Below are 144,179 nucleotides of genomic sequence, written 5' to 3'. Positions count from 1 at the left end.
TCCACCTGGCGGCTTGGGGGTGATGGCAGGAATATTTAGCCGGCCACACACCACAAAACTAACATGGAGTCATTAGACACCTCTCAAGAACATGAAGGGAACACTTAATCATCAGAGTCTTAACACCAAGTCAGCAAAGCTTTAGGGATAGCAACCTGTCCAGTTAGGAAGCAGAAGCGATTGTGAATCATCGTCACCTGCTTTGGTGCAAATGAAAGTGACAACAGGTGACCTGGAGGGGCAACGACAAGACACCCCCAAAAATGGAATGGTGGCCACAGACCATTGCTCTCTTCTTATCCTTCCTGACTGATTCTCCTCTAATGTCCTTGCCCATACTGGTACCATGAGGGGGTACCTACAAGCTAATTCAGGTTGCACAGGTAGTCCAGGATGGCACATGTGCTGTCGCAAGCAGGTCTCAAGAGCGTGGAGGAGATACCAGGAGACAAGGCCGTTACACAAGGAGAGCTGGACAGGGTTGTAGAAGGGCATCAACCCAGCAGATGGACCGCTATCTGCTCCTTTGTGTGAGGAGGAACAGGAGGAGCTCTGCCAGAACCCTACAAAATGACCTCCAGCTGGCTACTGGTGTCTGTGTTTCTGGTCAAACTGTCAAGGACTCCATGAGAGTGGCAGGAGGGCATGATGTTCTCTAGTGGGCCTTGTGCTCACAGTGCATCACTGTGCACCTTGATTGGCTTTCGCCAGAGAATACCACAATTGGCAGCTCCGTCATTGGTGCCCTGTTCTCATCACAGATGAAAAGAAGGTCTGCACTGAGCACATGCAACAACCATGAGTCTGGAGATGCTGTGGTGAATGTTGTGGAGCCGGCAACATCCTCCAGCTTGACAGGTTTGGCCACGGGTCAGTGATGGTCTGGGGAGGCATATCCTTTGTGGAGATCAACCTGGACCCAGCCAACTACAGAGACACTCAAGTCCCAAAAGCACACGTTTAATTTCTTCTTCTACCCTTTACAGCACCGCACACAGTGCACCAATCAGCTACAACAGCCCAGTCCTTTCCCTTTCACTTTCTCTTCCTCTATTCCTCATCTTCTTCTTCTCTGCTGCCCTCACTCCTCCACTCGCAAGCTCTCTCCTCTACCTCCCGACTCCGGCTCCCAGAATGAAGTGAGGTGGCCCCTTTTAAAGTTCACCTGGATGTGCTCCAGGTTTTCTTCCGGCAGCACTTCCTGGTGTGATGGGAGTGCTGCAGTCCAGGGTTCATCCAGGCGCTCCCCCAGGCGATGGCCACAGTCCCCAATAGGGTTGAGCTTCTAAGCTCCAATCCTGTGGCCCCGATGCAAACCAGGGGGGCTGCCCTCTCGTGTCCCAGGGGAGGTATTGTCTCTCTCCCAGTCCTTCCATCCTCCAGGCGTCCCGGGTGGGCAAGAGCCCCAGATGTCCGTTGCACCTTGTAGGGTCACACTGACCTCCACATGCTAGGCAATGGTAACCTGAGTGCTGTTGGGTACCAGGATGAACTCCTCAAAGCCATAGTCAGCCCTTACACTGGTGCAGTGGGCACTGGGCTCTTCCTGGTGCAGGACATGCCCAGCCTCATGTGGCCAGAGTGTGTAGGCAGTTCCTGGATGATGAAGACATTGATGCCACTAACTGGCCCGCAGTTTCACCAGACCTGAATCCAATTCAGAACCTCTGAGATATTATGTATCGGTGCCTCTGATGCCACCACATACCACCACAGACTGTCAAGGAGCTCACTGATGCCCTGATCCAAATCTAGGAGGAGATCCCCCCAGGACACCAACCACCGTCTCATCAGAAGTGGCTTTGCAGGAAAATAAAAATAAGCAAATAAAACAAAGCAAATATTGGTACAACTAAAAGACGTAACACTAAAATCAGCATACTGTCAATCATCAGGAAATAAAGGAGCAAAGTCTTAAGCTCTTAAAAAATTGTAACACAAGAACCAGAACCATAGCAATTTCAAATTGTTACTTCATGATTGTTGTTGAAAGGACTGATGGGTTTCTTCCGATTCCCCATAGCCATGTTTCTACCTTTACTCACAGGGTTGACGTGTTGCTTTGGATACTCAAGAGTTCCTCGATGTTCGAGCATCGATTGATCAATAGAGATGGTTAGTTGGGGTGGGTTTCTTGGGTCACAGTTCCTCAGGGAATTTTGCACGAGATTACACTGCAGGAGAAGTGACTTCTTCAGAGACTGCTAAATATGGCCGATTCGTTCATTGCTGTGCATTCTGAAAAGACCAGAGTCGACACACTCATAAAGGTTTTGGGGCCGCCACCCATGCATTGTTCCTGGCTGCAATGGGTTTTGAAATAGGACAGAAGTGTCCGCAATGGAGTCCAAAAACAAACTGACTTGAGTTTGTAAAGATGGCGGTTTGTAAAGACCAGAAGTGACTACCTTCTGATGTCACAACTGGAAGTGTGGTCGTCCTAGGCACCGGACCCGGAAGTGATGTCTTCATGGATGAGTCAGAAAGGTTTTCCCACGGCTGGTCTGCAGAGACAACAGAAGAATGTTTAGTGCACCCTGCCACCCCCTGGCCTGGCGTGGAATTACCCCCACTTGGTCCATACAAACGTCCTCCTACTCGCACATGCGTGACAACATGTATTTTGTGTTTCAGAGGCCTGTTCTTGAACCGATTTCCTTTTTATTTTAAAGTACATGATGAACAGGTAAGTGCAAGTTACAATTCCGAAGAATCAAAACAAACAGAATTAAAACAAACCACTTAGCCTAAAGGATTTAGGGAAAGATGTGTAGTGAACAATCCAAGTTGCCCAACCATACCACCACTCTTGACGGAACTGCATTGACGTCACCTTCCTCCTCCATTTTTGTAAGTTTCTTTTTGAGACGCCTCTCTTTTAACCACATCTTATATTTTTGATTGATGACTCTGAACTGGCCGGCCTTCTATTTGTAACCGTGGCCTGTGACGGACTGGTGTCCCCATTTGTGCCCGGTTCTTTGAGGCACTTCTTGGTGTGATTTTCTCACTCAAACCCTCTGCCGTTCCTGAATTCGACCATAAAAGAAGTATGAAGAGAAAATCCATTGATGGGTTTGGCACATGCTGAGAAATTCACAATCAGAAGACCTTAAGAAGCCCACTACTCTGCATGCCAACAAGCAGTCATCTTTAGTTAGTGTGGATGGACTTCAGCCAGGGTATACCTGCACTGCTCCAAAGGTGACATCATGTCGCCTGTAGGGAAATTAGCTGAGAAACCTCCTGGGTGGAGAGACCAGAATTTGAACTCCTAACAGGGACAGAAGCCAGAAATGCAGTGCCAGAGGGTAGAATGTGTCTGCTGGCAGCTCGGTGGCACATGCAATTAAACACAGAGCTGGTCACATCGGCATTCTCTTCCACAAGTTTATTACAGGAGGAAGAAAAATGTTAAATGAGATGGAGCTTGATGGAGATTTTAGTGGGTTAAAAAAGTGAAATATAAAGTGAAGTATAAACTTTTTATTCACCTTCAACAACTAATGCCCAGTGGACCAAATGAGTGTAGCACAAATCAAGGTGTTGATCAGTCGGCAAGGCCCCAGTCTCTGTCACTTGGCACTCCAGTCACTTGGATCCTCAGGGCCTCATTTTTCTAATCAGTTGTTTTTTTTTTAAATAGTCCATGAACTGTTAAATAAGAACAATCATCTCCATGAAGGCCAAACTTTGCATCTGCTAGACGCTGATCTTGCCAATCCTCCTTTATGGATCAGAAGCGCGGATCTTGCTCAAACTGGATCTCAACAAACTCAGGGTTTTCCAAATGTGACGTCTGTGACAGAACCAAGGAGTCTCACTTTGTGATCCCATCACCAATGAATCCATACGGGCAAGATGTCAACAGCAGCCCACCATCAACAAATGAATCCAGCAGGAAAGGCTGGGGTGTGCACAATAAAAATAATAAAAATTAAAAAGGTGGAAACGACAGTCTGTGATGGAGCAGATTGAAGCGGCACAAAGTTCATTTTTTTTAATGCACGATGAGTCGCTCGCACTGAGGATATGGTAATAAAAGACCTGAGGAGTGAAGTTTTGGAGTGAATATACTGACCAACACTCACTGATACCAATCAATCCTTAAATACACAAGGAGCATGCGCAAACTCCATGCAGACCCTGGAACTGTGAGGAAGGAATGACAGCCCTGCGCCACCACTATGCCTGTGTTAAAACATCCGAACTAAACTTACTGAACTTCAACCCCTGAGTAAAACTAAATTTATGGCTATAACATCTGTTCATTTCCTGTCCCTTGATTGCGTCCCAAGTATGAACATCACTGTGACGAGTCCACTAACACTGTCATGATCACCAGGTCCAAAACAGTTCTTCGAAGACAGGGATGGACGATAGCACAATATCAAATGGAGAAGGCTGAATTGGGATCACAGAACAAGCCATTGTCAAAATAACCAACACTATCCAACAGAAAAGACTGCAAACACCAAAACGCTAAGCCAAAATACAAGTTGCCAAATGTAGATCAATACAATCCCTTACTATGTCTAAAGATTTCTGAATGTTTTATAAAAGGGTGCAATACTCAGATGATGACACACTGTATGCCGCTATCTTACGTAGGTGGAGTGTGATGATACAACGTATCATGGGAAACTGAAACAAGTGGGAGTTGAGGGTGCAGAATTGGCTCAGACACAGGAAGCAGAGGGTGATGGTGCAAAAGACCCGGACAGAATTGGCTGATGTTATGAGTGTTGTCCAGCAGGGGTCAGTGCTACGGCCACTTCTGTTTTCAATACATATAAATGATTTGGATAGGAATATAAGTAACAAGCTGGTTAAGTTTGCAGATGATACCAAGATAGGTGGATTGGCAGATAATCTTGAATCCATTGAATCATCACAGAGGGACTTGGACAGCATACAGACTTGGGCAGATTTACGCCAAATGAAATGTAAGTAAATGTAAAGTATTACACGTAGGAAGTAAAAATGTCAGTTTTGAATACACAATGGGAATTCTGAACATCAAAAGTACACCTTATGAGAAGGACTTAGGAGTCGTAGCAGACTTGACACTATCAACTGCCAAACAGTGTTCAGTAACCATTAAGAAGACTAACGGAATGTTAAGGTTGTATAGCGCCCTGATGTCCTGGGGTGGTGGTTCTTACCTTTGATAGACTCGGAAGGTGACCCTATGACACACGTGTCACAAAGCTTAATTTGTATAAGCTGAGGATCTGCCACCTTGCATTAAAGTAAGAAATTGGCCACCCTCGTCATGCTGATTTACATCATGTTGGATCATTTTCTACTAGGATGTGGTTATCTCCATGCTGGTTAAAGATCTTAATGCAAATGAAGCAAGTGAGTGTCCCACATTTCCTTTGGGAGTTTACAGCAGCTGAAATTTGAGATACCATAATGATACATGCAAACCTCAAACTTATCAACAGCAATTTTACTTTCATACCTCCATTATGTGAAAAATGGATATTGTACAGAGGCATGCCAGAGCCAAATTATAGAAGTAGAACCTTAATTAAAGCCTTCTATCCAGCTCTTTCCTGAACGTGTTAACTCTGGCCATGTGGAGCTACATCTTGAAACAGAAACAGCAAATGAAGGGTCAGAACTTGACCCAGTGCATCATGGGAAATGTATCAACAAAAATGCACTGACAAGAGAAGGATTTAGAGATGCCATGTCTTTGGACTATCAGCATGGGCACACATAAGTGCTGCACACAAGGCATGCCATTGCTGGACCAAGGCTGCGAGATATCAATGTGGCCCACCATGCCATGACGCTTCCCATATTATAAACTCCAGTAAAGCAGGTAAAGCAGAAAGTCCACCATTATTTGTAGAAATCTTTGGCATCAGACATATATTCATGCATTAAATGCATCCCAGTCTCATGATACTCAATGCCCAAGCAGATGGTGGTTACCATGCATCATCCCCTGAAACCCACCATTTTCATTTTTAATTTAATTAGATGAAGCTCAACATCAGCAGCCTGGTAACATTCTGCGGCTTATTGCTGGCATATCATAGTGAACACCGCAACGTGTATGAAAAAGCTGATTAAAGGGGAACTTGCTATTTTATCAAGTCAATGTTATTTTTTCTGGGGTGGGTTGGCACCCTGCCCGGGATTGGTTCCTGCCTTGTGCCGTGTGTTGGCTGGGATTGGCTCCAGCAGACCCCCGTGACCCTGTGTTCGGATTCAGCGGGTTGGAAAATGGATGGATGTTATTTCTTCACAAACGTAGCATATATGCTGCACGCACGTACACATTAGGGACAGCTAAAGGGCCCTACTGTCGCTCCAGGGGTTGGCACTGTGTCCTAATGCCCCTCTCTCTCTCTTTTTCTCCATCTGCAGACCAGTTGATTGACAGCTATGACACCTGTGATGTCATTTCCTGTGTCCGTTCATTTTTTGTAAGGAGGACCCAAAACCAGAAGCTCCGCCATCGTGGGACAGTTTTGTCTGTAGAGACGTGTTTAATTTTTTAATCTCACTGCCTCCAAATATACAGGGTTACCCAACTATTTATCGTTGCCCACCCTTTCTGTTACCATGCATTTGCCATGTGACATTTTGTCCTAAACGTTAAGTGTTTTCCATTTAATAAAAAAACAAATAACGTCCTGCCATTTTTATAATTGAAGCCATGGGGTATGGAGTACGAATGGAAAACAAAAGCCTAAAAACTTCATTAAATAGGTCGTCTTTGAGGTGATAGAAGGAAAAATCCCTTCTGCTTTTCAAATGCGTATTTGTGACAACAAATGGGATCTGGAAATGATTATTTTATTGCAAATTCCTGGTACAATTTTTCCTGAGGTATGGATACATTTTATATTCACTTGTGCGAATTCTCACAGAAATATGTAAGTAAATCAACACATTTGCTAGCACAGGGCACAAACAGTTTACTGTGATTTTGTCTTTTGAGAAGAAACATTGGCCTGGAGGTGACAGGCTCCTGCAGCAGAAGACGGGTCGTGTGTGCAGCTGATCTTTTAAAATGGCTGAATATTTATGTGTTTTTGTTTGAAAATGACACGTATAGGCAATATTACAATGTGTGTGCAAACTCAAGACTCAACAACTTCTGACTTATTTGGCAAATTTTTATGCTTATTTTTCCAGTGTGTCCCATGCCCCTTGTAGAGAGTGCTTAGCTTTAGAACACAATTTTGCATGGCAAATGCACATATACCATGTTTGTGTATCTATAACTTTGACTTGTAAAATATCAAACTTATCCTTTAAATCACACGTGTTGTGTTCACATGGGGTAGCTTCCAATGTAGTACAGCAACAGGTCTGTCATGGATCAAGTCAAGCGAGTCGGCCTTACAAAAGTCCATCGCTGTTAAGTGTCATAACGTTCATTCTCGCTTACACAGTTGGCTGATGCCTTTATCCAAGACGACTTACAACATTTAAGATACAATTGGTACCATTTCTTTGGTTTTTCCAATCGGAGTGCAGGCAGGTGAAGTGCGCCTCATCACACATTGGTGTTAGAAGTGGGATTGGAACCCACAACCTCAGGGCTTGAAGGCTAAAAGCCTTAACCACAGCACTATTTAACCAAATGTATTAGTTTGAGAAAACTGAGCACCTAAGGAGCTTTAAAAATTTGAGTGGAAAATGCAACGTCACATGACACATGCATGTGACTGCTACATACCAGGCGACCCCCATAGTGCACTCCCTGCTTTTGTCCCTTGCTGTTTTTTTTTGGCTACTGAATTAGTATTTCAACATCACGTGGCAGGAGGATGTTTTGAGCTAAGGGTGCGGGATTGTGCATTTCTTCTAATATTTTGTACTTCTACTGTTTTTTTCCATCATTATTACATTTAGGAGATTTCCACACTGCCATTTTAAACTGTGCTGTCTCTCATTTTGTATATTTGAGCAGTCGCGGCCATGTTGTTGACCAGTTGAACATGATGAAGGTCCCACAGTAGCTGATCACTATTTAAGATGGCGGCGTGCTACTCATGCTGTTCAAGTTTCTGGATATAATTAAGCCTCTCACTTTTAGGACTTCTGCTTGTACTTCGACTTGGGTTTCCTAATTAATGTGTTTGGTTTTGACATTTTGGTTATGCTGGTTTTTGACCTCCACATTTATTTTGATCGTGGATTTTTTTGGCTTCATTTCCTAAACCTTTTCATCTTTCTGATATTTTTAGCCAGCCAGATGTCACCAGGCAGAACAGCAGCTCCATGGTTAGCACTCACAGCGTTGGAGTTGTGTGGTGGAGTCCCAGCCTGGTTTGCTGCCTGTGTGGCTTTTGAATGTTCTCCCCACGTCCACTTCCACACACGTCTCCAAAAAAGACATGAAGATGAGGTGAACTGGTGCTCCTGAACTTGTTGGATGTGGATGTATGGATGAGTGGGCATGGTGAAGGTAGGTTTGTGCCTTGCACCCAGTACTCCTACCCCCCCAGCCCATCCCCGAGTCAGATAAAGCAGGTCAGCCACATGATGGGCTAGCAAGTCAAAGAGCAGGCAGACCCCTTTTCAGCAGTCCTCTCTAACCAGTCACAAATATTTTAACTCCATATTCTTACTTGCAGCTCTGCTTAATTAAATGTTTCATTTTCTTGCATGTTTAACCAAACATTCCCATTCCATCCAAAGCTGACATTACAGGTTGGGGCTGGTGGACTTGGAAAGTGAAAGTCACAAGTCAATTACAAATGAGCAGGAGCCACACCAGGCTCACTGGCACGCTTGCCTTGCGAAGAATAGGAAGGTCAAGAAGTCACATTCTAGTGACAGAGGGACGCTGCGCCAGCGATTGTTGCCAAGCCCGGAGCTGCGCTTTGTTATGCATTTTTGTATTCGCCTACGCGGGGCTGGTCAGGACTTGTCTGGTGCCTGCAGGGCGGCCAGTGCACGTTTAAGGGCGACCATCGTAAACGTGTATTCTGTGGGATTGATTTACTGGGACTGGCATCGGTTATAAAGGCACTGTATGAAGCAGGAACAAAATCAGGTCGTTTACATTAAAGTTTCAGCTTTTAAATGCAACAAAACCAGGAAGATGCCATAGTGAATTTTTAAAGTCAGAAGCTGGCAGATGTGGGCAGTTAAGAATCAACACAGTTGCAGTCACAAGTGCCACTGGTGATAGCGCGATGTGCTACCGTGTAATCTTTTTAAAGTCATTCTACACTGTTCTGCATACACTTTTTCATTTATAATTCCACTATGACAATGCTTACCATGAAAGATACTATACAGTCAGCTCCATAAGTATTTGGACAGTGACACAATTTTCATAATTTGGGCTCTGTACACCACCACAATGGAATTGTAATGAAGAAATAATTACATGATTGAAGTGTAGGCTTTCAGCTTGAACTCAAAGGGTTTGAATGAGCCATTTTTATACATGGCCCCCCAGTTTCAAGGGCTCAAATGTATTTGGACAATTGCCTGACAATGAGCTGTCCATGAAATTAAAAACAGGCCATCGTTAAGGCAAAGAAAACAAGAGATCACAGTACCACCGCGAGGGTCAAATCAATCCTTAAAATGTAGGAACACACTGGTGAGCTCAGCAACACTACAAGGCTTGGACAACCATGGATGAAAAGTGTGCTGGATGATTACAGAATTCTGTCGTTGATGAAGAGAAAACAATTTCCGACATTTTGCCAAACCAAGAGCACTGTCTGGGAGTTCGCCCTATTGCTGTCAAAGTCGACAATCACGAGAAGACTTCATGAAAAGTAAAGACCGAGGGTTTACCACAAGGTGCAAACTACTGGTAAACCTCAAGCACAGGAAGGACAAATTAGACTTGACAAAAAATATTTTTAAAGAAGTACAGTAATCCCTCGCTATATCGTGCTTCGACTTTTGCGGCTTCACTCTATCGCGGATTTTATATGTAAGCATATCTAAATATATAACGTGGATTTTTCGCTGCTTCGCGGGTTTCTGCGGACAATGGGTCTTTTTACTTCTGGTACATGCTTCCTCAGTTGGTTTGCCCAGTTGATTTCATACAAGGGACGCTATTGGCGGATGGCTGAGAAGCTACCCAATCAGAGCACGCAGTTAAGTTCCTGTGTGCTGATTGGCTCAGCGACGGAGCACAGAATTCGATTCCGCAGCGTTAACCAGGAAGTCTCGTCTCGCTCATTCAGCATCAACGTGCTCCTGCTACTGCTTCAGGGGCCGTGCCCAAGCGCCAACGGAAGATGCTAACGATTTCCGAAAAGGTAAAAGTTTTGGATATGTTGAAGGAAGGGAACAGCTACACCGCTGCAGGACGCCATTACGGAATCAATGAGTCCACGATTCTTTTTTATTTAAAAAGGAGGAAAAGAATATAAGATCTATGGCTGCAGTGTCCTTTAACCAGGGTGCAAAACGAGTTGTAAGTGGATGTAATAAGGCGGTAGTCCGGACGGAATCTGCTTTAGGGATTTGGATTGAAGACTGCCAAAAGAAGAACAACGGCGGTGCTACACAGTCGCCTGAAGAGGCTCCTTTAGAAGAGCTGTAACGCTCTCCTTTGTTGTGCAGTAAAATTAAACTCATCGTTATCGGACAAGTTGCCATGTCATTGTTGGTGAGTAACATAATTTTCTATGTACAGTACTTATTACATGTACATAGTTTAGTATCACTGTACACACATTTTATTGTATACAATTTTTCTTGCATTGTACGTATTTATTACTGGTGGCCTGTCTGTCGTAATGGCTGTAACATATGTGATATCGGAGACGCTCGATAGCTTTAAAATAATATTTAGGTTTTACTGTATATAAACAGTGTGTTTACATACATAATTTCAATGAATCTTACCTAATATCTAAGAGAATACAAAGGGTTTATGCTGTATAATTGTGCGGGAAATGTTTATAAGAGTGTGGGTGAGTTTATAAGGGCTTAAAATATATAAAAATAACCATATGAACATACGGTTTTTACTTCGCGGATTTTCACCTTTCGTGGGGGGTTCTGGAACGCAACCCCCGCGATCGAGGAGGGATTACTGTAGTCCAGTATTGGAACAGTGTTCTTTGGACAAAGAAAACCGAGATCAATATGTACCAGAATGATGCCTAGAGAAGAAAAGGAACAGCTCATGATCCGATGAATACCATATCATCTGCGCAACATGATGGAGTCCGTGTTAGGACATAATCAAGCATGGCTGACAATGGAAGTGGGTCACTGGAGTTTACGGATGATATGACCGCTAGCAGAAGTAGCAGGATGAATTCCGAAGTGGAGAGGCCTTTACTTTCTGCTCAGATTCAGCCAACTGCTGCAAAACTGAATATCCATTTGTACTGTGAAGTGTCGTCCAATGGGCCAAAATGCACTGGGAAAGCAAACCAAGTGCTTTTCAAGGTAAAGAAGTGGAGTTTTCTTCAATGGCCAAGTCAATCAACTGACCTCAACCCAACTGGACAGGCATTTCACTTGCTGAAGACAAAACTGATGGCAGAAAGTCCAACGCCCAAGCAACGACTGAAGTAAAGGCTTGGCTAAGCATCAGTAGGGTGGAGAAGGCCATGCATTCAGACTTCAAGCAGTCATTGACTGCAAAGGATTTGCAACCAAATATTGAAAATGGTCATTATAGTTGTGACTATTTTAGTTTGGTCAAACACTTCTGAACCCCTGAAAACGAGGAGACCAAGTATAAAAAATGGCTGTCCATTCTAAGCAGCTCATATAACATTTTTGTTAAACACTGTGGGAGATGGCCGGCTGTTCATCCCGGCCAATACCCCCAGGCCGCTAGATGGAGCCCTCCCTGTAGCATGGGAGTGCCCCGAAGACCAGCAGGGAATCATGGACAATGGAGTTTTTATTCCCGACCCTGCTGGACACTGTGGGGCCCACCAGAGGACGCTGCAGGGAGGCCCAAGGACTTATATGTGCCCTATAACCCGGAAGTGCGTCTTAATAACCGCGACAGGGGAAACGACGTACTTCCAGGGTGAAGAAGAAGAGTTTTTATATGACCCGGAAGTGTTCCAAGTCACATGGACAGAAGGGCGAAACACTTCCGGGTCATGGACTATAAAGGACTGTGGGAATCCCAGACGAGTGAGCTGAGCTGGGTGGAAGGGTGGCAACGCGTCTGGGAGAGGAGGATTGGTGATTGATTATTGATTTATTGTATGAGTAGTGTGGAGTGGAGGGTGCTTTGTGCACGTTGTTATTATAAAAATAAAAAGTCTTGGACTTCTACCTGGTGTTTGGCATGGTACCGGAGGGTTCAAGGGATCACTTGACTGCTTTGTTTCAAATCCATTGTGGAGGTGCACAGCACATACTTATGGACCCAACAGTGTATGAGAAGATTTTCATTAAATACGAGACGTTCAAAAAGATACCGCACTTTTTTTACTCTATTTATTAAGCATTTCAAAAACAAATAACATTGCTTTTCTACATAGTCGCCTTCCTTTGCAATGCAATTTTCCCAGTCACATGACACTCTCTCTTGCATGCTCAAGCTTTATAACACACTGGTGAGGCCTCATCTGGAGTCCTGTGTGCAGTTCTGGTCTTCAGTCTACTAAAAGGACATAGCAGCACTAGAAAAGGTCCAGAGAAGAGCCACTGGGCTGATTCCAGGGCTACAGGGGATGAGTTATGAGGAAACATTAAAAGAGCGGAGCCTTTACAGTTTAAGCAAAAGAAGATTAATTAAAAGGTGACCTGAATGAAGTGTTTGAAATTATGAAGGGAATTAGTCCAGTGGATTGAGACAGTTATTTTAAAATGAGTTCATCAAGAACAAGGGGACACAGTTGGAAACTGAAGGAGAAATTTCGCACAAACATTAGGAACTTGGAATAAGCGACCAAGTAGTGTGGTAGACAGTAAGACTTTAGGGACTTTCAAAACTCGACTTGATGTTTTTTTGGAAGAAATAAGTATATAGGACTGGCGAGCTTTGTTGGGCTGAATGGCCTGGGGGGTATTTTTCGTACGTCGCTTAAATCATCCGAGATCAGGTGCCTCATCTTGGATAAGTTAATGCCGGTGACACTCATCCTGTTTTTCAAACGCAGCCGTGTATTAGACTAGTCGAGCTGGATCTAATCATCCGAGATGAATGCGCGCGCCCGCGCTGATTGAAAAGCCCATATATATTGAGTCTAGAAAACATGATCAGCAAGTCTTTGATCGGCTGTAACAAAATGACGAAAGAACGAGCACATTTTTTTTTTCCCCACACACGCGGCGTAAGACCTTTTATTCGAAGGACATGAAGAATTTTAAGATTTAATATGCACAAGGGTTAACACTGCAAAAGCAGGCCAGAGCAGAAAAGACGGCTGGCAAAAAGTGGCCGACAAATTAAACGCTAAGTAGTGTGCATTGTACTTACTGAATGCAGCGTTTCATTTCCTATGTGTCAGATTAATTATTATTTAATATGTCATAATTCCAGACCAAACGTGAGCACAAGGAGAACATGGGAAAAGGTTAAAGTGAAGTACAAGAATATACTTCAAACTGGTAAATATTGGTATATAACTATTTAAAGAATTGTTGACATAAAGAATCATATATAATGCAAAGAACATTAATTTTAAAGCTAATAAGAAGGCAGACAAGCAAAAAACAGGTGGAGGTCCACACGGTCCAGACCTAACCCCTGCAGAAGAGTTGGCTGTCCAGTAAAATGCCCATCGCCCTGTTTCTGAGGGCATTCCAGGGGGAAGCTCCTCCTCAGAACCAGTGGCAGGAAGCAGTGGTCATTTCATTTCAGGTAAAGGATGGTCATTGCATATATTTGTCCTCCATGTGTGCCATAGGTAGGTTCCATATAGCCCTCTTTTTTGTTGGGTTAGTTGCAGGGAATGTCATATCCCTTGAACCTGTGTCTGACCAAAGAGATATTGACGAAGGTCAAATATTTGATGAAGACACTGTGTCTGATTATTCATCAGGAGGAGAGGTACATTTTCCAAATAATGTTTGATCACACTCCACTCTGGTCAGTCCCATGTGCCCCAATCACATTTGGAAATCCTGGGTACTGAGAATGTTAGACTGATTGTGAGATTCTTTAAGGAACTGTGGGTGTTTTTACCTGTGTATTACCTACCTGCAATGGCATGAGACGCCTCTTTTATTGTCTGCACACACAGGTGTCCAGGAAACACAATGAAAACCCGAAGGAAATATTTCAGAGCCAAATAGACTTTACGAATTGCCTGGCAAACTGCACTTTTCGATAGACGTTCCGCATCGCCTACAGTATATAAAAAAAGTGCCGCTTGTAAAATAACCTCAAAGCAATGCCTACTGTCTGTGTGGTTGTGAGAGCCCGACTTCGCAGAGTTTGACTTCGAATATAAGGTGCTAATAAATTTTTGTGGTACAATATTCCCCCTCGGCTAAAGCGGTATCTTTCGAAAAGAATTTCCTCCGGAAGCAATAAAGGATCTTGCCAATCGCGCAAACCCCTCTCCATATGAAATTCTCTTCATATAATTTGCGCACTAATATCAATTGGTCGCACATTCATGAACGGCGAAGCCATGACTGGATGACTTCCATGCACCGTCACTGATTACGTGTGTAAACTAATCCTTGTTTCTGTAGCACAAACCTGCTCCGAGCAGGTTTGAGGATTAGGATGTGTTACTATGACAACACTTCCAGCAAGAGTTTCGAAAAACCGACAGATCCAGGATCAGGCCAAATCGTCAACAATTACATCCGGCTAAACGACTAATCCACGTACCAAAAATACCCCCCTGTTCTCGTCGGGATTGTTCTAATGTTCTCTCAGACACGACCAATCACTGCTCCTCCTGCCTTCACCGTTTCCAAACGAAAATATAAAAGTGAGGAAACATTTTGAACATCCCTCGTATTTGAGATTCTGGCCAGAATGAAAACCGATGAAAGTCGTTTAAGGAGATGCTCAGCAGATCTTTTTGCCATTGTATTGATTAGCAGTTGGTTAAATGACCTCTTGATGAGCACCGTAACTGTGCCAATGGCCTTTGGGGAGGGCTTCTAAAGTGCATCGGGGAAATCAAGCAAAAAGCACAGTTATCTGAACAAAAAGGTATTGGAAGGCAAGTAAGTGTGAATTTGTCACAAATGTCAAAGTGTAATTCTGTGGAGATGAGGATCTACTCACCCCAGAGCCCCCTTCAGAGACCCTCCTGCAGTGTCCATCTGTCAGTCTGCCACCGTCTATACACTTGGAAGTTGTGCCCGAGCCACGGACTGGTGGGTTCAGGTTGGGGGTTAGGGGGGGTGGTTGGTTCACTGGCGGGTCACATGACTGTCACGATTACAAACATTGTAAGTGTACAGCAGAGCAGCTACAATGGTAGAGGAGCAGCAAAGTGAATGTATAGAAGTGAGAAGTAACCTTCATTAAACACACACCCAGCCAGCGCCTTTTCACGTTTCTCAAACCATTTTCTGCAGTGGGTAGGTGGCCACTGGCAAGTCTTCCTGGGCACATGACATCAGCCAATTTCTTAAGCCACCATGGTAGACCACTCTGTCTCTTTACTTACCCATTTCAGCAGTCTCTTCATGCTAATGTGTACTGCATTTAGAACATTTCATTTACAAAAAAGCTACGTTACCCCTCGATGGTTCCCGTTATTCTCTCACAAGATCAACATATCGCACGTTAAAACTGAGAAATGATATTGTTTTATGGAAGGTGTATGCTCATTTTGAACCTGATGCCAGCAACACGTTTCAAACAAATTTGAGACAAGGGCCTGTTTACCACGGTGTTGCATCCCCTCTTTTGTTAACAACACCTCTATGGCATGCAGGGAGTCACACACATGCGCAGTGAGGACAACTTCAAGCCTCTGGTAAGGGTAATAAACTACCACTCCAGGGGGACTGGCACTGTGGACTAATGTCTATTCTCTTTCTCCTACTTCAGACCGGAAGGTTGACTGCGTCGCCACCGCTGATGTCACTTCCTGTGTCCGTCCAATCTGGACAAGCCTCTTCCTGCAGGAAGTCCTCAAAACTAGATGAGCCACCATCTTAGAGTAGTTGCAACTGGATTCACGTCCCGGTTTTCTTCATTTTTTTGCTTTCCCCCCCCCCAATAATTCTACGTGGTTCTCCATTTGGTACACCAAACCTTTATGCTGCTTTGTCTCTTCTCTTACAAGTCTGAGAAATAAAATCGGCAGCTATGAGAGAAGCAGCCACTCCATATAGAGAGTAGGTGCAGAATCTGAACCCAAGACACAGTGAGGCACCACCATGCGTACATAACTGAGCTGACACAGACTCGCTGTTTTGTTGTGCAGGTCCAGTTCTGCGCACCCACGACTTTGGATTACAGAGGCCCTCATACGCAGCTCGTTTTTTTATGTCCTATGGTGCGACTCTGCAATAAAACACACATCTTAAGGGTGGGAGAGGACACTCCACACATGTATCCTATCAATTCTATATAAGATTAATCAAGTGAAGATTAATTTTGCATTAGCTCCCCCTCAAAAGGCATGGTGTTCTTTATTTTAGCTCTGCAGTGTAATCTTGTCGGCTTTTAAAGTGTGCTTTATAAAATAAAGACCCGTTGATTAAACACGTCCGTTTGGTTAGGGTGCGACTGTGAACTCCCCATTCTGACCCGGCCTAACACTCTGCACAGCCTTCGTCGTCTTCAGAATTATTTCATTTTCCCTTTTCAGACGGGTCTGTTCCCAATCTTCTGCTTATTTACGTGTCCCTTTCGTCAACAGCCTTTGTAATTCACTTCTTGTTTCTTTTTAACTTCCGCACAGGCGGCTTATTACAAATTATATTATCTTCCTCCTTTCTTTGTGCTCGCTTTATCACTTTCACTTCCCAAGAGTACTTTGGCTATTAAAGAGTTCAACGGAACAAATCGTGCATCCCTTTGGACAGATTTGTCGATAAAGTGTGGCACAGATTTAAAATGGAGAAGTCTCTGTGACCAGAACGACTTATCCGTCTGTTAAATTTGTTATTTCGTTCCTTAGAATCTTTCAACGGTGAAGTCCCAGTCAATGCAGGAACCTTCGTCTAAATGAATTTTTAGTTACTGTAATCCCTCAAGTGCTTGTGTCACAGTAAGGCCTTTCCTTTAGGATATAAAATTCAGCTCCATCATTTATATCAATCCTGCCATGAGGTCATATAGGACATGTCACTAATTTGCAGGGCTGGGGTCAAGTGAACATTACACACCTGGGCAATGGTGGGTAAAAACTCCCCTGATTCATCGATTCAATCAAAAAAATACTCTTGAAGATTAAAGTGCACTGCACACTCGTAGCCGTATGGGATATCAAAGAGTGGGGAATAATGGGGGGGGGTGATTAGGGGCACCCCAACCAACTCATGGCAACCCTAAGGCCTGGCCTATGGCCATGCCTACTAACCATGCAAAACAGCACCCAAGAGCTCCAAAATGGTGGCACCCATAGAAACAAATACACAAACTGGCAGCGCTCATAAGAAAACACACACAGAAAGAAAAGAATAGTAAAAATCATGGACACAGCTCTACTCTCACCAGTCAAACCATCTGTGTACACAGGTTTAGATAAATTAACACATGCAAGAGCATTTCAAGTCCTCAGAGATGGTGGCCATGTCACAAGCTGAGAGAGTTTTGCTGGATTTGATAGGTACAGACTTCCAGTATCGTATTTATTAAGCATGCTTGTTATAGTCCACTTCATTAGCGGCTGTGAGGAGTAAACCCTGCTGAATTTACGTTACCTTAAATATGGCAAAATGCGGAAATGTTTGAGAATTTTGGTAAAATACCATTAAGTCAATTGAGGAGTTATGGTATTACGTGAAGATGTCCGGAGTAACAGAGAAGTATGTGAGGGTGGTGCAGGACATGTATGAGGACAGTGGGGTGCAGTAAGAATGACAGCCTGGGTCAAGGGGATAGTGGATTACATGAAGGAGCGGCTCCGGGCCCTTTCTGGTTTGCAATGGTGATGGACAGGTTGGCACATGAGATCAAAGAGCAGTCTCTGTGGACTGTAATGTTCATGGACGACATTGTGATCTGGAGTGAGAGTAGACAGCAGGTTGAGGTGAACCTGGAGAGGTGGAGGTACGCAGTGGAGAAACATGGAGTACATGAGCGTGAATGTGGCAGAAGGGTACAACTGCAAGGAGTGGAGGTGGTGAAGGTAGACAAATTTAAATACTTGGGTTCAACAGTCCAAAACAATGGAGAGTGCAGGCAGGGAGGAGAAGGGAGGCAGGAGTGATTTGTGATAGAAGAGAACCTGCAAGAGTGAAAGGGAAGTAGTATAACGGTAGTGACACCCGCTATGTTGTGTGGTTTGGAGACAGTGGCAGTGACGAAGAGACAGGAGGCAGAGTTGAAGATGTTACAATTTTCGCTCAGACTAACGTGGGCAGGCAGGATTAGGAACAGTTATATTAGAAGGACAAATACGGGTACAACACTTTGGTGACCAAGTAAGAGAGGCTGAACTGAGACGGTTTGGGCACATGCAGGGGAGAGATGAAGGGTACATCGGGAAAATAATGTTGAGGATGGAACTGCAAGGCAAGAGGAAAAGATGAGGGAGGAAGGACATGAAGGCAGTTGGTGTGGCAGAAAATGTAAAAGACAGATTGATGGAGACTGATGATCTGCCGTGGTGACCCTTAAATGGGATGAACCAAAAGAAGAAATGATGAATTTAAGGCAAAGGAGGAGACACTAAACTAGTTTAGAATGGATTATAATGGTGCAATTGTCTATCAAATATTCCTGAGGGCTAGAGAAGTGTCTGCAAACTTTGCTGGACCAAATATTGTGGCCAAAAATGTGACGCGTCAAGTCCACAATACTCCGAGTATTTTATATCGCAGTGCATCTCCTGACTGACAAATACCCATAAAGCTGGTGATGCAATGGATCAGAGTTTAACACTAAGGGGGCTGTTCCTGTTACTACCTGATCTGTGCTAACATGAAGTGTAACATGCTTAATCTAACAGTGGAGACACAATGCACAATGCATCTATGTAGAACAGAAAAGTATTTTTTTATAAAAGTCTCATTATGGTCAGCTAATCTACATCTCAAATAAAAATGCTGCAGGTTAATTTAAATGAATGCTGGGTGCAAATTTGGCCGCAGTACCAATTGTGTAGTGTCATCATGCATGCGAGTATACACCCTAAATTATTCATGCATGTGTGAAGCAGGTCGAATGGTGACGAAATGTGTGAGGTGGGGTCGCTTACAGCACACATGTATGAATGTTCCAAGTATGTGCAACACAAACCGAGTAGCTAGCGCAGATTGTGTAGTGATATCCCCATCTAACATGGTTGCTACAGCTCTGTGATATCACATTGGCCTCAAAAAGTATCATGAGGCACTGGGAAAAATCTAATCTAAGTTGGTTGCACAGGTTACGGGTGAATGCAGGAGATTCACTGGAAAAAACAGTTTGAACGCAAGTTCACAGCTCACCACCGCACAAATCTTCAAACTGAGATGCTTCATGGTGAGAGTCCACAGCAACTCAGATGTCGGCATGGGTGGGATTTGCACTATGGACGGGTGGAGTGTAGTGGACACTGCTCAGAGAAGGTGGGGGCTGACACAGAGAGGGAGATTAAGCTGACGTTATCAGGGAAATGCACCGCTTACAGTGGTCAGAGATGGGCGCTGCACGACTGATGGATGGAGCCCTCCATTTAGCTTACGCCGCAAAGTGCTTGCTTTGAACCAGAGAATGTGAGTTTGCACTTCACCACCACGCTTTGAAATGTATAAACACAAAAATCCTAGGCGAACACAACAGTAGAGAATGTGTACATTGTAAACGCTGGTGACATACAGACAATAGCCGAGGGTCAGGCGAGTCACGGCCACATTCCCATAGTCACCCACTCATCGACTGCTCACTCAGCACAGTTAAGGTTAAAGGTATAGTATTCATGGCAAAGCTTTTATGAATTATAAGAAAATTAGTGCGTCACACTTGCAGGTCTGTCTCGGATAATGCAGAACTTTGGATAATCAGGGTTCTACTGTATTAGTATTAGCTCCGGTAAAGAAAACTACAAATGTATACAGAAAAGTACTCAACTACCGTACATCTGAAGGACAGATAGAATAAGTCCCTAAGCCTGATGGAACCTGGAGATGTTGCAATGCCTTCTGTCAGCTGAAGCGGGTCCCTTGATTCGATGCCTACTCTATGCCACACTATAACCGAGGCCCATTGTCTTAGGGAATTTCAACAGGCGAAGCCAGGGAACACAGCTAACTGAATGTGGTATTCAAAATGGCACTCATGTAAAATTTTAAAAATCAGTTGTAAGAAGTGACATAATAATTAAGCAAAACACTTGAAAGTGAAGCCACAGTGATCTATAAATCTTTATTGGGGGCACCCCAGTAATGTAAAAAAAAAGAGGAGCACAAGCAGAAAGTGTAAAAATTGTGAGTGGCCCATCGACACTTTTGTTAGTAGTGAGAGAGACAGGAGTTACATTCGAAATATCCGTCACTGTCGTGTCATAAATGTCTGAAGAGATAAAGACCAAGAAAATGGTCTTCACATTCAGCTGAATCAGAACAATAATGTGCGCCATCGCTACCCCGTCTGTGCATGCAGGCAATATTAAGCTCAAAATCACAAACTCCACACAAACGGCGCCCAGACCAGGGAGCTCACAGTCAGTGTGGGATGTTTTGAGAAACACTAAACGAGTCCGTCACCCGGCCACTCGACTACTGCTGCCTTAGCTCAGACCATCAGTGATCAAACTGTTTTTTTTGACAGAGTTCAAGTCACTCATTGACTTCTTGAATGCTGGGAAGTCAGAATAAATAAACTGTCGTGTGGCACTTGTACTAAATGATAAAATGCTTGTGACCACTCAACACAACACACACAAGTACAATAAAATAAAAGTATTTTATTCAGTGGGAAACGTTTTCCACCCGTTTCCCACCAGCACCAAGCGCAATATAACCCAACACTATAAACACACAGCACCTCTTCTGTCCGTCTCTTTCTTTCAGTCTGCCTCCACTCCTCCTGGTAGGCTTCGTCCCTCTTCCTCCCAACTCTGGCTGCCTGAATGCAGGCAGGTGGCTCCTTATGTTCAGAATCCCAGAAGTACTTTCCGGGGTCACACAATTGTGGCCCGGGAGCCCTATATAAAAAGGGCTGAACAGTTCCCGTGGCACCCCCCAGAACCCAACAGGGCTGAGCTGACAAGTATCAATTCACCATACAGCCCTGTAGGAATCCGAGGCACCGTGGCACCCCAGGGGGCTGCCAAACTTCATAAGCCATCTCCCTCTGTCCTTCTATTAAGGAGGCATCCCGACCAGGTAATAAACCCGGCTGTCCCTCACACATTTCATAGCATAGCACACTGACTAAGCATTCGCGCTGCTTTTTTGTCCAATCACAGTTGTGATGAAGTGCCACGGTCCTAACGTAGCCAGGGAGGAACACCACTGAATTTACACCATCCCCCCCCACCTCCCAAAATTTGATATACAGCCTCAATTCAGCTTTTCTGCCTTCCTCGTGGAGAATTACAAGGCCTAAGGATGAGAAATGGGTCACCAAACTGCTGGAGCAGAAAGTTGGCAAGCGGGCCACGCTGTGCGGATGCCAAATGCAAAACACCAGGGAGAGCTTAGCACAATTTCAAAATGTGACACTAGCCTCGGAGTGCCCCGGTGTCACAGAGGAATTAGCAATTAATCGGCCAATTTAGAGGGCCGCACGTGGCGCTGTACAGGAGAGTAGCTGCTGTTGCCATGGTGGAGAAACCTTTTGTACCAGAAGGAGGATGGCTTGGAATGTAAATCACCAGGCCCAGACTGCCTTCTACAGAAGAGAATCTGCTGCTAGACAAATTATTTTGCTAGTTCCAAATAAACCAATTAAATTTACATTATGAACATACTTGTAATGCTCTACATGACTGCTCGTCTCCTTCAGAAAGGTCCCCTGGCCTAAGCGCTCGCTTTCACCCTTGCAGTGCGATTTGCAAACCACCTTCGATGTCTCAAAGGGAGCTCAGCTTTGAAATCTGACCTTCTTACGCTAAAGACGCACGTCAAATCAAGTCCTAGAAGGGGACATAAACCGGGCTGGCGCAGTGAATTCAGAAAGACCTCTGTCACTTTCTGCATATTTTGTGTCGTAGGTTCATTGATTTGACCTCGATTCCCTGAACGTGCATGAATAGCGAAGAGCAAACAACCTCTAAAATGGCATCAACATCTGGCGAGAGACCAAAGCGAATGCGCAAAGCAAAATACCACGTGGACGACGTTTTCCGTATTATTGCTGTATTGGACTCCGATTTTGATGGAAGTGATCAGGAGATGAAGAGGTGCTGAACACGTTCGCCCGGGAGGGTCGCCACCTTACAATGGCAAGAGGTACAAACCAGCTTGCGTCACACTGCGACCTTCACCGCCGTGAGAAGACAGCCAGGCAGCTGACCCGCCACGCATTCCTGCTGGCCATCGAGCTGCCCCTGAACAGCCGCCAGAGACGCCAAAAAGGCACTGACAGCAGTCACAGCACACAGCAAAAGACGTTTTATATTTGTTTATGGGCGCTTCATGTGCTTTTCACAAAACTTAGTTTTGTGGAAAACATATCTAGCCATCAAGCAGTTAAAATGATGGATGGTAGCAAATCTTCTCCGGTTACATGAACAGTTCAAGTTACTTTCAAGCGGTCTTATTTTAATCTGAGCTCATTCCATGGTCTCATTCCAAGGCAGGGCATATTCTACTTGGTCCTTCAACATCGACTAATGTTATAACACAATCTGGGATCAGAGACTCCATATATTAGGTCTCACGTTAAAAAAACGGTGCGATTTTTGATACAGAACTTAAATTTGATAAATAGATGAATGCCGTGGTAAAGATCTGCTTTTTTCAAATTAGGGCTACTACACAAGTTGAGCCATTTGTAACAATGTCCTGCAAAAACTTCATACTTCGGTCTCCTGATGTCTTGATTACCACAATTCTCTTCATGCTGGTGTCTGTTGATCATCTGTGATCAGTCTCCAGTTGGTTCTAAATGTGGCTGCAATGGTGTTAACTGGCACAAAAACGATACAGGTACTCACATTTAAGTTCTCCCGCAGATAAGTCGGGGCTTGATTTTACCGTATAATTTCTGGTATTCTATAATGTCGATCGTAGAAGTCGAACGTGGAAAACTCACGCTGTTGGTCCAAGAGATTACGATATGCTAATGCCCAGCTCAGAGAGTAACCAAGGAGAAACACAGCATTTTTGTTCTATGTATTGTGCCTACGTGACCACACGGTAAAACTATTCCGAAGCGACATTTGCACTGATTTGTGTTTTTTGTATCTCACACCCTCATATACCTTTATCGTAAGAGCATCCCTTATCTACGATGGAGCGTTCGATCTGAAGAAAATTTGAAGCTGGTTTTAAATTGAAAGTCATTGAAGTGGCGAAAGAAATTGGGAACTGCACTGCTGCAACAAAATTCGATGTGTCTGAGAAACTGGTGCAAGATTGGAGGAGGCAAGAAAACACAAAAAAGTGTCGTATTTTTGAACGGGTGTATAAGTCGGGTCTGATTTTGTGATCAATTTTTCGGTTTCAAGACCCGAGTTATACGCGAGTATATACGGTAATTCACCTGCTTTGGCTTCCTTGCACTATAGGATAGGATGAATTGTAAGGACATTCTGTTTACAGCACAGCGTGGATCTGCTCCTTCATATATGAATTTTCCCTTGGGATTAATAAAGTATCTATCTATATTGAACTTCTTACTCCATATTTACAATCAGAGCACTCACGTCTTCGGATTACATATTATCTGTTCTGCAGACATGTTGGAAGCTTACGGGTGACAGTGTTTTTGCAGCCGAGGCCCCGAGGCTTTGGAATGCTCCACCATACGAAATAAGAGCTGCTGCTGTGATTAATAGTTTTAAAATCACAATGAACAACATTATTCTCTGGCATTTGGCTCCTAGCAAAGGGCTTATTTTATAAACTTGTTAAATGACACAATACTAATATATATAAATTGTATTTATTTGGTTGTATTTACATTTATTTGCTTTTAGCTTTTGAAGCTGTGTTTTTACAGAGTGTTTTTTTTTTTTTATTGTAAAGCACTTTGGTCAACATGAAATTGTGTTAAATGTGCTTTATAACACAAAGCTTTGTTGGCAATTCTGTAGCTGCATTTACGGAGAGTTTTCACCTAGGTTTTAAAACGCAGCTACCAGACAGGCTTCCTGGCAGTTAGTATGACTTGTTGTACAAAAAAAAAGTCTACAGAACAAGAAAAACTTAAAAGCTGTACTGAAATTAAAAACAAAAACAGTTTACACAAAAAATAAAGTTAATAACACACACAAAAAGAAAAAGGTTCATGTCCATAAAGTTCCACTTAAGGATTAAGCGTCTAGGTTACATTTCTTAAAATTTTCTCTGTTATTACCTACACAAGGACTTACGTTTGACACAAGTATGAATGTATGGTCAGAGAACTATATGCCCCCAAGGCCTCGAACAGTTCAAGTTTCTTTCAAGCGATCTTAAATCAATCTGAGCTCATTCCAGTGTCTAAAGACAGAAATACAGAAGGGCATTAAGAACATTCCATTAAATTTCTAGCTTCGAGCGGGTTAGACGGAATCTTCCATTATCTGTGTGAAAGTGACATTCTATTCAAATTTATCATTAAAAGACTGATCTTTTACAACTTCTGCGTGAGCCTTTTTGGGTTCTCAACTTTGACACACTCATGCGTCTGCTCCTACAATTTAAGACTAAATTAAGCCGCTTTGATTTTGTCGAAACAGTTTCCAAACTAGCTGGTTCACGGGAGTGCACTGCAGTGGACACTGACTAACTGGAATGCATCTACGTCAAGTCTATGACTGGGAAACTGCTGGAAAAAAATATTGTAGCCATGAACTAACCAAACAAATTCCCTTCTCTTATTTTGAGCATGGTTCGATCCACCTTAGTACCAATCATTCTATTAGAAATGGCCACCGTGAAGAGACACACTGCGTACACCTAGAAATGACATCACATTGTGGCAACAACCCTGCTCACTTTGCTCGCCAACCCCCAGGCGGGCGCTATGCATTAGCCACTTCACAGCTCTGCCTCTCGCGTATGTATAATTTAAACAGATTGTTAACCTATTTTACATTACAGCAAGTAATTAACTATAGTAAAAAAATAGTAAAACGTAATATTGAAAGAAAATCATGTTTCATGTTGCGTTAGAGGCATTTGTTGCATTATACGTTTTTGTTCCGTTTGGCTTTGAAATTAACACGCAAATACTTTTTAAACTTACACTTTTACTGTAAAACTTAAGTAAAAACAATTTTTTTAATTAACTTTTCGTCAATATAGCATTCAATATATGATTCCATGTTTGGACTTACATCGTGACAACACAATGTATAACTGCCCATGAGTGAGTATCGTTTCTTTCTCTCTAAAATATAAACCGACTTTTTTGAATGTTTGTCTCTGTGATTTGTTAATTGTCATAGCAAAAGCTATTCTAATGGGAAACTGTACAAGTTTTAATACAAATGGCATATCCAGATCTCCTTTGGTGTCTAATGTTATCCGTGGATGATGTACAACATTACCTTTCTTGTCGCCTGTTAAAATTTAAATGTCAGAATTGTTTGACCAATTTTGAATACAACTAATCTTGTCCAATTGCATAGCCAATCACGGACATAAATTACGCAATAACATTACGATACATCCTTCTTTCAACAGTAATTTGTGTGGTGGAAGACCGGATGGTGTTAATGGTTGTAGATATTCTTCGTGATATTGTAAGTTGATGTTTTCATCCTCGCACCATCACAACCAACTGTTTCAGTATAGTCTATTGATACGCATTTAACCAATTTGCTGTGTAAACTATCAACAATTTTCTCGTTAATTTGCTTGAGTTCATCATTTCTCTGTGCTAGGATTGTCCCTGTACTCATTTCTTCTGTTGATAACAATTTGGGATGAAATTCATCAATAAAATTTGGACATAAGAAGTCTTTAATTGGGAACTTAAAGTGAGGAAAATGTAAAAATAAGTAAGAGCGGAGAGTGCAGGAACTGTGTCTGACAAAAGCATTCACACAAATGAGAGGTGAGAGGACCGCGGGCGTGGGCCGTTAACTTGAAATGGTTGAGAGTTGGGCGGGACTTGAAAAAATCTCTTGGCAATAGTCTTGTCTCAAGATTTTCTTTTATAAGAGATTATCTATATATACACACACACACACATTCATATATACATACATACATACATACATACACACACATACATACATAAGTATAGATATATAAACAAAACCCAAAAACTCAAATGAAATGCATCCAGAGTCTGGAATTTGGAAATCATATTTTGGAAATAACCACTTCATAAAGTAGCACTACACTACAAGAAAAAAAAAAAAATTCCAAATTATGCTATCACTCTTTAATAATTGCATAGAGCTGGGATGCCCACGCTATTTACGGCTTGCGAGCTACTTTTAAAATGACCAGGTTGAAATGATCTACCTACACTAAAAATGCTATATTATATATATACAGTGGTGTGAAAAACTATTTGCCCCCTTCCTGATTTCTTATTCTTTTGCATGTTTGTCACACAAAATGTTTCTGATCATCAAACACATTTAACCATTAGTCAAATATAACACAAGTAAACACAAAATGCAGTTTGTAAATGGTGGTTTTTATTATTTAGGGAGAAAAAAAAAATCCAAACCTACATGGCCCTGTGTGAAAAAGTAATTGCCCCCCTGAACCTAATAACTGGTTGGGCCACCCTTAGCAGCAATAACTGCAATCAAGCGTTTGCGATAACTTGCAATGAGTCTTTTACAGCGCTCTGGAGGAATTTTGGCCCACTCATCTTTGCAAAATTGTTGTAATTCAGCTTTATTTGAGGGTTTTCTAGCATGAACCGCCTTTTTAAGGTCATGCCATAGCATCTCAATTGGATTCAGGTCAGGACTTTGACTAGGCCACTCCAGTCTTCATTTTGTTTTTCTTCAGCCATTCAGAGGTGGATTTGCTGGTGTGTTTTGGGTCATTGTCCTGTTGCAGCACCCAAGATCGCTTCAGCTTGAGTTGACGAACAGATGGCCGGACATTCTCCTTCAGGATTTTTTGGTAGACAGTAGAATTCATGGTTCCATCTATCACAGCAAGCCTTACAGGTCCTGAAGCAGCAAAACAACCCCAGACCATCACACTACCACCACCATATTTTACTGTTGGTATGATGTTCTTTTTCTGAAATGCTGTGTTCCTTTTACGCCAGATGTAACGGGACATTTGCCTTCCAAAAAGTTCAACTTTTGACTCATCAGTCCACAAGGTATTTTACCAAAAGTCTTGGCAATCATTGAGATGTTTCTTAGCAAAATTGAGACGAGCCCTAATGTTCTTTTTGCTAAACAGTGGTTTGCGTCTTGGAAATCTGCCATGCAGGCCATTTTTGCCCAGTCTCTTTCTTATGGTGGAGTCGTGAACACTGACCTTAATTGAGGCAAGTGAGGCCTGCAGTTCTTTAGACGTTGTCCTGGGGTCTTTTGTGACCTCTCGGATGAGTCGTCTCTGCGCTCTTGGGGTAATTTTGGTCGGCCGGCAACTCCTGGGAAGGTTCACCACTGTTCCATGTTTTTGCCATTTGTGGATAATGGCTCTCACTGTGGTTCGCTGGAGTCCCAAAGCTTTAGAAATGGCTTTATAACCTTTACCAGACTGATAGATCTCAATTACTTCTGTTCTCATTTGTTCCTGAATTTCTTTGGATCTTGGCATGATGTCTAGCTTTTGAGGTGCTTTTGGTCTACTTCTCTGTGTCAGGCAGTTCCTATTTAAGTGATTTCTTGATTGAAACAGGTGTGGCAGTAATCAGGCCTGGGGGTGGCTACGGAAATTGAACTCAGGTGTGATACACCACAGTTAGGTTATTTTTTAACAAGGGGGCAATTACTTTTTCACACAGGGCCATGTAGGTTTGGATTTTTTTTCTCCCTAAATAATAAACACCATCATTTAAAAACTGCATTTTGTGTTTACTTGTGTTATATTTGACTAATGGTTAAATGTGTTTGATGATCAGAAACATTTTGTGTGACAAACATGCAAAAGAATAAGAAATCAGGAAGGGGGCAAATAGTTTTTCACACCACTGTATATATATATATATATATATATATATATATATATATATATATATACATATACACACACTGAGTATACTTTATACATAAAATATATGTTGTTGTACCTTACATGACTGAATAACCCTTAGGCACAATAACAATTCAATATATTTATGGTCACTACAGTATTTGGATTTAATTATCTTCATGTGCTGACTCGCATAAATAAGTAGAGCTGAATAATGCAGTCAAGGAGGTAGCACATTTCCTCATGTTTGGGTACTTTTCCTCTGTGAGTAAGTTCCAAAACTGTCCATGAGCCCCATACTTCAGCTGAATGTCATCCTGTAGCGTCAAAATCTCACCCTCCACTGTAGAGGAGTTTTAGGTGAAACAGTGTTGCAATTTTTGATGCGGGTGAATCCCCCTCCACATCTTCCCTAAATGGATAGCACTTAAATGTAGCGATTGGCTCAAGTAAAGCTGAGTCTTGAAACCGTCTGTCAAAGTCTGACAGACAATTTTCGACCTGCTCTGTGTAGCGTATGCTGTCAAGTTGCGCACACGCCTTCCATTGCGTCTCCAGCTCTGACGCGAGGTTTTGGATGTTCCCCAAATCAAGGCGCTGCAGCTTTGAGGACAGAGGTTGCATTTTTCGTTTGAAAGCATTAACTGAGCTAATCATATTGACCATGGATTTCTCTTTTCCTTGCAGCTGTAAATTAAGCTCATTCAACATATTGGTCAGATCGGAAAAAAAATGCCAGGTCTAGCGGCCATTGATCGTTATTAAGTTGCTTGTATTCTGCATGTTTAATGACAAGGAGAAACTCCTTATTCTCCGGCCAGGGGTCTTGAAATCTCAGCAGGAATTTCTCCCTAGCCATCTGTCTCAACAAAGGCCTCTTATCATCTCTCCATCTTGGAAGGACTTGTTATGCTTAATGATCGAGTGACTCACCCGGAATGATGCATCGGTGTGTCTGCCTTTGCTTTTGAATTCAGCCGAGTGAAGAATGACGGCTGTCCGATTAACTGCGATTTTAGTTCCCTCTCCTTCCTCTTTCTCAGATTGCTTTTCGGAAGGAAGTCAGTTTTGTAGTTTTTATGAACAGTTTGAAAGTGCCTTTCCACATTTTCCTTCTTTGGAACAGCAATGATAGATTGACAGATCAGACAAACGCACTTTGATTGTGACATTGTGAGAAAAAAAATCCTGTTCCAGTTCCACATCCAGCCCACACCCTCCCACGAACACATTTCTTTTAAAATCCCTTCTTTAGTCGATAGAAATTGGAAGGCTAACTAGATCACTTAGATAGCCGGAGTTTTGCAGTAGCTCGCACGTTTGATCGTACATGCGGGATGACCAGTGTGTTAGAAGAAAAGAGATCTCAGACTGGCCGCCCTGTATGTCAAGTGGCAAATGCCATAGGGAGGATATATGATAGACTAACATTTAACATTTAGTTACCGAACAGTGAGTTGGCACACTAATAAGCTTGGCCTAGGGCTCAAAATAACCTAACACAGGCACTGGGTACACCCCGACTCTTGATCCTGGTTTTGTCTCATGTCACATGATAATGTTACTGAGAAAGAAATGCAACACCATAGAAAAATGTCAAAGTAATTATAAAATAAACAAATCAGGACGATTCCATAAATCACCAGAAATCCTTTTTCACACTCTAGAGAAGGGTGATCTGTGCTACCAAAAATTTGAGGACGACTAATGTAGAGAACCTGCCAGCAGCGGTGGTGTGTTAGGTGGGGAGCTGCGTGGCCAGGGGTCCGTATGGTGCTACTAACCCTAATCCTTCTCTTCTCCAATTCCTCACTCTACTTTCAGGCTCCCTGTGTCCATTGGGCTTCTCTCACTGGTCAACACCAGCAACAGCAACCTTCAGAGACCCCTTTGACAGGGCAGTTTTGCATGGTGGGTGTTGCTTACAAAACCCTAATTTTTCAGAGAATGTTTTTCCTTATTGAAGTCAAATAAAAAAATATTCATTACAAAGAATGAAGTTAGGCTAATGACATAATGCAACAGCAAGGGATGCTGGAGTGAGAAAAACGTGAATCACCCACATGGCCTGCGGGAGACCGCCGACAGGTCGGAATTGCATGCAAATGTGTGAAAGCAGGACTGGGAGCGTCTCATCATGAAACAAACGTTTCTTTCCCTCTGCTTGCATTCATCTTTCACTGGGATTAAACCTAACAGACTGCACAGCATTGTGGGAGTTTGTGTGACGGTATATGAATTAAACTAGCGTCAAATTGCACGAGTCTTACCTGGCAGCTCACTCGGAAACATAGTTGTTTCAGTTTTAATCAATGAGCTGAACAAAAAAAAAGGATGTTTTAATGGTATCAATATTTCCAACTAACCAGAAAAAGGTGGCGGTGGGTGCTGTGCTCCCCACCATGTCGTCTTAAATTGTGCAGAGCAATGTCAAGTATGGCTGGAAGTCAGACTATGAAGCGACTCTCATCAGAGGACAGCCCAAGGCCAGGAAAGCAGTTTGACGAGCCGCGTCAGGCGAGGCCTCTTGGGACTGCGGGATGCCAGATGGGCTTTGCTCGGTGCTTTGACAAGCTCTTCTGGACACCGCTTGTGCAGGACCGAGTACAGCTGTTTGCCCCAATTTGGTAGTCACTGTCTTATGTAGGATGAAAACAAACCCTGGGGCTAACGTTTACACGATCGAGGGGCGAAACATTGGTTTACATGCAGCCGCTGAAAAGTGGGGGGGGGGGGGGGCGGGGGGGGTAACAGCATTTTCATAAAAAACAAAAAGCTCATTTTAGAACAATTTGGTTCAGAAACCACAGGAGATAATATTTTCTGATAACTCATTTTGAGTCAGTGGACCGTCAGAAAGCATTTCCCTGACCTTGTAAAAACTATAAATTTGGTTATGCTAATTTCTTAGTTTTTATATCTAATGGAATTATTTTCCTCAGATAGGTGCCATAATCTACTTAAAGACAGACAAAATTTTATGCAACAAATATTTAAGAAAAAGAATACTTAAAATAAGTTACCGTATATACTCGCGTATAAGTCGGGTCTTGAAACAAGAAAAACTGATCATAAAAATCAGACCCCAACTTATATGTCCGTTCAAAAACGCGACGCTTACATTTTTTTTTGTTTACATCTTCTTGCCTCCCCCAATCTCACAGTTTCTCAGACACATTGAATTTTGTTGCAGCAGCCCAGTTACCGATTTCTTTTGCCACTTCAAAGACTTTTAATTTAAAACCAGCTTCATATTTTCTTCAGATTGAACGCTCCATCGTAGATGAGAGATGCTCTTACGATAAAGGTGTAGGAGGGTGTGAGATACCAAAAAAAAACACAACACAGTGCAAACGTTGCTTCAGAATAGTTTGGGTATTACTGTGTGGTCACGTAGGCACAATACATAGAAAACAAAAAGGCAGCGTACTCCATGGTTACGCTCTCAGGTGGGTGTTAGCATATCATAATCTCTTGGAGCAATAGCGTGAGTTTTCCCGCATACGACCAACATTATAAAACACCAGAAATTATACGGTCAAATCAAGTCCTGACTCATCCGCGAGTATATACGGTATTTGTTCGCCCAGCCCACATTAAGCCCTTACAGATATGTATTTCCCCTTGGAGTAAGCTTCACGCATCTCCATATATCCCAAGTATATATCCCTCCTCCTTATAAAACTCTTCTGGTCTGACGAGTTCAATCGTAAACATTCAAGACTCTCCAATGGGATTCCACTCAGGGGCATCATTATGGCTCACCCTGCTACTCTAGTGATGCTATAAACTGTGTGCCTGGATTGAAGCATTGAAACTGATCGTAAATTGTCCCCGTCTTTTAATACCATTCCCCTAACAATTATCATACCCAACTACATTTAGTGGCATAGCAGTCAGTGTGGATGCTTTACGGCTCCAGTGTGGCGTTCAGACAAGACAATAGCAGGACCAAGAATTGAAGTATGCATATACTTACTCCATCATGTCTCATCCCACATGCCAAAGACGTTCAACTATAATAGATAAGCCAGATAGAACTGTGTGTGTGTGAGTTCAGGGGGAACTTTGGCTTTTTCAGAAGATCTTTAAATAAATAGGCAAATATATAAATACAGACAAACACACACAATAAATATATATACTGTATATATTAAATAAATATATATTTATTTAATATATATAAATATAAATATAAATAAATATATTACACACACACAGTGGAACCTCGGTCCACGAACGTCTCGGTGCATGTACAAATCGGTTTACGACCAAAAAGTTCGCCAAACTTTTGCCTCGGTTCACGACCACACACTCGGTATACGAACAAGCCAGGTTCCCTTTCGGTTTGTACATGTTCAGTCTCACCCAGTGCATTTCCTGTGCAGCTGAGCAAGAGAGAGAGCGCGAGAGCGCGACACACACACACACACACACACACACACACACACAGCACGAGAGAGAACCAGACGCGCACACACAGGAGCGAGAGAGAGAGCCAGACGCGCACACACAGGAGCGAGAGAGAGAGCCAGACACGCACACACAGGAGTGAGAGAGAGAGCCAGATGCGCGCACACACACACAGGAGCACTAGAGAGACACACACACAGGCGCTCCAGGCTCTCTCTCTCTCTCGAGAGAGAGAGAGAGGGAGGGACGCATAAGGTAGAGAAGGCTTGTTTTTGTTCTCACTTCTGTGAACAGCGATCGGTTCGTAGCGTGCATTGTTCCAATGTTACTTTTCTTGGTGGTTTATTAAATTACGGATTTTTCAAATGTTCATTTGTTTCCCCTGTGCTTAAAACTCATTAAAAAAAAATGTGTGTTTAGCGAGCGGTTCCTAGCACTATAGCGCGAACTATTGCAGTGTTAGTTTTCCCTGTTGTTCAAGGTTTTCTCAGTGTTATTCAATGTTTTTACATTTAGTTTACTATTACGCTGTGCATTCTATGGTATATTTAACTATATTTGTGCTTAAAAATTAAAAAAATATTTACATACAGTTCGTACAGTCTGGAACGGATTCATTGTATTTACATACAATCCTATGGGGGAAAATTGCTTCGGTTCACGACCAAAGTTTTGGAACGAATTATGGTCGTGAACCGAGGTTCCACTGTATATATGTGTGTGTATATATATTACACCGTCACACACGTGCACATAGGGAGCCAAGTAAAGACCCGACGAGCAATGTAACATATCGTGCCAGGGGACAAAGGCGGGGTACTAACCTTTCTCGCTTTTATTCCTACAGAAAGACAGACACAGCGGTGCCGTAACTTTCACCAGGTTCCCTAAACCACACTCCACCACTTCTGCATTCCATCCCTTCCTCTGGTCCCATCTTGAGGACGTCATGGCTCCCATACTGTTCCTTCCCAGCATTCCATTCATCAGTTTCCAGTCCCACCCCATAAATTGTCCCTTCACCAGATCTAAAATGTCTGCTGTTATGATAGGATGTCATATGTCTGACCGTATTCTTTGGTTTTGATTTGAAATCTGTACAGTATATGGGGTGGAAACCCCAAAACTTTATGAGAATTTGCGTATTTATTACAATACACACATACATACACATTGTAAACAAGAGAACAATTCTAAAGGTTTGCGCTGCCGCACCATGTAGTTAGAGTTAAATCTGTATAATATAATCAACATATTTTGCTGCATTTCATCTTAAAAATGATATCGTCATCATATGTAAATACACGCTTTATAAAGTGGCTCAGGTTGTGCAATATTATAACTGTACTAGGGGGCTTCGCCCCCTGCTCGCTTCGCTCGCCAACCCCCGTTTTTGTTTTTCCAGATACACACGTTTAAGAGTTTTGTTTCTTTGAATTGTTGCTATTTCATTATTTTCACTTTTATTTCTGAACCTCTGTAAACATATTTGGACTCTTTCAAGTCCCAATGTGCTGAATCTATTAAATGAGGTCCATGAGATGTGTTTAATGACTTTGTACCAATCATTCAGGATAGGGTTCTCTGTTTAGAATTTCAGCACAGACAAAACAATCCACATCATCAGCAGTTAATGTTTTTTGCAAAGTAACCAATAAATGCATGCGAGGTAAACGCCGTTTTTGAAATTCTCTTGACTTAAACTTCAAAGCCTTACAATATTTACATACTTCTAACATATCACCTGTGTCCATATATTCGATCTCTATTCGACATTTCGTTATTTCTCCGAGTAATAATTTCTCTTTCTTTGCGCTAATGCAATGTTTACTTTCTTTGTTTTGACACTGTCGTTTTCTGCTTTCATATTCTGTATCTTGCTCTGCATGTGTTTCGTGCCTATGTTTTTTTTGAAGTTTTTGAATTCCAGTTTTCATTATCTCCAACCTGCTCTCCATGTGTTTGGCCCCCTTTTTTAACCTCTGTATGACGTTTTACTTTGTTTTCTACTCAGTCTTTTATTTCTGACCTCGCTTTATCGTGCTTTTGTTTCAATGACACCTGATTATATTTTCCCTTTTTCGAGTAATAATTTCCATTTGTTTGTGATCTTTACTGTACTGTCAATAATGCATCACTGTAATGCGATTCACCTATGCTGTATAGTTTGGACGTGTGAGAATGCCGTACGTTTAATACGGAGCGTTCGCCCGTGTCACTCTGGGGCCCCCCACTGTTAATACGGAGCTCCTTCCGTACTATTATGCGGTGCATTGTGGACCACTGCGGACTCCGTAGTGTTTCCCGTTTCACTTTGTATCTCGGTCAGTCGAGCTCTTTCTTTTTGGAGCCATGCCTGCCTGGTTTGTGGCATTTCAGACGCGCGTTGTAGGCGCCTGCGTTCATTAATGATATCCAGGCGGGCTCGTCTTTGTATCTCGGTCACTCGAGCTCTTTCGTTTTGAACTCGTGCCTGCTTTGCCTCCGCAGTTCGAGACGCGCGTTGTAGGCGTCCACGTTCATTATATCTGTCAATGCGGGCTCGTTGTTGTAGCTGTGTTAGTTGTCGAGCTGTTTGGTTTTGGAGCCGAGACAGTTTTGCTTCCACGGTTTCAGACGCCATGGGCATGTACCTGCTTCCATATTACTTCTCTCCCGTTTCACTCTGGGGTGGGGGGCTTTGTGTGGCGCGTGCGCACTATGTCTCCTGCGTCCACGGGCATGTACCTGCTTCCATATCCGGTTTACCACTCTCGGTTAGTAATATGGATCAGAAGTACAATTACCTCACGGTAACTTGCAAGTACAAACCGTTCTACAAGGAGCACTTGAGCCACCTTTGTGGATGTGGATCTAAGAAAGGGTAACCACACAGGAACAGTAGCACTGCTTTGACGCTGGGTGCCGCCAGTCTGCAAAACCGAACGGAGAACTTGCGTACGACAGGGTATGAGGTACCGTGGAAAAGTGCGTGGCTTTACGCCAAGTGTAGGTTTTATACATCGCGATTTGAACATGGAAACGTTCTTACGCAACATTTCTGTGGGTATGCACCGTTTATACATGAGGCCCCAGGACTATACTCTTGCCTTTTGCATTGTAGCTTGTACTATTAATATTGTATTGTGTTGTGTTTCTAAGGTGGCAATATTAACAGATCTGTGAAGAGGACTACTTGTGTTCCATATTTACCTTTTGACACCCACTGCATGCCCAACGTAGCAAGATTTCTTCATTTTTTTTCCCCTACAGGCGTTTATTTTTGCTTTTGGGAGTTATTTTTTTTGTCTTCTTATGGAGTCAAGGCTGGGGGGCTGTCAAAAAAACTGGGCCTCTTAAAGCCCATTGCAGCACTCCTTGTGTGATTTATTTATTTTTTTTTTGTATAGCCCCAAAAGATACACGAGTACATAAATTTCAACAGGTCTTAGACAGGTGACACAGCTAGGATGAAATTTAAATCAAGTTAATAATTAAATGTAAAAGATTGCGGAAATGTTAAGAAGAGATAATATACAGGTGTTTACTGCTCAGTATGCTGGGAAATCCCCCCCCCCCCAAAACAAGGATCATGTCCCACTGCTGGTACAGAATATCAGTGCACAAATACTACCAATATCCCCCACCATCACGTGCTCTACGGTGATGTGCCCTCCTAAGACATTTTACGCTGAGTGGGTCTTTATTTGGTGGTGGTCGTCACTGTCAAACTCCTCCTAGGAGCACCAGCAAGTCGTATTTGCCCACACATTCCACTTTCACTGACTGAACATTAGTTTCTTCCTCCACCGGACCTTTGATAATTTTTGCTTCACACCTCAACATGACATTTGCTGAAGTATCCTGGTTGTCTGGCTTACGTTCTGAAGACCCGATGAGGTGGGCATGTCTAGTGTTGCCCTGGCTGCTGCTTATGATAGTGAGCCCAAGCTTTCAGATAGCGTAACCTCTCGGTGGGCAGCAACTGCCCGTTTCTATGCATGATATTGCAGATTGGATGGGTTGCATTCCCAAAGTGGGTTCTTGCAGATGGCATTGAAGCCGTAATTAAAAATGAACCAAATCGTGAGGCAGATTCATGCACAATTTATAAAACTCTCCATTTTTTTCCCCTTAAAAGCCGGTACACACAAAGCCTCACACTCCACTGAGAACATCGCAGAGGCTCCTAAAGCTCTGTGATATACGAGTCTTTTGATATGCTGGGCTGCTCTCGTTTATTACCATGATGCATAAAACATGAAACCGCACTTACAGCAGCACTTTGGGTCTATCCGATTTGGTTCTGTGCCTTTCCACTGAAAAAGTGTGCCGTGTGGAGTCTTTTGAGCTTTTCTCCAGGGACAGGGATTTGAATTGGGTGAGAGGAGCTCTTGTGCCTCTGATTATCCAACTTTTAAAGGAAGCAGAGTTTAAATGCTGTGAAGCACCAAGCACCCCATAACAAGCATTTTACCTACCAGAAGCATACACCAAAAAAATAAATATATACAGTATTTTGGCCAGCAGCCCATAGTGAGCCAGAATCAACTTTGAGCAAGAAGAAAAATGTAGGCCAATGTGCCTGGGCGACAATGGAAATCAGCCTTCGAGTGAAAGAGCTCGACAGCTCCGCCGTCGCAGCTGGGCAGCGGGCATAAGCAGCTTTCAGATATTGCTTCAGATGGCAAAAAAAAAATGAAAAATGTTTTTCCCTCCCCTCCTTTCCGCAACCCACCTACACGACTAAATTAAAAATTCACACTTTAGGAAGAATGCAGCTGTGAGTTTACACTTGGTAGAGGCAAACAGGCAAAGCCTGCCTCGTGGCTTCTCGATCAGGTTCATGTCACCTCACGTGCTTCTGTCAAGTTAAAAATTACATTTTGCAGCTCGGAGTTGCAGGTTAACTCTTATTGGGGACATAACTCTGCACAAAGGAGAAGTGAAAACAGCAACTGCCAAAGTTACAATTCGAAATGCCAGGAGGAACCAGTCTTACCTGCTTCTTGGGAGGCAAAAAAGGTAGAGCAGTACATAAATCTATCTATCTAAAGTACACAGAGCAAAAACACAAAGTAAAAAAGGTGACAAATCACAGAGAACTTCCATCTATTAATCTGTCATCCTCTTTCACTGCAGGAGGAGAGCCCAGCCACATCAAAACGGAAAGCAGTAACCAGTGCTGCACAGGAGGCCAACAATCACAGGGGACGCTCCGTCAGGTCACAGTGAATGCACTTGGGGTAGAGAGAGAGAGAAGAACAAAGGGACACAAGGAAGACTGTGGCCAAGCACCCCAACATGCCCTCTCACCATGGAGCAACTGGCAACCAAACCAGGCAGACTTGTCATCAGGGGGCAGAAGATAGCTGATGTAAGTAGTGGGATGTGTGTGCGCGAGTGTGTGTGTCAGCAGCACTCAACACAAAGTAGAAGGGTGTCACCATACGGAGGCCATTCCTCTAACAGCCTCACCATTAGGTTACCAGAGGAAGAAAGCCCAGGTGGATACATGGGGCTCGTCTTGAAAGCACGGGACACATTTTATAAAAAAGTCATAAAACTTGACAAGTGGGAGGAAGAAAAAAAACCCACAAGAACACAATGACAACCAAGAGGATAACTAAGAGAAGGTGGCAGCACAAGGCACAATCATCAGCACCCATTCATCAGCCAGGCCTTAAACCCCCCTTTCATTTTTGCCACTTAAAATCATTATGTGACAAGGTTCGTAACTGACAAAAAAGTTATGCTTTTCTTTAATCAGCAAAATGAAGTCCTTAATTTGAATACTGCCTTACTTATCTCAAGTTTTGCATGTCCGTTAGACCACACAAGTGACAATCTCACTGTCGCCGGCAGACGTGACAATTTAATACCACCTTGCTCCCTTTCAAAGGGCCATCTCTGGTTTAGTCCACACTAGGAGGTTTGCATGAAATTATAGCCGTCCACACTAGCATTTTCACAGTGTACCTGAAAGTATCTTCACCCACACTAAAACAACCGAACACACCATCGGTGGAAAGCGGCAGAGGAAGTATCCCCCATGCTAGACATTCACTTGCAGCTTGCATTTACATATGGAGAACAGCAAAGGCAAATACACAAAAAAATAAAGTTAGGACAGGCAATCAGGTGAAAATGTTATTGAGAGTAACACACCAGTGTGAGAAAATGTAATAAGCGGGATCCAATCAGGGCAGGGCCATGTGATAAGCACGAACCAATCATAGCCCAATTACAGTCTGCTTTAATAATTTCTCATCTGCAATGCTGAGCTGGCATTCTCCAGAGCAATATACGAGGGGGGACCCAAAAATAACCGGAATTTTGTTGTTGTTAGGTTATTTATTTATTTCCGGTTATTTTTGGGTCCCCCCTTGTAGTTTGGGAAAGAGTTTTAAAAATCTGTTGTTTTCTGGGGTTAAACATCAGGGTAACGTGTACAAAAGGCAAAGATGGAAGCTAAAGTCTGCGTCTATAAACAAAAAAAATGCAGTAATGTGGATGAAGCCTCCATTAACATTTGTACCTTTGGGATGTTACAGCAGGCAGAACAGGGTCAGAAAGCAGACTCCTTGGTCCGCCGTACAGCCACACCGACTCGCCTAACGTACAGCAGTAGAGGTGGTGTCGCGTGTGCAGAGGTGCAAGTGGGGATGCGCGTTTTCAACGTGCAGCTTCAAGGTCAGTCCGGGAATTTGAAGACTGAACAATACAGATCATATGGGATGGGAGAAAGATAGCAGATTTGCGCTATTAAACAAAAAGTAGGGGGTTGAATTTAGTTTTGTTAAGCTTGAGTTGTTTGTATGGAATGTTACAATGCTTTAATAAAAAAAGAAAAAATAGTAATGCTATTACAGTGGATTTTTAAACCTACATACACAAGAATGCATTACAACGGAGAACTTGACCATATTTAGCAGACATTATTAGGATGCAAGATGAATAAACAAGGATACAAAGGCAGAAACTTCAGTTAATGGTGTACATAAACATATGTTGGGGAGGTTATGTAGGGCTTTGAAGAATCCTGAATTTAATTCTTGATGGAAGCTGGGAAAGAACAGGGGAGATGTGAGCAAATAGATCCACACTTTCAGATTTATAAAAACATTCAATGCTTTTGATGCTGCACGTGCAAAGTCTGTCATTTAAATTTACAAAGGTAAGTAAGTTTTTAAATCCGTTGTTATTGTGGAATCGTCTGCCTTTAAGCATAAAGCTCTTCTGACAACAGAGGCAGAGTTTAAAGCGGACTGGCTGAAGGTGAACAGTCCTGGAACGAGAAATCAAATGTCAGTGGAAACCCAATAATATCCGATCTACCAACCTAAACACACACACACATCTCTTTAGGATATGAAACGTAAACACAGAAGCCGGCTGAGCCAACAATCAAACCAATGCGTTGGGTAGCACGTCCATTATGCCGCTCTCACAGGCGACTCACTGGAAAGAGGAAGAAAAATCAGGCATCCTAAAAGCACAAACTTTAAAAAGCAAGAAGGACAAAGCACACCCCACTTTAGGAATGTATATTTATTTTGCCATGAAAAATATTTACAGTACAGAAAAAAAAACAGTACTAATTATTTTCTTCTTTTCACAAAATGAAGCTGGTGTTATAAATGCCCTACAAGAACAAGAGGACATTAAAAATGTGCCGTTTCATTCATGTCGGTGCAGATCTGAAATGTCTTAAATCAATTTGTAGACAGTTTAATGTAAACTGAAAATAATAAGGAGCAAATGCACAAAACACACACGGAGAAACACACTTGAGGTGTAACCTTTCAAGGCAAAGGCGGCTGCCTCCTGATGCCCAGGCAAAATTACACAACAGACGTACACACCCACCACCACCACCAGCTGGGCTGGGTGGCACTTAAAGCCAACGGCTCCCTCGTCCGTCTCTTCTTTTAGTGCTCCAAAACAAACAAAAAAAAAAAATCACGTGTACACTTATGAACTTTGTCGAACATGATATATAAGCTGCACAATCAGCCCAGAGCTGAAGGAAAAAATTAATTATATATATTTATAAATATTAGAACCACAGTGTCAGCACAATGGAAGACAAGAGCCCTTTTGTCAAGTGACCGGTGGGTAATTCCACAAAGCAGGCGTACGTTTAGCCTTTAGATTGGCTTCACTTTCTATTTGAGGGGTGATGAGGTTTAGTTACAAATGATAAAACTAAGTGAACAAAAGGAAAGATGACAACAACTGGACTACACAAATAATTAGTAGGAACAAAGCTGGAGGTAAAAAAAAACAAAAAACCAGTGGGAACAATTGTCGGCCTTTGCCTAAACGTTCAACTTCTGCTCCTTTATCACCCTCTTCACTTCATATATTCTTCAGGTAGCGGTTTATGTCTAGAAACACATATATTACTCTGGCTTAATAAATATGAATGAAAAAAATCTTATTTAAATTTCAAATAGTTCTTTGATATACCCCTGCCTCCCCAACTTTACATTTAAAAGTACATTTTCATTCCAGAAAAAAAAAAAAAAACCACAAAATTGACATTAATACACTAAGAGCGGAGTTTCCCCAGAATGCTCGACAGGACCAGAGTTTAACTTGACAACAAACCCACATGTTTGAAACACAGCCCACATTGTGAAGTCACGTTTGATTCATGCACCTGGTTAGGCTGACCCCCCCCCCCCCCCCCTTTCAAATCGACAAAGCTTGAAACTTTCCAGGATTTCGTACCATTAGTACCAGTTCTTTCCAGTGATGTGAGTAAGCAGTGGGTGTAATAGGTCGTGTTTCATTTCTAGTCGTAACCAATCGTACGTGTTGTTCAATATTTACCAGATACTGTGCCAACCAACCCCCCCAATCTTATCTGCATCTTTCTGTCTGGCTAAACAAAAAACTGCTCTCTGTGCCACACACACGCACACACACATGAAATAAATAATGGAGAGCAGATGTAACCAATATGTGCTCCAGGCATTCGGTAGAATCTTTGGTGCGAGATGAAGAGGCCTGACCTGTAGTGGTGGTGCAAAAACTGATTACATAAGTGGATGGGGGGGGGGGGGGGGGAGAGGGGTTGCTGGTGCCTTTTGCTACTCCTCTGACACAAAAGGCGCCCTAAAAGCTGTCCGATTCTAACACAGGAAAGCAGACAAACAATCTGTTCACAGTCCATTCATACCTCCTCAGTGCCTGGAAAAGCTATGAATTCAGTCCCATCACAGTCGTTTAATCTGTCAAAATCAACGACAAGCTTCCTTTTTTGTCTTTTCATTAATTTGCGTGACCGCTCTAATGCCATTTTCCACATATTTTCCATATGCTCCCGGCAAGGCTGTTACCTAAACCAAAACGTGCGACACCTTGTGAAAGCTCACCGGCGAGTGGGAACAAGAAGCAAAACTAACAGCATCACAAAGAGCAACCACACCTCCCCACAGTGAAAGAAAGGGGATTCAATCTGCACTCAAAAGTACACAAAATTGCCAGCCCCTCACTGCTCTAAATGAAAAGGTGCAGACATACATGACATTTCGTGGCTTTAACCCCCCCCACTACAACTTGCTTTGAAGCTAGACTAACTAAACATTAAACGTCAGGTTCATCAGTGGCATTGACCAGTGATGACTCTTGATTACATTTCATTTGCAGCACTTCTATTGTAATCTGCATTTTCAGCTCTTTTTGTGGATCATCCTTAAAGCCTCTTTCACTTTTGCCACTTAACACTCCCCCCCCCCCCCCCCCCCCCCCCATTCATTTAAAGGGCACTATATTAAGAGAGAAAAAAAAAAAAAGAAACAAACCCATTTTTTAAGAAGTCAATCATTTCAAAATAAAAATGAAAGCAGTCAGATCAATGGGAAGTCACTTAAGAGCGTGGCCATTTTGTCCATTCAAACTACACATTGGAGACCTTCTGCGTATCCCTGGCTTGCCGGATTCCATATAGCCACTTAATGACCCGGGCATTCCTCTCAATGATGGAGATGCCATAGGGCACACGCTCATTGGACTTCTCCTCCGTGTGGTTGCTCTGTTGGGATTGGCCGCACTCCGAACTGGGTGTGCTGACACTGGGAAACTTGTTGGAAACAATATCCGAGCTGGCCCGTACAAAGTGCTCGACACCAATGTTCTCAATCTCCTGGGGGTCTAAGCCACAGTAGTTAAAGAAGCGCTCCAAGTCAGCGGTGGCCCGAGAGTACCTGTCACTCAAGTCCGATTTGGAGCGGTGCAACGAGGGCTGCTTGCGTCCACTTTCTGCTGTGCCCTTTCGGGAACTTCTGGAACTGGTGGATGAAATCCTAGTGATGGCAGGAGATGGCGGAGGGGGGCTGATGAAGACCAGGGGTTTCTGTTTCGGCTGTTGCGTCACCAGAGGTTTAACGTCCACTCTCCGCACCGTCACCGAACTGGGTGCATTCTTGCACAGGGTGCTGCAGCTGTCCGAAAGTTTGGAATATCCTGTGGGCTGCTCGGCAGAAATTTGCTTTTCCCATTTAGGCGTCTGCGGTTTTGTGACAGCAGCGCCTTCAGGCACAAGTTTGGGAGAGGACAGGGGGCTGTCGCAGATATTGATTAGATTATTCAAGATATCCACATTAAGAATGTTCTTTCGTCCTTCCCCCCTTCGCAGTGCCAGAGGTGCTTTCCTGGTGGGGGTGTTTTGCAGGATAGCAGGGGTCAGGGGTTTCTTAATCACCGGCGGTTTCACAGGCTCCTGCCGGGTGCAGACAACCTGCTGGCTCTTGACATACTTTGCCTTGTCGGCCTCCAGTCGCTCGACTGCGCTGGGCTTCTTGCTGCTGGGCTCAGGCTGTCGACGGAAATATTCCGGCCCCTTGTTGAGGATTCGGAAAGGCATGGCAGATGTGAAGGTTGCGCTGGATGAAACTTGCCGGACCATTCTGTCAGCCTGCAGAGTTTCTACTGGCATAGTGAGAAGACCAAAAGCTTTTTTGTGGCTTTTGTCCCCACTCCCTTTTCAGCACTGATCACTTTTATTCCAAAAGCACCCAGCTACACAGTGTCAGGGGTCACATTCCATATCAACTCGTCTCAAAGAACGAGACCGCAAAAGGTTAACAGCAGATGCTTACTATTCAGTCTTTGGAGGCAACAATCCACAAGGAAATAAAACAGAATGAGGTGCCCGGCTTCTGCTCTGCTGCTGGCAGTTCACAGCACTTTCTCAACTTCCTCTTGTAAGCGTCCGTCTCCTAAAAGGGCACAACAGAAACAGAAAGAAGAGATGTGTAACACTTCTCACTAAAAGCACTTCCAAAACTACAAAGCAGGCAGCTAAGTACAATACTATCCTTAAAAAAAAAAAAAAAAAAAAAAAAAAAAAGGAGCAGGGCTCTGTTTAATATTTGAAGCTGGCCCCTCCTCCTCCTCTCAGATTCCCTTTCCACCCCCTCCAATGGCTGCCAATAAGTCGCTTCGGAAGGCGGAGCTCCCAGACTTCACTCTGCCCAATAGGCTGCGTCTTGGACATGCCTTCTAAATTGACACGCCCCTCCATTTTTTTTTTCATTCAAATTAATTCCCTTTGAGCAAAAAGGATAATAGAGCTGCGAAACCACCACCACCCCCCACCACCACATTCATCCTGTTGTCTCAGCCCCAGCTAATTGCTAATTCTCAAATAGAATTAAAGAAAGTTAGCTGGTTTCATCTGTTCTGGAAGACCTGTGGGGTAAGGCAGACAGACAGTGACAGTGAGTGACACATTTCACCTGCTGGACCAATGGGTGCTTCAGAAGGACAAAAAGCAGATGGGATGTTGTCCTTCTGGTCCAAAGTGAAGCTGCACCTTCAGGCTGTCAAGTTAGCCTTAATGGGCCCAAAATAATCACATCACGCCAATGTGGCCTCCTTTCTGCACAGTTCAGCTGCTAATGTCATTAAATAATTGAGAAGTTAAAACGGCCAGATGTTATATTTGTCTAGGAAGTCAAATCCCTTTTTCGTAACTAAACTGAGAAAAGGGAGCATCATTTTGGCTTTGTTTAGAGCTAAATGCCTTTGAAGAGCAGTAGTCCTGCTGTAAGCACCTCGGGATGGTGAACATTTTCATTGTTACTACTCATAATTTCACACACACATACACAATGTCTCTTATCAACTCAACGTGTGCACTTCTGATGTGTACAATTTTAAAACACTTTGTTTTGCATTGTGCGCCAAGCAGTGGTGCTTGCTAGGACTTGTTTTAAATACAGTCACACTCCCAATACACAATGACAAAAACAGCGGCTTCAAGACATGCAGGAGAGAAGGAAACCTCAAAAACGCTGGGGATATTCAATCATTTAACAAGTGAACTGCACCTCAGATTTAAAATAATGCAACCCACTGCATCTTCCTAACCCTGTACTTCAGGTCACAGCAAGTCCCCCCCCCCCCCCAAATCTAACAGTGACTTCTCCATAATGCAGGCTGGACATGCTGTGCCCCTTTGTACCTCCACAACACTGAACAGTGGCAAGAAAACATCTGCAGTCAAAGAATGAAAGAAAAAGAACCAATGGGGGGAACTGGGTTAAAGAAAACCAATCTTTATTGTTCTATTTAACAATTAGAGATCCAGGCCACATTACCAAACGTGCGTCTGCAAGAACATTAATCCCCCCCAGATGTCGATTTCTCCACACCGATCAGGATTAATTACACATTTATGAGTGACTTCCATTGCAGTTTTCTCCCCCCAATAGATCATGAAATTGAAAGCCAGAGTCGTTTCCATAGAGCTAATTGAAAATCAAATGCCTCTTTAGATGTACGCTGGATAATAGGGGGGGGGGGTGTGTGTGGAAGGGGCACGTGAGATGAAGACTAACAAACCGTGAATGTGCTTCATGTAATATTTAAAAAATAGCAGAAGCAAGAACACCAATTCTTTCCACATAAAAACCGGCAAATCTACTGCGATCTAAACTCCCCACACGGTCCCAAGGTTTATTTAAATTGTGGTAAGATGAGCAAAGACAGAGTGAAGTTTTCTTCCTAATGATTCTGTGGATCTCCAAAAACACAAAAAGGAGACTTGTCTGGCATCCCAGGAAACTGCTTCAAGATTCATCATCTGTGGGGATGGCAGAGTGATGACCAATGTCAGGTCCACAGAAGGTCTTTTAGAAAATCAAAGGACGCCAAGTCAAAAATCCCTTACCCCACAGTCTGTGTGCCACACAACACATTGCAGCGGATGATTTGTATGGCACCTTGAACAGTATGGCCAAATAGTGATCCATTATTTAGTCAACCTGTCACACAGGGTGTGGACTTCCACCACAGTAATGACCGTGTACCGATGGCACAGTGTTTTAGCATGGCTCCCCTAGGATACCTGGTTTCAAATGATCTATGGAGAGTGTCAATGTTCCTTGCCACAGCTTCCCACACTCAGCACTGGGTAAGCAGATTGGAAAATGGATGGACAAAGAAATTTTTTGTTTTCTTCCATTTCACACCACCATTTGACTGCAAGCTCCAACACGAATATTAAACCAAAATGTGCATAGGGACAGCCAGGCCGTATCTACACCAAGGTTGTTGGGGTGATTTGTCAGGCCTGCAAGATCAAAGGGCTCACAAGCCCCGGCTGAGACAGCATTACACGTTTTTGAGTCAATTTGAACAGTGCTATCTGTGCAGAAGTTAAACCAGGCACCACCATGACATTGCTCAATTTTTACCCAGACTCAATGGGTTCACCTCTCACCTTCTATGCCATATGGACAAAATAGTGAAACCGACCATCTGCGTCAATGCTGCACAATGTTTTACTGAAAGTTGTCAACTCTATGCATCTTTGAAGGACTCGCCACATCCAAGATACAATCTACACTCTTGTGCGCACCTTAAAAAAAAAGTTTAGGAAATGCGGCTGTGGCTTTTCCGCTATGGTGTTAGATATGCGACACAATCTGCCAGTCCCTTTTAGAGAAGTGCTTACTGAATCCAAACACATTAACAGGACAAGCAGGCCCAGTAGTGTAAAGAACCAGAAGCCCTGAGGCTTACAGTCCAATGCTGTAGACCAGGGGTGTCAAACTCTTATCTTGGAGGGCCGCAGTGGTTACAGGTTTTCTTTCTAACCAATCTTCATTAGGGACTTTTATTGGCTGCTAATTAACTTGACTCGGGCCCCTTAGTCGTTTTTCCTTAATTAGCAGCCAAACAAACGAGACAAAACGAGCTGCCACATGACCAGCTAACCTGTGTCCATCACACAATATGAAAATAAAGGTAGAGGTCTCAGTAAGGCTGATATCGGAGGTCACGAAAACAGTTTGACGGTGTTCTAAGAAAAAACAGAAAATCAACAGTTTTGGAAATGTCTGCTGTAGCTGAATGAGAGCAACAACAACCTGTGCAATTAAATAATGAATTTAATCATCAGCAAGAACTGGCTCTCTCATTAAGAAACTGGTTGGAGTTTGAAGCCCCAATTTAGCTGGTCATCTGTTGGCTCGTTTCATGCCTCATTTCTGGTTTGGCTACCATTTAATGATGAAAAGAATCAATTCAGAGCACCGACTCCTTAAGAACAGGGCTATTAAAATGAAGGGTAGAGAGAGTTAATTAGCAGTGAAAACTTGTCACTGATTAGGAAAAGGGTTAGAATGAAAACCTGCAGCCACTGCGGCCCTCCACGACTGCGATTGAGGACCCCTGCTGTAGACTTTTGGTCAGCAATGAACAGGTCACTTCTCACTGCAGGCTAGAGACAAACATGCCCAGGTCATCTTTATTGCAGGACTAACATTTCCACTTTAACCAGTCACATTGACAAATTCTAAGTTTAGCAGCCTTGTGCATCAATAAGTTGCAGTGCCGTTTCCTTTCTGTTTAAGTGGGCCCCATTATTCACTAAAGAAAGAAGCAGAGATGTCTTATTGGACATATGTAACAGCAGAGGGAAGGAAGCTAAAGATTAGACAAAAAAAAATTAAGAAAAGACACTTTAGAAGGGCACTAACAGCAGGAAGTTACTCTTCTACTACTGGCCTTGTGATGCAAACACTGAGCAGACAAGCAAGCAAGGAGAAGAGACGGAAAATAAAAATGTGCAAGAAATGCAAGGGTAGGAAAAATAAAGCATGCTCAGCAATTTGCTGTTATCTTGCACTCTGCAACCTTCAGGCACAAGCAGCCCGAGGTTTCGGTAAGGACATAGATGGAGCTTTACTCCTGCACAGATTTTTTTCCAGGTCTACTTTGTGAAAAGGGTTGAGCCGCAAGCCCCATTGTTGTTGAAGTTGTTGGTGAATAGAACACGGGAGTGCTATCGAACAACAAAGGAGTGAAAAGTGACACCAAGCTAAAAATGCACCCCTCCATGACGGCAGCTGTGCTCCCACCCAACCTGCATGATCAGACATGGAAGGTCAGCGGCCGACTCAAACTTTATTTAAACCAGACAATGCCCGAGACGTTGGCACTCTTGTTGAAAATTTTAAAATGGTCATGGGCACGGATTGTAAACTGGAAGGGGGAGAACATGCATTATAAGAACAGTCCTGGAACAACTGAATCAAAGTTGAAGGAGGCTGTAGGCCGGAGCCTAACTTGGTAACATCTAATGGGCCATGGCACTCTTAAGACAATTACTGGGCATACTCACAATCTGCAAGTTTGGAGTAATTAATAAACAAAACCTGCATGGCTTTGGAATGTGGAAGGAAACCCAGCATGCCCAGAGAATGACGTGGGGTGAACATGCAAAGTCCACACCTGCAAAAACGGAGCCAAAATTTGAACCCAGAAGGTGTAAGTGTCACAAACCACTGCACCATTTAACTACAATAAGCTTATTGTTAGAAACATCTCTGGGTAGCACTGTGGCTAGTAACATTTCCATCCTCAACAGAACAGTCCCACACACGCTAAGCTGAATATTTTCAATGATATCCCACATCATGGCAATTCACCCATCATAATTTCCCTCCAAGATGGAGTTCTTTATTAGAGTGTGTGTTGGGGAGTCAGCTTTGGACAAGGATTGAACAGTAGGTCATGGGTTAAAGAAAAAGTAAAAATTAAAAACAAGAGACCCCCTACAAATATAATAAATCAGCAAAATGTTCTTAGATGCACAAACAGACCAGCAGAGGCCACTAAACCACTTCAATGACAGAATTCCAGTTAAAAGTTTAAGCTGGCTTCAAGGCAATAAAGATAACATGTGATGAGCATAAAACTAAGAGGTATAAGAAGATGGGAGTTGAACCTTTTCAGTTTAGCCAAAAGATTAAGGGAAATCTGTATAGTGAATCTCAGTTGTTACTTTAAAATAAAATTTTGCCACAAGAACGAGTGGCCACAGATGGAAACTTGGAGGGCAGATTTTGTACAAACGTTGGACATTTTCTCTTCATGCAAAGAACCACAGGCATAGAACAAATGACCAAGTAGTGCGGAGGAGGGCAGGACTTCAGGCAACTTCAGATCTCAAATTGAGGTTACTTTAAGCAATCTATAAGAATAGGATGGACAGGCTTGTTGGGCTGAATGGCCCATTCTAATGTTCTGCATATAAACTTAACTGATACCTTACTGTAACTGCTCTGCATAGACCGAAAAGGCTCATTCCCTAGGTGAATGTGATAACATGTTACCGGCCATGTATGAAAAGTAAGCATTGTATAGAATGCATAGGCTATATATAGGATTCCTAGCGTTTTTGGGCAAATTACGAAGTATCCCACTTTATATTATATTACATACACACACTTTCCCTAAGCATTGTATATAATACCTAGGCATTATATAGAATGACAAATGCTATTTAGGCAAAGTATTAAAAAAGAGTCATGAAAAGGCTTTTATTGAAAAGACGTATATGAAAATGAAACATACAAAAAAGTATAGGACTTTCTTAGAGGAAAACAAGAGAAAATAAAATATGAACCTACTTGTTGCAACAAGGAAAAAAATTTTAAATTGCACTTAATTGTCTTTCGCACAAATGAGTGCAAGAGTCCATAATGTAGAACTTAATAGCACTAACGCCTTCTTTAACAGGATAATTCAGTTTACTTTTGTTTTCCACTAACATCACATCATAGCGATTCAGCAGCCAATAGTCCCATGGGCTCCTTCTTAGTAGTCAGCTTGGCCTTTTTCACATCGCTCACTAACTTCTGGTAAGTAGTTCTGGTTAGGAAAACAGTTTTTTGCAGCATTGGCTCACACTTTAGACTGTTCATTGTAGAATCGTCGTTGCATGTCAACATGCCACGATTCCGTCTCAAGACACTACACCTTGCTCTTCCATTTTCATACAGCACAGTAAGGGCTAGAGTCTTTGCTGAACAAATTCAACGTAGCGTATTTTGTCACTTCCGAACAAAGACTGAAATGCAAATGAGGAATTCTCCGTCTGAGGCGAGCATTGAAAGTCATGTGACATTAAAAACATCATTAGCGGGAGTATTCGATATTTTGTCTTTCAGTACTGCATAGAATGCCTAGGAAATGTGTGAAATATTAATCGTTTCATACTTTGACATCCAATTTTCAGCATTCTATACAATGCCTGCTTTTCATACATTGCTGGTAACAGTGTGTTACCCTCCTGAAAGCTATTTGCTAACTTTGATCATACCTACATGGCTTCGTAGCTCACAGCTTCAGTAAACAGTGCTCAAGTCCCAAGCCTGCCCTGACTTTATGCAGTTTGCACGTCACACCATAAACAAGCGTCTGGTAATTGTGTAGCTGTAATGTACCACCTAAACTCCTATTTATTGTATTTATCTTCTGCGACTTATTTCTTTACTATATTTATGTATGCATCAATGCAAATGTGGCACAAGAACTTCACCATGCTCTTACAGTGTACGTGACAATAAAGATCTCTAATCCAATCTAATGAATTAGCTTGGCCAAAAACTGAGCCAGTGGGTGCAAGTCGCATCAGGGCTTCTGTCCCACCTTAAAGCTTACATTATATAAGTAAATGAGTGGAGACATGGATTTTGGTAGGTTAAAATTTAAGTGACCGGCGTAAAACACAATCAGATCTTAGATGTCAGCAATGGAATGTACAGTTGTAGAAAAATGGGGAAGTGATGTTTTTGCATTTTGTGGTATGTACATACAAAACTGTCAATGTAGCATTATGATGGAATTTAGCTTGAATTTCCAGTGTAAATTAAACAAACAAACAAACAAAAAAAAAAAAAAAAAAAAAAAAGTACAGCTAGCTTTAAAATGTACCCACCAAAGTACCACCCTGCTAATCCAGGACAGACTTGCAGACCAACTTGTTTAGTAGGCATCTATACTAAAACTGCAGCCGCAGCCGAGAGTGAAGGATGGCACTATTCCATGCTTGGCTCTAGGAGTTTGCTTACCAGGAGGTTTGAAACCTTTGTACTTGACACCCTCCTCATGGAGAGTCCTGGGATTGCTATTTTATGTCCTGTCCTTGGTCATTATCAACCCATCTTTTTTTATTCGATCAAAGATCATTTCCATTTTTTCCCGGTTGCAAATCTGCGTTCACACTAAAATTTCAAATACCAGTCTGTCATCCTAGCGTTCTTCTCCTGGGCGGTATGATGGCAGCCTCAGAGCTTCAGGGGACAGGGGCTGGGGGAACAAATCCCTGCCCAAGGGCTGCTGTATGGTGTCGTCAGGTAGGCTCTGCTATCTGCACAAGTTGTGTCTGGGTATTCCCATTTCCACCCCATTATTGTCATCTGTACAGACAACAGTGAAATTCTGAACATATGTGAACATCACACACACACACACACACACACACACACACACACACACATCATCACTCTGGTGCCATGATTAAGGAGTATAACTTGGGCATTAAGATAATTTGTGAAACAAGGCTGGCCTGCTGTGAGGGTGCAAATGATTGTGCCCTGCACTGGACTAACAGCTCTTCACTGCCTCTGGAGGAAGACGCCCATTTAGATAATCGAGGAGGGTATATGAAGGCATGTTCAGCTGTCTGCAGTCAACATGCACATGGTGAAAGTCAACTGGGATTAGAATGTGCAAGTGACAGTAGCCTATGTCCAAGACCACTTTTAATGGCACGTTTTCATCATTTGCTTATTTTTATTTATATTTATTTTTAAATGATGTGTAGATAAATGGTACTATTTACAGGTAAAGCACAGACAAAGACTTTAATATATGTACAGTACTTGTAAGCTTCAGACACACTACATACCAGAAGTCCTCAGTTTCACTTGGGTTTGCACAGGGTTAACACAGAAGGACACACATTATCACTTTCTTTCATCCTCAAGCCGCTGTCAACACACCAGAACCACACTGAACCTCCCACTCTGTGGTGGGGACAGTCAGGCCATCAATTACAAGTTGTGATGCAATCACTACGCAATGAAGGGATTATCCATTTCTTAGCCGAGTAAGCATTTTTATATAAACACTTCTCCAAAAGGGTTGAAGGAACCAGACAAACACACACACACACACACACACACACACACACACACACACAGAAAAGGTAAAGACTACCAGACAAACACATACACAGAGAAAAGGTAAAGACTACGACTTGGAATACAAAGGAGGAGAAGATTAGCAGATTGTTAGTAAACTGTGATAAGATCACAGCTATAACAAATCAGTTCTCAAAATAAAGCCTTGAGAACATTCATAAAAGGCAATAGCTATATGAAAGAAAAAAAAAAAAAAAAGGCTTTAATATTCTCTTTACTGATGTCACAAAACAGGTAAAAAAAATATTAAGACAGAGTTAAGGATTGTGGGTATTTGATGCCCAACGCAATAATACCGGGCATCAAACCCTGCTGAACATACCTACAAGTTACAGAATCTGAATTCACCGGTCCAGTTTGCACTTCATTTTCTGGGTGAGTTGTGTTAAACAATTCTGAATTGACACTGTGCAAGTGTGATGGCGAGTGTATCCACGTGCAAGTGAGCCTGCAATTAAATTCTGTGTAGATTATGTTTGTGCTCAGGATGGCCAAGATAGACACTGGGTCATATCGTGACCTTAAATTAGATTAAGGAGGTTTTAAAGAAAATTATGTATTCAGTTGTAGTAAAAAGATAAAAAACAATTCACTGATCAACTCATTTGCCCATTTCTTAAATCACTACAAAAATCGATACTGGGTCATGAGGACACCTAACTCAAACTTGAGCACAAGGATAGAATAAATAAAATTGTGGCAGGTCACAGTCAACCTATCATAGAAGACACTCTGAGCACCGAAAGCAAACTTGCAAAAAAGCCGAGGACAAGCAGATGGAACAGGCAGAAATGAACCCGGGAGGAAAATTTCTGTGAGACCGACCGCAACACTTTGTACTTTTTCCACTGTACATTCAATTTTATTACAGACAACTTTGGCATAAGTACCATGTTTAAAAGATTAAAAGCGTCCCAAAGAAATATCTAATCTACTCGCAACGAGCAGCATGAATAGAGACCTCAGGAAGACAAACATGCAGAGGTTAAAACAAATGAATCTTTAGCAATCTGATAAAATCGTTTGTGCTTTCAGAAAAGGTAGAAAAGCAAATTCTGGTTTACATTTTAACTAGAGTCAGCTTAGAGTAATAAAATATCCTGCAAATCTGATGACTGGGCTGCTTTTGTACCAATTTTGACTGAAGCCAGCTTCTGTGTAATTATATAGAGGATCTATATTTACAAAATAATTATACTTGAGTGAGACTTTCATTCAGCCACAACTGGCAAACAGTGAGAAATTTATTTATACACCTTTGTCTCTGCATTGCAAACTCCCTATAAACCCGATAAGCAATACTGTAAGAAAAACACACAAGATTGTAATCCAATTATGCTTTGCAGGCCTGGCAGTCCGCATGTTTCCTGGTACTGATCGGGACTTCTGCCTTGCAAAGTTAGAAGAGAAGAAAAAAAAAAAAGAAAAAAAAAAAAAAGCTGTCCCTCAAAGAAAATCTCACTCTGAGGGGAAAATACTAAAACATGAAGCAAACCCTTTACTTACAGTTTTAATGAAAAACAGCAGCAAGATCCAAAAGTCACAAAGTTAAGAGGCAGACTGAGGCGACAGCAGCTCCTGCTCATGACAGCTCCTACGCAGACAGGCAGTTGTGCAGGCTGTCGCTGGAGTTAAGAGCTCAGCAGCTCTCATCAGGAAGGAGGTGGGAAGGCAGGAAGTAGTGCACTAGTCACATGGCACACCTTACCTGTGTGAGCTGGAATTCCTGAACGCTGCTGCCCTCCAGGCACTTTCCAGTTCATCCTTCACTCAGCCTTAAGCACAATGTGAATTCTTCAATGTTTATATGTCTCTGAACGCAGAACTGTATTTTCAGCTGACTGAAAGCATTACTGACATAAGCTATTGATATTGGGGAATGACTAAACTGGCCTGGTTTTTGGTCTTTGCCTGTTGCTGTTTTTTTTAAATAGGGATAAGGTTTAAAGAAAAGTCAAATTTTCAAATATACATGTCAGGCTAGTTGGAGCAGTCATCTATCAAATTTAAATATTTAAACCACGTAAACTCCTAACTTGCATCTCAGATGTTTCACAGTAGGGACAAGTGGCAAGGATGGGAAACAAAACTGTCATGAAGGAAAAGAAAGGTTCACACTTCCAAGCTACACTTAACGTAAGAGTGGCATACTTGGTGTTCATGAACCAAAAACCCAAGTTGAGAATAAGAGCGGGTCACCAGAAAGATCAAGTGGGATTGCTGTGAGACAGTGCCAAACCTTTAGAGAGGAGAACATTGACAGTAAATTTTCATTCAGAGCTTTCTGTTAAAGGAATATTCAGCCCGAAAAAGTTACATTGTTGGTATGTTACTTACCAGATGCAGTTTGTAGTGACTGCAGAGAAAAAAAGTTTAAATGAGAAAGGACAGTTTCTATTTATAACAGGAGCATATGGTCACCAATGCTGGACAGCAGCAAACAATACCATAAGATATATATATTTAAAAAAACACCCAACACCCCACACACATTATTCATGTTGCATACTTCACACGCCATGTAATAATTTGCTCACTATGTGCAAAACACTTTTTTGGCTATAAATTAAATACCTCCAGAAAATGAAAGCACTCCACAAACTGAAAAACTCCTTACCATGGGGGTCACACGTTTAAACTGAAGACCTTTTCCTGTTAAATCAATGGTCAAGAGTCTGGTCTTCAATTCAAAAGTGCACCCCCCTAAGTGACCAATGAATCTGAAGGAGCGGTTTGTGGACTACTTTCATTTTCTAGAGATATTTAATATTTTAGTAGGAAAATACACGTGTTGTGCATATTGCGAGCATACGACTACAGAACGTGACAGGTGGACTTTGTGACAAGGATGGATAGATAGATATGAAAGGCACAGTGAGAGAGAGAGAGATGGATATATGATAGATGAATATGAAAGGCACTATACAATTAAAAAAAAAAAAAATGATGTTTGATACTCTGATATTGTCCAACTTTGATCAGCACATGCCCGTTTGATCATAGAGTTTCTGTTCTACTTGGAAAAACAACAAATATTCGCCATGACTTCCAACTACATGGAGTTAGTAACATTATAAAAGTAGACCATTCCTTTAACAAGATTAACGAATTAATATTTATACAGCACATAGTAAGTTCAAGTGCTTTATTTTAATAATGTATATTAAAAAGAAAAAAAATCTAAAACATCTAAAAAATGACAAAGTAAAAGGTTCACCCTAATAAACAAATACTGTAGTCAGATGGCCACCAAGAAGAGGAAAAAGAACTCTGGCAAGTATGGGGAAGAAAAGAAAAACTACTTTGGGTTCCAAGGCCAAAAGACAACCTACCCTTTCCTACATATTATAATATCTATAAATGTTTCAACAGTATAAAGATCATTTTGTGGAGCTTACTTCATTCTCCCCAGCATCAGAGAAACCTGCAACGTGCTTTGGCAAGGCGACAATGTCACACTAACCCTTAAAGCACATTAAAGGCAAGTGCGAGAAAAACATGGCACTCGCCTAAAGATTGTTTAATTCCTACAGTAACCATGTTCTCTGTAAAGCACCTTGAGAGAATCTAGATTTTAATATAAAATGCCACTGACCAATTCTAATGGCAACCTGGGCTTGTAAAATGGACACAAGCTCAAGGAAAAGTATCAGTTGCTTGAAATCTGCTAAAATCTGTTTAAAAAGACAAATGTACATCATCCATTCTACCCATAACCAACCCAGCTTAATCCAGTGCACCAACAATTGATGTCAATTAGCTCAACCTGGTCAAACAATAAGGCTCTAAACTCAAGCGCCATGTGACTGCACTAGAATGGCTGACCTGTCAGAAAAACAAACTGTGCCCTTCATTTGTGCCACCATCTTCCCTGCCGAAATTCATTTTCACAAATCTGGTCAACTCAAGTTATGTGCCTTGTGCCATCCGAGAAATTAAGTCAATTAGGATTTTACTACATGGGAATTAAACATTCAATGGCAATTTACCTTGATCAATGTAAATATTTACAGTATATATGTTGGGCACATTTTCTGGCAGTTACAAGACAAAAATGTTTTGGATCATAATAGAGAAAAGCCAAGCAAAATGACACCTTTTATTGGCTAACTAAAAAGATAATAAAACTTGGATCATAATATACATGGTGTTCAAAAGAAAAGGGAGTAACTTGTAAATACAAATACGGCTTTGTGTGAAAGGAATGAGTTCAACAAGATCACTTAGATACAATGGTTCATTTGTTCAGGGTAAAATTTTGCGGAACCGTTAAGAGGTTTTTCTTCACCTAGAGAACTATGGGTAACTAGGTAACAGACTTTCAAAAGAGGAGGCTTACCTCATATATACCCGGTAAAGGCAATAAACCCATGACTAGAGTCAAAGGTGTCAAGAATCCAAATGTCTTGTCACGAGTGTTTTCAGGTCACATGTAGTTCAGCACCTTAGACAACTTTGTTAACACCTCAGCATTCAGTATCCTGAGGAAAACCCAAGTGTGATTCTTGATATAAATTGGTTATTAAAAACGGATAAATGAGTACACACATTAAGCTAAGAAAACACGATGTCTCAGCATGTAACTATAAGCCACGGGTGTCTGTTCTACTGCAGCTCTTGCCAAGGCTTGGCTACACACGACCTTAAATCTAGTCCTTTCTAATTAGCTCCTCCAAGATGGACAAGCCCTCAAAAGGGATCAGGGATTATGGGTAAACATGGGAAGTGATGTTGCAAAGTTTCTCAGAGGCTCTAATGAGACAGCCAGGTATTTGTAATGAATGTTTACTCTGAACAGGGCAAGAGCGGTCTTGCAGAAATTCCATTGAGCCAATCACCATTCAGTGTGCCCCCCCACCCCACTTTCAAGCACCAGTGTTTCACACTTCAGGATAAGCTTAGGTGGGATAGAAAGGTAACAGCAGACCAAGGCTATTCAGCCCTGCCAAGTTGAAGATTTGCTAGTTAAGTTTTTAGATCCTCCAGTAACCCAAGTTGGGTGTGCAACTAATGAATGTAAAGCAGTTAAAAAAATAAAAGCAACGCAAGACTAAGGAGGCTGATTTGTGTATAAACAGAAAAAGGGTCATTTGCATAACCTAATTACCCAGCCGGCGTAAGACTAAATCAATTAGCAGTCTTTGAAACGACTGCATTTCAGGCTCAGAATCCACAAGCTAATCAGTAAATGAAACAGGTAGGACAGGATTTGAGCAGCAGCTTGCAGTGCCAAGGAGGTCAAGAACCTTTGCTGCTATTTCCATGTTTAATATCTGAAGGACGGCAACACAGCGTCAAGGGAAAGATTACATTTAGGCTAATCTTGAAGATTAGTGGAAAAACAAACCTGTTAAAAAGGGCAAAAGACCATTATAGAAAAAAGGAAAAAAAAAAAAAAAGACTAGGAAAATAGGAACAGAAAATGGATGGAAATGCAGAACTTACTTTGCCTGAGCTAACATTTATGCTGCTAACTTTCTGCTTTAATAGACCCTGTCACTAAAAATGACAACATGAAGCCCACAGCACATACTAAAAGACAAAAAAAAAAAAAAAAATTCAAGTAGCCACAGACTAAAAACCAAGCTGGATTTTCCACTTTAGTTTAAACTAAAGTATGAATGGGAATATAGCTCTGCTTACTGTAAAGCATCAGGATTTATTCTTGATGCTAGAAAACCAAATAAAAATGAGTGACTAAGTGTAGCTCCAATATACATTTTCTACTTTCACAAAAATCAAGCAAAATGACACCTTTTATTGGCTAACTAAAAAGATTACAATATGCAAGCTTTCGAGGCAACTCGGGCCCCTTCCTCAGGCAAGATGTAATGAACTACTTTCATAAATAAGACTGAAACCACAATGTAAACTTGCTGAAATAGTATGCAAGGCAGCCACATCTAGGTTGGGCTCTGGCCTTGTGTTCAATGCTGCCAATTAGGCACTACCCCCCCTCAACTAAGAATTGGATTAGGCAGGCTTAATAGGAAATGGGAAGAGTGAAAACAAAACTGACTGCCATAATGAAGGATTCTGCACATCCTCCCTCTGCGACACCAACACAAGGGACTTTCAGCCAACAAACCATTCAGCAGAAGTGTGTCAAGAAACGTGATGGGGCTAATTTACACCAACAGCAATGTGCCTGTATAGTGCCTCACTGGGACTGCTCTTTAGACGTTTCTAGTCATTCTGGTGTATATCTGATAGGTGCTCAGTTATTTAAATCTACTCTATATACAGTATATAAAATCCCAAGCCTAAAAGTGCAACGATTTTATGTGATGTTTTTAATAATAATTCATTACATTTATATAGCACTTTTCTCAGTACTCAAAGCGCTATCCACACAGGGAGGAACCGGGAAGCGAACCCACAATCTTTCACAGTCTCCTTACTGCAAAGCAGCAGCACTATCACTGCGCCACCTGTGAGGCCACGCTTTAAAAATTGGACTTATTTTAAAACCTACATATATATATGTTTGGTATCATTCTCTTCAGAATTTATCGAACTTTAATGTGATGTCGTTAGATTTTCAGATTCTTATTCCGTTTTAAAATTATAAACTAAAAAATATCAATGACTCGGTTCCCGTGAGATGAGACTTTGTGCCAAGAGATTTAAACCACGCCCGAGGCCAGAAATAAAAGACAAGGAGTAGGCCAGCTTCTGTACATGCTTTTAAATGCTCAAAGTGCTGTGCAAGTTGCAGATCACACTGCATGCAGCAGCAGCAAACCAGCAGCTGATCGAGCAAAGAGGAGGTTTAAAAAAAACACACCACACACACAACACTATTTGTTTCCCATTGTATCACCATTTAAGAGGGGTTTCGGAGGAGTGACCGCGTCTCCTTGGGGTGCGTTCAGCCCCCCTTTTCACAACAAGAGTAGCAGAGATGCGAAATAGCTGCCGTGTAGTGCAGGCCAGGGAGGCTAGCGAGCAAACACACTATAAATAATTTTTTTTGCACATTTACAGATTTTACTAATATTCTGGCCGCAAATGGGGGTTGCCCTCCTAGTAATTTGTATATTATGATATGTATTTATTGAGCTTCTGCATAAAGCCAGTTGTCCCCCTATTTACAAATAAAGTGCTCTCTATCAATAGAAGAATGCCTGGACGAGTGAATTTTATGAATTAAGTAACAACTCAGCTTGGCAAAAAATACACAAACACACTAAGACTCAACTACAAAGGTGCAACAAAATTCAGGCAAGCAGGCTAAGATGTTATTGTATGTACTGTCTAAAATTATCATTATTCAAGGTGAAATACAAGATGTGGATACATTACAAATGACAGACATTGTAAATACACTACTATTCAGAAGTTTGGAATCATCCCAAAAAAATGCGTTTGCTAGAACAGACGAAAGTACTGTTAAATGGATTACAAAAATATAACCAGTGGGTCGCCCCATGATAGATCAGCAAAAATTGTTTCTTTTGATACTTTTAGAAGTTTTATTAAAAAAAAAACTACTTAATATTGAATTATACTATACAATAAATATTAAAAAAAAAAAAAAAAAAAACCTCACACAGTAGGAGCACACAATTTTGAAGGTGTGGGGACTAAAGTCTCTTCTGAAGCCCTGGAGCTTAAGCTTCATTAGTTTCATAGTAAATCCTTCTCTGGGCATTAGCAACACAGGAAAGGTCTTGGCTAGACTTTTTAAAAATATTTTTTTTAATTTTAATTCAAAGTATCAATTTCTACTTAAAAATATTACAATTTGAGTGACTGCAAACTTTTGTACAACAGTGTTTGTTGATTTACTATATATAATTTTTTTTTTTTTTTTTTTTAAACCTGTTGCACGTTTTAAATAATCTGTTCCAGGCCACGGAGTGAATCACAAGCAGGAATTGAATGAGAATACTCCACCGAACATAAAAAAATACTATATACACAGACGCACACAAACATTTTTTTTAAAGTGTTAAAAGGTTTTTACTCTCTGAACCCAACTGCATTGGTATAGCTGCACAGGCAAATGACGACTGCAGAGAAGGTCTGGCAGAGTTCAGCTTTAGCCATAACATGTTCATCCCAAGGATCAATACAACTAAACAAACAGATGGAAAAGGAAGATGGGGAACCTACAGTGACAAGAAAAAAGTACCGGCCCCTACTTGATTTCTTCGGTTTAAATTCGCAGCTGTGAGGGTTTTCAGATTTTCAACCAAAATCTCACATTAGGTGAAGGGTACCACAGAGAACAAAACATTTTTGATTTAGTTATGTAATTTATTGAATTAAAAATGTGGCATTGTGTTAAAGTAAAAATTGTCCCTTTACATTTAATGACTGCTTGTGCCAACTTTAGCTGCAATGAGTACTACTATTAAGTTTAATTGTTGGCATGATGTTCATTCTGTGGAATGGGTGTTTGCAATGCACTAGACATGAGACGCATCATCTAAAATGTTTCATTTTAGTCTCATCTGTGCCTAAAATATTCTCCCAAAAGGCATGGGGTTCATCGATGTGCTTTCCAGCAAGTGAGAGACAATCATTTATGTTCTTCCAAGTAAACCATTGCTACTGCCTTGTTTCTCCTCTAGTGAATACTGCCCATTGCCGAAGCCAGAAAATCCTGCAGTTCTTTAGATATACATATTTTTTAGGATTTCTTGCAACTTCCTGGATGCTGTATGGTGTGCCCTCAAGAGCAATTTTGGCAGGATTCACTACTGTTACAAGTGTTTTCCATTTGGACATGACAGCTTTCACTGTGGTTTGGTGGAGTCCCAGGGTCTTAGCTACAAAGTCATTTCTATTTCCAGACCAATAAACTTTTCCCTGATGCCTTCTGGAATTTCCTCTGATCATGGCATTATGTACTTGGATAGCCTTTGTGCTGGTAACTTGATGGCACAGTGAAAATAAATGAATTCTGTATTGAGCAGGGCTGAATATAAATCAAACCTGACTGTGTTCAATCAGCTAACTTTGGTTATCCCTCTAAATTATGTTGACTGGGATAAAATTATTTTACTTTCTTGTATATGAAGTATAGGGAAAGTATTGTAATAGTTGAAAAATTCAACATCGAGATTGATAAATCCACATTTCAGACCTCCTTGACTTTCTTGTATGAAGTATAGGGTAAGTACTGAGAACAAATGCCAGTGCCAGTGTGGTTCCATATTTACCCGACGAGGTAAGAAGGCGGTATCGTGGCAGCAGAGCCGGCACTAAGCTAAAAAAAAGAAGCGGCTTGCGAGAAAGTGGCGTTTCAAGCCTTCGGTGCCTTCTGTGATTCTGGGGAATGTAAACTCAATCTCAAATAAGATCGACGAACTGGCTGCGCTGGTGAAAAATGTAAGGACCTACAGAGAATGCAGTTTGTTGTGTTTCTGCGAAACGTGGCTAAATAACACCATCCCAGATGCCAACGTGGAGCTACCCGGGTTTAGCACAGTTAGAGCGGACAGAGATGCAAGTACCTGTGGTAAGCACAAAGGAGGAGGACTCGCTCTCTATGTTAATACACGGTGGTGTCACTCTGGACATGTTAACGTCAAAATCTCCACTTGCTGCAGGGATATCGAACTGTTGGCCGTAAGTTTACGTCCCTACTATTTGCCCAGAGAGTTTGGACATGTCATTGTTGTTATTGTATACATTCCTCCTCGGGCAGACGTGGAGTCAGCGAGTGACATCATCCATTCCGCTGTTGCTAAGTTACAAACGCAGCACCCTGAGGCGCTTGTGCTAATCGCTGGAGACTTTAACCATGTGACGCTGGACAAAACATTGCCTGCATTCTCCCAGTATGTGGACTGTAACACCCGGGGAAATAAGACTATTGATTTACTGTATGCAAACGTTAAAGACGCATACAGCGCCACCCCGCTGCCTGCGCTTGGGAAAGGAGATCATAACCTGGTTCAGCTTCAGCCTCACTATAAACCAAAAGTTAGAGTCCTACCTACAACCACACGATCATTCAGGAAGTGGACCCCGGAGGCTGAGAATACTCTGAGAGAACTTTTTGGAACTACAGACTGGGATATCCTGCAGGGATCTCATAATGAGAACATTGAGGAAGTTGTTGACTGCACTACTGATTACATCAACTTCTGTATGGACATTGTAGTTCCAGTAAGAACAGTACGCTGCTATGCTAACAACAAGCCATGGATTACAAGTGACATCAAGGGCCTTTTGAATCAGAAGAAAAGGGCTTTTAAAGACGGTGATCAGCATGAGCTCAAGCGCGTGCAGAAGGAACTCCGAGTCCAACTCAGGGCGGCGAAGGAGCAGTACAGGAGAAAGCTGGAGCAGAAGTTGCAGAACAACAGCATGAAGGAAGTGTGGGATGGGATAAAGATCATCACTGGCTGCAGCTCGAAGCGGGGTACCACCATTGAGAGAGACGTGAAGAGAGCAAACCAAATGAACAACTTTTTTAACAGGTTTGACCACCCTAACCCACTCTCTCTCTCACCTCGGAGTACTGCACCCTCCACACATCCTTCTGCTGATACCAGCATAGGAAAAACATCCCCACCCATAATAACAACAGCGCAAGTGAGCAGAGAGCTGAGGAGACTTCGTGCCAGCAAAGCAGCGGGTCCAGATGGAGTATCGCCACGACTGCTGAAGGTCTGTGCATCGGAGCTGGGGGGTCCTCTACAGCGCATCTTCAACCTGAGCCTGGAACAGGGGAGAGTCCCGAGGCTTTGGAAAACATCTTGTATCACCCCAGTCCCAAAGGTATCACGTCCTAGTGAGCTGAATGACTTTCGGCCTGTTGCTCTGACATCACATGTGATGAAGACCATGGAGAGGCTGCTGCTTCACCACCTTAGGCCACAGGTTCAACACGCCCTTGACCCTCTGCAGTTTGCATATCAGGAGAAGGTGGGAGCGGAAGATGCCATCATCTATATGCTACACCGATCCCTCTCTCACTTGGACAGAGGCAGTGGTGCTGTAAGAATTATGTTTCTAGACTTCTCTAGCGCCTTCAACACAATCCAACCTCTGCTCCTTAGGGACAAGCTGACAGAGATGGGATTAGATTCATACCTAGTGGCATGGATCGTGGACTATCTTAAAGACAGACCTCAGTATGTGCGTCTTGGGAACTGCACGTCTGACATTGTGGTCAGCAACACAGGAGCGCCACAAGGGACTGTACTTTCTCCGGTCCTGTTCAGCCTATATACATCGGACTTCCAATACAACTCTGAGTCCTGCCATGTGCAAAAGTTCGCTGATGACACTGCTATCGTGGGCTGTATCAGGAATGGGCTGGAGGAGGAGTATAGGGACCTAATCAATGACTTTGTTAAATGGTCCGACTCAAACCACCTACACCTGAACACCAGCAAAACCAAGGAGCTGGTGGTGGATTTTAGGAGGCCCAGACCCCTCATAGACCCAGTGATCATCAAAGGTGACTGTGTGCAGATGGTGCAGACCTATAAATATCTGGGAGTGCAGCTGGATGATAAATTAGACTGGACTGCCAATACTGATGCGCTGTGCAAGAAAGGACAAAGCCGGTTATACTTCCTTAGAAGGCTGGCTTCCTTCAACATCTGCCATAAGATGCTGCAGATGTTCTATCAAACAGTTGTGGCGAGCGCCCTCTTCTACGCAGTGGTGTGCTGGGGAGGCAGCATTAAGAGGAAAGACGCCTCACGCCTGGACAAACTGGTGAGGAAGGCAGGCTCTATTGTTGGCATGGAGCTGGACAGTTTAACATCTGTGGCAGAGCAAAGGGCGCTCAGCAGGCTCCTATCAATTATGGAGAATCCACTGCATCCACTAAATAATGTCATCTCCAGACAGAAGAGCAGCTTCAGCGACAGACTGCTGTCACTGTCCTGCTCCACAGACAGATTGAGGAGATCGTTCCTCCCCCAAACTATGCGACTCTTTAATTCCACCGGGGGGGGGGGTAAACGTTAATATTTAACATTATACATAGTTATTGTCTGTTTTTTTTCACCTGTATTATTATCATTCTTTAATTTAATATTATTTATTGTATCAGTATGCTGCTGCTGAAGAATGTGAATTTCCCATTGGGATTAATAAAGTATCTAAGTACTGGACTCCTCCAAAAATTCCATTTCGAGATTTTGATGAATTTTGACATTTTAGAACTCCCGGTGTCCGAAAATACCATTTTTGGAACTGTGTCTGTAAACACGATAACTTGAATATGCTTCCAGTTAGCTTAACCAAAATTCTGCATACTGTACAAGTATTAGGCACAAAACGTAGATTTGTACCAACTTGAGATATTTCCACTAACTAGAAGTGGTACTTTTATTCATGCAGCTGCAGAGTCAGATTTATTCAACTTTGATTTGCTGCTGATGGTTCTTTAACGTATATAATATAAAAATATAATCTGTCTTGCAACATACACACACACACAGCAAATGTAGAACCTCTGTAAGACGAAGAATATTGTATGTATATATGTATCATAAATGTTACAAGTCACCTTGGATAAAGGTGTCAGGCAAATAAGTAAATGTAAATCCCTCAACCACCCCACCCATTTGAAGTCAACTTTCCAACCATCCATTATTTGATCTCTCTAAAGCAGTTAGTGGCAGAACTAAAGAAATATTCTTCTTTTAAATCTGTAATGATGGCTTTTTGAGAATTACATTTCCTAAACAGAACAGGTTCAAGGAACAAGTCCTGAAGGTATCCATTCCAAATCACTGATGCAGTTGATGGCACATCATTTTCAGGCTCTATACATGCTGAAAAATGCATTGAAACGTAAGAGGTTATCAAACTAAAGGCCCCATCACAGCCTCATTAAATGAGGTTGCAGATTTAATTTACAGGCAGTCGAGACCTTCACGAAATCCCCAGCGACTCAGTCGGACTGGTCTGCAGCTCATGCCAACAAAATCAAACAGGTTTAATTTTATCTCGAGTTGTAGGGGTGGGCTGTGACTGTGTGCGAGATTTAACCACCAATGAGCACTCAACCCAGACACACAGTGCTTATAAAGGCAGTTACAAGAAATGAGGAACAAGGATGTTTTTGGGCTTCACAAAAGGAAGAGGGAATCTGTCTGATGTCTCACATTTTATATTCAGAAGTGGAAAACAGGCCAAGATGGCAACTGAACTTACCGTAACTGTAAACCCTTTGCACTGCAGTGTCAGACAGCACATTATTGGCTGCCAGAAAAAAAAAAAAAAAAAAAATGCTTTAGAAATGTAAAAACTATGCAGGAATGTTGTTATGGAGTGGTGTAGTTTGTCCACTCCTCCTGCAATTACTAGTTGTGTAAGCAGATATCCTAAACATGATCAGCAACTTCCAGGGAGCCTAGAGGACAAGCAGCCTGGTTCTTGGGGAGGTTGCACATTTTACCAAAAATTTGCTTGGGGTTTCTCAAAGTTTCAACAGGTTTCCTGCCACATCCCTTAGACACGTTCATTTAACTAGAAAATTGTTAACCCAGTATATAAAAATATCTACATAACGTAATTAAGTGTTCATTTTCTAGGATTACTAAAGCTATTTTATCAGAAATTAGAAATATTGTCTTCACTTAATGATCATGGAATATTTTGCATGATCAATGACAAAAAAAAATGACTGCAAAACTATGCATTTATAACACACTCACAGCAGAATGAATTTGTCTCATGGGCATTGAAGGCCACACAGGATACAAGGATTATTTTGACTGGATAAATGGAGTGGCCTTCAGATGTGTAAAGAAAGTGAGCTTTTCTTGGGTCACTTGTTCTCTGAGAATTGGTCAAGGTCTAGTCATCAGGATAAAGATGGAACCTATAAACTTGTGAATTTCCCCTTGGGATTAATAAAGTATCTATAAAAATGACAGCTACTGCACAGAGAAACAAAATGTAGATGAAAACCAAAATTAAAGCTGAAACTTCTGTAAAAATCAACCACTTTAAGACAACGGATATTTTGTATGGCTGTAAAGCAAACAGAAGATGGAATTAAAAAGAATAAAATAAAATTAGAATGTGGCACAAAACAGTGTCATTCTTCTAGGTCCATCTTAGAAAGTGTGCTGGAGAGGGCAAGGCACTGAACGTCAAACCAAATATAACAATGTGTCTACAAACCAAGATCACGATTCATTTTAAGACAAACTACAAGTTTCTTGATCAAACACTGAAACAGTCAATGAAAATAATGCAGATACGAGAAACAGCCCCTGAAAATGTATGAAACACTGCAATATTGCTGCTCTTTTAACAATTTAAAAAATTTTCGAACAGTTTGATTAAAATGTTCGTTAAAGTGCCATCTCCAATCAGCCATGCTTAGGTCCATTATTGTTATTTATTTATTTTTTTTCCCGTTCTTTATTTCGCCTTATACAATTTCTTGTATTAGGAATTTGTTAGTTTTCGCATACCCCTTGGGGTCAGAGCGCAGGGTCAGCCATTGTACAGCGCCCCTGGAGCAATTTCAGGTTAAGGGTCTTGCTCAAGGGGCCAGCAGAGTAGGATCTCTTGGCAGTGACAGGGAATCGAACCGGCAACCTTCTGGATACCAGCACAGATCCTTGGCCTCAGAGCCACCACTCTGCCCTTACGTGCCAATACCTCCCCAAAAACAAACAAAAAAAAAAAATATGCAGAAACCAATTAGATTTCTGTAAACGTCCACAAGGATATTTTAAATAAATTTTTATGCTCACTTTGATGGCACAAATACACAGAGCAGGGCTCATCTTCCTTCCTAGCTCTCACTTGGTGTGGCATTTCCATTTTGTGCCTCTGACTGGAGTCTCTCCTGGTAACTCTTATGTCCTATGGGTAAAGCTAGAGTGGGAGCAGGCCCAGGACTGATGTTCTGTTCAGGGTTACTTTCCCATCTTGTGTTGGGATGCTACCAGTTTAGGTATGAACTCTCTGCGACTTTGTAGTGGAGAAACATACATATTTGTATCATCCAGTGTATGCACTGCCACTTCAAATAGGGATCAGAAGCAATAAGGACATAATTATTGAGCCAGGCCAGGCCAAGTCACAAGTGCACTCAGTTTACAGTCACCAAATTGACCTACCCTCATCTCTTGGGGAATGTGGAAGGAAAACCACAAACAGGCAGGCAGAACACGCATACTCCACACTGACAACACTGAGATTTATACCCAGTACAATATTAGCAGCCCCATTTTTCTTACAAGTTGTTTAGTTTGAGGCAAAGCTGCCCTCTGCATTACACCTGCCACCCTGCTTTATCAAAACATGCCAAAGGCAAACATTTGACTATATACATCTTTATACTAGGGGGTTTTGCCTGCTGCTCGCTTCACTCAGCATCCCCCAGGCAGGCACTATGCGCTACCCACTTCGTGGCTCGGTTGCTCGCGTATGGGGAAGCGGATGTACAATTTGGGCGGAGTGGTGGCTCTGAGGCTAAGGATCTGTGCTGGTATCCAGAAGGTTGCCGGTTCGGATCCCCGTCACTGCCAAAAGAAATCCTACTCTGCTGGGCCCTTAACCTGTAATTGCTCCAGGGGCGCTGTACAATGGCTGACCCTGCGCTCTGACCCCAAGGGGTATGCGAAACCAACAAATTCCTAATACAAGAAATTGTATAAAGGCAAAATAAAGAACAAAAAAAAAAAATTTAAACAGATTGTTATTTTCATGGGAATTGTTACATATGCATAATAGAACGATTTACATTACAGCGAGTTACTAACCATAGTAAAAAATAGTAAAACGTAATAAATTGAAAGAAAATTATGTTTCATGTTGCATTAGAGGTATTTGTTGCGTTAAACGTTTTTGTTCTGTTTGGCTTTGAAATTAACACGCAAATACTTTTTAAAACACACTTACTGTAAAACTTCAGTAAAAACAATATTTGGAATTAACTGTCAATATCGCATTGAATTTTGATTCGGTGTTTGGAGTTACATCGTGACAACATAACGTATAACTGCCCGTGAGTGAATATCACTTCTCTCTCTAATAAACCGACTTTTTCAAATGTTTGTCTCTGCGATTTGTTAATTGTCATAGCAAAAGATATTCTAACGGGAAACTAATAGTTTTAGTATGAATGGCATATCAAGATCTCCTTTGGTGTCTAATGTATCTTCCACCCGCGGATAACTACATTATCTTTCTTGTTGCCTTTTAAAATTTCACATTAGAACTGTTCAACCAACTAATCTTGTCCTATTGCATAGCCCATCACTCAGATAAATTATGCAATAACATTACGATACACCCTTCTTTCAACAGTAATTTGTGTGGTGGATATTTTAAGTTGACGTATTCATCTTACGCACTATTAGGGCTGGGCGGTATGACCAAAATTCTACATCACGGTATTTTTCAAAATGATACCAGTTTCACGGTATTCAACGGTATTTTTTCCCCCCCCACATGCGTGAGTGGATGTTAACCACATTTTCCACTGCAATTACTGCAGTAGACTGGCTAAGAATAACCTATTCCACTGTCACGAGAATGGTACAAAAAACATTTTAATGTGCACACAAGTATTAATACAGGTTTGCATGGCCCCATAAAGTGATATTTTTCAAGGGGGTGGCACTAATGAAGAGAAGGAGTCCCATTGCATGGCAATTATAGTCAAAATATAGAACCATTTTATTGAATAAATTTTGCAAACAACTTAAACTATAATTTTAACATATTTTAACCATCCAAAGGCATTTAGACTTAGTAAAATATACAGAGGTGCTTGTCAAAAAGCTGTATTGCACTGAACATGTCTTAGAAAAGGAATAAAGTAAATATTTTGTAAACCAACTAAACTTTCTGTTAATGTTATCAATCTCTGTCCACCGACACGTTAGCTATATGGTTTGTAATGGCGTTGGTTCTCTCGATCCACCGCTTGCTTTTTTTGTTGTAGGCAGTACCTCTAGCAAATGCGTTTACAAACGACTTCTGATTCGAGTGTCCTCTCGCTTTTTCAGTTTTACCGGAGGACGTGGAGGGGGCCAATCTTGGTTCTACACATTCATGGTACTCCAAAGCATGTTTGCTGCTAAGGTGGTGCAGCAAATTGCTTGTGTTGCCACCTCCGGCGATAACTTTAGCTCCACAGCATTTGCAGTAAATAGTTGTTTGGTCCACATCCAACCTTTTAAAACCAAAATCTCCAGACAACAGACACGGCTCCTTTTTTCTGCAAAAGTTCTTCTGTGTCATCATGTTCACCTTTATCATCTGCTACAGCTTCAGTTTCGGAATGTTCTCTGTCCATTTTCACTGCTCAATACCTCCACTAACACATGTATTCAGTTGTATGCGTGTTTAGCAGTGTAGTAGTGAAAAAGGTCCCCCCTAAAACATTTTCCCACTGCGCCATGTTCGGAACGTTGTTTAGGCTATTTAAACTGGTATTGCGGTATAAGAAAAATCCATAACAAAAATAAACGGTTTTCGGTATGAAACAGTATACCTCCCAGCACTATGCACCATCACCATCAACTGCTTCAGCATAGTCTATTGATACGCATTTAACCAATTTGCCGTGTAACCGATCATCAATTTTTGTGTTACTTAATTTGACTTAGTTTCTCGGTGCTCTGTGTACTCATTTCTTCTGCTGATAACCCTTTGGGATGAAATTCTTCAATAAGATTTGTACATAATACATCTTTTATTGGGAACTTGAAGGGAGGAAAATGTTAAAATTGATAAGAGCGGAGAGAGCAGGAACTGTGTCTGCCAAAACATTCACACGAATGAGAGGTGAGAGGACTGTGGACGTGGGCCATTAACAGGAAATGGTTGAGAGGAGGGTGGGACCCCCTCTACCAACTTGAGAAAATCTCTTGGTCAGGGGTGGGGGGTTGATTTATTCATTTTCGATCCTATTTTTGCAAAAATTGATTTATTTGTATGGAATGTTGTGTGATTTCAATAAAACAAAAAAAAATCTCTTGGCAATAGTTTTGTCTCAAGATTTTCTTTTATAATAGAGATATACTATACGTATGTACATGTTAGTCATTGAGTAACATGTCTGTTATACTATTTAACCAAATGTGTTTGTTTATGCATATAAATTGTGCATTAGTAATTTACCTTTGTAACTAACTTCTGTATGGGTATGCCCTCTAAGCATGTATTGAGTGAAGAACACAATACAAATAAATAGAACTGAGAAGATCTTTTACAAACACACAAATTGTCTCTAAGATGCAGCTGAGGTTTCAGTTTGGGGACTTCATCTGAATTTTGCCTAACTATGCTTTCCATATTTACATTGAAGCGGTGCCTTTAATGGACAGCATGTGGAGAAGATGACAAGTTATCACCAAGCCGCTTCTCTCACAAGGAAGCCGACAGAGGTCACCTTAAGCGTCGAGTAAGAAGGCCACAGCGATTTACTTCCTAGCATCCTCAAATCTACATGCAGATATTTGGGAATCACGGTACACAGTCTGCCTCCCGAAGATCTGCTCTATTTCAGAATGCTTTTGTCTAATGATTTTGTCACAGACCTAATATGATCCCACCAGGCTGAATGGCACAGGAATGGCTTGGCTTAATAGTGGGGAAATAAATAAGGCAACAGCAAAGCAATGACCCAAAAGGGACCGAAGTGCTGAAAAGAAAAAGGCATCAACAAAAAACCATGAAGCAGTGTCGAAATCGTTAAAGCCTCGAAGCTTGGTCTCAATGTCACTTTATACAAAGGCTGACCGAGGAATACACTGCTGTGAGATACGCTAAACAGGTTTTTACCGAGATATTACACAATCACAAGAATCAATGCATGGATTATAATTATCTGAATGGAAAATGGTTTTGGATCAGCATTCTCCAGAAAAGACAACAAAGTTTGATTCTGCAGACACATCAGTTAAATATTAAATAGTAAAAGACATCTTACAGGAAATGACTCCTCTAAAGTAATTGTATAAATACAATAAAACGGGCTGGAAAAATCCTACCACATTAAGTGACAGATTTATAGGCACTCATATCTGGGTAACTCATTAACGAGTTATTCTGAAACATTTATTGCTTAATAGCAAAAGCAGCTGCTGTATGAATTTACCTCCAAGCTTACCGAGGACCTGGGGCCCAAAAAGGTACACAAATGAACAGGGAAAACAAAAAAAGAAATCAACTCAACACGCACCCCTTCATTTGTAGCCCACTTTTCAAAAGATCATGGATGTGGAAGGCAGTGTTCACATGAATAATGGAGAAACAAGACTCAAGTCAATGTTTAGCATGATATTTAGGACATTTATGTTGTAAAAACACAGCAAACAATGACAATGCATGTGCTTTACTGAGCCCATGTTGGGTTGGGTGTGTGGGATGTTAAAATTTAAGTCAATGGAAAGGCTTTTAATGATATTAATTTACAACCATTTTCTCCATTTACCTAATTAAAATGATCAGAATTTTCAAAATTAGGAATTGAATCAGGTGGATTCCAGCTGAAACATACAATGCATTCTTCAACAAGGACATTGGTGTGAATTTTACCCTAACCAGTCAAAGTTTTTCTTCACAGAGACCCCCCACAAACAAATTCATAATCGAGTAGCATGGCTAAAAGGAGTAAGTTGGGGGATTTCAAAACTCAACTTAGTGTTATATTGAAGAAATTGAATAGGAGAGAAAAGTTTGGCCAAGTGAATGGCCCGTTATGACCAAGCTAATGTTCAAAAAGGTATGTAGATAGCAACATGCTATTTAAAAACTGAAAATAAATTATACAAGCTTTTAGATTCCAAAGCTAAAGAGGTGGTTTCCATTAACACGTGTAATACATGCTGCTTATCTCAAAGGTCTCAAGATGCCACTAAAGTGGACTATTTTTTAAACATTGTGCAGGCACCCAATGACTCTTCACATGACAGCAAAGCGGATCCAGCAATTTAAAACCGCAAGCAAAAACCATCATTCATGCATTAACATGTAGACATGGAGAAGAAATCCAGACTATGCATAGACCACTACCAAGCATAAGATTCTGAGCCGAACAGCAGCACTAGCCGGTGTGTTACTGTGCCACCCTTCATACATATTAACTATTGGGTTTCAAGTATTTAATTGAAAATTTAAATGGGAAAAAATGTGTAAGATTTTTTTCCTAATAAGGACCTCGGCTACAAATGTTGAAGGTCATTACATATTTCATTTGGCACAGCAGTAAAACCAGCTGACTCATGGATCCAATAACCTGGGTTCCACTCCCACACTCAGCCATTATATTCACATGGTGTTAGAATGTTCTACCTTTGTCTAAAGTGGGTTTTCATTCTACAGCCCCAAATATCATACATGCAGGTTAGATTAACTGGTGGCTCGATGTGTCTCTGGAGTGATGGTGTAAGGATGTGTGCCCTACAACAGCCTTGTGCCCAGTGTAGCCAAGATAGGCCCCATCCTCCTGTGAAGTAAAAACGACATTTCCACAGGGACACTTCCATGAACAGCCCTTCGCACTATCCACCAATTACAACTAAAGAATGTGTAAAAAAAAAAAAAAATAAATAAAAAAAAAAAAGTGATATTTATACATCATGCAAGGCTATTATATAAAAAGAAGTACTTTCTTTTAAATCTAGAATGGTGTGATCCAGGAATGGAGAACTTCTTGGGCAAATCAACCCTCTCTGTTCAGGTCCAGCACCACTATTTGTGACATCAACTCCAAGACAGACTAAGCATCACCACAAACAATAAGGACGGACTAATGAGTTATAATTCTTTGCTTTAATGACTTGTTGTGTGGCTGGAGCCCTTGCCTGGTCGGGACGCTTCCACGCTAGGACCACCGGGGGAGCAAGTGTGGCCAAAGCTTTTTAGTTATTATTAAAAACTACATGGGCATTATGTAAAATGTGCATGGTGTATTCACTCACACACACACAAAAAAGGACTTCATCTTCTCCAGGTCTGACTCCTATCTTGCACCCAGTGCTGCTGCTGTACGGTAGGTTCAGATCTCCTACAACACTGAATTGAATCAAGAGTCCTTGAGAATGTCAAGCCACACTTCATGCATATGGGAAGGCAGCAAGCGAACAGGAGCACTGGAACAACTTGCAAAGTGATGATTCATACGGCCGCCTCTGGAACACACCCATTTGACAAAAACGTCCCAAGGACTCCTGCTTCACCCAGAATTGCTATATGGGTCACTTCGGGTGACAAAGGAGCTCTGAAGCCAACCCTGATTGGAGGTTACAGGTGCCAGGAAAATGAGGTACAAAGATTTGCCAAAGAAACTATACATTTTCTACAGAGTTTTTTTTTTTTTAATTTTTTTTATTGTGAACAGCAAACAGCAAAGTGGTATCAGAAATTAACATGTAGGCTAAATACTGCATGATAGAAGCAGGCTAAACGACCTGCTCAGGTGTGCAGGAGACTTCGATTGGTAAAAGAAAAACAGGAATCCGTGTTCCTTGTTTTTTCAACTCCCCAGTCACACCCAAGTCCTTGTTTAGTGTTTATCAACATTTGAGGAATTTTTTTTATGACACCAAATGGTGTTTATAACGTTTTCGGTTTATGACAGCCATTTACTTCCTCAAACAAACTTGTAAGCTGGTCATATAATTCTACAATTAGTTAGCCATTTCAAACTATAGCCCATCATTGCAATGAAGTTAAATGAAGAAGGTAGAATAACGCATATGATAAATGAACTAGACAAAAGAGGTTAACCAAAAATGAAAACCCATTAGGATACCAGAGCTTTGTGAGTCAGGTTATGTTTCAGTAAGGTAAGGAAGAGTGAAATATCTGCCATTCATTTCAGCTCTTTTTGTCAGTTTAGATATACAAGACACACAATACTTTCCGGCCTGTGCCAGCTTGTCATGCATGCTACAATTAAATGGTAATGTGTCAAGTGATTACAACTCAAAGCAGCAAGTGCTGGAGGATTTTGTGATCTTTACCAGATAGACTTTTTATTGGTGAAGAGTCTGGAGTCATCAAAGTGTAAAATACTCATCTGCTGAACTACATTTTGTATTGCATTCAGATTTTACATACCATATGTGTTTGGGCTGAACACCGGCCACACCATCTGTTGCACACACTCAGTTCACTGAACTGGATCCGCAAGAGTTTTTTTTTTTTTTTATCATCATTAGAAATGAAACCATCTTTGTTAATTCCAAATAATCATTTTATATTGAATGTGCATCTGTGAATCATTTCCCACTCCTCCCAGATTTCTAGGAACTTGTCAATACCAGACATTTTGTCTAGAAGGATAAACAGTCTTTTGTGGGCATGCCCCTTAAATGAATACTTCATCAAAAATAATATATAAATTACTCACTCCAGGTAATTTAAAGCAATGGCCAAGAAACAATTTTAATGTCATGCTTTCCAGCAGAAAGAAAAAAACTTTTGATGTAACAGGCCGATGGTGACCAAAGCTGTTCAACAGCACAACGATATAAAAAACATCTAATGGGTTTGGGAAATTCATTACTAGTGCCACATAATTCACATGCCAGTCACCCTTTCATATGTGCAAAACACATGCTTTTTACAAAAATAAAATATTGTTAACAGATACTTCTGAAAAGAATCCACACACAAGCCAGGAACTAATGCCACACGGGATTGACTTTTTGAACTGAAGACCGGACTCTTGAAAAATAAGGGGGAAACACAGGTACTCAATTCAAAAACTCTTCAGTTTCCCCACAAGTGCTATATTTAACATGTCAGTAAAAATACACATTTCGGGCAATATAAGAATAGGACTGGATGACCCAACGTGAATTATGCAACAAGAGTAACGAGATGTTTCATGGATAATTTTTGAGGTTTGCTTTTATTCAACGTTTGTCCCCACAGATACCTAGTCTATAGAAATATTAGAAACAAAATTCATACAATCAAATCAAAACCAAAATTCAACCCCCGAGAGAGAAAGAGAAAGAAAGGAGAGCCAGCCAACAAAGCAAATCTTTGAAGCAGCAAGGAAGGAAGAATATCCTTTTCCCTGATATGGAAGCTTGTTCTAAAAAGGCCATATTTTATAAAAGTTTTGAACAGTTCTTCTGAAGAAACTTCTTTAATCTCAGATAAGAAATTTCTTCTCTGCTATCACTACAACCTGCATGGAGTGAGTATTAGAGAAAAAGAAAAAAAAAATTTAGCTGGATTATTCCATTTCACAATACCACTGATGATGTCAACTATCAATTCATATTTTAGCTAAGCTAAAAATCAGCTCCAGTATGTGTGTGATGCTCCATCTAAACACACAAAATATATATACACCAAATATTTCCAGGCATTGGCTCCAGTATCTTGTGTGACCTTTTTCACATTTGAAAGTCCCCATGGTTGTTAATTTAACAGACATTAGCAGGATATGTTATGTGCCAAGTCCCAATAAGGTTAATCAGTAATTTGCCAAGCCCAGTTTTTTTTCCACTGGCAGAACTGTGGGAACTGAAGCCTATGGGACACAAGGCAGTTACCAAGCTGAGACCCTAGGGCACAGTCATACACTTGCACAGAGGCAAAGGGAGGAACCTGAATGAACGTGTGGGGAGAAGCAAAGATTGGAAGAACATGCAAATTGCTACTGGGTGAGGTGGCACCGCTCAGCAGTGTTTCACTGTGTCCACTTAAGATTAGTCTGAAGGTTTTCAATTAAGAACATTTACATACAGATAAGACTACTTTAATATTTTCAGGGGGTGCAAATCACTTTCACAGGATTCACCACCGCATGATTTTAGTGGGATGATCCACTGATTTTCCAGGTTAATAATGTTCACAAGGGAAAGTGGCAGTATCCATGAATCTGTACAGACTTCAACACTTAGAGCTTTTGTTTCACTATACCACTTTGGAGTTCAGTCGTATACAGCAGGGGTCCCCAACCACCGGTCCGCGACCCACTACCGGGCTGCGAGAGAACTGCCGGCAACGGAGACTCACTCAGACTTTTCAGAACGCTTGGCGGGTAGGGCTTTGCAGCGTCGCAGAGAGAGGAGAGAGACCGAGGTGAGAGAGTATTACAACAAAGTTTTGTTACGGTCCCGACAGTTTCCCCATAGGACACGAGTCTATAGAAATCGCGTTACTACGAAGTACATTCAGCAGATGCTTTCATTACAACAAAGTGACCTTGAAATGCCTGAATGAATCATCCACAGAGCAGTTAGATCTGTGGTCGCAGCTCAGATGTGCACGTTTGCACAACGATCCCCAAACAGAAACATTGTAAAAAAAAAATTGATTCTTCGAACTTTCCTCATACTGTTTTTTTTTTTTTTGCTGTTTTTTGTTTTCTGTGGTTTTCAGTGATACCTTTTGCTTATTGCTTGTCAACATTTGAAAAACATCCATTGGAATTTAACTCATTGTCACCCTCCTATAGAAACGGCAGACACGAAAAAAACGATAGTGTTAATGTTTGTGATGTGCAATCTGTTGGAATGGCAAATGCAAAGCATATGTCTTTGTTATATGCAAAAAAAGAAGAAAAATCTCAGGTTGCAAACGTATGCGAACTGCTTAATAACTTAATAATAATAATGTTATGTAAATTGTGTATAAAACTGCCCTAGACCAGGGGTAGGCAACGTCGGTCCTGGTGAGCCGCAGTATGTGCAGGTTTTTGTTCCAACCCAGTTCCTTAACGAGAACTCAATTATTGCTGATGAAGCACATATTGCTTAAGTGACATTTTGATGCTTCATTTTAGTGGTCTCGCTTGTTAAGGTTCTCCAACCTTAATTGCTTATTTCAATCTTAAACTGCTGCATTCAGTGTTTTAATTGCTCCTTATTAGCAATAAGATGTAAAAGACAAAGCAGCCAGCAGTTCTCCAGCTAGCTTTTTTCCAGTTACAGCTGTGTGTGTTCATCATGCACTGTTTGATTTAATAAAACACTTAATAGAAAAATGTGACAGACTGAAAATGATCTGTTTTAGGCTTCATATCATTTGGATGATATCCTTGGAAAGGAAAAAAATCTACGATATAAGAGCCTTACATTGCACAGACTAACAAGCCATAAAATTAAATAAGGTCTGAGATTGGCAATGATTGGTTTCTAATTAAGCAATTGGGTTGGAATGAAAACCTGTAGCCACCGCGGCTCACCAGGACCGACGTTGCCTACCCCTGCCCTAGACCGGTCCGTGGAAAAATTTGCATCTAATAAAGTGGTCCTTGCTGTCAAAAAGGTTGGAGACCACTGGTATACAGTACTATAGTGTAACTCACTTGAGCCTCCAACAAGGTTACTCCCATTGACATCAGTGTGTTTTAACACAAAACAGTAGTAAGAAAGAGAAACAAATGAAATTAGACAGGTTTAGAATCTTGTTGGGAAATTCTGGTACAGTATATGGAAATTTGTGTTATTTAGAAACTAATGTGCAAATCTAATACAACCTAAAAGTTTTTTTTTTGTTTTTTGCTCTGCACCATTATTTAGGTCAGATAAGAAACAGTGATCACTACAAAGGGAAATTGAAATAAAAATCAATATATAATATCCCAGAACCATTAACCACATACTCTCAATTCTTTTCAACAACTGTGCATAAACTGCAATTTTCATTAAACACTTTTTTCTTTAACTGAAAGTGCCTAATATCCAGTTCATGAAGTATTCTAAATGGGACAAACAAATTTTAAACATATTTGGGAAATGAATGATGTGCGATAACTGATAAAACCACAGTGAGAAAAACAAACACATCCTTTACAGGAAGCCTGGAAAATGCAGATACTATTCATATGACATTTTGTTCATGCATTAGATTCACCAGCCAAGAAGAAGGGGGGAAAAAAAAAAAAAAAAGGCTGAAGATTCATTTATTCTTATCGAAATTATTGTACTTACCTAGCCTGAATGGGTTTATTGTACAATTTCAATATAAAATTGTCTAAGACATTAGCAGATTTAAAAACTGTACTGTTTTACTTAAATTGCCTTTTATTTCACTGTTCACACAATCCTGCACACCAATTTACACCAAACAATGCATCGTTTGCAATTTTACATTCTGTACCCATTGTAACCAAATTAAAGGAGGCTTGAATTGTTACATGAACTACTAAATAAATCAGAAAAAGTGTTGGAGAATGTCAAAAAAACTCCTTAGAAAGAAAACTTCTGCACCACCCCTTAACCTGTGTAAAGACAGTACAGTCTTTAAAAATACTGTATAAACCGTAATGGAGACCAAAATGACGTGCAAACAAATCAAACATGACAGAAAAGATGGATAGAGAGCTAGATAAGAAAGGCACCATGATAGACGGGTAAGCAGACAATAGGTTATTGACACCAAGGTAAAATGACAGAAAAAGAAATGCAAAGACTGTCTAGTACTAAGTAGCCAGGATTAGCCGGTTGATAAACATTTGACTTACAGACTGTACAGAGCTATTTTTATTTGGCCAAGCCCACTAACCATAAAAGCTGGTCACCTAACACAACATGCCCTGCGACTCTGCCACTAGTGTGCGTCTCAATCAGAAAAATAAAACCAAACAGGGTTGACGGTGTTTAGTCGTAGGGGTGGACTCCGTGTGCATGAGAGTTGGACAACCAATGAAGGCTCACCCAGACGTACAACGCACATAATGCAGCCATGTGGAATAAAGAATGCAAATGTTTTGGGCCTCACAAATGGAAGGGAGGTCCAGAATGGTAAAATAAATAAAAAGGGCAGAGACTGTATCTGAACTTGCCATAGCTGTTAACCCATTGTACGGTTCCAGCTCCATTAACCCTTTGCAGTCGTATTTAATTTTCAACGTCACGCTACATTAGTCGTAATTAATTATTGAAAAAACGCCAATAATTACAGCAGTTATTTTTTTCAAGCACGTAGGAATAACACAGGCCACTTTTCTCGACCAGGCGACTGTGCAAATTGGTCAGAAACTTGCAGGGCCACCAGCGGTGGCCTGATGACCTATAGCGCACTTTTTACTAAGGCCAGTTTTCTGGCCTAACGACCGCAAAGGGTTAAGTATTCTCTTGGCTATGAGAAAAACAGGCAAGCATACCTGTGCTGGGTCACCACTCAGTTGGTAAATGGGTCATGGGCAGGGATTTTCAGTCAGTTAAATTGACATGGAGTTAAGTGAAAGCAGCAGAGATGCTGCAGTTCACAGGTGTTAATATGTTACTTATATTTGTACTCTCTCTCTACACAGTCCCCGCCTGGAGTGCCAGCAAGAAAGATACTTTAGGCTGCTTTTAAAATGGCATCCTTTTTACATGTGTCTCTTACCCCCCATTTTGTTCTTAAGTGCACTTCCACTTAAGAGCCCAGTACAACAATTATAAATAAGGGATGACAAAAAGTAAGGCATACATACAAAACAATGTTAAAAACAAGAAATAAGCACCATACACAAAAATACATAATTCTATTTACATAAAATGCGAAGGGTTGTCACACAAACTTGCAAACCTCTGACCCCAGACTTTATGCCATGATACATGTTAACAGGCGTTATTGGAATGAGTGGGCTATCTTGGCCATGAAACTGAGCTTCAGGTCCTTCGTAAAGAAAAATCGACAACATGGCCACACGAGGTGGCTGACACAGCATGTGGTATTGTTGACAGGAAAAGAAAGCACATTACACAGGCAAATTGATCTTTATCATCACAAGGGCCAGTCATACACACCGAGTGCAACAGAAAGTTATACAAAACCAAAGAAATATTGGCCGGAGTCTCCCCATGTCACATTATTAGCCTTCAGGTCCTTTGCACAGAAAGGGATATGGCTGCCAGGAAAACGGCCATGCATGCACATAGCACATCTGACAAGAACCGACCCACAACAATATCGGAAGGCAGGGACAGACATTGTAGCAACCTTGGTAGAGTGATTAGGAGTGCGGTGTTTCTTTGAGAACCAAGGGTTAGAATATTACTAGTAGGTACACATCACATACAAGTATTATAGACAGATACATTTTGACTGATTTGACATCTACATATAAAATCCAACGTCTGTTTTCCACAAGAGAACTACTTAACGGATTTAGATTGGTTTTTTTTTTTCTCTATAATGTGTGAGAACATTACGGTTGATTTTGCAACTTCTCTCATCACACCAAGTATCATAGTTCGCTTGCGGTACTGATTTGTGAGATTCCGAGATTCGAGTCACTCTACCTCTTGCCACGTGGTGGAACGTACCTTGACATTAGACATACAGAGACAGACATCACAGCTACGTGCATTTTAGATGGCACCTGCTCATTGGTAGAGCTATCACGGCCATGTGCTTTTCTCCAGCTGTGCTGGGAGAGAGTCGACAGCATGGGAACACGATCAGATACGGTGCAAATGCTTGACGTTGAAGCATAACCATCTTCCACTTGGCCAGAATTACATTTTATTGATTTTTAAAGTGTGTCCGGTTTCACTACTACATGGGCAGAGCCTCGGGAGGCAGCTACTTAGAAATAAGTAACTACTTCAAAATATGACTGAACGCAGCCTAAGCAATGTGTGTGCAGGACCAAGTCTGACTCCATTTGTCAGCACGGGAGGCCACGGCAATAATGGTAACAACAAAATATAATACAGGCAAGCTCAATATTCTGTGATCTACATACTTTATAGTATTTTATATGTGGGCGGAGTGGTGGCTCAGAGGTAAGGATCTTCACTGGCAATCTGAAGGTTGCCAGTTCAAATCCCATAAAACGGCAGAAGTGACTCTACTCCATTGGGCCCTTGAGCAAGGTTCTTAAACTGCTTTGTCCTGGATATGACCTTAATGGGCATCCAGCCCTGCAGGTAGGTTTGGTGGCAGAATTGGCACTCCAGCCACCAAAAACAACACACACTCCCCACTGTTCCATTCCACCTTAACTAGTGTGGTGCTGAGGTGTCACCCATTGCATAGCTACACTCGGGTCCTAATTTGGGATCCTGAGTTGATTTGTCATGTGGTGGGTGCAGCAATGCGCCGTATCAACGTGTGCTCCTAACCTCTCCCCTCTCTAAATATAATGCGTTTGTAAAGGATTAAATGCTTATGAATCATGCACTGTTGCTTAAAAGATGTACACGAAGACTGATGAACGGGACACCCCAAAACAAACAGCCCTTCTCAATAACAACATTTTCAGCATGCAATAAGTTAATAAAACCAAATCCAGGGACACTTTGCACTGCATGAGCCCCCCCCAAAAAAATGCTCCTGAATGTTTAAACAAGTTAATATAGACATTGATAGCTATACTTTTTGTTCAAGAAGGTCAGAAGTGTAAATTTTCATCTCTTTCTTTGGGTTGAAACCGTGTAAGCCTGTACATGTTTCATAAACAAAGCAAAATTGAAAGTCAAATCTATTTTAATATTAACTATATAATGAAGTAGATTTTTCCTGAGGCAGTGAACTTGTTTAAAAGCCTCAAAGACTGACAAAAAAAAAAAAAAAAAACACCTAACACCAAACGAAGAGAGCAGTCTTCTGTCAACATTAAAATTTCTCAAATTAAACAATGTTGTTCTTGAGGTAGTGCATTTGTGCAGAAGCCACGTACATTAAGGAAAACAAAACAAAAACAAAAAATTCAAAGCATAACGGTATGGCCCGAGTAAATGTTTCAAAGCAAGGGACCATGCACAGAAAATAGGGGAGTATTTTTTATTGGTGTGCATTTTAAAGTCTTTGTTCAGAATTCTTGGATGTCAAGAAACAAAGTATTACTGTTGTTGTTAATCCTATTCTACTAGTCTTCCACCATATTTTTACATATTTTTGTTGTTTAAAGCTTGACAGAGAAAACCACATACATAATAAACTGATTGAAGTTAAACTCGCTTTCGGAAAAGTGGCAGTGTCAGACACCCTTTAAACAAACGTTTACTATCATCTTTCAAAGAAGGAGTGCACCGGTAAAACGAAAACACACAAGTTAAGATGTGATAAGACATATTTAGGTATGTGGTGAAGCAGAGTTTTAAATAAATAAGGCGCGCTTGGGCCTGAAGGGTGAACTTGGTGGCATCAATGATTGCCAGGTGATGACGGCATGGCAATCAGAAGGCATCTGTACCCGAGAACAATATGAAGTGTGCCCAAGTGGAACAGAAAAAAAAAAAGGGAGACAAGACAGATGGCATGATGATTAAATCAAAAGAGAAGGAAGAGGCAGCTAGTGTGACGGAGTTGCTGCAGCAGTGAGAAGACAAGCTATCTGCTCCTGGAATGCTCAGCAACTACCCCAAGTGAGCTCAGACCTCAAGCCCTGCAGACATTGCAGAATGACGGAGAGGGACACAAGTCTGGCTTAAGGGGCACTTTAGTCATTACTGAATGTGGTGGCTGGGGTGCAATCCCATGTATTTAACCCCATTTATATGATTTGACATTTAAGCCTCTGCATAAAAGACATTGAGAAATGTAGAATTTATGATGGAAGATTGCACCATCTCTTTTTGAGCTGTGTGTCCTTGTACTGGCCCATCTCAGTTAGGATGATCAAGGACCGAAAAAGCAAAAGGAATCTGCTGAGTATTCACATTACTGACAGGCGTGACTGAATTTGTCATGAAGCATGTGTATAAAGGCTGAACATCTTGCGCTTCTTCAAAGAATGTAGTGCTTATGTCTTACTTTAAAGATGTACCATGGAGCAAAAAGGTTCAGATATGAAAAAGGAGGAGTATCAAAAAGCTTATACATGTAGCAATCAGGATATTAAGCTACATACAAATATATTAGAATATACTGTGTACCTGTATTTACTTTTATTACCAGTTTGTCAAAAGTCAAAATTATGAACAGCAGCACAGTGAGCAAGAAGAGACAGGGCTGCAGCTCATCCATGTAGGCTGTATTTGGTGTGTGTCCCTTTTATAGTAGTCTATGGGCCTAAACTCACCGACAAAACAAAACAAAAAAAAAAAAAAAAAAAGTTCAAATTGAAAGAGAATTACATTCAAATTGTTACATTTGATGCGACAGCTGTAATACATGTTTATGAATAAACACACACATGCTTAAGAGAGTATTTATGAATGAAACCACCAGTTGGAGGTACTAAAGGCAGAACACAATCACTAACCCTACCAAATACTGTACAGATTAGACTCCCCTGCCCTCCCCAATGGAAGGCACCAGTAGAGTACTAGAGAGCTCCTACCGCACAACTTCAAGTAGTTGAATCCGTATTGTGGCCCAGTCACTGCCCGTTGGATGTTTCCTTCTTCATTAGTGCTGGGAGGTATACCGGTTCATACCGAAAACTATTTTTGTTATGATATGGATTTTTCTTATACTGCAATACCGGTTTAAATAGCCTAAACAACGTTCGGAACGTGGCGCAGCGGGAAAATGTTTAAAGGGGGACCTTTTTCACTGCTACACCGCTAAACACACATGCAACGGAGTACATGTGTTAGTGGAGGTATTGAGCAGTGAAAATTGACAGAGAACATTCCGAAACTGAAGCTGTAGCAGGTGATAAAGTTGAACATGATTACTCAGAAGAACTTTTGCAGAAAAAAAAAAAAAAGGAGCCGCGTCTGTTGTCTGGAGATTTTGGTTTTAAAAGGTTGGATGTGGACCAAACAACTATTTCCTGCAAATGCTGTGTAGCTAAAGTTGTCGCTGGAGGCGGCAACACGGGCAATTTGCTGCACCACCATAGCCGCAAAAATGCTTTGGAGTACCATGAATGTATGGAACTAAGATTGGCCCCCTCCACGTCCTCAGGTAAAACTGAGGAAGCGAGAGGAGACTCGAGTCAGACGTTACTTGTAGACGCATTTGCTAGAAGTACTGCCTATGGAAAAAAAAGCAAGCAGTGGATCGAGATAACCAACGCCATTACAATCCATGTAGCAAACATGTCAGTGGACAGAGATTGTTAACATTAACAAAGTGTAGTTGGTTTACAAAAAATATTTACTCTATTCCTTTTCTAAGACATGTTCAGTGCAATACAGTTTTTGACAAGCACCTCTGGATATTTTACTAAGTCTAAATGCCTCTTTGGTTGGTTAAAAATATGTTGTCAAAATTATAGTTTAAGTTGTTTGCAAAATTTGTTCAATAAAAAGGTTCTATATTTTGACTGCAACGGTCATGCAATGTGATTCTTTCTCTTCATTAGTGCCACCCCCTTGAAAACTATCACTTCATGGGGCCATGCAAACCTGGATTAATACTTGTGTGCACATTAAATATTTTTTTATGTACAATTCTCATGACCGTGGAATAGGTTATTCTTAGCCAGTCTACTGCAGTAATTGCAGTGGAAAATATGGTTAACATCCACTCATGCATGGGGGGGAAAAAAAAAAAATACCGTTGAGTACAGTGAAACTGGTATAATTTTGAAAAATACCGTGAGATAGAATTTTGGTCATACCGCCCAGCCCTATTCTTCATCCATTTCAACACGGTTTTTGTCCTAGCACATTTTTCCTGCAAAATAAACCTTGTTGTGCCTCACGGACTGCTACATGTTGCTATTGCATTTAAGTAATGATCATAATTCAGATGACAAACTGTCAGTTGCTCACTGTCCAAAAAGCTTAGAAATGGCTTTATACCACTTTCTAGACAAAATTGTTGTGCTCGGTTCCCATTTTTTTATATTATGGCATTATGTACTCCTCGAAATCTTTATGCTAGCAACTTTGCCCATTTGGCATTCAGTATTATATTCAAAAATAGAGGAAATTGGGAAGGGGTCAAAAACTCTTAAAACGGTACTGATTAGGTTAATAGTCTACTAGAGTGGAGTAGAACTCATTTTGGTTCAATTGTGACTCATGGACCGGATAATTCAGGGGAACTGCATGTTCTATGGAAGCCAGTAGGCACTTCACACAAAAGGGTCATAAGAAATTGGGTGGAATCTGCCAAATCATGCAGATGAAACAAGAAAACTGGCCTATTTTAAAGATTTGTGGATGAAATATTGGGCTAGCCAAGACAGTCAGATTGGTCTCCTTTATTTTCAAGCACATGTCCTTGTATATCAAAATGTCTTCATTACATTTGCATTTTTCTTCAATTTTTTTTTTTTTTTTATATATAATGTAAATTTATCAAAAGGTAATGCGTTTCATTAAATCATACAAATAAATGGTGGGTGTAAAAGGAATAGTTCACCAGGCTGTGAGGATTTTAACCATGTTTCTAAATAAAAACAATGGAGTTAAAATGGTTTTACCCACTGAAAGACATTCAAGTATCGGATTTAGGAAAAGCACTGTCAGTCACCCTACAGTGTCATTAGTCAAGATCTACAACTATTTAAATTTGCAAAAGCTTGGAGAGTTAAGCAACTAAATTTATTGGTTCTAAGACTACTAGGGTGTTGTACCGTGTTAGCCATTATGAATGTAGCAAGAGGTTTAGCAAAATTACACCTTTAAGTGGCTAACTAAAAAGATTACAATATGCAAGCTTTTGAGGCAACTCAGGCCCCTTCTTCAGGCAAGATGTAATCATTACATGTTGCCTGAAGAAGAGGCCTGGGTTGCCTCAAAAGCTTGCATATTGTAATCTTTTTAGTTAGCCAATTAAAGGTGTCATTTTTCTTGACCTCTTACTTGGTTCTAAGAAAAACTGGTCAACAGAAGGTGCTGCATTTCCAGTACTCAAGTCCGTTACTCCATCAACTGCCAATAAACATCTCACTCTGATGTGGCATGTTCTAAGGATGGGGTTAAATCTAAATTATATGCCAGGTTTTACAAATTTTACAGACATCATTATCTTCAGTGCACATGACCTTCAAGATTCAATGCTAATGGATCAAAATTAAATAAGACTCATAGCACACACACACGGTTTCAGGTTTGAAAGAATATCCTGTGATCTCTCCTGAATTTACCCAAAATGAAATGCAATATAGCTCATTTATACTTCATCTTTACTCAAGATTAGTAATGTTCTATGCAGCATGTCTCGACAAGCTACAGATACAGAGGACAGAAGGGTGTGAAAAAAAGTCAGAAAATGCAGAAGCCTGTAGATAGTTTAATACAACATTCCAAACTGATGAGCAGTGCAAAAGAAGGTCAGACAACACTTGCGCTATTGCTTACTGCATTCAGTGTGTTACCACTACAATTAAATTTCACTTTTAAACAATGCACCTACAGGACGTGTGAAGCCAGGAGACAACAGCATTTTTATTACTGTGGTCTTTTCTTGCCAGATTGTACATCTGCTCTTATATGTTCAGTGCTTTTTGTGTCTCTAGATAGGTCACTGTAACTCGGCAGTAGTGCTAGATCTATATTAAAATTCTGACATCGATATCTATACCAGCTTTCAGACCTCAGTATTGGTACCAAAACACAGGGTGAATCAAAATTATGTTAACACTAATGGTACTGCTATGTATATACTTGTATACAATTCACAGGTGGCGCAGTGGTAGTGCTGTTACTTTGCATTAAGGAGACTGTGAAAGATTGTGGGTTCACTTCCCGGTTCCTCCCTGTGTGGATAGCACTTTGAGTACTGAGAAAAGCGCTATATAAATGTAGAATTATTATTATTTTTATTTATGTGCCAAATACATGTTGAACATGATGGCAAACAGGTTGAGACATTCCTGTAAGTCATCTTGCACATATGAAGTATGCTTTGTGAATAAACAGTTTCCGGTATTATGTTAATATAATTTTGACTCACTCTCACCCAAAGCAAATAATGGATAACGCACGCAACCCCCCCCCCCCCCCAAATAAAATCTTACCCAACCCTTCCCAGTGTAACATGCTAGTGCGCTGCATTATATACTGCTTCCTTCTTGAAGGCCGTGAAGCCCCAATTACGTCCAAGCAATAAGGGATTCCCCCGTGAGGTTCCAAACATGTTGGAAAATGTTTTCTTTCATGAAGTCTATGAAATGGATGTTTTTCCACAACTGCGATAGTGATTGTTGACAGCAGAGGGTTTGTTGGGGCATTAAGATGAAACAGACATTTACTTTCAATATCAAATCTCTAAATTCAGTTACTGTACTCATTTTAAAATTTGGGTTTTTTGGTGCTTCCAATACTGGTGTACCACACAACCCTACTCAGCAGCCAACAGCAGCAACTTGTATTTGCTCTTCGCTCCCATGGAATTTCCTGGACAGACTCAACATCATTCAGTTACACAGCAGTAAAACAGAAGTTCATTCGAAAGCCAAAAGTAACTTGGAATGTGGCATTCAATACCAGGTCTAGCACGAGTTCACATGAAGCCACCAGCCTAATCTTTCCTCAGAAACATGGCACACTAATGACTCTTCCATAAACAGGAGGCAGAAGGTACCAAAACAAAGCATTCTGCTTAATTCCAGATATTACACCATTACACACACAGCCACTGGAGGAGGCATTATTTGTAAATTGTTTATATCAGATTCATGCAATCAATACAGGTATATCTCAATAAATTAGAATATCAAAAAAAGTTCATTTCAGTAATTCAATTCAAAAAGCGATACTCATATAGATTAATTGCACACAGTGATATATTTCAAATGTTTATTTCTTTTCATTTTGCGGATTATGGCTTATAGCTAATGAAAACCCAAAAAATTCAGTATCTCAGAAAATTACAGTATTACATTAGACCAATTAAATAAAAAAAATACAGAAATCTTGGCCTACTGAAAAGTATGTCCATGTACACACTCAATACTTGGTCGGGGCTCGTTATGTATGAATTACTGTATCAATGCGGTGTTGAACTTGGCTTCATTTTTACCTTGCAAAGGATACCCGATTCTTACCTCCTCTTTGACCTGTAGGTATGTGCAGCAAAACTGAGGTGCTGTATATCAAAGTTCTCAACTGGCATTGAACATCTGCCTAGACTGACAGACGCAAAACCAATCCAAAAAGTAAAGAGAGTTTAGAATCCAAGTGAAATGTAACAATGATTCTACTACTCATTTGTATGACGAAACCAATGAATGGCTTCAAAAATCAACTCTGCCTCAATGAGGCGTTTTCGGATAAGTTCAACAAGCTGTACTCCACAGAAACCAGCAAACTCAGTTTTCATTGTTAGTTCCACAACACCTCTAAGAGTTGGACCTTTGTGTCCATGCCTGTCTGTGTTGGGTAGGGTGGCTTGTACGCCCCCTGGGGGTCCACAACATACACACACAGCTATTCAAAATGAAAGCAGATTTAAAAATTAAAGATAGAAACAAACTGTTTAAGACAAACACTCCGCTCATCACTGGAGAGAGGAAAGTTCATGGTTTGGTCCTATGGTCCTTAAGGTTGCATGCAGTCAACATGAACACCACGTGTAGTGTGACAAACATCAAAACGGAAGACCATTTCTTGCCACGCACGAGTCAACTGGTCCCTAGTTAGTGAATTCACAGCTTCCACAATGTTGCAAATCTTGACGATTAACGGGCATAGGTGGAACAAACACTCTTTAATGTACTCCCATTGATAAAAATCACAGGGGGTAAGGTCTGGAGACCTGGGAGGCCATAGACTATGAGCAAGATCTTTGTTGTCCACCTCTTCCAATCCATCATTCTGGAATGGCGTCATTCAGGTAACGCCGGACCTCCACGTCGAAACGAGGTGGGGCACCATCTGGCATGAAAATGAAGTCATTAGAATCTTCTTGATGTTGAATTTTTAAACTTTGAACTTTCCTCTATCTAGTGATGTGCAGAATGTGTTCATCTTATACAGTTTGTTTGGAATAAATTTTTGAAACCTGCCCTTTCATTTTGAAGAGGCCCCACACACACACACTACCAGTCAAGTTTTACAACACCCCAGTTTTTATTCAAATTTAATAAACTGAAATGCAATGGATGACCCAGGTTAGCGAAAAACAAATAAATAAAAAAAGGAAATTTCAGAATATTACAAATGTGCCTTCTTCAGGGAAGAACTAATTTGTTACAAATAAAACAGGCTTGGCAGGTATAACAGACAAAATGAATAACAAAGTTCCTTAAGGGTCAAAATTAGTTGCTTGCAAATGCTGACATTTTATGTATATATAAAAATTTAAAAAACCACCTACTTCTGAAAAATAAACAGGAGGGAAAAAAATAAACTGTGGCTGAATTTCAACAGCCTAAAGTACATTTACATATCTATTCAAACAAACAATAGGAAACCCAACAAATGGTTAAACACAGCTGCTAGCCATCAGGTATCTTAAACTTACACGTCAAGCTCAATTTATGCAGCTTAACTCAAACGTGCGGAAATAAAAACAGGTTGATCAACCTGTAATGCCGATGGAAATGTGAGAAACGACAATGTGCACCATGAGGCAAGAATGAAAGAATGAGAAGCTGTGGGAAAGAAAAAGACAATAACCAAGTATTCAGTTCATTTCAGAAATGAGTTTCAAAGACACAATGATGAAAGCACTCACCGAAAACAATGTTGCCTTCGGGAAGTCAGAGAAAAAAAAAAAAAAAGACAATGTATTTATTATAAACAATAACTTCATTTGTTTAATTGACCCACTAACAATGTGAATGAAGTCTAATGCTCACAGTGACCAGTGCACTGTACTGGTTATTTAATTTTAAAAATGCAACTCCTTGGTCGATTCCAAGCTCTGCTTTGCTTCGATGTGAATGCTCTCAGATTTCCTCCCACAATTTCATTTTAACTCAACTTAAATTTTGCCCAAGGGGTGTAATCACCTTGCAAAAGATGAGCATTCCGAACTGCCTCGAGAACCAAGTCTGCTAGAAAAGTTTGACTCATCCAAATGTTCAAAAGAGATTAGAACTGAATTGAAGCTGATCTGATTCATTCATATTTGAGATGTTTCTCTCCATATAAAACTCTCACATCATGCCTTCTGCTTTTTCTGTATATGGATGTGGTAGCAGCTGAACTCTGACAGACAACTTTTCAAGAAATTCAGTTGACGCCTTCATTCACATAATTTAAGCGAGTCAGAGGCAGTTGGCGGCACGTTCATGTTCTCCTAATGCGACATACCCAATTAGTCCACAACTTGCTATGATAAAAATCAAACAAGTCTGATTTTCCCTTTAGTCCAAGGGGATGGCTGTGTGCCTAGGAGTGCTGGCAGCCCATGAACACTCATCCAGAAGTACAATGCATTGAAAACAGCGACTTGTGTTTTGAACCACGTAAAACAGGAGAGGTTCGTCTTTCTGATACATCATGTTTTATCTACTAAAACTAAATGGAATAAAAAGACCAAAGGCTTCATATGAATTCACTGTAGCCAATCTGTTAACTCTCCATACAGCAGGACGCTATTGGCCATCATAAAATGGTGAGAATACAACCGTGCTGGATGTGATAAGTAACGCAACCAAATTTCTTTTAAAGGCGACGTACCCCACACTGCTCAGGAGAGATGTCCTCCAGATTTGCTTTTGAATTCACTATGGGTGATGATGTTTAAATCTTATTGTGCAGCTACAGAGTATTTGAACAAGGGAGAAGTCCATAAAAGGACTTGTGCATGTAAATGAGGGGCTTTTAGGAGACCAGGTTTCTGCCTTAGCCAGGTTCTTCTCCTTATACCAGTTTTGTGTGTGCATGTAAATGTACTAAGGGACTTCTTCACCCGATGAAGAAAACGTGGATGGTGTCTTAAATGGTGCCAAAACCAGAATCATTGTACCTACCATCCTCCTCACCAATCTATTTAAAGCAGGGGTCTCCAACCTTTACCATAGAGAGCTACTTTTATAAAATGAAAAAGGCCGAGAGCTACTCATGTTTTCTAACGTTTATTCTCATAGCTCATTTCAAACCAAACAAACTGAATAAGCTTGTTTTTGCCTGAACATTTACAAAATGTTGGTGTCCACAACTCACAATTTGCATTACAACATCACAAAAAATATTTAGTTCACCTGCAAGTGCATTTTGTATGTCTGTACGCATTTTCTAATGTATCTCACACTATTGCATTAAAACATGACTGCTGTCAAAACAAAACAATTCCAAATACACAGATCTGACTTATTCATTTGTCATTTTGTTCCATGTCACTGTTTCACTTTATTCACAGGTCCAGTTGCATGTGTGATGTGTTTTTTTAGTTAGATAACTGGCACTGCATGGAGTCAACAAGAGAGCCAGGTGTATAGTGGAGTGGTGCCACTTAAGGTCACTCTTAAGGAGTCATTGAAATGGTCATCTGTCAGTCTTGTTCTGAACTTTGATTTCATGACATTCATGTCAGAAAAGGCCGACTAACAGAGGTATGGAGACCCAAACAAAGCAGACATTTTCAGATCTGCTTGGTGAAGGTTCTTCTAGTTATCTGGCTCTACTAAGTTCCAGAAATGCTGAGAATGCTGTTGAGACTTTAACTGCACATTTTGAAGGCTTACTAATATATAAAATCCAATGTGTCTGTATGTCTTCAGTCCACTATTCACGAGAGAACTACTTAACTGATATAGATCGGGGTTTTCTCCATAATTTGCGTGAAAATTAGGTTGATTTTGCGACTTCTCTCATTTCGCTATGCATCATAGTTTGTTTGCAGTACCGATTTATTTGCGCAAATCTGAGAAACACGCTCTCCTCACTCACTTGCTTCGGGGCGTGTACCTTAACTCCGTTTAGCTAGTGAACGACAGAACAATTGAATTCAAGTTTGTTTGATATTTAAAATAAAGTGTTACTTAAGTCTTGAGTTTGAGTCTGGATATTCTCTTAAGTGTGTGCCACATTGAAAAGATAGATTGCAATTCAAATTGTGGATCGTGATACAATTTTTTAGAAAGATCGCCCACACCTAATTTGACTAGTCACGTTTTCAAATTTATGTAGGATTCATTAACCCTTTGGCAAGCTACTTGGAAAGGGGTTGCGAGCTACCGATAGCTCACGAGTGACGTGTTGGAGACCCCTGACTTAAAGTGAAATTAATCTCTCACTGCAGTCATTTTGGAAAATAAAGCTCTTAAATTTACATCAGCCACATTAATTTTAATTTCACCACTAATTAGAATCTGTCAACAGCAACTAGGTTTAAAAAAAATAAATAAAAATTCAAACAATCAGCTAAGCTAACTTGTTGCAGGGTAAATAAGTGCAGATGTGTGTACCCCTCAAAGACCATGCACCCACTGCTGCCAGGATTGAGTCCATCTCCTCTGAACAGAATAAACAGGCTCTAAAAGGAATAGAGAATATTGTAGATATATTCATATTGTTCAATATGGGGAACACAGAACATCACACCCATTTAATGGAAAACATAATCCACTACTTTAATAAACCCAAACGAGACCAGGGATCCTATACATAACGCGTGTGTAGAATTCACACTAAAACATGACGCAAAGGCAAAAGCGGAAATGTGTGTATGCACAAAAAAAATCCAGATGCATAAATCTGTGCGTTCGCCAACTTCCATGTTCTTCGGCTCCATAAATCCCAGTCAGCGTGAAAAGTAACGCACGTATACGCGCCTGCTGCCCCACCCAAACTTCTCCCAGAATTACGCCTCTTTGAACATGCAAATTAATGTAAATAGCCCTTAAGCTCAGCATTCTGTGAAAAGGCAATGGCAAAAGCATGGGGGAAAATAGAAGAATTTCAGCGAATATCAACTGGAGACAAATAAAAACATACTATTTGATGGTTTAAACAGTGGTATAAACAACAAAAGGAAGTTGATCGAGTGAGATTGTCGGAGAAACTCGAAAGCTCAAGTTCAAAGTCGCACAGTGCCCGAAATAAAAAAAAAAAAAAAAAAGTTGTCAGATATCAAAGTCGCCATGAAAAGGCGAGTCGTAGCCCACCACCTGAGTATCATATGAAAGCTTATTAGGGTTCAGAGGGGAAAAAAAAAAAAAAAGGGACAGTGAGAAAAAAGCTTGAAATGTCAACTTTAATCTCGAAAATTCCACTTTAATGACAAAATAAACTACGTGATTAAAGTAGATCATAAACTTCATCTTTGTTTAATTTAGTTACGATGGGATTTGAGAAACTAGTAAAGTAGCACATTAAATCCTTTGTTTTGTATGTGTTCTTCTATGTGCTCTGTGTGTGTGAATCACTATGTGCTTCTTAAACGGGCTCTCTCTTCCTCCAACTGGACACAATCGATTACGTTCGTGATATTACAGCAATCTGAATAATTAAAATACTGAGATGTATAATTGATATCATTTTCATGATAATAGGAATTAAAGCATGTTATTAAACATGGGAACATGGTGGCGCAGTGATAATGAGGAGCTGGCGTCCTGTCCAGAGATTGTTCCTGCCTCACACAAGATGCTTGCTATTCCGTGTGTGACCTTCGATAAAATAATTTATTGCAGCAGTACTCTCTTTCAAAACAAACTAACCTCCAATTCCTGTCCTTTGTTTTCTTTCTCCAAGTAACTAATTGCCACACAATCAGCTTTGTAATAGATGTTAAGCCATCTGTAAGCTTAGAATGCTAATTTTTCAAAACTTTTAAGGAACATTGAAATATCTTCATAGAATAATTAAACATGTACTATTATCCTATACTATCCTTCCAGCCCCAGCAAGAATACAGCACGAGTCAGGAACAATCCCTGAAGTAGCTAGCGCTGCGCCACCGTGTCCTCACATGTTTAATTATTAACACTAGAATTACCAGAGTCTACGAAAAAACTCGTAGATCCGGCCCACCTTAAAACCGTTCTCACCTCTCTTGTCTTCTAAATGTGCCGATTAAGACGAGCAGCAAGCAGCTGGCTATTCCATCCCCTACCGTCGCAGAACGTTCAAACAAGGCATGAGCTGGGAAAACTTAGTGATTATCTGGGAGTGACTGAAGTGCTGGAGTTTTACAGTGGAAATAATAGATCGCTATTTCATTTCAGGCGTGTTCCGTTTCTACAGTAATCTGCGTAAACACATTTTTAAAACAAACGTTTTGTCATTTACTATTAAAATATGAAAAATGTAGGCATAAACTACACAAACGCTGTCGAATCTGCCTTCTTCGTATCTCACCGTCACTTGATTTTTTTATTCAGTTTTATTGAGTGTTCCTGCTCACGCTGAATTAGTGTGCACCTTATGGTGTATGATGTCCAAAAAAAATAAATAAATAAATAAACACACACAGACGTAGGTATATATGGTATTTGGAATTATTCGTTTTATGACCTGTATAGTACATTTCGGAAAACTTTGTGGCACGGATGCAACATTATTCATATTCATTCGCATAACATCTTGCAGTTTGTAATCAGTGACCGCATGTTTTTTTTTCCCCTCCGATCTTGCCGGTCCCCACATGTTGCTGTTTGCTGTTTCTTTTGTACTCCAGGACATGCAGAGGATAGAATAGTACAAAGCAGTAAGTTCAGCGCTATATGCAATCATCAGATTCAAATGTTAACTGTTCAAACACACGCAAACATCGTCTTTCCTACATTTACAACGTGTGTAACCGTTACAATGTACACACTTCTCTCTATGCTGTGGTTCCTATTACACACCTGAAAGAAAGACAATATATGTGAAAACATCATCGCACTAATGCAATATTATTTGAAAACAAACAGTGTCAGATCAGGCGTGGATTTATGCTGGTGCTATTACTGAAAGAAAAAATTACTCAACATGTGCATTGATCTTGCAGCACTGAATAAGCTCACGTGCTCTAACGACCCCTCCCCCACCGATCTGACTCTAACAGCCAGCACAAGTACAGACGCAAACCAAGTGTGATCAAGAGTCCCGGTTTGAAACCCCACTCACTCCTATATTTGCTGTTTTCAGTAGTAAGCTGCTCTTTTTGTTAATATTATACAGTACACACATACACTTGGTTTGCGTCTGTACTTGCGCTGTTACTTAAGAGTCAGATCGGGTTGGGATGTTAGAGCACGTGAGCTCATTCAGTGTAGCAGGATCAACGCACATGTTGATCTTTGTTTTCTTTCAGTACATGTGCCTTCCCTGTTTATTTATATATCTAGTGACTTTTCTGCCTGTCTGTCTCTCTATTACGCAGTGCTCTGTCTGTGTGTGTTATGGATCTTAAATAGTTATAAGGACACTTGTTCATGTTAATTGCAGTCTCAATTGTTAAAATATTTTAAAAGGAGCATCCCACATGAAAATATAACGATCTCATTAGCTTACAGTGCATACCATTTTATAAATTTTATGTCCATTTGAGTGTGTCCTGTGGTGGGTTGGCACCCTGCCTGGGTTTGGTTCCTGCCTTGTGCCCTGTGTTGGCTGGGATTGGCTTCAGCAGACGCCCCGTGTTCGGATTCAGCGGTTTGGAAAATGGATGGATGGATGTCCGTTTGAGGTTAAAAAGAAAAACACTTTCTCCTCAACGGGGAATCAAACTCAGGTCTCTGAGGGACAGACGTCTGCTGCGCTCTGAGACAGCAAATCTTACCGCTACACCACGGAAGCTGTTATATTGTTTATGAATCTTTTGTGAAAGTGTTTATTTGATGTTTGGACTTCATGCTTCACACATTTTATAGTTTATGCCTACATTTTGTAACATTTATTACTAAAATATGAAAAAGTTTGTTTTAACAATGTGTTTACACAGATTACTGTAGAAACGGAACACACATGAAATGCGTGTGTTCCAAATAACAATCTATTATTTCCACTCTAAAACTCCACTGCACTCCCAGATAATCAATCAAGGCAGGAGCTGGGAGATGCTCGTGCACATTCTAAGTCAGTGGGGGTATGGAATAGCCGGCTGCTTGCAGCTTGTTTTTAATCGGCACATTTTGGGGACAAACGACGCTGGCAGAGAGGTGCAAATGGTTTTAAGGTGGGCCAGATCTACGAGTTTTTTCGTAGACTCTGGTAATTCTAGTGTTAACAATATAGATTATACAGATAAAATGTTAACATCATTTAAATAATGTAATAAACATTTTGCTGCATTTCATCTTAAAAATGATATCGTCATCATATGTAAATACGCATTTTATAAAGTGGCTCAGGTTGTGCAATATTATAACCGTATTGCAAGTTTACAGTGAGGTAATTGTATTTATAAATACAAACAGTTCTACATGTAGCACTTGGACTGATTTGAGTGCGATTATAGTTCTTGGGATGAAACTTTCTGAACTGCGATGTCCCTACAGGAAAGGCTCTGAAGCATTTGTCGTATGAGAGAAGTTCAAATAGCGCATGGCTGAGGCAGCGTGTGCTCGATTCTGTATACCGATAATTCACTTTTCGAACAGCTGCAGTACAGCTGTGATTCCACACTCAGATACAGTGATATAAATACTCCAAGTGGTACAGTGAGAGTAATATGGAAAAAGATGATCCGCTGTGGCAACTCCTAACGGGAGCAGCTGAAAGAAGAAGGTGGTGGTGCAGTGAGAATAACAACGCTAAAGCAGCTAATGTATTTGGAATAGTTTGGCCATTCCGTGGACCATTGTATTGTTACAGGTTAACTAATAGATGCCTTAAACTAATAAACAATATATGGTTAATGTCAGTGTATTTGTAAAGCCGCGTCAGGGATGTGCATCTAAAAAAGAAAGGGAAACCACACTGGAACAAAGGCACTGCTTTGACGCTGGGTGCCATCAGTTTGCAAAACCAAGCAGAGAACTTGCGTACGCCAAGGTTTGAGCTACCCTGAAAATGTGCATGGCTTTATACCAAATTTTGGTTTTATACATCGTGATTTGAGCGTGGAAATGGGCTTACGCAACATTTTTTTGTGCATACACACCGCTTATACACGAGGCCCCAGGAGTGACTGTTCTGTGAGCTGGGGCCGTCACACTTTGCTTAAACCCACCATGCAGCCCTAAAATGAAAGCAGGCATGGGCATACTATGAGGAAAGGCTGCATTAAGGGGTGACACCCAAAATACAAGAAGTGGCAGATAGGGATGCTAAACTATACAAGTCAGTAAATTAACTGCTTCTGAAGAACCATCCCAATTACACAGTTTCACACACAGCAGACATGAAGTTAATTTTTTGAACTGCTCTCCCCAAATGCATACATGAAGGTCACAAAAAGGCAGCAGGCTCGCTCTCCATTAATATTTATTTATTTATATATTATATATATATATATATATATATATATATATATATATATATATATATATAAATAAAAATAGACTTCTCAGATTCTGCTCTTGGAGATGAAGCAGCATGGGATGTTGTAAGAAAGCTTGAAGTTAGTGATAGGACTGGGATGAAACTTGCTGCTTAGCTAATCAGTAAATTGATGATCGTAACCATCTTGAAATTTGACCAGACAGCTCAAAAGCTTTCATGGAACAATGCCTACCATTAAGCAGTCACATTAACGGGTGAATAAATGAGTTATAAACTGGAGATGGATTACTCAAAGTGGCAACACAAGCACATGCTGTTAAAACCCTGAACAGTTAATTGAGGTAACTGAAAGACTGGCTTGGGAGGCTGTTTGCTCTGCGTGTGGAGGACGGGACACGAGGAGCGTTACACCTTGGATGGGAAACAACTCGCAGTTAGGGGACTGACTGTAACAGAAAGATAATCTATGACAAGCATATGCGATGTTCAAGCGTTACGGTACTTTGATACAGCTCTGTGTGGAGCTTCAATAGGACTCTAGTGCTTGCATCGGTGTAATATGTAAACTCCAGGCTCCAATCACATGTTCAGCGACATCAAATTAGCCCAGTAGAACTTTAATTTAATATGTGCGAGTGTCCATATTAGTGCTAATAAAATGTAGAGTTAGATTAGTTTGAATGTACATAACCACAGGCAGCCACAGCCTGCTCCAAGAACATGACAGCATGCACGCAATAGTCAAAGAACCCTGCTTTTCTAAAGGGATTTTTTCCTGCTTTAATTTTTATTGTATAACAACTAATGTAGGAGTCACACCTGTAAGTCGTATTCTTTTGTACTGGCTTAACATTGTAGTCACACAATGCTTTCAAACTCTTATTGTACTTGCTACCGGCATTCGAGAATCTATATATCTATCTAAAATTATTTTCGCGTTTGAAACCGAAATGACGTATGACCACATGATATGGAAATTACGTTGAGAACAAAGCGGACGCTGGGAGGCACGGAATGTCGGGCTGCTCTGCCGGGTCGAGAGCTTCCCAGTTTCGGGCAGCGTCCTCTCCTCGCACTGTTTGTGACACTTCAAGTGCCCCGTCGGCTCCTGGGAGAGTGGAAATCTTTGCGAATGAGAGTAATTGGCGCCATCAAAGCAGGACTGTTTGTAAATTGCCCTGCACGACTACTTACTGTCCCTTAAGGTGAGTTCGGGTCACTAAAACCCCACAACATTCAAGATTGCTTTTGTAATCAATTATTTTAAGAAGATGGAGAGTTTACATCAAGAAGATGTACTTCTTCATGTAAAGTGTTGGGAATTGTTTGGACCTTCTGCCCGTTAGGCACGTTAGGGCAGCGTCCACATTTATCAGAATTATTTTTCTCTTGAATCACAGGTACATAGTGCAAGGTTGTCAGGCACTGTAATTCCTTTTTGTATTCAGTGCCCTCGTGCCGACAATTAACCTGTTCCACGTCATCCCTCTGTAGGCACGTGATGATGTGAACGTGTCTGCAAAAAGTGGCGTCTCCTGCCCTGCAAAAATACTATAAAAGTCGATCAGCCAGCGCGAACACGCGCGCGCGTAGCTATGCCGGCCTTTGAGACAGTGACTGCGCTTCTGCCTTATGTGAAAGTAAGCACTTTTAATATTTTTACTCCTTCCCCTGAGCTACAGCCCAGACAAACACAGGATCCCCTTTCTAGACCGCAGCAAACTAATATTAAGGCCCTTCACACTATCTTTTGCACGTATAGGGTTATGAGGTCGCAGGAGGCACGCACAGGTGTGGAGGACCAACAGTGCCATCCTGGCCGGTTAATGGCAGGGCCGTCTCTCCAGTCTACACAAGACCCGCCGCAACGCTCCCCAAAAGGCGCTCATATCGTCAGCGAAGACGTCCCTCTACACTATATAAAAGAAAAAGGCAAATTTCCTTTCTTTATACCCTTTCCCCCCCCCTTTAATCCCAAACCAAAGCCTTTCTCTCTTAACACTGCAGAGGACACAAAACTAATTTTCTTTAATTACTGGTAATGCCAGTAAGGCACATTACCACACGCAGAAATTTGGACGATCACATAGAAAATAATTTCTATACCACAGCCGTCGTGTAGCGCCTTTCACAGGGGATCTACTACTGAGAGATGATCCAAATACATTTTAGCTGCTGTTAGTACTACTTACCTGTTGTGTTATACCACCTTTAAAATATAGTTTACCCGAAACCACTCCAGTAGTGCTCAATGTATCTTTACTTCTTAAAATGTTAATGTTTTACTGTTTAATAACAGACTACATTTTATTTTTTTCCCTTGCACTCAGTGAACGAAACCACTGGGTAATCAGCTAGTATTATATATAAACATCTACGCGCGGAAGCGTGCGTGCGTGCGTGCGTGCGTGTGTGTGTGTGTCCATCCAGCACAGAAGTGCGAGGCTACAGCATGACACTCAAAGAAAGCGTCTCTGTCACCAAAGTGAAACTGCCACTGCTAATATACAAGGGAGGCGAGTACATTGGCAAAACAAAACCTCAAAGGAAAGCCACTGATAGCTAATGGATGCAAGCATGTTGGCAAAATGGAACCACTAAGGAAAGAGAACCTTGCTTAGCCACTAATGCACAACCGATGCAATGGATAGATTGAAGTACCAGAATCTATGGTTTCTAGGAGCCCTTCCTTTTTGCAGCATGGGCTTACACAGCTAGTGTAATAATATCAATACACCAGTAATGGCGCACTGCACGAATACACTTAACTTGAGCAGCCATAGTTTTCATCCTCTTTCTCTGTACGTTTACCATTTGTTTGTTCAGAGGTTGATGTGCTTGCTGCTTCCTGAGCAGCTCTTTTCTCCACCCTAGTGGCCTGCTTCTTCGGCATCTTTTCACATTAAAACTGATTAAGTTAGTGTTTGTGTCTTCCTTAATTTTTCCACTTACGCTGGCACTTAAGTCTTCAACCTGCCTCAAGAATGATCTACGATATGAAGAAGTAGGGGAAGTAATGGCGAAGGTGGTAGGGAATGAGAACGGCACCCGTATGCATGTGCTAAATGGCCACCCTGCTGGCTACTGCCGAGAGTCGATTCTACAATAAAATAAATTAAAAATAAAGAGTGGAATAACCTTGGAGGTCAATCGCCCCGAAAGCAGATAGTAGACGACACGTAGGTTATACGTACCAAATTTCAGGTCAATAGTTCAAACGGTTTGCGAGCTACAGGTGATTCAAAATCCTGGACAGACAAACAACCACAGTAGTGTGTGTGTGTGTATGTGTATGTATGTATGTGTATCTATAATAATAAAAGGCAAAGCCCTCACTGACTGACTGACTGACTGACTGACTGACTGACTGACTGACTGACTGACTGACTGACTGACTGACTCATCACTAATTCTCCAACTTCCCGTGTAGGTGGAAGGCTGAAATTTGGCAGGCTCATTCCTTACAGCTTACTTACAAAAGTTAGGCAGGTTTCATTTCGAAATTCAAAGCGTAATGGTCATAACTGGAACATATTTTTTGTCCATACACTGTAATGGAGGAGGCGGAGTCACGTATCGCGTCATCACGCCTCCTACGTAATCACGTGAACTAAAAACAAGGAAGAGATTTACAGCACGAGTCACACGCGGGAACGAAGGTAAATGATGTTAATTTTTGACTGTCTTTTAATACTGTGTAAGCATACATATTAACACGTGCAATTAAACGTGTGCATTTACGGGGTGATTTCTCAGGCTTAAAAGCTCACCTTTTATCAAACGCGGGAACAAAGGTAACTGACGTTGTTCACTGTCTTTTAATACTGTGTAACCATGCATATTAACACATGTGCAATTAAACGTGTGCATTTACGGGGTGATTTCTCAGGCTTAAAAGCTCGCCTTTTACTAAAAAGGTAAATGCAAAACTATTTTCAATCAGTTTATTGAAACGCTCCCGTTAAGGATTGCAATAACATATTCGCGAGATAAAAGAACGAAGTAGGGGGAAATGGAGGAACAGCCGGAAACAGTGAAGAGCAAAAAATTAATTAAACAATTGAGAACAGAGCGAGTGAAGCATACAAGCATGTTCATAAGGGAAACAAAGCACGGTGTAAAACGTAAGTTTAAATTAAGTTTATAGAAACGCTCCCGCTGCGGATTGCAATAACATATTCGCGAGATAAAAGTTTAATGAGAACACACGAGGTATAAACGAACCACACGCCGTGGCGCAACGTTAAGGGCAACAGTTTCAACCATTCTATGATCTGCTTCTCGCAACTGAAAGACGGCACATGGCGGATGTTAGCCGACTTGCTGACCGCAACGTTAGGGGCTTCAACTATGGCACTGACGCCACATCTCAGTGCCAACACTTTGCAGACTGTACTTAAAAGACACGCCCTCCTCACTGGACAGTTAAAAAGACCAATCAAACTAACGATGACATCAAGTATTACCCAATCAAAAGTAGGAAAGGAGGCATCTTCATAAAATGTGTGTGGGATGATTTGCATGACACGCTGCTTTAAAAAAAAAAATGATAAAAAAAAATACGGGATAAATCCCGTCCAGTATTGATTCAAAACGGGACGCGCAATTTCATTCTCAAATGCGGCACGATTCCATATTTTAAAGGACGGGTGGCAACCCTACAGTGCCAGGTAACCACCCATACAATCAGATTGTGATTCAGACTAGGAATGCAATGAATGTAATTACCCCGATCTACATACAAGGCGAAAGTCTTGCAACATTCAAAGATGATGGTTTGGGATAATTAGTACTTATTAAGTACACCATGGCACATAAAAGAGCTTATGAAGCCTTGAACCGAAAAAAGCAAGATCTCAGAGATCGTAAAAAAAAAAAAAGGAGGTGATGTCGTTTTACTTGCTGTACATTTTAGTCAAACATTACCAGTTATTCCACGAGGGAGACCAGCAGATGAACTCAACGCGTGTTTAAAATCCATGCTTCTCCCACGCTCGGTTATATGTCGCGTGTTCTCGGGTAGGTACACCAAAAAATGTATACATTTAAGCATGTAATGGGCAAACAAAAAATGAGGTATACCCGAAGGCACTGCAGTAGTACTCAATGTAACTTTACTTCTTAAATGTTAATGTTTTACTGTTTAATAATTTATACGCTTCTTATATATTGTTCAAATTCTTTTATCAAAATACCAGTGACAGCGCAATGCACGATAACATGGAGTGAATACACCATACGCATCTGCCCACGGCCGCCCTGGTGTGCGCAGATAGGAGTTGATTCTAAAATAAAATAAACATAAAAAGAGTAATACAATCATCACCCATAAAGCGGATAGCAGACGTGACGTATTATATGTGTACCACATTTCAAGTCAATAGGTGAAACGGTTTGCAACCTACAGGTGATTTAAAATCCTGGACAGACCAACGAAAAGCCACGGTAGCAAATTATAGAAGAAGATTTTACTGTTTAATAATTTATATTTATATGAAATGTGCTTCTTATATATTACTTCATATTCTCATATGATAATGATGTTAATGTTGTTTATATTGATTTCTATGTTATTGTAAGTGCATCTATGTGTGTATATGTATGTATGTATGTGTGTGTATATATATATATATATATATATATATATATATATATATATATATATATATATATATATATATATATATATATAAAAAATATATGTGTATATGTATATATAATATATCTGTATATGTGTGTATATGTGTGTGTATATGTGTATATGTATATATATATATGACAGCAACACTCATAACAATGACAACACAATTACATTGACAATCATGTTACGTTATTTTTAAAATGTTTCCTTTACTTTTTCATAACCTCTTTAACACACTACTTCTCCGCTGCGAAGCGCGGGTTTTTTGCTAGTATTATATATATATATATATATTAGTTGAAATAGTTTACTGTCAAATAATGCAAAGAGTATGCGACACGTGTTTCGCCCTAATTCTGGGCTCATCAGGTGTACACACTCTACTGCACTCTCGATCTGCTTCTCACAACTGAGGGCATCTTGGCGGACGTTAGACGACTTGCTGACCAACCACAAGCGTTACCTGGTAGGTAACCACCCATACAATCACAGCATTCGTAGTCTGAATCACAATATGAATATGAATATTATATATATATATATATATATATATATATAAATAAAAGAAGATTCATACTGCACCTTTTCCGTGTTCTCATATAAAACTATCCATTGGCTAGACAATTTAAAAAAAAAAAAAACAATGTGGTGAAAGAACTTTCCTAATCTCTGCTTGCGACTACATTAGAAAACATCCAGATCTCTGTGGAAAACACTGCACCTCATTACATTTTTGATAATTAAATACCAAGGCCACCACAGCATAACAGAAACAGCAAGTGGAAAGACCGAGCCCCACACCAGAAAGGCCCTAATCATCTCCTTTTGTGGACAATATTCCATTCTCCTTGTTAGATTGTTAATGGATGTACTGAAAACGTGTTGTCTTATGGGCCCAAAATTGAAATATGCATTGAACTGGAATATCTGCATATCGTTACAACCCTAAAAGGGTGATGCTAAGATTTGCACTGGGTGTGACGAGGAGCATAGGATTAGACATGAGTACATTAGAGGGTCCGCTCAAGTTGGACAGTTGGGAGACAGAGGCGAGATTGTGTTGGTTTGGACATGTGCAGAGGAGAGATGCCGAGTATATTGGGAGAAGTATACTAAGGATAGAGATGCCAGGGAAAAGGAAAAGAGGAAGGCCTAAGCAAAGGTTTATGGATGTGGTGAGAGGACATGCAGGTGATGGGTGTGAAAGCAAGATGCAGACGACAAAGATATTGAAGATGATCTGTTGTGGCAACCCCTAACGGGAGTAGCCAAAAGGAGAAGCGAATCCCTAAAAGGGTGTGATGGTCATGTCGCCAAGCAGAAGCCCAATGATGTCGTAAACAAGGATTACGACACAGACAAAATAGTGAAGATACAAGATCATTTAAAAGTAAGTCTTTAGCCAATGAAACCCTAGTTAAGAGATTAAAATGTTCTATTTAATTAAAATACAGGATTAACAGAGTGCCAATGCTCTTCATAAGATTTTCAGTAACTGAATTTCCTATTCACTCCAGTTATGTTCCAGAAATCCTTTAACTTTCCTGAAATTTACTGACTCATGCATCATTTTAATATGACACCATCTCCTCACATGGGTACTAGCCAACAGCAGTGACCTTTCCTTGTTAAAAGCTATTTTGACAGCATCTCAGTTATTCCTGTACCGTGCATATAAAAAGAAAAAAAAACAAAGGATGATATTCCTGGGCAAAAATTACCAATAACTCTCCAGTAGTGCAAACAGAACATGACAATAGCACTCACAGGAAAAGGTGGGTGAGGAAGACAAACTTCCAGCCCTTAACAACAGTGGTAAACTCTCAAGTATGAATCAAACAGATTAAAAAAAAAAATATATATCCTTTTTGTGAGAGAGGAGGGAAAAAGGAAAAATAATAAGACCGGCCTGAGCCCACATTCAAAGGAATCTAGGCTGTTGCTGGCTCACTGCAATTTCAGGAGGTAGGAGAGACATGTGATCTCCTGGAATTTCAGGCATGCATTCCCATAGTACATACAGAAAGTTACCAAGTGAACACAAGCCTCCAAACAGGCAGACACTTTTAGAAACTATCATGCAAGAAGAAGCTGTTGCCGACATATAATAGACATTAATTGTCAGTCAGTCAGTCAGTCAGTCAGTCAGTCAGTCAGTCAGTCATTCTCCAACCCACTATATCCTAACACAGGGTCAAGGGGAGAGATTAACTGCATTAGTTTTATTTTGTTTCACTCTTTGCACTATACAGAGCTGCAAGTTAATAATAATAATAATTCTTTGCATTTATATAGCTCTTTTCTCACTACTCAACCTGCAATTGCTAAGCGCTTTAAGGGCCTTGCTCAAGGGCCCAACAGAGCAGAGTCCCTTTTGGCATCTTACGGGATTCGAACTGGCGACCTTCCGATTGACAGTGCAGATTCCCAGCCTCGGAGCCACCACACCACCAAATTCCCTTTTCATAATATAATTCTGATAATTTGTAGGGTCCAGGATTATTCTGAGAGTGTTCTTAAGGGCCTGAATTATTAATGCCTTGCTGTTTTATTTCAGGTCTTTGTATTTTGCTCTAACAATTACAATTGTGGGGGGCAGAGCATTGCACTGGTTAGCACTACTGCCTCACTGAGCACCCTGGCTGTGAATTATGCACCTGCTCGTTGTCATTATGATTTTATACATTATCCCAATGTCCACAGAGGTCTTCTGCCCACATCCCCAAAAATGTGTGTGCTAGGTTGATCAGTCCCATATGAATGTGACCATAAGCACACAAGTTTTCCCTGTTCCTTGATTTATTACTACCTTGTACCCAACTCTGCAGGGTAGGCTCCAGTCTCCCATGTTCCTGAACTGTATTAAATAGGTATGAGAGTTTAATGTTACATTAGGAAAGGTGTCTCCAAGTGTCACTGCAGGTTCTCATTTAAATGCTTTTCTTAATAACTGACCAGATTTTGCTTCTAATGCATTTCCTTAACCTTCATTTTGATGGACTTTTTCTTTTAAGATTCAGACCCCTGAATAATTTTCATGTTTCCCTTAAACCGCATCTAAACAGAAATACAAAATGAAGTGAAGCCAACAGATGACCAGCCAAGTCAAAGCTTCAAACGCCAACCAATTTCACTCCAGTGAGAAGTAGATTCTTGTTCTTAATTAAACCAGTCACTTAATCCCATGGCTTTTTGGTGCTCTCATTCTGCCACAGTAGGAATTTCTAATGCTGTTGATTCTCTCCCCTCGACACCCCAAGAACGTCAAATGTTTTGTGGACCTGAGCAGATCAACATTACAGAGACCTCCACCTTTATTTTCAAATGCTACTAGGGGGCTTCACCCCCTGCTCGCTTCGCAAACCAAACCCCTTGAGAAATTGTGAATTTCCCCTTGGGATTAATAAAGTATCTATCTTGCCTGCGCTACGCGCCAGCAACTTCATGTCTCTGCCACTCGCGTATTTGGATTTCACTTTCACCAAACAACAAATCTTAATTCTCGTGGATAGGCCACTTCATTGGGAGGCAACACTACTTTTCCCTGATGGCAACACGAATTAGACAATCTACAAGTCTCCAACTTAAGTTTAAAGCCAAAGAATATCTACATACTTGTCATATCACCCATGTCCATATATTCAATCTCTTTTTCGCTTTTACCTTTTCTTCAATATCGCATTGAATTTTGATTCCATGTTTGGAATTGTATCGTGACAACACAATGTACAACTGCCCACGAGTGAATATTGCTTCTTTCTCTCTACATGAACTGTGTCAATAGCACTCACACAAATGAGAAATGATTGAACCGTGTGCGAGGTTGTACATGTTTTAGATGTGGGCAGAACTTTTCCAAATCTTTTTGCATAAAGTCTTGTCTCGCGGGGCTTGAAATTCTCTCTCGCGGAATTTCACTACCACCAAACTACCAATCTTAATTCTCGCGGATACGCCTCTTCATTGGGAAGAAACACTACTTTTCCCTGATGGCAACAAAAATTAGACGATCTACAAGTCTCCGACTTAAAGTTTAAATCCGAACAATACATTCGATCTCTTTTCACGGTTCCGTTGTTTCACCGAGTAATAATTTCCGTTTGTTTACGCTAATTTTTTTTTTATTTTTATTTATTTTTTTTTTTTTTTAACTTTCAAATTTTCGTACTTCCATTATCTGTAACCTGCTCGGCATGTGTATCGCGCCAACGTTTTTGAATTCTTTACGACGTTCTACTTTGTCATCTACTCTTTGTTCTTTATTTCCGGCCCCAGGTGTGGTTAAATCTCTTGACACAAAAATCTTGTCTCGCGGGACATAAAAGTGTCTCTCTGAGAAAGTCACGTCTTGTCTCTCTTCCCAAATTTTTTTTATTAAATAGAGAGATATGGTGGCCACAGGTTAGCTGGTTGTGTTGGGTTGTTTTTAAAAAAAAAAAAAAAAAAAAAATTTAGGGATCCGAGTCTTAGCAAATCAATTAAAATAAAGGCAAAAAAAAGTAAATTAGCAGCAAAAACTGGTCACAATTTAAGAATGGGGTTAGAATGAAATTCTGCAGCCGCAATAGCACTTCAAAAACCACTGCATTAGCAAGTGTCTGCAGACTAGTGACATTACAGTGAGAGTGCAATAGAGAACATACATCATTTAGTGTGGATTAATTTACAAAGTGAAACAATTTCTGCCCATTTGAAGACTTAAGGGTCAAAGTCATTTACTCACTTTTTTTTTTTTTTTAGCAATAACACGAGGAGATGAAAAGTGGAAGGTAGAAGGATTTCCATCTACTCAGCAAAAAAAATCATTTTGTTAAACCAACAAAACAATGGATCTTTTTTTTTTTAAAAAAACAAAACGTGGCTGGGGACAAAATTACATCTATGGATAAAGGCTGACTGTGCAGACTCCAAAGTTTTTAATTGTATTTGAAGAAACAGGTAAATATTGTGAAACACAGGGCTCTCTGTTTAGGGAAGACAGATGAATTCAATAATTCTTAACCTCATGGGATATTCATTAACAAGGAAACAACAGATTAAGAACAACAAGTTTAAAATTTATGAAAGAAAGGCAGCTGGCAATAGAATCAACTTCCGAAAAGATCCTCTATTGAACAATTATGCAAGCTGATCATTTTCTGAAATCGCTGAATCCACCTTTTAGGTTGCAGGGACAGCTGTAAGAGACAGCCGGGACACCCTTGAGATGGAAGGATGGGAGAAGGCAGCTTTTGTAAGACACGGTTGTCCCCAAAAAACGCTAGATGACAGCTCCCCTAGAGTGTAACCGTGCCCCGGATTCCCGCAGGGCATCTTAGAAGTTGCAGTTCAGTTGCTCTGCCCTGTTGGGTACCATGGGTGCTGCCAGGAGGAGCTGAGAGAGGACCGGAGAAGCCATGCCTAATCCATAGCCTGGAAGTACTACCAAAGTCACATGGTCAGGAGCTCTGAAGTACTTCTGGGTCAAACAGAGAGCTAAAGACCTTTAATCAGCACAGAAGTGCTTGCAAGCAAGGTTAATTATAGTTTTTCCTTTTTATATTAGTTTTTACTTCAATAATTTTTTCTGACCTTACTTAGAAATTCAGTTTAGTTTTCCTTCATCGTGTATTTTTAGTTTAATTTTTATTTCACAAAGACATTTCTATTTTATATCTATTAGTTTCAGTTTTAGTAATTATGACATGGAGCTTCTATGGAGTTTAGTTTTGTGTCACAATCAGACGGAATTGTACACTTAATGGACTTGGATATAATAGGAGTTTAATGTTAGTAAACCAAGTAGTGTAGTAAGCTTCCACTATCTGGCATTGCTTTTGTGTGATAAAAACAAGCATAATCGAAACTTTCACACAATTTTATAATTTTTTAAAATATTTTCTGTCTACTCTAATCTACTATGTTCTGGGCAAGAGTAGGTAATAAGAGTATGGACAGGCACAAAATAACGGAGACAGCATCTGCGATTAAGAACATCATATACATTATCTAAACCTGTTTATCCAGAGTAGGATTGCAGGAAACCTGGAGCAGGTTTGGATGCAAGGCAGGAAAAATCCCTGGTATGCAATATGTATGATATGGCTTAGGTTAGGAACAAAAAGAATATGATATTTCAACTATTTTGAGACAGAGAGAGAAACATTGAAAAAAAGGAAGACAAATATTTTAAAATATTCTGCTAATGGATTACTTTCACAATCAGGTATTTTGAGTTGTGAATATGAACTAAAAGATAAATATAGAATACAAAAACCCATTAGTATGTTTAGTTTTTCATCACTTAGTTGGCCGACTCTCTTCACCTTCCTACCTTTGTATCGCCTCATTATTAAAATGTTTTTAAAAGCAAAAGTGATTGGTCAGTAACAATATCCTGATCTTGTATGATGACCTTGTCAGTCTGTCGATCAGTGGCGTTTTAGTTTCAAAAATCGGGAGTGGTCTCCCCTCAACTTTCTCATAAACTCAGATATGGGGATGGATATTTGAGGAGCAAACCGCAAGACAATGATATTTTTATCTTATGTATATTAAAGAACCATCAACAACAAATCAAATTAATATATTTAACAATTATTATAAAAGTAAAGTTAAATCGGACTCTGCAGCTGCCTGAATAAAAAAAAAAAAAAAAAAAAAACCTGAGTATGTGTTCAGGTAAAGTACCACTTCCGGGTGATGGATTTGGCCAAAAGGTTAATACAGATCTACAATTTTGGTGTAACAACCACATGCCGAATTTCATCCATCTATCTTGTTGCGTTTTTGAGTTATCGCGTTTACACACACACACACAGACAATTCCAAAACACAGTATTTTTGGACTCGGATGTCTATAACGTCAAGATTCATCAAAATATCGAGGTCAAATTTTCATGATTACTATACTTCGAATACAAGAAAGTAAAAACGATTTTTCCTGTACGAAGTGGCAGGTGAATTGCTGTGAACAAAAAGCAGTCACCTGAGAAACTGAAACGTTACTCACTCGTGATTTTTCTATCCATATGGTAAAGTTTTTGTTGAACAGCACATTTCGATTTGAGACGTTTGAATAACATCTTGATATACAACAAGCGCAAAGAAAGGCGGCATGTAAATAGCTTTCTATTTCACACGCTTTACGCGCCCGCATTCAGCTTGCTCTGTCAATGCAAATGCTGTGTGAACACCAGCCCTCAGTCACCAGCCGCCCTTCACTGGATGAATACGTGCGGGCAGCTCGTGGTGGATGACTTTCTGTTTTACAGTTAAAACTTACAAGGGTTAAAGACTAACGGCAAGAATATTCATTCAAAAACGAAAACTGAAAATATTTTAGTAAATTATTTTATTTCAGTCAGTCTTTCCAGCTACTTTAATAGTTTCAGTTTTGATTTTAGTTTTCGTTAACTATAATAACCTTGCTAGTAGGGAATTCATTCCCGGGCTCCCGGGAATAAAACTGCTGGAATTCCCCAGTGCACGAGAACAGCCAAGCTCGCATGTATTGCGTGTAAAAGTGTAAAAATCGATCAAGAAATAACAGTTATAGTTGAAAATAATTAAGGTGGCGTCATTGCTACAGCTTGCACTTCAGACAACAGCTTTGAACAGCAACTTGAAATTGCAATGTGCCAGTCTGTTGCATCCGCATTATCTGTGCCAAGAAACTTGCCATCACAGAATGATGACAAGAAACTGGATGCATCAGTAAAAGCTGAAATGGCGGTGTTTCAGAGCAACGGCAAGCACGGGCGTTGTTTAGAACAAGTACATCAGTATTTGATGACTGTGCCGCTTACTTCAGTGGAGGCAGAGCGTGCTTTCTCAGTGGCTGGCGTACTCTGCACGAAGGTGCGCTCTCGCCTGGACAACCGCAAGCTCGACACGTTGTGCTTTCTACTCTCTTATTACCGCAACTAACTAGATACATGTACTTATATGACATCATGATCTGCTTGTAGATAAGGTTAGTCTTTTATTGATGTCAACATATTGCAGTAGTTTTATTAAAAATAAGTGTCGGTCGTTCTAAAACCGTTCACATGTGAGATGCCCGCGCACTGTGTCATCCCCGAGAATGACATGCAGGATTCCCGAATTCCCAGGAATGGATTCCCTACTTGCTAGCAAGTCACATGGACGGAAGAGTAGAAGGACATCCGGGCCAAGAACTATATAAAGGACTGCTGGCAAGCAAGCCGGAGTTGGGAGGAGTAGGACAGAGCTTGCTGGGAGGTGTGAAGGAGAATATTGTATTGATTATTATTGGTTTATTTGTGTATGGTGGCTGCAGTGCTTAAAATGCACTTTGAATAAGAAAAAAATTAAAAGATCTTCATGCTTTTACCCAGTATCTGCGTATACAGTAGACAGCGTCCCCTAGCATTCTTACACAGCCTATACCAGAAATGCTGGGGCAGTGCAGGAACTACCTCCAGAATGGATGCCAAGCCACTTTTGGGAATACTCGTGCACAAACCCATCTAGGCAATATAAACCCCCCTATTGACTCAAGTCGACTGCCACTGGCACATACCCAAAGAAAACCCAGGCAGACACCGAGTGCCCGTGCAAACTCTAGACAGGCAGTCAAAACACAGGTCCTGAAACCAAGTCCTTGGAGGCATGAGGCAGCAGAGCTAAACCAGAGTTTACCACTTAGGCACAGGTTCAAGTGCACTGTGAATGGGAAATGTTCAATGTATATCAGTCACTTAATGACAAAAAAGGAAAAAAAAAAAAAACAAAAAAAACCCTACAACGTGAATAAAAATGCATTGGAGAATAAAGTGAATTGTATTACAAAAAAAAAATTTGACAAGAAAAATGCAGAAAATGTCATACCTAAAAGAGAAACAATATACCCTGCATTTAAAAAGGACACAACTATGAATAAAGCCTTTACTTCAGAGAGTTATGCCTGGCTTAGCAGCAAACAAGAATATCAAGAACCCAAAATGAAAAGGCCTCCATTAGGTGGAAACAGGGGTGTCTCAAGAACCGATAGTTCAGTACCAGGTTGACACACAAGTTCCAAAAAAGAAATAGCACCAGCTTTTTTTACAGTATTGGCAGAAGTAAAGAAAAGTCAGTACTGCACTCACGGTTGACTGCAAGTAAATGAATTAGTCTGGAAGGTACAATACTACACAGGAAAAGCACGAGTGCAGACTACACATAAAAATGACGCCAAGTGGGGATGATACAGCACAGCATCAACATGTCTCAAAACGAAAAGAAGCAGAGGCCATGTCTGAAAATGCTTTGTTTTTAAGGCAGGACAATTTAGTGTGCAATTGCTGAAATCATGGTTATTAATATTAAAAAACAGAGCCAAAAAACAGACTCACGCAAAAGCTTTCATCATCGCCACTTTTATTCTTTTATGGAGTTAGTTAAGAAACTGATTAATGTGCGCTTTGACAGTGCAATAACGTGACCAATCAGATGCCAGATGTAACAGTCTAACTTGTAGTGTGTCATTAAGATGTAAGAGGAGACAAATGACATGGTAATATAGTACCCTACACCAGGGCTATTCAATTGGCGGCCCGCGGGCCACATGCGGCCCAGAATCAACCTCCGAGTGGCCCAGCCCGTGGTTCCGCCCATAGATAATAAATTAATATATATTATTCATTAATTGTTATTTAATATAATTATATATATATATATATATATATATATATATATATATATATATTTATATATATATATATATATATATATATATATATATATATATATATTAATATAAATATATAGTATATTAATATAAATATAAAGTATTTATTATGTCTATGGTCCCGCCAAAAACGCGCACCTACGTAAATTACGTAGCCTGCAACACGCAAACAATGCAGAGCGTGCCGGTAGTAGCTTAGATTACTATCAATATGTTTCTCAACACTGAAACGTAAAATTGCCAATGAAAACCGTAAGTTTAACCCTGCCTGGACTGACAAATACTTGTTTATTTTACCGCCACATCCAAACGCCAAACCGAGGTGTTTAATTTGTAATGAGTGCGTTGGAGTATTTAAAGATTACAATGTGCGGAGGCATCATGTTGAGAAACGCCACACTTTTCGCACCAATTTTCCAGAGGGATCTCAAGAGAGGGCTGCAAAAGTGCAGAGTTTGATTGCATCTTACAACCGGAGTAGTACTACCATGGTGCGGTCATTCACAGCCCAAGAGAGAGCTACTGCAGCATCCCTTCGTGTTTCCTGGATACTGGCAAAAAAGAAAAGGCCATTCACAGACTCTGAAACCGTGAAGGACTGTATGCTGGCTGTCGTGGATGAGGTGATAAATGACGATAAAATTAAAATGAGCGTGGTATCTGCTATAAAAAACGTACCCCTGTCAGATACTTCAAACATTCGTAGGGTTGAAATTCTTGCTGCAGATGTGTATGAAACGCTGTTAGGAGACCTGATGAAAGCTGATACTATGTCTATAGCAGTAGATGAGTCCACAGACAAAACTGATACTGCTCAGTTGTGCATATATGTCCGTTTTTTTGATGGCAAATGCTTCCGAGAGGAGCTGCTCGGCCTACTGCCGTTAGAAGGACACACAACTGGCGATATAGTCTTTGGGAAAATTTCCGCCTTTTTTAAAGACAGTGGTCTGGATATGAAGCGTGTGTGCATGCTTGTGACAGATGGGGCTCCGTCCATGACAGGGAAAATGAATGGTTTGGCAGCACGTTGGTCCGCTGTTGCACCTCAGTTGATCTCCTTACACTGCATTGTGCATCAGGCCGTGTTGTGCGCAAAACTAAGCGGGGTGCTCAAAACGACAATGGACAGCGTTATGGCTATAATTAATTTTATTCGCTCCACATCAAGCCTCCAACACCGCTTATTCCGCATGCTGCTGTCAGAAATGTCTGCTGAGCACCACGACCTTCTTTTGCATAATGACGTGAGGTGGCTGTCCAAAGGCAAAGCACTGGAGCGTTTCTGCGGTCTCAGAGAAGAGATCATAACTTTCCTCCGCGGCAGCAAGCAAAAAAAGGCAGAAACGCACTTGAGTCGCATACTGGACGACAACTTCATGGCCGATGCCTGCTTTCTGAGCGACATATTCAAACACCTGAACGATCTCAATTTGGGACTACAAGGCAGAGACAAAACTGTCATCGACCTTGTGGAACAGATGCGCGCATTCCAAGTTAAACTGGACCTTTTCGCAAATGATTTGAGCACAGGCCGAATGCTGCATTTTCCGACACTCCGCAAATGCATCTCATCCCCCGCACAAATCACGGATGTGATGACAGATTTCATTGCGATGTTGAAAAAATAACTTTGCTGGTCGATTGGATGGACTTGATCTGCCCACAGAGTTGGCCGTTTTTGTCAGAGACCCGTTCACTGTTGCAATAGAAGGGGACTTATCCGCCAGAGCTAAGAAACTGGTCCCTTCCATTGACGAGGGGAAATTCACACTCGAACTTGTTGACATGCAGTCATCTGTAACCATGGCACAGGAGCTTTCCACTAACGGGCCTGCAATGTTTTGGACTGATGTCAACGCACATCAGTTCCCTAACATTAAGAAAGTAGCGATCGTCATGCTCAGTATGTTTGGATCAACATATATATGTGAGTCAAGTTTTTCACACATGAACTCCATAAAAAGCAACTCTCGTTGCTCCCTGACTGACCATACTCTCCACCAATGCCTTCGAATTGCACTGACAACTTACGAGCCTAAAGTCACTGCTCTCGTTCAAAACAAAAAATGTCACTTCTCCCACTAAGTCAGCAGGGTAACTGTAGCCTACAATACATCAATATAATGTGGGATGCGTAACAGAGGCATGCCTAATCACACATGGTGATTTAAAATATGTTCCCTCAGTGTTGTTATAGTTGTGAATACTGTGCACTTTTTATTTTATGCACTTTGAGATGTTCCTGGGTCAAATGTGTGCAAGTTGTTTATTTTGTTTCAAAAGGAAACGATGTTATTTCTAATAGCCTACTACTGTGCACTATTTTGTTTTATGCACTTTGTGATCAGATAGGTCAGATATGTAGCCTAGGTCAGTTTTTTCTTCTTTTGTAAGTGGAAAAAATAGGGGCTACCTCAGATTCTGTTAATTCAGCTCAATTTGTATGCACCTTTTGCTCTGCAAACTGACCAAAGTTAAAAGAGAAACAACGAATAAACCTTATGTTTTTCAATAAATTTGTTTGTGTTGGTTTTAAAATTTGTCATTACGAGCTGCTTTGCCGCTAAAATGACTGGCCCAGCTAACCTTCTTGGTTTGACAATCTGGCCCAACTGAATTTGTAATTGAATAGCCCTGCCCTACACTATATTAACGTGTCCTACACAGCAGCCCCAATAAAGAAACTTAAGCTTTGCATTTATTCTCAGATTGGATTGTGCACATCTACAGATGTTCATCTAAGCTAACAGGGGAAATACTGCAGGCATCCATTGTTATGCATATGGGAACTATGCACACTGGCAGGGCTAATACCAGTTTTAGCAACTAAAAATCGAGGCAAGATTCAAAGAAACTGGCTATTTGGTTTGTCTACTCTGGTGATGAATTGTCCCGCTACATTTGATAATACCAAAACAACATTTATTTTTTGCATTGAAGCACAAAGCACTATTATGCATATTAGCAGGATGGGCAAAACAGCATACTTTATTGTGAAATACATTAATGCAAACACTGTCACCTGTTTGGTTTTTGAAACCAATATAATGTTCGAGTATAACCCATAAAACGTAACGAATTTAGTGAAAAAGCACAGACGTCACGTATTTGAAAGGTACGATGGAGAATGCAACGCAGTTTTCTGTTACACTGGACTAGTATTCGATTCTGAATCCGCACACAAGCTGACCAATAACAGTCTAATAACAGCACAACAAAATGATGTTTTACAGGAGTTCTATAACTGTGGATTAATGGAAAACAAGTAACTTCACACATAAAATTAAAGTTAGGAGAAACGTTAAAAAAAAAAAAAAAAAAAAAAAAAGCAACCGATTTGGAAAATTAAAGCACCAGGAGTTTGTAACATTGCAAAACCAAATCAACTTGACTCATCCTTTAAACATTACTCTTTAGTTTTTTTTTTTATATACAAATATAAAACAGCTAAACAATGCAAATGTAAATATTCTAAAATTTTACAACAGGACACGTTACAATCCCTGGAGAAGGCTTGTCTGTCAAGCCAGATTGATACATTACAAAAAACAGCTTTAAAGAACATTTAAAATTAAAATATTCTGAATTATTTTATAATTAACTAATTCAACAGTACAGCTGTTTGACTTTTTATTTGTAGTATTAACTTTAAGCATATTTGGTAGTTGCTGGAGAGAAAATGTCAGAATAAATTTTGAACGTCCACATTGTAAGATATTAGGGAGCCCTAAACGTTTTGCGGAAACCCACCCAAGAGTTTAAAGTACCCCCATTTGTTGTTACTCTGGGGTACCCCTATGCCTACAACACATTAAAAGTCAAGCCCCACACTGCATTTTGAGATTTATGAATACCCATTTACTTAAAAGAGTGGAGTAACTACTTGATGGATACACTATTTTAAAGCTGCCATACCATTTATAAAATTTTATATTCTACTACAGAGAATTGCACAATATTGTTCAGTTTAATGAGTGGCACTTTTATTTTATTTTTTTATTAAAAAAAAAAAAAAATACACCGAATGGGACTTCTGTCTCTCCTCTGGTATCAAATAGGTAACAAGTATTGTTAAATTTTACTGGAATTGGTATCAATTACAAAAATTCTGGTATCATGACATTAAGTGAGAACATTCACAACATGCCAAGAAAAGCCTCCAATATAGGGCTTGAAGTGTATACTTTGGCTAATGCTTTTGTGATTTTTGTGAATTGCAGGCTATTATTGATAACATACATTTAATTGTGACCTTACTATCACTATTTTATACTTGAAAGTCTATGCACCAGTGCTGTGGCAGCCTTTTATCAGGACCACTTTAGGAGAACAAACTGAATAAGGTAGCCCACTGAGGTTAGCCTCACACAATCTCAGGCAGTCACTATCTGTAAGTTTGAACATTCTGTTCATGCGAGTTTGCCTTCCTCATCCCAAAGACACACAGGTAGTGGTCTCTAAATGGGTGTCCTCGGTGATGGTTCCCTGCAACGGACTGACACCTCAGTTAGTATTGCCTCCTGCCTTATACTGTATAAGTGAGTTGCTCCAGTCCCGGCCTAAAACCATTCTCACGTTTAAGATTATGGAAATTAGGGGATGAACTGCGTGTGAGAAGATAAACCCCACCTGGGGTGGGTTCTTTAATAAACAACCCATATTGTCTAGATAGACTGAATTGGATTAACCCAGCATGAAAATGAATGGAAAGTTTTCGCCGGCTAGAAAATTAAAATGTTAAAATAAAATGTGGCTATGTTCTGACGGGCATGGCGAAATGCATAATGTTGCTCTAGCAGACATTTTTAAGAAGTTCACACAGGGTGCAGCATAGAAACGAATTTAACCAACGTGTTAAACGTGTCATCGGCATGGTTGCTTCAGATCTGGGGGGCAAACTTCACGGAAGGAGCTGAATAAGCGGCACCCTCGCCCTCATGTCTGATGCTGGATGGAATGGAAGTATGATCCCACGTCGTGCATAGCGGCACGTCAGCTTCGAGCCCCCAAGAAGAACAAACCAAGCGGTTTCTATAAACTTGCCTCTCGAACCTGTTATTTTCCCATCACTCATCTATAGGTCGGCTTCAAATTATCAAAGACTAAATCACAAGGCAAAGCTTCATTAGTTACATGTTCCAATTACCGGCCGCAGGCGAGAGGGAGACAGGTGTGTAGTGTGCGCTCACGACTGCGGGTTGCGCGGAAGGAGTGGCCGGGATGAGCCGAGGTACCCAGTCGGTGGAACCCTAGTCGCGGTATTCGCTGCCAGACATGTCAGACTCCAAGTCCCGGCCCCGACTGTGCGCTACCCTGCTATGTATCTCCCACAAGATCACTCTTTTTGTCATTTCCCTTACCTCTTAAAATTCATCCATTAACCCCGGTTCAAGGGCACGTCAGGTCAACCCTCATCCGCCTGTCCGTTAAAAATAACTAAAGTAACTAGAGGAACGTGACACGTGACATCAGTCCGAATAAGTTTGAATCGCGGCGCGGGCGAGACCATTGTGGACGCTGTGGGTCAATTGAAACACTAAAGAACAGCGAAAATGTCTGTCCTTCTGGCACAATAATGATGAACATAATGTTTTATCGTACTTAGCTAACGATGTCATTTCTTTATATGTAATTGTTACGGATGCTGCTGAGTGGATAAACTTTAGTAAGACCCCGTTATAAAACATGGTACGTCCGGAACTCTTTGATTCGTGAAGCACCTCGGTAAATGATTAGGCTCAATGGGACGGCTGCTGCCTAGCAACGCGTCCGCGTGTCCCAGATCGATTGCAGGAGGGTTGGTTTGATTAGAAGCAGCAGTCGGTAGTGCAAAGGGCAGCGATTCAAAAAATAACAGCCCGAACCAGTGACGTTCTACCAAGGGAGACCTGATCCATGCACAAAGCAAAAATAACCTCCCGCTTTTATTTATTTATGGTTCAGCCTTGAGCAGGACTCTTGGTACGAGTTCATAACAAGGCACGTTTACCCACATCGTCCCTGTCCAGATTGTGAGGCTGCAGGATTAATTTCTGTTCCTCTGATGTTTTGAGAATCGATTTAAAGTGGAGTCTTTCTTTTGGGTGCCTGCGTCAACGATCAAGAAGGACTTTTTGAATTCAAACAAATTAAACACATTTACAAGGAAAAAAATAAACTTTAAAAAGCTAGAAAACAAGTTGTACCGTGTTAGCCATCTTGCCTGAAGAAGGGGCCTGAGTTGCCTCGAAAGCTTGCGTATTATAATTTATTTAGTTAGCCAATACAAGGTGTCATTTTGCTTGACTTCTCATTACATCCAAAATAATAATGTAAGAATTATCACTGCATCATGATAAGTGGAAGAAATGATTCAGCTAGTAAACGTTTACCTTCTTGTTAAATTATAGAAAATGCTTTGGCTAAACGTCATAAATAAATACCCTCAAACCTGCTAAATCAAATTCAGTGTCATTCAGGGGAGCAGGGGTTACATGCCAATGGTGCTGATCTCTGTAATAATGAAGTCATCTGAATGTCTGATTCTTCAGCATCTAAAGTCTGTCACAGATTCTCTTCTTGACCGACTTCAGATTGCTTACTATGCCAACAGGTCCGCTGAGGATGAGGTAAATAGGGCTCTCTACTAAATCTTTTAGCATTTAGACACCCTCAGCAACTTATGCCAGGATCTCATTTGTGGATTTCAATCATACCAGCACTCTTCCATAGGAAACTTCTCAGTATGAACTTGGAGTAGGCCACGTGTCTGTTGATCTCTGACTTTCCAAAAAAACAGGCATTAGACAGTGAAGATGGGTCCCTGACTCTCAGCACAGGGTCTCTTCGGGGTTGTGTTTTGTGTCCTCTCCACTCTCGACACAGATGACGGCACCTCCAGTGACCCATCTGTCAAACTGCTGAAGTTTGCTGATGACACCGCCCTGACTGGCTTGATCACAGATTGGAAGGAGGTGGATCGGCTGGGCATTTAGTGCACCCTCAGTATTCTTAACTTGAATTCCTTGAAAACAGTAGGAATAATTGTCAATTTTGGGAGATACTCCACTGCCAAGAGGGTGGAATCATTGAAATTTCTTGGCACAGTCTGAACTGGGATAAAACCATAACTGTTTCTATCAAAAAAGAACAGCAATGAAGTTTTTTTTCTCTGTCAGCTTAAAAAGTTTAAACTATCCCATTCAGTGCCGCTCCGGTTTGATCAAGTTGTCATTGAAAACATCTCCACTTTCTCCCTAAGAGTCTGGTATGACAATGCGTCTGCTCACTCCAAACATAAACTGCAGTGTGTTATTTGGACATCACAAATGATTATGGGCCTGTGACCAAACTCTGCTGAGGTCCTGTATACATCACAGGTCAGGGAACGTGCTGGGAAAATAAGCAAAGAACACACTCACCCAGGCACCCATCTCTTTCAGTTATTACCACCGAGTAAACATTAGCGGTCACTGAAGGCAAGAATGACTGGACATAGAAATAGTTTCTTTGCTATTGCAGTCACTCTGGTTAAACACAGACTCTGGTTCATCTTTGTTTTTTCTTGACTTCTAAACTCCTCCTTCCAAGCTCCTGTAAATTCTGTTTATTTTGTGTTTATGTTATAAGGACTTACTTGATATATGACCGGGCAGGAGTGCAATTCTCCTTAACTACAGGTGCTGGTCATAAAATTAGAATATCATGACAAAGTTGATTTATTTCAGTAATTCCATTCAAAAACTGAAACTTGTATATTAGATTCATTCATTACACACAGACTGATGTATTTCAAATGTTTATTTCTTTTAATGTTGATGATTATAACTGACAACTAATGAAAGTCCCAAATTCAGTATCTCAGAAAATTAGAATATCGTGAAAAGGTTGAATATTGAAGACACCTGGTGCCACACTCTAATCAGCTAATTAACTCAAAACACCTGCAAAAGCCTTTAAATGGTCTCTCAGTCTAGTTCTGTAGGCTACACAATCATGGGGAAGACTGCTGACTTGACAGTTGTCCAAAAGACAACCATTGACACCTTGCACAAGGAGGACAAGACACAAAAGGTCATTGCTAAAGAGGCTGGCTGTTCACAGAGCTCTGTGTCCAAGCACATTAATAGAGAGGTGAAGGGAAGAACAAGATGTGGTAGAAAAAAGTGGACAAGCAATAGGGATAACCGCACCCTGGAGAGGATTGTGAAACAAAACCCATTCAAAAATGTGGGGGAGATTCACAAAGAGTGGACTGCAGCTGGAGTCAGTGCTTCAAGAACCACCACGCACAGACGTATGCAAGACATGGGTTTCAGCTGTCGCATTCCTTGTGTCAAGCCACTCTTGAACAAGAGACAGCGTCAGAAGCGTCTCGCCTTTGGACTGCTGCTGAGTGGTCCAAAGTTATGTTCTCTGATGAAAGTAAATTTTGCATTTCCTTTGGAAATCAAGGTCCCAGAGTCTGGAGGAAGAGAGGAGAGGCACAGAATCCACGTTGCGTGAGGTCCAGTGTAAAGTTTCCACAGTCAGTGATGGTTTGGGGTGCCATGTCATCTGCTGGTGTTGGTCCATTGTGTTTTCTGAGGTCCAAGGTCAACACAGCCGTCTACCAGGAAGTTTTAGAGCACTTCATGCTTCCTGCTGCTGACAAAGTTTATGGAGATGCACATTTCATTTTCCAACAGGACCTGGCACCTGCACACAGTGCTAAAACTACCAGTACCTGGTTTAAGGACCATGGTATCACTGTTCTTGATTGGCCAGCAAACTCGCCTGACCTTAACCCCATAGAAAATCTATGGGGTTTTGTGAAGAGGAAGATGCAATACGCCAGACCCAACAATTCAGAAGAGCTGAAGGCCACTATCAGAGCAACATGGGCTCTCATAACACCTGAGCAGTGCCACAGACTGATCGACTCCATGCCACGCCGCATTGCTGCAGTAATCCAGGCCAAAGGAGCCCCAATTAAATATTGAGTGCTGTACATGCTCATACTTTTCATGTTCATACCTTTCAGTTGGCCAACATTTCTAAAAATCCTTTTTTTGCATTGGTCTTAATTGATATTCTAATTTTCCGAGATACTGAATTTGGGACTTTCATTAGTTGTCAGTTATAATCATCAACATTAAAAGAAATAAACATTTGAAATACATCAGTCTGAGTGTAACGAATGAATCTAATATACAAGTTTCACTTTTTGAATGGAATTACTGAAATAAATCAACTGTCATGATATTCTAATTTTATGACCAGCACCTGTATTATTTTTATTATTATTGATTGAGCAGCGGCCTTTATCCAAGATCACTTACAGAGCAAGTTATAATATACTAGCTGTGTAAGTTTGTCCGTAAAAATTCTGGGCTCCTAGAAACTATTGAAATCATCAGAAAAAAATGTGAAATTAAGAGTCGGAGGTTTCATTTTGCCGATGTGCTCGCCTCACTTGTGTATCAGCAGCTAAGTGAGTTTCTCACTTGTCTGTGGTTTTGATTTGCCGATGTGCTCACCTCGCTTGTCTATCAGCAGCTAAGTGAGTTCCTCTCTCGTCCGTGGTTTCATTTTGCCAATGTGCTCGACTCGCTTATGTATCAGCAGCTAAGTGAGTTTCCCTCTCCTTGGTTTCATTTTGCCGATGTGCTCACCTCGCTTGTCTATCAGCAGCTAAGTGAGTTTCTTTCTCGTCTGTGGTTTTGTTTTGCAGATGTGCTCACCTCCGTTGTCTATCAGCAGCTAAGTGAGTTTCTCTCTCCTCGGAGGTTTCATTTTGTGGATGCGCTCGCACCCCTTGTCTCTCAGCGGCTAAGCGACTTTCTCTCTCCTTGGAGGTTTCATTTTGCCGATGTGCTTGCCTCACTTGAGTATCAGTGGATAAGCAAGTTTGTCTTTCCTCGCTGGTTTTACTTTGGCGACGGAGTCGCTTTCTTTCAGCTTCATGCTGTAGCCTCACACTTTTTTCTTCTTCCAACTCATTAACTTGGGGCTACCTTGGTATGATTTAAATCTAAGCGAAGATAACGGAGGAAAATTAAAAGACACAAAAGAGGAAAATAAAACGCATATACGCCAGAGTAAAAGTAATACAGATAAAACAAAAGAAAACTGAAAAGGACTAGATGGAGAAAAACATATAAAATATTAAAGCACAGAGAGTTGTGTTGACACGATGCAAGTAACGTGGAATGAATGAGAGGTAACATGAATATGAGGTTATCGCAACCAACAACCACACCTTTCCTAGCAACAGTCAGGCCGTCCCCCCAGGTGGTGGGGTGGGGATCCCTTACCCCCCACTCCACCTCCACCCGGGCCGGACAGACAGACACACACACTTCTACGTGTAGACGTTTATATATAAGATACAGGGTTGATTAAAAGGTGCAATAGTGCTGGATTGGTACTAAAATTAGGACTTCAGTATCCATTCTAGCTTTCGGACCTCAGTAACGGTATCAAAATGGTTCCAAAGCAAATAACAGATAACTCCAAAAGCAACCATCTTACTCTAGCCTCCCTGGTACACCACACAATTGCTCGCATTCCTGGTGCTCTGAGACATCGTGCCACATTATGCACCACCTCCCTCTTGATCACTGTAGAGTCCGGATCGTGTCGAAGCAATGGAGTAGGGGAGTTTGCTGATGAGGTCCACAGCACATCAAAGCAAATGGGTATAGGGAAGGTTAGGCTTAGGGTTAGTTCTGGTCGCCTCAAACCGTGTAGCTTTGTTTTGTAAAGTCTCGGAAATGGACATCTATCCACAACTACAATAGAGAGTGTCGAAATTCAGAGAAAAGCTGCCATTTACTTCTGAAAATTCTGAAATGTTGGTCCCACACCATTTTGGGTTTTTCAGGACTTTTCCAGTACCGGTATATTGCACCACCCTAAGATGTGAGCATCAAAAGCAACAGAGAACTAGATAAAACTGAGCAAGCAGGAGTCATAGTAGCACTACTACATAATTATACTTGCAATTAGACTAAAACAAACATCGTCATCCTAAACTCTTTGTCAGTACAACAGCTATCCTGTAGAAGAGACGCTAAGCAGTTCCAAAATGTTTAATGAAAAGGTGCCTTTTCAGAAGACGCCTAAATATGAGTAAACTGGGTGCAGTTCATTTAGACAAAGGGAGAACAAGAACAGAGAAGCATTGTCCAGTCTTGACATGTCTGGCAAGAAGAGGGACAGGAAGAGGTAGAATGAGGACTTCTTGAAGGGACACCTGGAGAGACCAAAGACTGGAGATATCGAGGACCAGAGCCATTCAGAGAACCGCAGGCCAAGGCAAGAGCGTTAAACTGGAACGTTGCAACAACACGATGCCAGTGAAGAGACCTACACAGAGGAGTAGTAGGACTGGAAATGTGGAGCAGAGAACACCAGTCGAGCGGATTAGGTAGGCCTGAAAACGGATGAACGGGAGAGCAGTCTGAGAGTCACAGTTATATGCACAGTTTGCTTTCTTTATGCCATACTTTAAGTCATGAGGTGCTTATGCAAAACTGGTTGTTTCAGGAAAAAGCTAGAAGGCATCAACTTTTTTTTATATATTGTTGAGCAAAACTACTGGCAAGCAGTAACCTGAGTAAACGATCTGTGGTATTATGAGTGCCTTAATCCTCCCAAGAGTGTCATTGCTGCTCATTCTGAGACAAAGGATTAAAATGAATAAACAAAAAAGTAGCAGAACAGCATTTTAGATGAGAAACACGAAGACGTGAATTTAAAACAGGGCTTATAGTATAGGTGTCCTCTCATGAGAGTTAAGTTATTCAACAGCAGTGGACAAGTCTGCCTTTTATCTTTACAAATTTGTACAAAAAAAAATTCTGATCACCAGAGATACTCCAGTTTTATTTAGATCAGGCTGGCCAAGAATGATGCCAGTCCAGCCAAATTCAAAATGCTCTCCTCCACTAGCTGTGGACCAGTAACATGCAGCAAAGGGGCAACTTGTTGCTAATTAGTTGTAGCAGAAAACCCTCAGATTCCAGGGACGTAACAAGGTGGCATTCGGGTAGGTCATTCAACCAACCCCTAATTGCTAGCAGTCCAAAAAATAGAACATCTTCCTCTTTCGGCTGATCCCGTTAGGGGTTAACACAGTGGATCATCTTCTTCCATATCTTCCTATCTTCTGCATCTTGCTCTGTTACACGCATCACCTGCATGTCCTCTCTCACTACATCCATAAACCTTCTCTTAGGCCTTCCTCCTTTTCTCTTGCCTGACAGCTCTATCCTAAGCATCCTTCTCCCAATATACCCGGCATCTCTCCTCTGCACATGTCCAAACCAACGCAATCTCACCTCTCTGACTTTGTCTCCCAACCGTCCAACTTGAGCTGACCCTTAAATGTCCTCATTTCTAATTCTATCCATCCTCGTCACACCCAATGCAAATCTTAGCATCTTTAACTCTGCCACCTCCAGCTCTGTCTCCTGCTTTCTGGTTAATGCCACTGTCTCCAACCCATATAACATAGCTGGTCTCACTACTATCCTGTAAACCTTCCCTTTCACTCTTGCTGATACCCATGTGTCACAAATTACTCCTGACACTCTTCTCCGCCCATTCCACCCTGCCTGCACTCTCTTCTTCACCTCTCGTTCTTCTACAATCTCCATTACTCTGTACTGTTGATCCCAAGTATTTAAACTCATTCACTTTCACCAGCTCTACTCCCTGCATCCTCACCATTCCTCTGACCTCCCTCTCATTCACACACATGTATTCTGTCTTGTTCCTACTGACCTTCATTCCACTCCCCTCTAGAGCATATCTTCACCTCTCCAGGGTCTCCTCAACCTGCTCCCTACTATCACTACAGATCACAATGTCCACGGGGACTCCTGTCTAATCTCGTCTTTCAACCTGTCCATCACCATTGCAAATAAGAAAGGGCTCAGAGCCGATCCCTGATGTAATCCCACCTCCACGTTGAATGCATCCATCACTCCTACCGCAGACCTCACCACTGTCACACTTCCCTCGTACATATCCTGTACAACTCTTACGTACTTCTCTGCCACTCCCGACTTCCTCATACAATACCACAGCTCCTCTCGAGGCACCCTGTCATATGCTTTCTCCAGGTCCACAAATACGCAATGCAACTCCTTCTGGCCTTCTCTAAAGTTCTCCATCAACATCCTCAGAGCAAACATTGCATCTGTGGTGCTCTTTCTTGGCATGAAACCATACTACTGCTCACTAATCATCACCTCACTTCTTAACTGAGCTTCCACTACTGTTTCCCAGAACGTCATGCTGTGGCTCATCAATTTTATTCCCCTGTAGTTACTGCAGTCCTGCACATCCCCCTTATTCTTAAATATCGGCACCAGTACACTTCTTCTCCACTCCTCAGGCATCCTCTCACTTTCCAAGATTCCATTAAACAATCTTGTTAAAAACTCCACTGCCATCTCTCCTAAACACCTCCATGCTTCCTTAGGTATGTCATTTGGACCAACAGCCTTTTCATTTTGCATCCTCTTCATAGCTGTCCTTACTTCCTCCTTGCTAATCCGTTGCACTTCCTGATTCACTTTCTCCATATCATCCAATCTCTTCTCTAAACTAGATAAATGGCTTAGGAAAAATGCACCCATGAGTCTTTCAACGTTATAGAACATTACTCAAAAACTAGACAAAGCAAACTGCTGTGAGAGTTGAAACAGAGAAGAGGATCATCCCAGAGTTGGTAGAAATGACATTTGTGTGAAGTGCTACCTTCAGAGAGGGGCCCTCTTGGTCTCCTTTGGCCTCTTCACTTTTACTGAGATGTTGTTTATATGGGCAGCAATGTGGTGGGCTTGTTGACACCACGGCTACACAGTACAGGCCTGTATTGCGGGGGGATCAACACCATTTTTATAGAATAATGTAAGACAAGCTGACTACTTTAATTTTGTGTTGCTTCTCTGCTCTGATTGGATGCTCCAAAGATTGCTTATTAGATAGGAGCCCTTATGTTTGTGTTGAAGCACCGGTATGGCGAAGATTTGTTTTTGTGACATAAGACCCACCTCAGTGGGTGCACACTATATGGGCTTGTTGAGTTTCTTGCTGTAAAATAGATAAATTACAGATTGTGAAAAAAAGCAATATGCACATCAAAAGTCTTGACAGTGACAGGATCTTGTGGAATGAAAACACCCTGCGTTTGTAAAAACTCACTCACTTTCTCAGTTGTCATCTCAGGTAAAAACAGATACCCTTTGAGCCCCAAAGAAGGATATTCCAGGACATGGCTACTGGTTTATTACCCCATATTATAAATCTCTTGGGAACACCAAGCTTTATCTTTTTTCCGGTCATGTTCTGCTTCTTTACGTTCCCAGGTCCACCAGATTTTGACTTTCACACAGCCAGCCATCCATTTTGCAGTGAAATCTGGACTATCAGTAAGAAGGTTCAAAACAGGAAACATTCGGAGAGGATGTCAGTCCACCTCAGCGCACAGCTGTACACACATCTACACGGGCAGCATGAGACGAGACAGGGGTCTGTAAAGGAAACCCACTCAAGCAGGGGGGGCAAACATGCAACCAGCTTAAGAAAGGTACCCCAGCCTAAGTACTGTTAGATGGCAATATTAACCATGGTGCTAAGTACTCAGGCCTGTACAGTTTTTATTAGTGTGTCCCTCATATATGGTTTTTATGGGGAACATGGTGTGGGTTGGTTCATCACACGTCTGATTCTCACTAATCCACTGCCTGTACTATAATGAGACAGCTTTGCACCCTGAATTCTGAATGGACCTTTTCTTAAAATGTCCTTCAGTGTCCATCGACTTAGACACATCAGCAAGCAAGACTTGTTATGACACTCACCACTTTGAATCCAAGTTTGACACATAAAAGGCAGCAAGGCTTGTAGCATGGTCTGTTCACAACTTTCAGCACAGTGCAATATTACAGTAATTGCTTCAATCATTTGTGTGAAATTACCTTTATTTTTATTTTTACGGAGTGATAAAAAATGGCCCAAAAGCCATAGCGCATTTTATGTGAAAACTGGTATACTAAACAATGGCCGGGAATTATTAGTATTGTCTGTCTGGAACATTTATGACTGCCAACAATGCCTCAAATGTTACGTTGGCTATAAAATGCTGTTACCTGGATGTGTTGAATCTTGGTGATCTCAAGACACTTGTACTGCAGCAAGATGACATCAAAAATATCTGGACAATCAGCTAATCCCTCGTATAAATAATTAAGAGAGTATGATACAGTGTGAGGGTGAGGTCAGTCTAATGATATGGCATGACTTTGCTATATGGATGTGACAATAGCAAGAGGATGACAAAAATGGTTGTAAGAAGGCTCTGAAAGGATATAACATGTCCAGGTAAACTCCACAATGAGATTAACAGCATTGTTAATTAGCACTTTTAACCTCCACAGACTTGTGAAGGCCCTGAGGATTGCTGGGAAATGTATGGAAATATAGATTAATGGCCCCACTATATGAACTACATGATAGATAGATAGTGTGGGACATGGCCGGCCTTTTATCCCGGCCAATACCCCCAGGCCGCCAGGTGGAGCCCTTCATGCAACATAGAGGTGCCCCGAGTTCCAGCAGGGCATCATGGACAGTGGAGTTTTTCATCACAGCCCTGCTGGATACCAGGGGAACCTCCAGGGGACACTGCAGGAAGGTCCAGAGACTATTATGTGCCCTATAACCCGGAAGTACGTTGTAGTCATAGCGACAGGAAGAATGACGTGCTTCCGGGGTGAAGAAGAAGAGTTTTTATATGACCCGGAAGTGTTCATAGTCACGTGGATAGAGAGGGCGAAACACTTCCGGGTCAAGGACTATAAAAGGACTATGGGAAATCCCAGACGTCGAGCTGAGCTGGGTGGTAGGGTGGCTAAGTGTCTGGGAGAGTGGAGGATTGTTTATTGATTGGTTATTGTGATTTATATGAGTATTGTGGAGAGGAGGGTGCTTTGTGCACATTATAGTTCAAATAAAACAAATTATTGGACTTTTACCTGGTGTCTGGAGTCAAGTCGGAGGGTTCCAGAGGATGATAGCGCCCTCTATCTGTCACGATAGATAGATAGATAGATAGATAGATAGATAGATAGATAGATAGATAGATAGATAGATAGATAGATAGATAGATAGCTCCCCAAACACCCAACACAGACAGGAGTATAACTCAGATAAAAAATAAATAGAGGTTTTATTGTGGGAAACTCTTGACTGGTAAGCGTTTCCCACCATAGCCTTAGTACAAAGCACAGTATACAGGACTCAGCAATGCTTTATCTTCTGTTCTCTATCTCTCCATCTCTCTCTCACTGTCTCCTCCACTCCTCCAAATATGTTTCGTTGTCCTTTCTCCTGACTGCCTCCTGGAGTTGAAGTAGCCGGCTTCTTTTATTCTATTTTCCAAAGCCATAGTTCGGAAGCACTTCCAGCTGAGGTGAGCGCCTGACAAAGTAGGGCTCCCAGTCCCTGAAGCATACCCTGGCAGCATCCGCTGAAACTAACAGGCTGAATCGAAGAACTCCAGTTCCCATGGTGCCCTGTGGGAAACCGTGGTGCTGCCTAAATCCAGGGGGGTGCTACCATCTAGCAGTCTGGGGGAGACAATGCCCTGTGCATGCTGATTCTCCTGTCCTTCCTTCTTGAGAGGGTCCCGGCTGGGTCTCTATCACAACAGATAGAGAGATTGATTGATATGTGAAAAGCCATATATGATAGATTGAACCTTATTTGTCCCAAGGGGTAAATTTGCTCAAAGAGATGCTCAATAAATAAGTAAATAAATAAATACTTAAAAATTGTAATAAACAAATACACACAAGAATTGCTAGAAAAGAAAGAAAACTTCTGACTTACTTTAAAGATAAATAAACCAGTTCCAGTCCCAGTGAGGCACTTTAAAGGCGTGTCATGATTGGTATGAAGGAGTTCCCATAGCGTTTCTTGAGACACTCCTGTTGAATAATTTGTTAGCTGAAGGTACTCGGTGCTACTGTGTCACAGAGAGGATGTGCAGCATCGTTCATAATGTCCTCATTGTCTTTTTCAGAGCTACCTCCAGGGGGGTCCCATGAGTGAGTCTGCCCTTTTAATTAGCTTGTTGATTTGGTGGGCCTCTCTTGAAATGATGTTACCAGCCCAGCACACCACAGTGTACAAAATCACACTGGCCATCACAGAGTTATAGAAGATGTGAAGGATGTCACTTTCCACATTGAAGGAACACAGTCTCCTAAGAAAAAAGAGCCTCTGTGTTATAGGACCAGTCCAGCCTGTCACTGTGAACCAGTGAACCACCTCCACATCAGCTCCCTGAATAGTGACCAGGTGTTGAGGGTCTTTGGTGAGTCAATATTTGATAACTGGTTCTCCATCTGACTCCTCTCCTCAGTCTCATCCCCTTTATCAATACACCCTATAAGTGCAGAATCATCTGAGAGGTTCTGCAAGTGATATGACTTGCCGTTATAGTTGTAGTCCGAGGTAAAAAGCAGACAAGTCTGTTCCTCGTTGTGCTCCAGTGTTGCTGACATCCACATCAAAGACACACTCCTTGAACGTCACAAACTGTGGTCTGCCTGGATGTCCAGGACAGTGGTGTGTCCATGAGAAGAATTCTATCACAAAAGGACATTCAAAGCACCTAAAACAGTGGCAAAAATGCAAAGTGAGGTCTGAATTTTTGTAAATACATATTGTGATGTCCATGCAGCCTCGTCGTGCTACACGTCCTACTTCAACAGTGTCTTCGCAGTAGCGTGTCAATCGGCCATAGAAAACTCATCACCGCGACAACAAGTTCACTCACAGCTCCCCGCGCATGGCGTCCATCAGCCGGGGACTGATCGTCAATCCATGGGGTACTTTAATTCGGCCAATGACCGGATCCACTTTCTCTTTGTCCCCTCTATTCCAGGACGATCCAATCCCAGTCACAGATCCACAGCCATGGGACCAACCTGTTGAGAAAGATTATCAGTGCCTGGACTGATGGAGGGAGCCGAGGCAAAATGACTAATGAAGTCACTGCTTGTTTGCTGCATTTGTGTGTCATGGAGTGGTAGCTCCCGCTTCAATACATACATTCGCTTTTCCTGTTTGAAGGTTGTTACTAAAGCTGGTCGTTCTGAAGACTGAGACTCAGCCTCGTGTTTTGGGGTGCAAGGCAGTGACTCACACGTAACAGTATATGAAATTGATATTCTTAAAGTATGAAAAACCAAACAAGCTCCTTATGCTTGGTAAAGCCCTTATAATTTAGCATTAGCACAATGTTGACAAATAGGTGCAAAAATATGTATGGACATAAAGGAACAATTTAAAAATAATGTAAAAACGCACAGTGATAAAATGGGCCTGTCACATGGGTTCTCCTGACCTTTAGGCTGAATTCTCATTTCTTCTCTTGGTAAATAACAACTGACTTTGAGGAGTCAATGGAGGGTCTGATCGGGGCTCTCGAGAGACTGAGTGAGGAGTCTGAGTGTCTGGGCTTACGAGTGTCCTGGATAAAGACCAAGATCCAGGCCTTCAATGACCTTTTGGGCACGGCCATCAGCAATGTGTGTGTGCGTGCGAAGAGAATGTCGACCTTGTCGAGATGTTTACTTATCTCAGGAGTGACACTAGACGGATTGGGAGAGCATGGGGGGTCTTGAGGTCACTAGAAAGGGGTGTGTGGCGCTCCTGATATCTTTGCAAAAGGGCGAAGGTCCAAGTCTTTAGAGTTCTGATACTTCCTGTCTTCCTATATGGTTGTGAGACATGGACGCTATCCAGTGACCTGAGATGAAGACTGGACTCCTTTGGTACTGTGTCTCTTCGGAGAATCCTTGGGTAGCGTTGGATTTGAATTTGTGTTGAATGAGTGGTTGCTCATGGAGTCCAGAATGAGGCATATTACCTTCATTGTGAGGGAACGTCAGTCACGGTACTATGGCCATATGGCACGATTACCCGAGGGTGATCCATCTCGCAGGATACTCAATGATGGACCAGGCCAAGAGGATGGCCACATAACACCTGGCTGCGGCAGATAGATGGTCTATTCCAAAGGGTGGGACTGGACCGTGTGTCTCCCTGGGGGGTTGCCAAACAGGATCCCAAGCTGTTTCGTCATGTGGTGGGTGCGGCAACACGCTGTACCAGTGGATGCTCCCCACTCTGACCTGACCTGACCTGACCTGTAATTAACAAATTTATTAAGCAATCAGTCTTGTAGTCAGATCTTCATTTTTTTTCGATGTAGGACAGCACCACACAGGGGTCAGTACTGATCTGACAGGTTAGACATTTTTTAACCCAGAACTTAGCGTGCCTGCAAATTGGTTTGAACCAAAAGCTTTTCGTGAAAATACTGCGATTTAGGAATATGACCTCAACAAGCAAACAAAAGAGAAAGGTTCCTTTCTTTTGATGTTGTCAGTTACTGTCAAACCCTGTAAGTATGAGATTATTCAGGACGACCCTCCCAAAAGATTGCTGATCTCAGGTCTTTTTCAGCAGAAACCTAATATGCATGCCCTCCAGTAATCCCTCTTTATCCTTGAACAGTCGATAAGAGTGACTGACTGTAAATTAAAGGAAAAAAATGTTATTTTTAATAAAACTTTTTTTAACTTTCTTCCAAAGTCTGAAACAATGAAGAACAAAAGAAAATTTGGTCTATACAGCCAGTGGCAAAGGAAGGAAGGAAGTGAATAGTAGCTGGAGAGAATAGAAAAGATTTGCCTAAGAGAAACAAGGTGAGAAAGGTTAGCACCCCGGGGTCATTGCGTCTGGTGGCAGGATGTGGAGCCTCGAGCAGCAGGCGTTTTTCGCACAGAGACGTAAAGCAAATTACACTCCAGGCTGACTGTCAGATAACTTTGTAGATAAATCTCTTTCTATGCGTTAAAGCTTCACAATAAACTTCCTTGACATTTTTCTAAAAAGCAAAGATTGTGAATACTTAATTTTGAAGTACACACTGAAGGTTTGCTTTGAATTCATCCAACCATTTACTGAACCTGCTAAATCCTTACCTGGCAGTATTAAATGTAAATTGGGATTTGAACCAAGATGGGGCACCGGTAACTGCACAGGGTATTCGTTCATACACCAAGAAAATTTTAAAAAGAAAGAAAAGGAAACATTTGACTGGGCCGTTACAGTCCCAGTGAGGCGTTATTCAGGTGTAGTGCTGTTGGGGGATAAAGGATCCCCCTTGCGTTTCCTGACACACTTCTGCTGAATGATTTGTTTGCTGAAAGCCCACGGTGTTGATGTGTCTGAGAGGGGATGTGCAGCATTGTTCATAATGTCACTCAGTTCTGCTTTAATGCTCTCCTTCACTATGACCTCCTGGTGGTCCACAGTGCGTCCCATAACTCACCCTGTCCTTTTAATTAGCTTGTTGATTCGGTGGGCCTCACCTGAAGTGATGTTACCAGTCTAGTTCTCCACAGCATAGAAAATTTCACTGGCCACCACAGAGTTGTAGAAGATGTCAAGCATGTCACTTCAATAGGAACCTCAATTATAAATATAAGATGGGTAACACTGTCTGACAATGAACAACATCTGAAAGCGATTTAGGGGTTTATGTTGACACCAAATTTTTATCATCATGTGCAGAAACGACTACTAAGTCAAATAAAACGTTAGGTGATATGATAAACACTGTCCTGACCTGGCAGTATTCGGTACAAATTGGGATTTGAAACAAGATGGAGCACCGGTAAGTCCACAGGATATTCATTTAAACACCAAGAAAACTTTAAACAGGAAGAAAAGGATTCATTTGACATGGCCGTTACAGTCCCAGTGAGGCGTTATTCAGGTGTGTTGGGAGATAAAGAATCCTTCGTTGCGTTTCCTGACACAATTCTGCTAAATAATTCATTGGCTGAAAGTCCTCAGTGTTGATGTGTCTGAGAGAAGATGTGCAGCATCGTTCATAATGGCACTCAATTCTGCTTTAATTCTCTCCTTCACTATGACCTCCTGGTGGTCCACGGTGCGTCCCATAACTCACCCTGTCCTTTTAATTAGCTTGTTGATTCAGTGGGCCTCTCCTGAAGTGATGTTACCAGCCCAGCAACTCCACAACATAGAAAATTTCACTGGCCACCACAGAGTTGGTGACACTGATGATGGGTGACACTGTCCGACAATGAGCAACATCTGAGAGTGATATAGAGGGTTATGTTGATACCAAATTTTCATCATCATGTGCAGAAGCGACTACTAAGGCAAATAAAACGTTAGGTGATATGATAAACACTGTCTTGACCTGGTAGTATTAGGTGTAAATTGGGATTGGAACTAAGATGGAGCACCGGTAACTCCACAGGGTAGTCATTCATGCACCATCCCTCACTTAGTTTACCTTACGTCACATGAGTTTGGGATGTGGGGTGAAAATTACCAGCAGGATTGTGTGTAGTGAGCAAGGTTTGGAAATATTACCCAGGCAAAACAGCAAGTGGTATATGGAATACTACTACATACTATTGGTTCCATCAGGGATCTGTCCATGAGATGTTGGATACAATTAATGAAATGAAATGGCTGTTTGTTCACTTAGGATTACTTTATCTATAACTAACCGTCCCCAATGGCTTCACCCACATAGTAGTGAAAAAGGACAGCGAGGACGGCGCTGCCCAGTTCCCTACTCCTGACGTCACGCTTCCCCCTCCGCCTCAGCCCGCAGCCTCTGTCTTGGATTAGTGCGAATATATCGCTCCTGCAAGCAAACTGTGATTCTTAGTGCAATGAGAGAAGTCGCGAAATCAACCGGAATGTTTAAGCAAATTCTAGAAAAAAGCCCAATCTAAATCCGTTAAGTAGTTCTCTTGTTCGCTAGCTAAGCGGATGTAAGATACGCCCCGAGACTGGCGCATGAGTGAGGAGGGCTCCGACCCCATTCCCTAAGCCCACTGTGTGTCTCTCAGATTCGCACAAATAAATCGGTACTGCAAGCGAAGTTTGATACTTAGCGGATAAGAGAAGTCGCAAAATCAACTGGAAAGTTCAAATCCGATCCAAATCCGTTAAGTAGTTCTCTCGTGAAAAGCGGACAGACAGACAGACAGACAGACAGACAGACAGACAGACAGACAGACAGACGTTGGAATTTATATACAGAGATTAAAACTAGCAAAAAATCCTTTACCGTCAATGAATTTCAACCATTTATAGAAATCTTTCAAGTCTAGATTATAGCGTGAGCAGCACTGAGACAGCTCTTCATCACACTGTGAGTCTTCTTTGTCCTACTGTTTGTCCCGTGTAAATGCAGGGTTCGCATGCTTGCTCGCCTTTTTCCATGTGACCCAATCAAAGGTGACCTCAGGGGCGATGTTGACGTGCCGCATGTCTCCTCTTAACCTTTGTCTTCCATTCAAACTGAGACATAAGGCCATCTTAGTCACCGAATTTTCATTTCAGAGCACATGGCCATGCCATTGTAGGCATACCTGTCACATCTTCTCAATGGCTGATGTCACTCCCATCATTTTCTGCATGGCTTTGTTCATGGCATGGTCCAAATGTGTCAGTCAGAGTATCCATCGGAGCATCTGTATTTCACAGCCACCAGTCATCATTCAGCTCCATACAAGGCCACTGGCTGCACCTCCGCCTTGTAGATTTTAGCCTTGAGGTATTTGGGTATCTTAGGATCGCAGAGGACTCTTGTCACTTGATGCCACTTAAGCCAGGTGGCATTAATATGGGTACGGGCGTCAGGAAAAGTGTCACCATTATCACTCAGCGAGGATCACAGATACATAAACTGGGTGGATTTGATGATGTCCTGGCTGATAGTGATGGTACCGTCCTTCTGTGGGCCACATTCCATTCACCCTTTGAGTGACCTCCTGATTTATATCTCAGTCAAAAGGAATGAAATGATATAAAAGTTATAATATATGTTTCTGGAAAACATGGCGCTACATCAATGAGGCTTAATAGTGTAGATGCCATAATGGATGGACATCTGGGACGAAAATCAATATCTTAACCAACCTGGATGGCTTTAGGTTCCCCTCCCAGTTGGGGTGATCATATAATGGACGGACTTAGGGAGACTGGTTATCAAGGACAGTTTATCCACCAGGTCAAAAATCTGCATTGCTACTCTGGTATGATCCCTGAGTTCCACTGGACCTGTAGATCGAAAGTGCAACCTTGTCAGGGTTCTTGGGTACCACCAGAGGGTGAAGGTTTCCCTACTTTGGGGAGCCTCTGCATGACCCAGGAGTGCTTCCATCATGCTCTGTCGTGACATCAGAGTTCAACATAAAAGGAGCCATCACACCTCACTTGAGTGAGCCAGAGTCGGGAGAAAGAGAGCGATAGTCACTGTGGAGGTGGAAAGAGACAGAGAGGTATTTGAGTTATTGAATTATATCATGTGGACTGACCTAAGAGTCTCTCAAGGTATTGTTATAAAATTAAATAACTTTGAACTATGCCTTTGCTAGTTGTGTCCGGTGTTCAGGTCTCCCTAATACCCCCCCCCCAGAGGTCACAACTGGAAACAGCACTTGGTACAAAAGTCCTAATCATTAACTATAGATGGAGGCCTTTTTGATTAGTCTTCTATTAGAATATCTCTCCAAAAGAACAAAGGTCCAAGTCTTTAGCATCCTGGTGCTTCCTGTCTTGCAATATGGTTATGAGACATGGATGCTATCCAGTGACCTGAGACGAAGACTGGACTTCTTTGGTACTGTATCTCTTCATGTAATCCTTGGGTACCGCTGGTTTGACTTTGTACTGCTCATGGATTCCAGATTGAGGCACATTACCTGCATTGTGAGGGAGTGTCAGTTAGCACTATAGACATGTCACACGATTCCCCAGAGTGTGATCCGGCTCGTAAGATCCTCATTGTTGAGGACCCGAGTGGCTGGACCAGGCCAAGGGGACTCCCACGTAACACCTGGCTGCGGCAGAGAGATGGTCACTTCCAGAAGGTGGGACTGGACTGCGTGTCTGCCTGGGAGGTTGCCAACCAGGATCCAGAACTGTTTCGTCATGTGGTGGGTGCGACAATGTGCCATACCAGTGCATGCTCCCCAACCTGACCTGACCTACTATTAGGACAGATGAGAGCACCAACTGCAATAACAAAGCTCCTAAAGAGCAAACGAAACAACACCAAGTGAAATATCACCATGTCGAGCTTCATATGGATTGAATGATCACTCATTTAAAATCCACAGACTCACATTATGATACACAGACAGACACAGGGCCAAGCATCTCTCGGAAAGTGATGAAAACATTTTCTGGGATACCGAAAGCATGTTAAACAATCAAAACTGTTGTCCTCACCACAGTATATTTCTCCATAATATCCTTCTTGTAAAACAGATTAAAGAGGCCTTTTCTGTGCCCTCAGACACGGTGACGCCATGGCAGGCATCATGACTAATTGACATACAGGAATATGTGACCGTCTGCTGCTCTCACACTCTCTTTTCATGTGCACTCCTTTCTGTGGGATTTTAAACTAACAGTTTGCCACTACACTGCCCCACAATGAAAACGCAAACCAAATAATCGGTCAAATCAAACGGCTCTCCTCTTGTGTTCAACCCTCAAAATAAACATGCCGGGCCTTGCAGGGGTTTCTACTTGTTGGCCTCGGACTTTTCTGACAGGGAGATTTTTCTGCTTCATTGCTGGTGTTTTGTCCTGCATGGTGGAAGTATGTCTAGGTTCATTTTCTGTTGAAATGCGGGGAATTATCAAAGCTCAGCCTAACAAAGAGAAAGAGAAGCTTAAGCCTCCTGAAAAACAATGCACAGAATTTGAGAAGGCTTGTTTTTACAGTGTGAATTTTTGATTATGTCTCATGAACGTTGTCGCTTTCGACTCATTCCTGGCAAGTCTTTAAGCCTTCATGAGCTTAGAATCATCAATAGAAATGTGCTGTAGCCCACCTAAAACTACACTGACAGCGGGCACCAAAAACAGTAACTAGTCAGAGCTTTGTATTACTTCATTGGTAGCGAGGCATACCTGCTACTGTGGTTCAGCCAGGGGTTCTCCCAAGCTGGGGTTCAAATGACACTTTAATGTCTCTTTAATAATTCTTTATTCCTTGGTTTATATTAATATTGTTGATCTTTAAGTTTCTATGTATCTTCCTTTATGTTCTGTCTGCTTTGTGGGTTAAAGTCAAAGTCAAAGTGAACTTTATTGTCATCTCAACCATATACAAGTATACAGATAGACGAAATTGTGAAGCTCAGGGTCCACAGTGTAACAACATGATGTGCAAATAATAAATTAAAAATAGAATTATAATTTCAATTTAAAATTAAAACACAAACAAGACAAGACATTGTGCAAAGACAAGACAAAGAAGTAGCAGCAATATTGACGTGTAGTTAGCAATATGAACATTGATGCAATGTATGGTATTTGCAATCTAGATACATAACCCACAGTCCCTTGTGGTTCATTGTGAATGTGCTTGTGGTGTGGTGACCTCTTTTTATTTCATTCTGTATTCTTTTATGTGTTTTCTTTGATTTCTGTTTTGAATTTTAGATTGAGACTTTGTCCTCTTTTGGGATTGCCTTTTGAAGGCATTGTCTTCTATGCCGCTTGTGCTCTTCTGAGCTTACAGTACTTTTTCTGTCACAGAGCACATTTGTGAATATAAATCTTTTGATTTATAAAGAATCTACTTGGCCCTGTTCATTACTAGCCGGGGTCTGATGGTGATTTCCCACTCTAGTGGTCCTTTTTAGTATTTTTGGAACATTGTGTGTTTTCGGAACCCTCTTGTTGCACGATTTTCATTGTGATTCTGTAATGTAATGTCTTGTATTAATTATTATTTTAAATGTATTAACATGCTTTGTGTACTGAAACAGGACAATGTCATTTGAATTATCATCATGTTTTAAATTTAAATACTAGCTGTCCTCCTTGGCTCTGCCCAAGTAGTAGTGAAACAGGATAAAAATCAATAAAAAAAATGTAATTCTGGCCAAGCAGAAGGTAGGTACTCTCCAAAGTCAAATGTTGACACTGTATCTGATCGCGTTCAACTCTGAAGGGAGAACGTCCCCAGCATGGGGAGAAAAGCACATGGCCTTGATATCTCTGGCAATCATCAGCTACCCTCTAAAACACATGTAGCTCTGATCTTTCTCTCAAAAATGTCAAATGTTAGTCCTTAACAATCTGTAGATGATAATGTCTGCTGAACAAACAGGTAACGCTAGCTAAGTGGAGGCAAGGTACACACCAAAACGTGGCGAGAGGTAGAGCGACTTGAATGGAGGCTGGCATGGGAGTGAGGAGGGCCTTACCCGGCTGCCCTCGGCCCACAGCCGCTCTCTCGGATTTGCGCAAATAAATCAATTCCGCATGTGAACTATGATAGCGCGATGAGAGAACTCACAAAATCAACCGGAATGTTCAAGCAAATTCTAGAAAAAAAAACAATCTCAATTCATTAAGTAGTTCTCTCATGAAAAGCGGACAGACATAGAGACAGACAGAAAGACATTGGATTTTGTACATATATATATATATATATCTATATTTATATATACAGTATATAAATAAATATATATATATATATATATATATATATATATATATACAAGATACTCCAGAGGAAAGTTACATGCCCTGCCCAGAACAGTGCTGAAATCCTTACCCAACCGGGATGTCATAATGGATGGATGGACTAAGTGGGGGGCGGCACGGTGGCGCAGTGGTAGCGCTGCTGCCTCGCAGTTGGGAGACCTGGGTTCGCTTCCTGGGTCCTCCCTGCGTGGAGTTTGCATGTTCTCCCCGTGTCTGCGTGGGTTTCCTCCGGGCGCTCCGGTTTCCTCCCACAGTCCAAAGACATGCAGGTCAGGTGGATTGGCGATTCTCAATTGGCCCTAGTGTGTGCTTGGTGTGTGGGTGTCCTGCGGTGGGTTGGCACCCTGCCCAGGATTGGTTCCTGCCTTGTGCCCTGTGTTGGCTGGGATTGGCTCCAGCAGACCCCCGTGACCCTGTGTTTGGATTCAGCGGGTTGGAAAATGGATGGATGGATGGACTAAGTGGGGGCGATACCTGGCCGGGTCTGATGATTTCTGTACTGATTGGGATGGCTGAAGAATATAAGAACTTGCAGTAAAGGATGTCAGGGAGAAGTTCATCCTCCACTTTAATAGGTGGCAGTGTCCCTCATATGGAGTCCCAGCTGGGGCACTTGCGAGGCTGTATGGGAGTTGGAGTCTGGAGGATCAGCTCTGTACAGATCCCAGGCAGATGATAGAGGGGGCTGTGGTGGAAAGGACTCCCTGGCTTTCTTATGACATGGAAGTGCTTCCAACTGGCCACGTCATGCCACTGAAAGTACTCCCGGGTCCACACTAAAAGAGACCACGCTGCCTTGTCCAGGTGAGTCGGAGCTGGGAGGAAGGAAGACAACAATCGACTGGAGAAGAACAGTGCAGTGGGAAAAGAGAGAGCATGAGAGTGATAGAGAAAGAGAAGGAAACAAGCTCTTTATTGTGTACGAGGTATTTTGTAATGAACAACCCTTTATTTGAACCTGGGAATGTATTGTGTCTTCATGTGTTGGGGTTTGGGGCTCAGTGGCGCCCCCTAGTCTTCACTAGGCCATACAGGAATTGTTTTTATTAAGTCTAGCCTACTGGCCAGGTAATGGTCCAGTATCCATCCTGGAAGGGATACCAGCTCACAGGTACTGTCCAACACTATATAATATATATATATAAATTGTCAGTCAGTTATCGTCCAACCTGCTATATCACAACACAGGGTCACGGGGGTCTGCTGGAGCCAATCCCAGCCAGCACAGGGCACAAGGCAGGAACAAACCCTGGGTAGGGCGCCAGCCCACCGTAGGGCACACACACCCACACACCAAATACACTAGGGACAAACCTGCATATCTTTGGACTGTGGGAGGAGACTGGAGCACCTGAAAGAAACCCACGCAGACACGGGGAGAACATGCAAACTCCATGCATGGAAGACCCGGGAAGCGAATTCAGGTCTCCTTACTGCGAGGCAGCAGCACTACCACCGCCCCATATAAATTGTTTCAATCAGTAAATGATATACGTGTGATGAAATCAGAATGGATTCTGCTAACCCTCAACTCCCAAGGACTTCACATACGCACCAGCCAATAATCCAATAAATGCATCGAACAAATCAAATGAATCAAAAGAATCGATTCACTTAAATTAAAGAACGGAATCAGTAAAGTGAATCATTAGTTCAGGTTACACTGCAGCATTGTGTTTGCCATCACATACATAATCACCCATTATACCACCTGCACTTCAGAAGAGGTCATCCACCTGAAGTTAAACGCGTTCAGGCCCAGCCAGTTCTAGGATGGGAGACCATCTTAGAAAGCTTGGGTTGCTGCTGGAGGAGGTGTTGGTGAGGCCAGCAAAGGGTGCTTACATGGTGGTCTGAATGTGGATCCCAATGCCCCAGTGCAGTGATGGGGACACTGTGCTGTAAATATGGTGCCATTGTATAACCGAGATCCTGACTCTCTGTGGTCATAAAAGATCCCTGAGCCTCCTTCATAAAGAGTAAAGCGCACCACCCTGAGGTCCCGGCTAAACGCGCCCACTATGGTCTTGTCATTCTGACTCTCTAATCATCCCTGCTCTCTAATTGGCTGTCTCTGTCACCACATCACCACCTAACAGCTAATGTCTGGTGAGTTTACTGGCACAAAAATGGCCGCGGTCACATCATTCAGGTGGAATGCTACACGTTAGTGGTGGTTGAAGTGGCTCCCCACTCATTAAAAACGTTTTCACAATATTAATGTAATAAATTAATTATTCTTAATAGACACTTTATACCTGCAATGCACAAGTACAGTAGCCTGGAGTAGTACGGCAACAAGTAAAATTAGTAGCAGACACCCTCAACCAGTATGCCCACTTGTGTGGTGCCCGCCATCTAGTAATCAACTCCAAAGCATGTCCATGAGAAGCCAAGCAGAGTGACCCCTTTTATTGGCAAACTAAAAAGGTTACAATATGCACGCTCTCAAGGCCCCTTCTTCAGGCAAGATGTCGGTACTCCCTAGTACTAAAAGCATGTTCATGAAATTCTTTTGTACACTCAGCAGCTGAACGCTCATTTTACAGAATTGTAACTCCGCTTTGTTCTCCTCCTGTTCATTTTAGAGCCCCCCTAAAATATCTTTTTACTTTGCATCAGTGCTCCCCACGGAGGGTCTTACATAAAGTGTATATTTTCAGTCCTATTGTAAGTTGCGGTGACAAACAACTCCTAACATGCTTACTTTCTGACGGTACTTGGAATGATTGGCGAGAGCCCCAATTCCTGATAAATGTCCAGCCTGTTGAATCCCTTCTCCGCCCCACATTTAAAACAAATCTTTCTTCCGTTTTATTTGTCTAAGGAAGAGTCTGGATAAAAGAAAGCAAATTGTTTTCAAATTAGATCTGCGAGGTCATGATTAGGCCAGCCAGACCGGGAGCTTTCCTAATCTAATGTGCCCAGCAGATCTGGACTGCTGTGACAAAGTGAAGGGAGCCACAAAATCAGAAAATGAGCCTTGTTTACGCATAACGAATAGAGAGGCAATCAGACATGAAACATTCCAGAGATATCAGGGTTGTACCCAGATACATAACTTCTGCCGGCAAGTCGTAGCACATCCAGCCTGCAGCTGAACAGCCCAGCAGCCCACGACTTGCTTTGTAATCCTGAGGGAGTCGAATCATTAGAACTAACCCTAGATAAGATTTTATCTATAGATCCAGATTCCTAGATGCCACTGTGAATAAAACAGTGGTACGTCTTCCTTGATCTTTTATCAAAACACCCGACCATCTGTCAGCCTCTGCTGAAAATAGCTATTTGGCTTTTAAAGATCAAGGATCATCTTTATGTGCCTGATGCTGCCTAGATAAGGTTCCTACCCTTCCATCCTACAACAGAATATTGGAATAAGCAGGCTGAGAAAATACAGCGGGTAGATCCCCCCCTTCAAAATGTTCCCATTTTTTTTTGCTTTACAGCCTTAAATGAAAACACACACAAAAAATATTTCTTCCCAGCTTTGCTTACTCAATGCAACCTCTACCATCCAAGTGAAAGATATCACAGCTACAGTTCAGAAAAATTGTAAAAAATCAAAAACCAGGCATACTGACATTAATAAAGGATCATCCCCCAATAATTAATTACTTTAATGACAGCCTTGAGTCTGTTGGGATACTTCTCTATCAGCTTTGCACGTCTAGATTGAGTAATATTTGCCCACTCTTCTTTATAGAACTGTTCAAGTTTGGTCAAATCGGATGGTGAGCGTTGGTGGACTGCTATCTTCAAATCTTTCCACAGATTTTCAGTGGGATTTAGGTCTGGGCTCTGACTGGGCCACACCAGGACATTCACTTTTTTCTCCTTCAGCCAGCTGTGTGCTGAGGGTCGTTGTCGTGTTGAAAGGTGAACATTCTGCCCATCTTCAACTTTCTGGCAGAGGGTAGCAGGTTTTCCTCAAGTATTTTTCCCCATCCATTTTTCCTTCTTCCCTAACGAGAGCCCCAGGCCCGGCAGCAGAGAAACCCCCCCACAACAGGATGCTGCCCCCTCCATGCTTCACTGTAGGTATGGTGTGTTGTGGATGGTGAGCTGCATTGGTGTTGAGGCCAAATAGTTCAATTTTGGTCTCATCTGACCATAAGACCTTTTTCCACTTGGCATCAGAATCTTCAAGGTGCATTCTGGCAAAGCTCAGACGATCCTTAATGTGGCCTTTCTTGAGAAGTGCGACCCTCCCAAACAAGCCACAGTGGTGGAGCACTTGTGAAATGACCACTCAATGACCACTCTTTGCCATAAAATCCTGTAACTTCTTCAAAGTGGCCATTGGCCTTTTGGTAGCCTATCTTATCTGCTTCCTCCTTGCTCTTCCATCCAGTTTGGAGGGACGGCCAGATCCAGGGAGGGTCCTAGTAGTACCAAACACTTGACACTTCTTCATTAGATAGATAGATAGATAGATAGATAGATAGACAGACAGACAGACAGACAGACAGACAGACAGACAGACAGACAGACAGACAGACAGATAGATAGATAGATAGATAGATAGATAGATAGATAGATAGATAGATAGATAGATAGATAGATAGATAGATAGATAGATAGATAGATAGATAGATAGATAGATAGATAGATAGATACTTTATTAATCCCAAGGGGAAATTCACATACTCCAGCAGCAGCATACTGATAAAGACAACATTAAATTAAAGAGTAATAACAATGCAGGTATAACAGACAATAACTTTGAATAATGTTAACGTTTACCCCCCCTGGGGTGGAATTGAAGAGTCGCATAGTGTGGGGGAGAAATGATCTCCTCAGTCTGTCAGTGGAGCAGGACGGTGACAGCAGTCTGTCACTGAAGCTGCTCCTCTGTCTGGAGATGATCCTGTTCAGTGGATGCAGTGGATTCTCCATGATTGACAGGAGTCTGCTCAGCGCCCGTCGCTCTGCCACAGATGTCAAACTGTCCAGCTCCATGCCAACAATTGAGCCTGCCTTCCTCACCAGTTTGTCCAGGCGTGAGGCGTCTTTCTTCTTTATGCTGCCTCCCCAGCACACCACCGTGTAGAAGA

The 144,179-nt window shown here is 41.4% G+C and overlaps 1 protein-coding gene across 2 annotated transcripts; it reads right to left on the bottom strand.

The window, feature by feature from the left end:
- Nucleotides 1-40,197: 40,197 nt before the first annotated feature.
- Nucleotides 40,198-117,970, bottom strand: wu:fa11c10 (protein FAM110B). 2 transcript variants are annotated; one of them, XM_028812130.2, is made up of 2 exons: nucleotides 117,873-117,970; nucleotides 40,198-43,889 (listed from the first exon to the last, which is right to left on the bottom strand). In XM_028812130.2, the coding sequence occupies exon 2, from the start codon at nucleotides 43,604-43,606 to the stop codon at nucleotides 42,569-42,571; it is 1,038 nt and encodes a 345-aa protein (XP_028667963.1). In that variant the 5' UTR covers nucleotides 43,607-43,889; nucleotides 117,873-117,970; the 3' UTR covers nucleotides 40,198-42,568. The 2 variants fall into 2 exon arrangements, with proteins under 2 accessions (XP_028667963.1, XP_028667962.1); XM_028812129.2 differs by lacking the exon at nucleotides 117,873-117,970 and adding an exon at nucleotides 53,676-53,805.
- Between the last annotated feature and the right edge of the window lie 26,209 nt (nucleotides 117,971-144,179).

Source organism: Erpetoichthys calabaricus, chromosome 10, assembly GCF_900747795.2.
Source record: "Erpetoichthys calabaricus chromosome 10, fErpCal1.3, whole genome shotgun sequence".
Classification (NCBI taxonomy): domain Eukaryota; kingdom Metazoa; phylum Chordata; class Cladistia; order Polypteriformes; family Polypteridae; genus Erpetoichthys; species Erpetoichthys calabaricus.
The sequence above is the reverse complement of the archived record's forward strand: the minus strand, read 5'-3'. Positions and strand labels throughout refer to the sequence as shown.

What these genes read in the sequence shown, in the direction of transcription:
- wu:fa11c10 (XM_028812130.2), bottom strand. Translation starts at nt 43,606, where the DNA reads ATGCCAGTAGAAACTCTGCAGGCTGACAGAATGGTCCGGCAAGTTTCA.